Source organism: Glandiceps talaboti, chromosome 9, assembly GCF_964340395.1.
Source record: "Glandiceps talaboti chromosome 9, keGlaTala1.1, whole genome shotgun sequence".
In the NCBI taxonomy this organism is placed as follows: domain Eukaryota; kingdom Metazoa; phylum Hemichordata; class Enteropneusta; family Spengelidae; genus Glandiceps; species Glandiceps talaboti.
The window spans coordinates 13,935,161-14,040,160 of record NC_135557.1 but is presented as its reverse complement, the minus strand read 5'-3'; the positions used below and the strand labels follow the sequence as shown (position 1 = coordinate 14,040,160).

Sequence of the window (105,000 nt, the reverse complement as noted above, 5' to 3'; positions counted from 1 at the left end):
CCAGAATTCAAGAGTAAACGTTCCTTTCCAAGCCATTGTGTAACACCACGCACGCTGTACCAGGATCTTATTTAGGTCGCAATCTAAGGAGAAAAGACCCAAACAGAGACACGGGAATTACTTTATTCGATTTTCCAGCAAAAAAGGAGTGATTCAATCGAACTCTCCAATTCTCTTGTAGCCGAGAACCAATGTTCAGAAGGATAAATTCTTCTCTGTGAAGCGTGTCCAAACTAGTGTCTCTTAAAACCCATTCCAATCTGAAATGTTTTGCTGATAAAAACCCATTGGCTCCAACCGTTTACGTCATCCACATTTTATTTAAATTAGTGTCAGTACCGTAGTCTGGGTCCTCCCCCTGAGAATTTTAGGGGGGGGAGAAAAAAAGCAACTTTTTGAACACATAGCGATGTTATTAAAATCGTTATTTACGTGACGATTCCTAGCATGCGCGATTTAAATTGATGGTTCACTAAAGTCAAAAGTGACTGTACACTGACTCCTCACTTATATCAGTATCTCTATTGTACGCTGGCTTAACTTTGAATAAAAATGCGTCCAGTTAAAACTTGCAACTTTTAAGTAGCAAATTAAAAATTCTTTGTGCAGGAAAGTACAAAAGAAGTGCACACATGCACTGTGCATTTTCCGCGAGTAACAGTATTCTTGAAATTCTCTTCATTTGAAGACAGCAAGACAGCAATAATGTCAGAGAATGAAACTCCAAAAAAGAAAGACGGAAAAAGTCGTTCAACGTGATGTCGCCTGCTGCATGCCGTGACTCCGAAGATGCGGTCGATCTCATTTTCATCTTGTTCCTTACACTAAAACATTTACTGATAAAACGGCAGATCTCTTGTTGGAATATTTGGTGGCCCTGAAAAACTATTAAACTAAGTACGCCACTTAAGACCCACTCTTTGAAGATTCACTTTCAATTGTGTTCGATACTGTCTTTGGTTAAAATGTTGACAATGTTTTAATTTTAAATTGTTTCAATTCTGGTATTTTATTACCATATTCAAACACTGTAAGACTTTAAGTTATGGCTATGATTTGACATTTTATGCCTCTAAATGGCCTCCTACACTGGCTTATTTTCATTTTTTTCACCTTAGGAGTTGTCTCCTTCCAATCAGTGGCAACCAAGGTGATAATTGTCTTTCTCTCAAAACAAGATGGAAGGTGTCTGGTTAAGTACCTCCCTGTATAGGTTAGACATAATTACATACATCTCCTTATGCATGTGAAATCCACATCCTGTGTAAAGTAATCTCGTTCGTATTATTGTAGTTGGCTATTACTATTATTTTAATGTATCATAGCATCATATAATTTTATATCTCCACTTAACATTTTTTGAGAAGAGAGGGTGAGAGGAGCTACAGAATTTGTTTAACCGTAAATTGTGTACATTTCCTATTAAAACTGTAGCTATGCAGATAAATTGCAAGAGATAGTATCAAGATGACTGAATAATTTCTATCTAAACTCGACCTGAAATATTTTGCTATCATTATATATGGTTTGTTTTATCCTTGTCAAGCATTGTGAAAAAATGAAATCGACCTACCTACCCAATGTGATGTGTTAGGTTGCCCGTTGACCAGCTTTTTCCCTTTTTCTGGTCTTACATATGATATTTAATTGCGTATGCTAAAATAGATATTATGTAAATTGCATGCAAATTGATGTAAATTAGCCACCCTTCTAAATTTAAAATGTATGAATATGTTTCTGTCCAGAAACGTCATATTTGGAATTATGGCATATTTTACCTAAATTAACGTAAAAATTCACATTAATACTACTAGTACTACTTACTTACAAACAGGAGCTAACAACAACGTAATCTACAAATATGTTGATTTATCCTAATCCTGTACTAATTACATTTATCTCTAGTAGCTAACGAAAGTTAAGTATTTTGATCAAACAACATAGATTACTTGTAAACAAGATAACTTGTTGGTTATCCAATTCAAATTAATACCTAATTTTCCAATGGCGTGATCAACACTTTTCTTACACGTGAACATTTACATATGGCATGATCTTGAATCTCAATCTTAAATATCTGGTGGAAAGTTCATCATTTCTTCTAGAACAATGAATCTAGGTGAGAGATCATTTATTTATAGCAAACTATGCTTACAATAATTAAATAATCACAATTTCAAGGTGACAACTTATATTTGAGGGACATGGAGAAATAAAATTTACTCTTAGATTTTGATTGTAACTCAACTGTTGGTGTGCGGTGTCTCTCTGCCTGAGTGTAAGAGCGGACGTGTATGTGACGATACCTGTGTAGCTAATTCCTAACTTAGACAAGCTCGTAGATCCTGGTACCCTAGAAAGACAGTTAGAGTGGAGAATCGTTTACGTTCTGTCGAACTACCCACAACTACCATACTTAGACACTGAAACGTTATACTAAGCAACCCCAGAACGTAACAATTGCACAAAGACAGACACTGAAACGTTATACTAAGCAACCCCAGAACGAAACAATTGCACAAAGACAGACACTGAAACGTTATACTAAGCAACCCCAGAACGTAACAATTGCACAAAGACAAAGTTCTGCCCCCCTTGGCAATTTTGTCAGGCTACGGCCCTGAATGTTCATTCCGTAATGCAAATATGGTTAATAAACAACCCCTTCACGATAACCTATCATTTCTTTACCTTATTTAGAAATGTTTATCACTACAGTTAATTAGATTCAGAAACAAACAGTTGTATTCTCATTCTAGAATACTCTCTACTTTAAACAACAGCTGAAGCCATCAGAGTCGTAAATCCATCACTTATTGTGACACCTGTGACCTCTACTTATTAAGATAAAATAACATGACCTGACTCTTTGCTCTGTCTCATTATTAATCAATTTGACATTACAAGTGTCTTCTTGTATGATTTGATTTATGTTTTGTTTATTTGAAACAAGACACTCCCAACCTTGACCCCTAACAATAGTGTTGTACTGACAACAACTGCACCAGCCAACTTTCCTTTTTAGAAGTCAGCAGGAAGTCACATTGAATCTACTGTTTGTCGAGGATATTTCTGCTGTTGAAGGAATCATAATAAAAATGATCAAGATTACAGCGAATTAGATTACAGCGAATTACTTAATCACAGCAAGTTTCAGATCATGTTCCACACGAACTTGTATTTATCTCAATTGGGGTTAATGACCCTCCTTTGAGAAACTGATGCATCGATTATTATCTATTGTACATGTAATTTAGCATTTGACTTTGACATCGCATGCAGCGAGATTGATGTAAGGGACAAGGTCAATGATTCAATGTAGGATGAAAATCTAAATTCTTTTGTTAGGCCTCAGACCCCCATCCCCTACCCCTTCTAACTAAAGTGGTCAAAATTGAAACAACACTATAAATTACAAATCAATATGTAGGAGTATGCAGTACAGTGACTATGATTACAAAGCCAGTACGATGTCGTGAGGGAAAAAAAACAGTTTTTTTGCTGAAACATTATGTTAGAGCCATGCATTTATACAATAGCGAAAGTTCTTCCATTTCTCAATTTGACGAATTTCTTTATAGCACCATTTGTATTTATTGGTACAAAACAGATCCACTACATTGTAAAATCGAAATAGATTTTGCAGGATAGTATTTGTTACTTATATTGTACTATAATGCAGAAATTCAATTGTTTCTAATCAGACTTCAGACTGTAATGCCTTGACTGCATTAATTTCGAATGTATGTCATATGATAGGGAGAATGAGAATGAGATAATAAAGGTATAATTAAGATAACATAATAAAGGTTCTCCTGGTAGCATTTGTTTGATACCACTTGATAATTTACTACATTACATTACACTCACAATATTGGTGTCGAGCAATACTGCATAATTGAAACACAAATTCAATAAGAATGACTCTATCAAAGCAAATAGAGTCTTGACATTTTATTTCTGGTTTTTTTTTCAGCTTCAAGATGCAGCAGTGAAACTGGAATAACATATCCAGATAACGACATCCGTAGTCCTACATGATTGAATCATTTTAAGGCTTCTACACTATCTCAGTGTTGTGAACTATGCTATGATCATCCCCTCTGTGTATCCTGGTCATTTCATCTTTCTACCACCCTTTATCAACATTGCTTCTTGAGGCATCGCATTGGGAACATGCGCACATGGCCGATTGGTTACAAAGTTTGGACTGGGTTAAAACTGCAAAACCAGAAGAAGGTATGAAAGTAAGCAGAGTTAACTTTAATAGGATATTATGCTAATGTTAATTATGTAAACTTATGCTAAGACGTACAGAGGGATTATACATCATTAATAATGTTAATTGGTCGCCAATACTATCTGTAGGTAGTGTAGTCACAAGTTTAAACCTTGAGGAATAGTCTGTTTATGAATTTATCATCATCATCATCATCATCATCATTAAATCGTTTTTCGATCAGAAAACCATAATATATTCACAGAAAATAGTTAAAATACCAATAATTAGACATTGAACATGTTAATTTGTAGTCGATAGTAATTATATATAGTACAGAAATAGGTTGAAATTGTGATCGCCGTTGAGGGCGCTGATTTTTGGGTGTGGACCAAAAAGTCAGATTGGTTTGAATTATTGTGATTACAGCCACACAAAATACTTTTACTCACAGGTTCACTACTGTCAATGGTGCATGGTACGTAATTTCACGAGTTACTTGATGCCCCTATAAACAAAACAATTTTAGATAGTGCTCCGGTTGCAGCTGGCGTAGCTTTAAGGTTAGATGCTGCGCTCGGTAATACGCTACAACCACTACAGATCCATATGTGTAAGCTCCCATCTAAAATATGTTCAGGATCCTGAACACATTTTAAGTCGTTTTTGTCAGACAATATCCCACACCTCTTTGAAAGTCGAGCATATCCTATGTCACTGACTATATAACTGCGTCGTTCTCTATCGGAAATTAATGCTTCCCCAGTGTTATTTTCAAGTGGAAATCGTACTATGTTCTCGACGTTTCAGCTAATTTTTTTAAATCCTGCGAACATGTACAAGCAAGACATCGTAATAGACTGCCGCGTACGACTCCCGTTCAGTGGTTCGGAGTATTTATTTCGTTTTGAACATAAAAATGAACTGATTCGAGTATCAACTACGTAGTTAATTTTGGCATTGAAGCTAGGAAATTGAGTATTTTTATGAGAAAACCATGGAAGTACTTGGCAAGGGATTTTAGATTGGCCGTGCTCGTTCACAGAATTGTAACTTTGTAAAGCATTGTAAATAAAAACAAAGCTACAATTATTGCAGCAACTTCCTTGTTTTCCAAATGGTCTGTGTGTTGTTTATTTCTTCCTATCAGATGTACAGCCATTACATATTGGAAGAATAGTATTATATTGTCTTTTTAAGTTGATGTCAGTTTCCGCACCCACTATTTCTTGCGAAAATTCATGATTTTCGCGATTCTATTATTATTTTTCTCGAATACATAAAAAAAGTTTAGGGTCCACGTGAAAAACTAGGTGGGGTCGGGTAATTTACCGGAAACAAAGAACTTTTTAGCTCCGCTGTCAGCGAAAGCTGAAAGCGTAGCTTTAGGTATAGGTGGGTATTGAGGTATAGAGAGTAGAGTGAATCATAGGTGTCCGTCAAACTTTTATATTTTCATTATTTTCTCCGGAAGTGACAGTCAGTATTCTTAGGTATTTGGTGTGCATGTTCCCTGGGGGGAGGCTATTCAGATTTGTTCATGCCAAGTTGATCTGTGCCATTTTCAATTTTTTATGATTTTTTTTCATAAAATGTCATTTTCATCAACTCCTTGAAAACCTCTTATTAGATTGCTTTGATATCTGGCGTGTTGATGCGCAGGGGGTAGCTTACTCAGATTTGTTAATTTCAAGTCAGCACATCCTCATTTTTATTTTTTATGATTTTTTTTTTGTAATTTGAAAAAAAAATGAATATGTTAATGAGCATAATGACCGACGCCATATTGGAAATCAGTCGACGAGACTTTAAGTAAACTGCCACTTTTCAAAAGACACTATTGACGTCAAACAAGCAATGTAATATGTGCTAAAGCCATAATTCTACGCATTGGGCGCCCAAATGACAAGCGTTTGTTCGAAACAGGGTTGTAAACTTCAAATCCAATTCTGCACCCTTCTACATAATCAGCCAGTCCGCAACATCCTCATTTGCATACTCTATCCTGATTCGACCAGAAGCTGAAGGTGACCTCATTCGACCGAGCGATTTTCCACAGCAAGTATCTTGAGTATCAACACAGGACGTTCTTGGTACTCACTAAAATCACACTTCAGACCCACTATAAAAGTGTGATGTTTTCAGATAACATGTAACTTGTGGTTAATTCTATATTGTCGTGCAATTTGGAATGACAGTGAACCAGAATTCAGACAACTTGCGTAAGGAAGGGCATGCCAGGCATGCGGTTGAAGTTATGGCCGACAGTTCACATGTAAAGTTAAACGACATGAACGTGTCTTGCCTTTCCAAAATGCAAATATTTGGCAAGTAAAAATAATTAAAATAATCACAACTTTAATTTAGCTTCAGACTTTGCAGTATGTTTTGCGTATCTTTCCCCGTTTTACATGTAAATCCGAAATGGTTCTCTCTCATCATGTCATCAGTGTCAGTGATCATACCGCGCGGGGTAGTCCTCGGGTGCACGAGTCTGTATTACTGACTTGACTCTAAACACCGGAGGGGAGGGACAATTGTCAGAATCGAGTCCCGAATTCCTCCGTATGCAAGCAGGACTACGCGCGGGGCTGCTTTGAGTACGAGCGAAGTGAGGCATGTTGAGGTATTTTGTTGAGAATTATAAATATTGCGAAATGTCAAGTACAAGGTTTAAATACAATGGAATGATGAAAAAAATGGCAGAGTCTGCTGACAGGCGCCGGTCACAAGAAACACTGTGAATTAAAATATCAGACGATGTGTGTATTAATCGCCGACAATCCACCCGTATGCACGAGGGACTAACCCGGAAGCAAGTCGTTGTCAGCCATACGTTACAGTGGTAACATCGTCCGAGAAATCGCTGCGTTCAGAGTGTCATTATTCACAGAATTGTTGTTTTCTAGTGAAATCCCGTCTTGAATTGTACAACTCTAACAAATGAAGACATGTCAAGTTATATTTTGAAAGTTGTATCGCTAGTTTGAGACGATTTTCTCACGTACTATAGTACTATCGAGGCTTACTTGGAAGTAGTAGGACCTTACTCCAGTTCATCGGGAAGTTTAGCCAGTCCGATAATTCTTTCTGGTTTAGTTTACAACACTTTTGATCACGCAGATTTTGTTGTTGTGATGAAAAGAAATAAAAAAAAGATCATTTCAACCATTTCGTTGTGTTTTCTTTGTGAACGGTAACCGAACATGAACGAGTGTTACCACTGTAACGTATGGCTGAGAATGACTCTCTTCCGGGTACTTGAGATTGTCGCCGTACGGAAACTAAGATGGCGATTAATACATTTCTTCCCTATATATATCTACCACAACTAGTACAAGTTGAATGTTGTTGACTTTGTAAATTTGTTAGAAAATTGAAATTCAAATTGCCTCAAAATTATTTTAGATCCCTAGTTTATTTCATTCATCATTAAAATTTTCCAGGAATTATTTATAGCCAACCTCAAAATCCTCTTTTTTTCTTTTTCTTGTGTGCATTTCCCAGTCATTTTTTTCTGAGATTTTGTGCAATTTTTCATAACAGTAGATTTTTGTTATAAAATGGTGACTATGGTATAAAAGTACAATACATTACCAACTTCTGTGTAAAATGTGTTTTATAGTGAGACATCATATGAAACCACTAACCACTTTATTGCATCGCTAAAACAAAACTGCATAGTGAAGAGCTGAAGACCTGAACCACTTCTACATGTCACCAAAATAAAAAATTAAATTAAAAAAAAAAACAGCGGAGCTATTCTGACCGATAGGTCGCTTGTTTTATTTAAAACATTAAAAAAAATGTTTTTATTTGGCATGACCTCCAAACACAATCTGCAACAAAAAAGTAAACTAGATTATGCAATGTATTTTGCAGGCTGTTGAATAAGGCGAAATATTTTGTTGTCATTTTGTCAAACTATGTAATTATAAAAAAAATTATGGATGTTAATAAGTGTTAATCTAATCATGTATTTTTTCCTATGTTTTTAGAAATCTTGTATTTGTACAAATGTATAATATATGCTAATGTAATGCTTGTTTTGACAGGCAAAACCTAATCTTTGCTAAAAATTGATAACAGCATATCTATAAATAGTTCAATTTTGCTGTATTATATATCGGGGAATGAAGGGTAAAACAAAAACACCAAAAATACGTAATTTCGAAGCAGTGTTGGGGACAAGTATTTTTTTTTTTTTTTAGAAATGGCTATTATTCAGTATAGAGATGAACACCCCAGCATGCAAAACATAAATACTCTCTGTACGGTGGTGAATTTTCAGGCAAACATAACAAATACAAGCAGATAGAATGTCCATCTGTTGTGAAATTAATAGCATCGCATTTACATCAACTTAAGGAGCCCCTATTCGTTCAAACAGTACGCAGCGATTGCGCGAATACATATTGGGCACAAAGTGTAACATACGTTGGACAGCAATGACGAATTTCGAAAACTTACAAAACGTTGATCATTCAAAAGTTCACTGTACGATTGCTATAACAATTTGACCTCCCAGCCTGCCGAATGAATGCAAACTTGTTGATACCTTCAGTGCTATGTCAGATGAGATAAAACCGATAAGAAGAGATTGTCCCGACACAACCATGTACAAGTAATATATATATATATAGAACAAAACCGTGGGCGTGTTCGTTACATAATATCATTTATCGTTGCCACAATCAAGGTCTATCGGGTTCAAAAATTTAATTTAAAAATGAAACTCGTCGTGGTTAGTATGATTGATGAGTAATAAAACTGCTTTCACCATGCACGACAGTGTTTTGCCAGCCATTTACGACATGTTTGTGCAACACGTCATGTTACCTGGGTTTCCCCGTTGGATAAACATGACAGAGCACTTGATCGTGTATTTATTTTTGATAAAACAAATGTATCGGTACAGCCAAGTTTCATCTAGGCCATCTTACATAAATTTCAACGTTTCTCCAAAGTTGCAGCGTTAATTTACACTGCAATCCGGGATGACTTGCAATGTCGGCACCTGAACTCTATGTGAACTTGAAGCCCACTTAGATCAAAAATCGTTTACATGTAAACAGGTACCGTCCCATGTTGTCGACAAACGCTATTTAGGCGACACTCAATAAAATGTCATTTAAATGAACAAAATGCTACATTTTAATTCCTAATATTGAATTCTAATCGAAGCGAAAATGATCTAATATTTTTGTACTCATCGAACTTACACTGATCGGGTAAGTATGGAGTAGGGCTTCCTAAGAAAACAACACAATGCAATATGATACAAACAACAACGTGGGAAAGTCCACTGTTCGTGGATGGGTGAGGGTCATGACGAAGTATTTGAAATGTCCATTTTTATACTAGTATGTTCAAGTACGCCAAGATCTGTGATTTTCAAACTCGCTATGGCTATGATTTGCTTCTTTTAGAAAAAAATTACTGAAGTCAGATTCCCAATGGCTACATGAGTATCGAACGCCATGTACCCCTTTAGAACGTTCCCTTTGATTATAGCTTATATTTGTGTGTCATCACAGAACATGCTTTTCCAAATCTTTGCGAAAGTAGACCACAAATTCGCAGTAGCAGAATGTTTTGTCGGATAAATACCCCTTTTGAAAACTTTGTACTTGCTTTATTTTATTTTATTTTGATTGTGTTCGTTACCATCTGCAGTGACAAGTAGCGCACGGTTTCGACGTCTTCTTTCAGAGCACGATCGCGACCTGTGTTCACATTTATAGTGTTGTGTTGTTTTACGTTGATATAGATTACATGTATCAAAATGAAAACAATCTACTCTCAGTACCACGGAAAGCAAAGCATGCAATCGGATTACGTATTGTTTTCAAAAAAATTACAATCATACTGAAGATATTTTATGACGCTAACTTGCCGCCTTTATAAATTTAAAACACCAATTTCAAAGCATTTTATATGTTTTCTGTCATTTCACTTTGATCACGGCCACACCCTTATGGAACTCAGGTAAATTGATCAGGAACCGATAACATTTACTGGTTTTACACATGGAATACTTTTCCCTCAGTGATAGGATGAGGTGACGTCACAATTTCTCAAAGTGAACACTGGCGGGCGCTGTATTTAAGGGCAAAATGGCGACATACATTGACCTTGTTATTTCAGGAGCTAAAACCGATTTTTAAGCTATACCAAAGATAAAAAATGGTATAAATCACTTGTCACACTTATTTTATCAATATAAATTGCACTGTCATTTGATTGGACCTTCTATTGAGTCATACGATAATTCCAAAACCAATATAGGGGAAACTTTACCTGCAAGTTGTTTCATTGACATTTAAGAAACGTAATGTATTGTATTGTATTCAAAAGGTTTTGCAAAAAGAATTGATGACAACATGACATATCTTAAAAACCAAAATTACCAGATTTTGAAAAATAAGTGATATTGATTTGAATATGAACGTAAAACAAGATGTACATAATATGTATGTACGTCTTTGTAAGATTTGACCTTGTCTTTGACCTTCAAAGCTTTCACAACCCTAGCGAATGGGAATTTCTTCTTTTCTTTCTCTTACAGTTTAATGTCAAAAGCACTGGGATGGTTAAATGGACAAGATATAGGAAGCATACCAAAGGCTTTAATGAACAGACGTGGAATTGTAATATGGTACTAGCAAATGGATCTACGAAAAGCGATTGTAAAATACACAAAGTCCAGATAACTCTGAATACCAGCTTTAAATTCATGAGAAATCATTTTAATGTTTATTATATATCTGTTTGTATTTTTGTGTAAAGGATTTTTAAATAATCATATATGTTCAATTTATTGTCTGTCAGCAGAAAATCCACACATAGTATACATACATACATACATACATACATACATACATACATACATACATACATACATACATACATACATACATACATACATACATACATACAAGTATTCTACAATATATGATGTCATGGAATTTCAATTTATCAATCATTTAAATGGAGGTAATATTAATTAATTAATTCAAACAGTAAATATTACAAACTTATTACCTGGCTACGAGGGCAAAAGCAGACGTCTATCACCACGAACACTGTTATGTAGCAGGTTCTACTGTGTTTGAAATATGAGTCAAAACGTTAAAAATTACCTATGCTTTCTCCGAGTTTTCTTGGATATTAATGGCGCTGGTATAATTATTAAATTCCGCATTATTTTCCTTTATTCAACCGGAAAGTACGTGTGACCTAAGGGTTGTCACTACTCGTCCAGCGACTCGCAAGGACAAAGACTCCTTAGGTTACTCGTATTTTCCTTGGCTGACAAGAAAAATATTGGGGAATAACACCTAACTATATCATTAAAGACAATGATAATAAAGCCATATCCATAATATTTATAAGTTACATATATAAAACCATACATAATACATTCAATAAGTAAGACAATATCAATAGAATTTCCCAAACAATTGCACAAATCTGTATTTACAGACACGTCCATCTGGCGGCAGACTACGCCATCTGGCGGCAGTGAATAGGGAAGCCTAGAACCCAAAAGCTTTGTAAAAGTTTTCTTGTTTGCAGTTGTGTAAAATTGGTTAAAACAAATGTCCGAATTATACACACATGATGAGAATACTGTCAATTCATGAATGCGACATACATAAAAATTCATCAAAAAACGATATAGATTTTGACAAACCTTTAATGTTACATAAAATAACAAATGATTGACAGCCACAGTGAAAGAAAAACGATCAGAGTTGTGTGTTTTTACCATTCCTTTGCAATTGCACTACTTGATTTTGCTTTTCATATGTTTGTATACAAAATTGTTGAGCTTTTTAAAATACAATTGCTTTTGTCTCATTACTTGATCGTTGTTGTGTCCTACTCTTTCTGAGTAACATCTTCTTGTCAGCAGCATTTTCAATGATGTTTAGCTGTTGATTGAATAGGAACAGATATTGTTAAGAAGTTGTTATGGTGACAATAATATCAATGCTGACAGGAATGTGTAGCATCTGCTTATGCCATCCTTATATCACTTGTGTACATTAGTGTGTGTGTGAGTGTGAGTGTGTGTGTGAGTGTGTGTGTGAGTGTGTGTGTGTATGTGTGTGTGTGTGAGTGTGTGTAATTTATGTATGTATGTTTATATCTATTTATTCACCATCTATACACAGCTATCTTCTTTTTTCAATTTACTGCTCTGTTTTCCCGATGAACCCAGTAGTAAGACATCCAAACCAACATGCATCCACCATAGAAATACAACTAATAAGTCACCAAACTAGACAACCCAGGTAAGCATAAACCATTGACTTTGCAGATACTCGTTTACATGGTTAGGGAAGACAAGGCTATTATATACAAGTAAAATAAAGTAATACAATTTCTTTGTTATCTGTAAGAATCATAATGAGAATGAAAATAGGTAAAAATATAATTTTAGTCTACTTGGTATAAATTTCACAGACTCCATCATCTACCATGTCCTATTGCTAGCATTCATTTTGGTAAGGTAGAATTAGGTTACATATATCAAGTATCAAAGCTGATTCAAGTTCCAGTACAAAATACAAAACGTACGATTTCTACTTCCACAGTCTGCACAGTCAGTTCCATAGGTACACATGGAACCTGTAGATCCATCACCACCGTCTTCACAAACACCATTATTGCTGTTTTCACACGTATCATAGCATTTTGTGCTAATAATGAAAAAAAATAATCGTTAGGAGTGCGTCAAATCAACGTTGTTTACATCCATCACATTACTTATATACCACTTTTGGTTTTTCACTATATACTAGTAATTATGGAAAAGGTGATCATCGAAGATCAGGGTCACGAATGTAACTTATAGCCAATGATTGAAAACATATTTTCTTTTTTTTTTAAAAACTTTTATTTTGTTCAATACCTTGGCTAGGAGCAGAGAGATAAAGGTTTATCTCAAAATTTATGCTTCTTAAAATTTAACAACGGTTACCATAGTAACGTATTTAAACCGACTTCACTGCATTTCTTAGATGATCATCCGTAATTTCCATAAAGTTTATATTCTGAGCTTTCAGAATAGGTATGGTGGAACTTGCCCCCACTTCCCCAATGGAGCCGGGTACAGTTAGTCTATTTGTGCTCATGGAGCCAAAGGAATTGCACATTTTGACATCAGTGTATGTAGTGTATGTAAAAGAAATCATACGAAATTTTAAGCTTACATTAAGGTATCCTGAGTAAGAAATTATTAATTATACAAATGATTCATTACAAAGAAAGGCTACAAGCTAAATCAGATACGGGTTTACCAAATTTGTGCAATCAAAATCCCTTTATGACTCGTGGGTGTCAAGCTTGTCTTCCGAAAATTATTAAAAACGTGAAGTTTGTACACTAGTATCTACTCCACTAGTAGTCTCATGTACCCAAACTCTCACTCTCTACTAAGAGACAACCCTGGCAAGAGTTAAGCCCCAGCGGTGTGAGTGGCTAACCAAGATTGCTCGACCTGTTGACAGTGACGCCATATTCGTCTGCTGTGAAAATACGTACGCATGCGCACATAAAATCATCATTCATGATATTAATCACCAAGAAAATTGTTGGCCGGTACAACGCCATTTGGTTGAACAACGCAAAAAATACATACCACGTGAACAGGTATTGACAAATCAAAACACTGGAAATTGAGTGTGTGACAAAAATAATTCCAAAATTACACTGCAATGAAAGTACCACTAGTATACACACTCCTGTGCAACTTATTACCAGTACATATATAGTGATTATACGTTACCCTGATGTCATTGTCTTAAAATAGTTCTTTTTGACAATCTTAATTGTCGACAAACTCGTAATATGTTTGATGGATCTTGTATTATTTGCCTCTAATGGACATGTATTAGACAAGTAGTGTTTGTAAAAAAAGGACGGTAATTTAAAACCTGTATCGACCTCATCTATTTAAAAATGTTACATCTTTACATAGCGGCTTGAATTCGTTTTAAATAGCTTGATTGACCACACTTGCCAGTTAAATCAGCTTTGGGCAAACAGATTACAGTACATTATTCAAATATCGCATCATGACATTTGGTGTAGCATACGTACATGTACACAATCACCTATACAGACACTTACTCAAATATAGTACACTTACAAACCAAACCAAACAGTAAGTAATGAAATCGTAATCAGGAAATTATTTTCAATGTTTACTGAAAGTGTATTCTTACCTTTGTCCTAGCGCTTGCTCCTGTAAGGGAAGAAATTCAATACATTTTATATTGTTGTATAAATATATCATGCATTATTCTGATTGAAAAACAGCTCAGCATTGACATACTAGAAGAAAACAATTGCGAACGAAACGAGCATATAGCCTTTATAAACTCCCCATACCCAATATGTTTGTCGCCAGCCGCTGTTCAGAACATCTAGAGACGAACAACATTTTGCAATGATGTATAGATTCAACGGCAAAACTAGAACTACGTTTCTAACTTATGGGTGGAAACTTTAACATGCATACAGACAGGTCTACCGTATTTTAACATATAACCTATAATAGTACGTGTTACTTATGATTGTGTGAAACCATGATCAAAACGAAGTACGGCACTGATTTTCTGACGATTGTGGAACTTACGAAGTGGAAAGGTTTCATTGGAGTATTGGATTAAGAATGCTATTCCCTTGCTAACTGTCCCAGGTGCAGTTCGAGGGGAACGACTGTCATTGTTAGAATAGAATAGAATAGAATGGAACGGAACAATACAGAACGGAATGGAATGGAATGGAATGGAATGGAATGGAACGGAATAGAACAGAATACAATAGAATACAATAGAATGGAATGAAAAATCATCACAAAAACAAATGACATATACAATAATAAAAACATAAACACAATAATAAAAGGAACTAAAGAAAATAAAACAATCACACAGGCTAACATTTTGACAGATTTTTGGGGGGTTTTTTTGTGATCAACAAGGATCAGATAACAGCTGTAAAATGACATGAAAGTTAAAATTAAACTTTCCTGGAACTTTAAACTTGAAATTGTTGATGAAATGAAAGAACGTTTACAGAAATTTCAGCGTTCCTTTAGTAAGCGGAATATGTGACAAGGGGAAAGTTTTTTTTCAAAGTAAGGATTAATTGTAAGGGTATGTGTACTGTCAGAAAGAATCCAGTGTGTTGTCCTCTTGAAATGGAAATATGGTATGATTATGACAACTGAATGTGTGGTCTTCCTATGAGTTTAGGTCTTACGCGCTTAAGCTTGTTTCTACTTTTAATGGTCACATTTCCATACCATGTGGCAACGTTAAAGCTCAGAACACTTTCTGTAAAATCTTTCAAGTACACATTAAATAGCATCGACATTTTTCAACTTCCTGAGCATAAAAAACCGCTGGTGTGTCTTTTTTGTAAATCAGATCTGTATTTTTCTTGAAACACAGTGCTCTTGTCCACGCCAGTGCCCAGCTTTTTAAAGAATTATCTCAACTTCTTCGTTGTCAATGCATGGTGATTGCATCGACAATTTCTCTCCCCTGTCTATTACCATACACTAATTCGTTAGTTTTTCTGACATTGAGCTTTAGGAAATATTGTTTAAACAATGTACCAACACATGGAATAGTATATTTCAAGGAAAACGTCCCTTAGTTAAAGTTTGAACAGGAGAAGCCTATAATCCACAGTATTACAATGAAGTTCAAAAAACAGTTGATGCTAATAAAATCACAAGTCTTGCCCAGATTTTCATTTTGGGAAATGTTAAAACCACCGTCTACAATTTCGATATTTGATTTTAGAATCAATTATGGTTATCCCTTAGATTTGCAAGCACCCATTACAATTGTAGACAGACATAATAATAATCTATCAAATTGACAGCCGAAATATCAGTATAATATAGTTTCGCTGATTTTCTTACCTCCGGCAGTAACTTGGATAATATTTGAAGCAGAAGCTTCCTCTCCAGTAGCTTAGCTTCATTGTTGGTTTCAGCCTGGACTACGACCAAAAAAGCTGCCAACACGACAACGATCAAAACCTGGAACTTCATCTTGTCTGTTTGTCCTCTTCACAACGAGTGCAGGCGACGATTAACTTTCCCCACCACTGCACGGGCTATAAATAAGATTGAAATATGTCAATCATATTACATAATGTGTACAATTTATTTTCAAATTAGAATAGCAAATTCTTTTATAATAAAACAACAATCACAAGACATATCACAGAGAAATTACCATTTCTGTTGTGTTCATAGTTGATTTTGAATTTGGGAGACACAATAATAGAACAGGAGCTTACTATACTACACAATCGTTACGATTTAGGTTATAATATAACGTATTGATAATCATCGTCAACCTTATAAGGTATTTTACAATTTCTGAGAATGATTCCTATCTGCCTTTCCGATTCGCTTTTTGAAAATGTCAACTTCATTAAGTTTTGAGGGAAAATCTATTTGGTTCTTAAATGATACAAAATGATAAGAGATATTTTCCGTTAAATCTAATTCTATCTATAGGAATTTGTAAAAAAATAAAAATAAAAAAAATAAAAAAAATAAAAACTATGAGGCTTAAAAAAATAATTGCTTGGTTACGGTTACCCGACCCCACCTAGTTTTTCACTGCAGAACCTAAACTTTCTTTTACGTATTCGTGAAAAAAAATAAAATCGCAAACATTGTGAAGTCTCACGAGAAATAGTGGGTGCGGAAACTGACATAAACTTAAAAAGACAAAATAAAACTGTTCTTCCATTCTGTAATGGCTGTACATCTGATAGCAAGAAATTAACATTGTCACCATTTGGAAAACAATAGAAAACCTGAACTAGACATTCACACATGAAAACAAAAATATAATATAATACAATAAAACATCTACCTACCCCACCTATTATATAATTGAGCGTAATCGGAATCACACAATGGAAGAGATATTACCAAGCTCCGTGCCATTTTACCCCCCCCCCCTTTAGTTTGACTCGATCAAATTACAAACACAACAAAACTGTGTACGGTATTGAAGAATGGCCATTTATATATTTAATACAATTAGACCATGGGCCGACCACTGAAGAAACCTTCTAGAAATAGGAGTTTATCATGGGGGTTTGGACAGGTGATAGAGAAGAAATCAAGGAACACACCCAAGGGTATTAAATTACTGCACAAGGATAGCAATATGCAGAATGCCCACCAAGTATTGAAATATATTGTTTTTGTCCAGTATTGGATAATATATATTTCTTATTATTCAACCTTAAGCATTCTCGCAAACCAGAGCTGTTATTTCTTCCGCGACGATGACCGTAAGAAGAATTTCAGAAGCAATGCAAGCTGACACTGAAAATAAATTTAATATTTGTTAGTAATGTATTTAGGAAACGTCTGATGATGGGTATTAAGGGTTAAACACTGTGACAGGTCGAGAATGTCATACTAAGTATATTTACTTGAACGTAAAAAAAAAATTGTGTGGTTCCGATTACATTCATTTTTAAAATAGGTGGGGTAGGTAGATTTTTTATTTTATTTTATTTTTTTTCATGTGTGAGTGTCTAGTTCAGGTTTTCCATTGTTTTCCAAATAGTCTCTGTGTTGTTTATTTCTTCTTATCAGATGTGCAGCCATTACAGATTGGAAGAATAGTTTTATATTGTCTTTTTAAGTGGATGTCAGTTTAAGCATCCACTATTTCTTGCGAGACTTCACGATTTTCGCGATTTTATTATTATTTTTCTCGAATACGTAAAAAAAGAGTTTAGGGTCAGCGGGAAAAACTAGGTGGGGTCGGGTAACCGGAACCAAACAATTGAGTGTTGTATATTCAAGTATTTGAATGTATTTTCTAATAGTATGGATACCAGAAGAAAACTAAAGTTCACTGTATGTAGTATCTGTATTGATAGTCAAGGACAAGGTTGTATGCACGGATTAACACGTCAGTTATAAATCTATTTCTGCTTGATTTGAGAATCCCACGTTTACAATTCATGTATGAATTTGTTATCAAGTATACATATTTATGATAGAGTTCAATCAATATTCATTTCACCACGCGCGAGTGATAACATGTATATTGTATTATGAAAAGCAATTGTTATGTAATAGTATATATCCTATTGAACACATGGATGATAGCAGAGAACCTGACCCAAACATTCTAGTTATTTCCTGAGTTATATAATCTATTTATCAGTCAAAAAATACATTTCTGTTTGTTTTCAGATAAACATGTACACAATTCAATGTGGGAATTTTTAATCAAGTAATTACAGAATGATAGAATACAATTGATATTCATTTCACCACGAGTGATAACATGTATATTGTTTTATGAAAAACAATTGTTATGTTAATAGTATGTATCGTACTGACCACATGGATAATAATAGCAGAGAATTTTACTGACAAACATACAACAAGACACTCATTGACAAAGATATCTTCTCAACAAGTAAAAGTTATAGTTCTTAGTTCTCAATACGCTGTCGAGGCTTAATACTCCTTTCCCCCTAGCTACGATCTTGTTCTACTAACTGTATCTCTTAGCCTGTCTCAAGCTGTGTTAAAACTACCTACTAGCAGCAAGATACTCTATTGATCACAGTGTAATCTTTCACGCCTTGATGTAATTAGTGTACATTTCACCAGTGAAGTTTAAATCGAGTCTTCAGGATATCAACACTGTGGGATATCTAATCTGGTATAATAAACAAAGTTGCAATGTTGTACTGTGTTCTAATTGTAATAATGACACTGTGGTCAATACAAAAATTTGCTGAAAGTAGTTAGTTTTACCATAGCTTGAGACAGGCTAAGGTTGATAGAAGTTGATACAAGATAGTTGTTGCTGTTAGTTTGTCCAAGTTTATCCTAAACCTCAGGCCATCAATGAACGTTAGGTGAACTGAGCCAAAAAAACAAGCGTGTCTGAAAGCTGAAGCCACAAGTCGTAGACCACTACATAATTCAAGGTTTGGGGTTAAATTATCAAAACAATGGGATACACTCATATCTGTGTACTGTTATCCTTAGGCGTAACAGCTTTAGTAAAGCACTTCACATTTTTAATCAAATGAAAATCTTACTCGTCATTGCTCTGAAACTTACTTTACTTGAATAGAAACTCTCGATGAAATTATAAATCTAGATATATCATAAATAAAAGATATTAATGTACATATTAGTTTCCTGGACACGTCAGCGGATGTCACATTAATGCAATATGTATGCACTATTGTCTCAACATAGCTGCTACCTTGTTTATTCCACTCCATTGTCTATGCTTTATCATATTCAGTTCGAACAATGATATATCAATTAATAAACACGACCTTGGCATTGTTATAAGTAATTCCATTACCGGGATGCAAACGTAACCACACCGAAGTTCTCTTTTGCTTCAACTGAACGAATTGTCATATTGAAAGCGTCTCTCTTCATTTACTACTCTTCTGTTGTCATTGATAACGTCGTTAAGTGTACCTGGCTTAATGACAATCGTGACAACTACGTGAATTGAACATGCATTTTGTGTGTATGTTTAGGTAAGCAATCAGTTTAAATGAAAACGAAGTGACCGGCTTTTTTCCGTGTATCACCATAAAGTTAAGAAATCGCACACCTTCCCAAAGAAAATTGCAGGTATCATCTTCCAAAAAGCATATCTGAATAGACTCGAACCTTATACCAAACTGACAAATCAATACTAAATTCAAAAGCAAACTTAAAGAAGAAAACCAAAAATCAAAATTATTATTTGTGATGACCCCCTCCCCCCCCCCCTCTCTATAAATATATCACAAAAATAGAACATAACATTAACTTCCGTATAAAAAATATATACTCAACCCGAGAGCCTACATATAAAATATCAAAACAAACGTTCCGGAGAGGAAATCAAAAATACTATATTTGAGAGTCGAGACCGAATTTACAAAAAGAATCACTAAATCGAAAACGACTGATATCATCTCCCATTAATGATTTATCTATATTATACTATTCAAGAACACATCTGAACGTGAAACTTGTAACATTTACATAAATCAAATATTATTATGCTTTTATGACAATGCCATGTATGCCTAGTATCGATACAAAGATCCATAGATCCGCCACCATCGTTGGTGGAGGGGTTACGAAAGAACAAAGACACGAAGAAGAATGTGTGACTGTATGCCTACATACATGGCATTAGATTTAAATTTGTGACCTAGCACAGGTCTGTTAACTCAACATTTGTGACCCAGCCCAGATTGCGCACATACAGGTCTGTTAACTCAACATTTGTGACCCAGCCCAGATTGCGCACATACAGGTCTGTTAACTCAACATTTGTGATCCAGCCCAGATTGCGCACATACAGGTCTGTTAACTCAACATTTGTGACCCAGCCCAGATTGCGCACATACAGGTCTGTTAACTCAACATTTGTGACCCATCCCAGATTGCACACATACAAGTCTGTTTCAATATTTGTAACCCAGCCCAGATTGCGCATATACAGGTCTGTTAACTCGGTATTGCCTTGATTAATCGATTGCTTGGTTGGTTGGTTGGTTGGTGAATTGGTTGTACAATTATTGACTTCTTTTTAATTCTATGCAATAATTGGTAAAGGGAATCAGTGTGAGGAATATCGAAAACAAACACTCTCTATATATTGAAGTTCTCTATTGTATAGTAGATCAGCTCTGAACAAATATCTTCACGAAAAACTAGGAAAAATGCAACTTTTTGTCACCTTCAACACATCTAAAGTACATTGTATATGAGATGTTTTAACATGTGGATCCATATCATTAGTTATCATACTGTACGTCCCTGTTAGTATCATTGTCACCAATATTATTCTGCAAGTAATGAGCGTGAAAGATCGATCATCAATATTATGAGGAAGGCAAAATATTTCTGCGATACAACCTAGTTTTTTATCCCCTATGTTGTAAATGGAACATTTTTAAACCGAAGACTTTATATTTATATATATCCTCATCTCATAAATTGATTTCATGTTAAGATATCTTTTAACCGCTTGGCAAAATTCATACCCTTTAAAAAGTTGCATTTAAGGATTTCGGTACTATATTGTATACGCCTAAATATTTGTACATATTTTTTCATTTTTTTTCTTTTCCGTACCATCTCAATAATAACAACAACAACAACAACAACGTCAACCAGGTGATTCGTTAGCAGCAATATTTTGCTCACAGCAGAAAATGATTGGTCTGTTCCTCAGGGGCTGTCAATGTCTGTTCATTAACATTGACATTGCGATAAAAATTCCCATACGCAAGTAGAGGTAGTAGAGTATTTTTTATGTAACATTAGTCACGTTCAACACATCTTTCCTTTTTGCACTACATTCTGTGTCACGATCCTTCGTGTCTAATAGTGAACTTGCAAACCCACCATATTGAATGTTGCATCATGGGGAAAGTGATAATAAATACTAATCAAATAGTATTGTAAACGATAATGTTACATTGTTAGTAACCACAAATGATCAATTCACAGTCACCCTGACAATTATGGGGGGTTTATTTTATCGGCAACTCAAGATTAGGTATTACGATAACCACAGATAACCCCATAGTCCTTTGCGTCTGAGCATGCTCAGTCTGGATTGCAAGTTCCCTATTGAAGAAAATGAGTTTATTGTAGGTCTGCTTATGTGGATATTCATCGGAAATCAAGGTGTCTAATGTGCTTTTCTAGTAGACAGTACTGTCTCTACACAGATAGTCTACTCAATGACGGGGCGCCCTCACACATCTGTCAACCCCAGGCCGGTGAGGGCGGACGACACGTCGACGTATCTGACAGTCTGCTGCACAGAGGGATATATAATTAGATACTTATTCCCAATAGTTTTCTTCGTTCAGACAAGGAAAATACTCGTGACCTTAAGGGGTCTTGTCACTACAAATCGCTAGAAAAGTAGTGACTAACACTTAGGTCGCGAGTATTCTCCGTCAGCATGAAGAATAATATTTCAGAATAATATAATAAAAGTTATGAAAAAGCGTGAAACATAATGACGTTTTTGAACGTTTTGACTCATATTTGGGGCACCAATGATGTAGACACAGGTTGTCGTGACATGGATTGACCTGTGTGTATATATAATCCACATTTTCTGTTCAAAGGTAATAACTTGGCTTTACATGGTACGTTGATATAATATTCGGATTGAACGCTATGGCTGTACTGAATAGTGTTAGTTCTATTCCATGAATTGAAAATATGAAATGAATAAAGCAGATATTATGTAATTGGGTTGAAATTTAAAGTATGGTGTAATTTTTTGTTTTGGGTAGATGCATCTGGAACTTGTGTAGAAAATAGCTTTCTGTCTTCAGCAAACAGAGAAAGCTACTCAACATAAGCAGTAAGCTTATGCCCACAGTACAATGCCGTTTACATATCTGCAAAACAATAATCGAGGCGATACCACTAAGTATACGTTGCCAGTTGGACGATTATTATTGCATCTACAAATGTGTCCATTTATTAAAGTCTGCTATTAAAAGCAACCATGACGTATCCTAATTTGGCAGTAACCATGCATCTCTGACGTTTGTCTGTGTTTTGGGCACTTCATGTCACTAAATATCATTCCCCTAATATCGGTCACCCACGCCAGATTCTCGCCGCTGGGGGCTCTGCCTACGAGACCTCCCATTCGCGATTCAGTTGCCCAAACATGCAAACATGGTTGCATGGTTGTGATTATCTGACGTCATTTCTCGAAACGAGGTTGTAACCAAAATGCTCAATGATCATGAGTACTTACATGTAAACATTTAAAAAAAAAGTTTCGCACATTTCCGATAAATTAAATGATTTCACATCGTCAAAATGATTTACAATGATAATAAATTACCAATGTGACCGAACACAATTTATTTACATAATGTTTTCCGTCATTTACTCAGACATGCTTGCCGTCAGCCACGGGCGCGCGATCCCCCTATGATTACATTGTCCGCCATCTTGTAATCACGTGAATCATGCATGGTTTGGGGCATGATTACTATGATTACCAATCATGATTGTGATTGGTATTTATCAAACGTAAAATCATGATTTTGATTGATAAAAATCGAACGCGCCCCAGGGCGGGTCTCGTAGGCAGCGCCCCTTGCGGCGAGAGTCTGGGTCACCGAGACTATATCATCGATATCATGGGACCATGACTGTTTTAGTTACTATATACGAGAAGATTAGTAATGTTATACGAATAAAGTCTGTTAAAATTTACATATATTATTTACACCTAGGTCTTCCCGTGAGAACAAACTTCTCCGCCTATCTTTGTGCCATGTGTTGTCAAATGTTGGGTGTTTATTATGGCTTCTTACTTGAAAAATCGGATGTAAAACAACATATGCCAAGTCCTAGTTTGTAACTCAATCAATTGCAAAAGCTAAATAAATGTTATATAAAATTCTTTGTTATTAAACGTACAATAACAAACTTTTTACACATTACACATTGTTAAGCTTTTTTGCAATGTATTGAGTTACAAGCACAGACTTGGTCTATGTTGTTTCACATTGATTTGTCAAGTAGGAAGCTATGATAAAATTGTTTTATAAATTAAAAATCAAAAAAAAAAAAAACCTCCATCCTCATCCATATCGCTTATACTTGATTGATTGGTCTCAACTTGAGTCAATACAAATGAGTATTTCATATTACCTGATCAAAGTGGAAGAAAATTTTGATAAAGTTCACAACAATACATTACACTGGAAAGATTGTTGAGTTCATTTTAATTTATTTGACCTGTGTGTGGATGCGATGCAAATAGCGCCCTCTGCGACGACTCTTGCACACATCATATCGGTTGCTGTGTAATTTCAAATGTATAAATTGTTTATGTTTACTCTCTAACCAATTTTATGAGTTCACCCCTTTTTTGGTTTGACCTTTGTTTTATCCTAAACGTTTAACGAAATACCAATTGTGAGCGATATATTTTTGAAAGTGAATATTTCTTCAAGCTCCCCCCCCCCCCCCCCCCCCCCACAGCTAAGTATGTTCGTTCTCAGTTTTTGGATATGTTTACCTACAGGGAGTCCAGGAATCGTGTACAAACACGCAAAAAAAGACGAATAAATAATTAAAAAAATAAACATATATCTTCTTTATTACCTACTTATTAAATTTACATTTGTAGATAAAATAAATAATACATTTTTGAGGTAGGTAAAAGGAGACCATAAAATAGCTACTTGCTAATCAAGTCTGTCTCCTTAGACACTGTAAATAACATTTATAATAAATACATGACAAAATATAAAGAGGGCAGTGAAAACAAAACTAAATATCTATGAAAATATGTACATTATACATCAACAAGGGTTGCAGTATATTCATATCAGGTGAAGAAAATCTTTTAGTGAGTTACGAAAAACATTCCTTGATGATTTGGACCTAACATTAAAAGGTAAGTTGTTCCAGTGTATAGCTCCTGTGTATGACATTGCAAATTTACCTATTTCAGTGTTTATCCTTGGAATTGAAATATTGCCCTTAATTTTGTAGCGTGTATTATAATAGTGAGTGGGAAATGAACAATATTGTGTGAAATGATGTGGCAAGTTACCGTTGAGCAGGTCGTACATAAAAGTGCAAATTTGAAGTTTCATTCATTCATTCACACACACACAAACAAACAAACAAACAAACACACACACACACAAACAAACAAACAAACAAACAAACAAACAAAATATGCACTGGTAAATGAAAACACCATTATTATGATTATAATCTCCTGGATGATGTGTCTATATACATGTACCTGTATGTACACAGACTGTACACTATTGAAATGAGATAGCATGTATAAGGTTATAAATACACGGTTCCTGGGCTCACACTGTGTCCGCTACCGGTGTAAACTGCTTTGATTAAATACGTTGTAAAATAATTAACATATATATACAATTTTAGATAAATTGTTATTTGTCGCGTTTAAACATCTAGTAAAATAATCCCACTTGGTGAATTGAATGAATAGCTATTAACTCCGGCTTGGGGTTGGGGTGGTGGTGGTGGTGGTGGTGCACTGGTACCATGGTAACGATAAAAGAGGAAACACTGATCATCACTGATTGATTAGATTGGTTTTGTGAGACTGGAGATGTCGACATCGAAAAGACCAACTAATTAACGTGCTACTAGTACTGTTATAAGGCTATAAGCTTAGATTCCATCCATAGAGCTAGTAGTCATATAGCCCTGTGATAATGCCACCAACGAAAGGAGAGCCTAGATCCGTGGTTGTTGGTTTGAAGCTAGATACTGTTCACTAGCCTAGGGGGTACGACCACAAACCGGAACAGGAAGTCAAACCCAAATCATTATGGCGACGTTCAACCCATTTATCCTACAAGTTCTCCTATTTCTCCTATTTTTATCTATATTTGGTAAGTAAGATATTGTTTTCTGTTCGTTAATATTCTAAGTAAGATTTTTGTGACCTGGTTAATTGTGAGTCTTTGTCTACTGGTCTTTGTACGAGTTCATATTTTTGTGAAAGAAACCCGAGGCTTGGCTGTAACATTCGAAGTCCTGCCTTTTGTCATCGTAATGTACGGTCGCCTGAAAACAGTGAAGGGTGTATAACCGTGTCGAGACGAAATAACTGATAAATATAATGATTAAAATAAAGTCTGTGAATTGTAACAGTTTTAAAATGACTTTCCAAAAGTGATGTTTTCATTCTGATATCACCTTTTCGATCTGTGAAAATCCAGACACATTTTCCGTATTTCCGGTTACCGTGCAAGTCCAAGTACAACGGTGATAGCGGTCGTTTAGCTGTATTTGATGTACGTATCCATGTCCCGGGCACAGGGGCGTGTAATATTTCATAGATAGTCGTTTTCCAGGTCTACAGACTAAATATAACAACCTTTTGATTAATATATATTCCTACATGTAAGGGGAATATAATATTTCTTAGTAGTATAGAGATTGATACATTTGTAGCAGCAAGATTCGTACGATATTTTCCTAAGAAAACGGCATTCTAAGCAATAAGAAAACAACAATCTATGAAATATTACACGCCCCTGTGGTCCCGGGTACATGTGCCAGCTATTAGGCAAAATATCATGCTCGCTAATGAATCTACAGTCATAGACCTTCACTCTTTTTATCTCTGGTCGGTAAATATCGTCGTGTTAGCCATGTTTTTCGACAAGGTGTCTTCGGTGTTATTTTACCGTGAAAATTGCTGTCGCCCTCACTAGCGACCTTCGGTCTCCTTGACAGTGAGCAGGAAAGCCATAGGGGTCTAGCAAGCTCAAAGTCAAGGCTGCTAAGGAGATTAAATCTACCAGGTTCCCAATAATTGTACCTGGGTTCCCAAGCCAAATTATGGTATCTAACCTTCAATATATAGCTTGTGTGGCAAGCTACAGGTACACATTAAAGCCATTTTTACCCCCCCCCCCCCCCTTCAGTTACAGGGGTTCCCAAATCTTATCAAACATGACTCCTGGCTGGCTCCCCAAATACATCCATGTTAAAAGTCATCATACCACCCTCTTTATACGTTTAGTTATACAGTGAGTTGGTTTTGATACTCATTGTCCATGTAGTCATTTGTAAGCAGTGTTTTTTTATGCGAGGTAAGTAGGTAACATTTACCATTGTTCCACAGTCATTTTATCCCCCCCCCCCCCCACACCCATACTCCCTCAGGTATAAGGTAAGGGTAACTATGCCAATTTTACCAGATCTCCCCCTTTCTGTTAGGGACGATCGCACAATGTCACATAAGCTCAATAAATAGACCACGTTCATTTTATGACAAAACCCCCTTCCCTAAACAAATGTTCACAAATGCGAGATGAACACATGTATGATGTAAAAAATGATAAAAATTTTAGCAGTCACATCTCTACCATTGATTGAGTTTGTGTGACATTGAGCAATTGTCCCTTACTTGGTTTCCTAGACCTTAAAGTGGTCATATGGATGAGGATTGGCTACTTACTTTGCATTTTTAATTTACAAAACAAATTTATCATGGCTTCCTACTTAAAAAAAATCACTGTGAAACAACATTTACCAAGTCTGTGGTTGTAACTCAATACATTGCAAAAAAATATATAAAAACCCCTGACACATTTATTACGTTTTTGCAATTTTGAGAGTTACAAACTGGGACGTGGCATGTGTTGTTTCACGTTGACTTTTCAAGTAGGAAGCCATGGTAAAAAGAAAATTATAAAATAAGAATCCAAAATAATACCCAATCTTTAAAGAATCAACACTTACTAAACTCTCCTTTTACCAACACTACTTCTTTTTTACAGCGTATGGAAGGAAAACCCATGATATGATTTACATAGATGTGAAAGGCTTTGCACCTTGTGTACGAAGACTGAATGCTACACATCAAATAGGCTGTACCAGTAAGTAGGCAAAGGAAGTTTGTAATTAAAGTCTTACAACTAGACATATACATCACACATGTAGGTATAGTAACAGTATTGTAGCCTACCTGTAGACTTGAAGAACTAATGGCTACAAGACTATTTCAGCTATCCTAACTGTAGCCTACCTGCAGACTTAAAGAATTAATGCTACATGACTATTTCAGCTATCCTAACTGTAGCCTACCTGTAGACCTAAAGAACTAACGCTACTACATTATTTCAGCTATCCTAACTGTAGCCTACCTGTAGACCTAAAGAACTAACGCTACTACATTATTTCAGCTCTCCTAACTGTAGCCTACCTGTAGACTTGAAGAACTACTCCTACATGCCTATTTCAGCTATCCTAACTGTAGCCTACCTGTCGACCTAAAGAACTAATGCTACTACATTAATTCAGCTATCCTAACTGTAGCCTACCTGTCGACCTAAAGAACTAACGCTACTACATTAATTCAGCTATCCTAACTGTAGCCTACCTGTCGACCTAAAGAACTAACGCTACTACATTATTTCAGCTATCCTAACTGTAGCCTACCTGTAGACCTAAAGAACTAACGCTACTACATTAATTCAGCTATCCTAACTGTAGCCTACCTGTAGACTTAAAGAATTAATGCTACAAGACTATTTCAGCTATCCTAACTGACATTTCGATTTTTTTTGTTGGAAGGATTAACAAAAATTCAAAAATGTTGTGTATCTTTTGCATAACAATCCCTCCCTATTGCTTTCAGTATTTCACTTTCTCACCTACTTAATTGGTCAGTGGCCTAAATTACTAAATCAATAAACTTATAAATAAGTGCACAGCACTTTCAGCCCTCTTCAATTTAGAATGTTGAAAAAATATGCAATGTTTTTTACCCACCAGGTGCCATAAAAGGTAATAGTGGTGTTGTACATTATATAAACAGTACTAGAGATCTAGACTGGTTGAAAGATAAAGGACCACACAAACCTTATATACCCATTGTTACAGCCGACATGTTTACAAAGTAAGTATACAGTGCATGGTTCCAAATAAGGGCATTTTACTTGTCCCGGACTAGTGATTTGAAGCGCTGGGCGGGTGATTTTAGAAAGTACTTGTCCCAATGGACAAAAAGAAGTTCTCATAGTTTTCGATTTTTAAACCTCTACTCACTTATTGTAACATAAGTAAAACTTTCCCGTACCTGCAGAAACTTTCAAGAAGATATTTTAAGATATGAATGAAAACATACAAATGATTAATCTGCTTAGATTTCCTGAGTTTACTCAAACTGGAAATATCGCTATGGCAACTCACTTGGTAACAAAATCTGATCAAAAGGGACATCCCAATAAAACATCGAAGTACAGTTTACCAATAAAATATTTACTTGACTTTGTGGACAAGTACTTTCTGATTTGGACAAGTGCTTATTAATTTCTCTACTTGTCCAGTGGGCAAGAAGATATTTTCTGTTATTTCAAGCCCTGCTGTGGTTAATTTGTTTGGAGATTTCTTGTGGATTGTCAATCACAGGTGTAGACAAAGTTACAAAAATAGTTTGTGTTTCTCTGAAAGAACAATAGAGGTGCAGAAGAGTTTCAAGTTTCAAAGCAATGAATGGTACTCACATGTCTGTGTCTAGTTGTAGTATGTTTATCAGTTTCTTTCATTTATGCAAAATGTAGCAAGAAATTGCTATCATGCTCTTAAATTGTGGGTAGAATGAGCAGTTTCTTATTGGTTTCTTTGTGATTGTATCAAACAGAGCCAGTGAACAGTAATATGAAACATGCTGTAAATCCACTCAGCGTGTGTTCCTTTAATTAATTTGCAAATGAAATTGTAGTCAACTAATTATGATAATTACTAAGAAAATTAATAATAAAATCAGGAAAATCATGAAGTTTCGCAAGAAATATTGGATGCGGAAACTGACATCAACTTAAAAAGACAATATAAAACTATTTTCCAATCTGTAATGGCTGTACATCTGATAGGAAGAAATAAACAACACAGAGACCATTTGGAAAACAATGGAAAACCTGAACTAGATACTCACACATGAAAAAAAATATATGATAAAATAAAATAAAAAATTCAACCTACCCCACCAATTTTAAAATTAAATGTAATCGGAACCACACATTTTTTTAAATTTTTTTTAACACCAAATTAAGGTATTATGAATTACCATTATAATCACCTATAATACCATTACCATTGTAATTATTGTCTTGTTGCAGGGAAACTTTAGATTCATTGATGATATCAGGTAAAATTAATGGATTAATGGTGATACACCTAGCGGACACTGTGCCACCAAGTCCTGGCTTCTCACCAGACTATTCATGTCCTAATGCAAACTATGGTAAGTAAATGAAGGTGAACCGATACATGTGTTGTAGATATTGCACTACTCTCAGTCACTCACAGCTGTGGTAAACAGTGCCCTCTAGTGACCATTGTTACTGTATAAGCCGGAACAAAGAAATTACAACCAGTGACAGGCAAGCATATACAACAAGCGGAACTTCTTACAAACAGGAAAGTAAACAAGTGATTTGGTTAATAACATTTGGCACTAGTCAAATGAACATAATGTTTTGAAAATGTAGATAAATCTGCTGGGAAAAAGTGAACAGCGCATGTCAGTAGTAATCCATCACACACTGACAGACGGTTATAATTAGGTACTTCATTCAGTTTACTACAAACTCACCCTCCTGTCTGAATGTAAGTCACATGAGGACATGACATCATCACATCTATGACAACACTCCGATACCATTCAACTACTGCTGTCATTGGTAAGAACAGAATATTGTATTACATTAAAGGTATTCGACTAAACGGTGGAAAGAGATATCGTAGTAGAAAATCAAGCCCACTAACAATAGTTCATTGTCTTTTAAGTCAATCAATGTGCTTGTGTGGGCAGAAAACTTAGGTGACAATGATGGATCAACACAAGGCAAGGGTCAAAAATGCATTTCAAGTAGTTACTGTCAGCAACCTCCGAGTCAAGGTCCGCAATTGTGAGGGACGGTTGGGTAAGACAGCTGACGTGAGCCGAACCCTGCCCCTTGTAGCCTCTAGTCCATGCTGTTTCTGAAGAACACACAAATTAATTAGCTGAGTTGCCTTGATAACAAAATATATCACATACATTTGATTAAAATATTCCATGCTGTACTAAAATTCCACATTTTGATCCATAAACTTTGATATTTGTTTCCTGACAGGTCTTTACACGGAAGATCTCAATCCTGACTATTCCGACTGTAAGACGCGTACATGGAATCCATGGGGATCCGGGATATCTTTTGCGGATTATGATTTTCCAATATTTGCCTTGACAAACATAACAGAAGTGCAATCACTTATTCAGGTAAGCTCGTTGTTCTTCCAATGATAGAGAAACCACGATCCTAACACTATCATGACATGCATATTACAAGTGGACCATTATGCAAATGATTATGCAAATTGCAATGTTGTTGGCATGGAAATTATTATGCAAATTAGCCACAGTCATTGCAATCTACCCAGGGGAGAACACTGCAAGTTATGATACCTCACTGGAGAGTGTTTTTGTTTTGGGCTGTAGGTATATGTTGATTAAGTCTACTGTTTCACAGATTTTTATAGTTTATTGATGTTCCCGCCAAAATTACACTAAAATTATGTGAGGAAAGATGCACCATACCTCCAAAAGATTATGTATTTTTATGAACAATTAATCTCCAAAGTGCTGCTTGATTTTACTTTTTATTTCTGGGTTTATAAAATTGTATAAAAAATGTTGGATATGGCATGAAAAATGGTGTATCATTGCCAATTGATTAAAAATGTTTGTATGACAGTGTCACCATGTGCATTACATTAGGTTTATTTTGCCAACACAAAGTTTAATTACTTGATAATTGTGTTTGGAGGAAAAAGCTTAATGTAATACATAAGATTACAAACTCCTATGACCATGCATTTGAAAACAGTGTTATCTTTAATAGTTGTAATGATCCAAATCTGAGAATAGAAATTGTAAATGTTTATTTTACAGTGTTATCGTGATCGTAATGATCCAAATCTGAGAATAGAAATTGTAAATGATTATTTTACAGTGTTATCATGATCGTAATGATCCAAATCTGAGAATAGAAATTGTAAATGTTAATTTTACAGTGTTATCGTGATCGTAATGATCCAAATCTGAGAATAGAAATTGTAAATGTTTATTTTACAGTGTTATCGTATTTGTAATGATCCAAATCTGAGAATAGAAATTGTAAATGTTAATTTTACAGTGTTATCAGTGATCGTAATGATCCAAATCCGAGAATAGAAATTGTAAATGTTTATTTTCCAGTGTTATCGTGATCGTAATGATCCAAATCCGAGAATAGAAATTGTAAATGTTTATTTTCCAGTGTTATCGGTGATCGTAATGATCCAAATCTGAGAATAGAAATTGTAAATGATTATTTTACAGTGTTATCGTGATCGTAATGATCCAAATCTGAGAATAGAAATTGTAAATGTTTATTTTACAGTGTTATCGTGATCGTAATGATCCGATAAATTATGGCAAGGCTAGAAACTATCCATTATGTGCTGTAGAACTGAGTGATAGAATGCATGGAGCTAAAGACACAGTCACTTGTATGAGAAGAAGTACAAGGCTAACCAACATGGAAGCATGTAAGTACAATGTACTTGTCTCTTGCCTTTAGAGAATGTTTAGAAATGTTGGTTATTAGATACGTTTATTTCAGGCAAAATATACAGAATTAGTCTTATGGAACAGTATACCACCATGTATTCCATGTTTTCCATGTGGTCACTGTGTTATTGTTTTTTCACATCCATCAGATCTACAGCCATTACAGATTGGAAGAATAGTTTTACATTGTCTTTTTAAGTTGATGTCAGTTTCCGCATCCACTATTTCTTGCAAGACTTCGAATATGTTTAAAAAAAGTTTAAGATCGGCATAAAAAAACTAGGCTGGGTCAGGTAACTGGAACCAAACACTAGTAAGACAAATTAGAAAAGTGTAATTTATGTGTGCTCCTTAAAATTTTATTTGACTGGCTACTAAAACAAATGTATATGTTTCTTTCATCATCAGTTGGCTACTGTGATCCAATGGGTGATCATAATGTTATTAGTTTCCTGAAACCTACCAATAAATCCACACCACTTGTCAATGATTCACTTATTGTGGTCGCAGCGAAGGTAAGACAATTGGTTTCCACATTTATAGCCCTGCATATTTATCTATTTTTTTATTTTTTTTTATTTTTTTTTATATTTTTTTTTTATATTTTTTATTTTTATTCATCAATTTGTCCCCAAAGCTTTGCGTTGTGAATTGCCCCAAGTGATTTTTTTTGTAGCAACTATTTCCCCAAGGTTGAAAGCAGAGTGGAAATAAATAGTTGAGCACTACATAACATTGAACTAGTGCCCAAATAAGGCCAGGCAATAAGATTTGCAATTGTGACGCCTATTCTTACAAAGTCGATGCAAATCACTGTTGGGACTCCTGTACTCCATGATGAACAGTGCAGTGCCCTAAGGAAAAGTTAATGTGAATAGTGCCCCACTGTATGCAAATTGAGGTCATCATGGGTCACTAGTCCATACCATGTGACACAATCTAAGCCAATAACTGATGGCTGGAAGGATTTGATTAGCTAGAAATTATTATCACCCATAACAAAATCTTTTCATTTTAACCATACAGTTAGACAGCGATTCCCTCTTCTACGATCTGACACCTGCACCTGGAGCTGAGAATGACATCACAGGATTTGTTACTCTGTTATCAGTGGTTGAAACACTAAGTAGGTTGCCATTGGAAACCAAACAAGTGATGAAGAATATCATGTTTACTTTTTTCCAAGGGGTAAGTTCATTATGAGGGCAGGAATAAAGTACAATGTATTCATATCAATCATAACTTAATAATTCAATTCCCATGTAAAAAAAATTACTAAAATATTTACAGGTACTATATATACAACCACTCAAAAACATGTGATTGCAGAGTTTCCTTTCCATGGAATTTGTTTCAGATAATATATATAGCAATAACAGAACCCCATGCCACACGAGTGATAGTGTGGGTACTCACTACTATTACTCATACTACTATTATTAAATTATGCTCTGCAAACACAGAAAAAAAAAGTAGAATAATAATAATAATAATGTTGGTTTCTTATATAGCGCTTTCCCACTCCGTGCTCAAAGCGCTTTACAATTATTACCCCTGGCTCGGATCAGAACAGCACAATGGCCCTTTAGTCTTCCTCAACTCCCCGGGGAGCATACAATCCATTGCAGCCATTTAAGCGCATAGGATTAAAGCCTTCACATTGCAACCTACATCCTACCAGGTCCCCAGTTATACAGCTGGGTTGACTGAGGCATAGTCGTGGTTCAAATCTTGCCCAAGGACTTTAGCCACTCAGAAACAAACAGCAGGCAGCGACGGGGCTCGAACCTGCAACCTGTAGATTCCAAGCCGGTCACGCTAACCATTCACCCATCATGACTCCATGATGTGTGCCAGTGTGGCATATATGAATGAGTGTTTGTCACTTTTCTGTTCTCTACAACTGCGATTTCATGAGCGCAGTGATTGAAAGTGCAACATGAATGGAAATATCCCTGAGTACCCACACTATCACTCGTGTGGCATGGGGTTCTGTTATTGCTATATATATTATCTGAAACAAATTCCATGGAAAGGAAACTCTGCAATCACATGTTTTTGAGTGGTTGTATATATTTGCATATCATTTGCATACAGGTATGTAATAATAGTTTCTGTGTTATACACTGCAGTGTAAATACCAATAGTATGCACACATAATGGAGCAAGTTGTTACTGGTACATAAGTGTTTTCATGACAGTAGCGAGTGAAAATGTAGCAAAAGACGCTGCAATAATGGATGCAAATACCCCTGACTACCCACATAATATGACAGAACCGCATGATGCACAAGGGCAAGTGTGGCGTACTCGGGGTACTTTTTACAAGTGCTTTTACTGTTCTCTGCACCAATACTTTCTCGAGCGTAGCACATGTGAAACTGCAGCAGAAAACACTACAAGTACATGTGCAAATACCCCCCCCCCCACCCCCACTTGGTATGGGGTTCTGTTATTATTACATATGTTTATCTGAAATGGCAAATTTCCACAAAAATCGCACAGCGTGATCATGCGATTCTGTGTGTAGCAAACCATCGCATCCTCATTTGCATATCATTTGCATGCAGGTATGCAGTAATATTTTCGGTATTGCACTGCAGTGAAAATACCAGTATCCATGCCCACCAGTCACACAGTGCAAGCAATCACTGGTACATATGTAGTAATCAATATTTCCTGGAATTTTCATTTGTAGGAATCCTGGGACTACATAGGCTCATCCAGAGCAGTGTTTGACATGGAGCAAGGAAAATTCCCGCTTACATTAGAGGACTCAAAGATCCAACCTGCTACCATTAATCTTGATCATATCAGCATGTTTCTTGAACTACGTCAACTTGGTTTGATGAACGCTAGCCAAATGTGGTTACATAGTGATCCAGTTACCCAGGGTAGGGATCCCAGTGTTAAAAATCAGGTAGGTTTGAATTACCTGCTATATCTCCCCTGAATAAAGACTCCCTGAATAAAGTCACAAAAAATGATAATGGATAAATCAATCTCCCAACAGAAAATTATTGTTTGTGTTTCAGTTTTTTTTAAAGAGTTTGGGAAATATAATGACAGAGTGGGTATAATCAGATAAAATTTACATAAATTTGCATGAATTGCATGATGAGTTTTGTTATAAACTATGATAAAACACACGGTGGGGGGGGGGGGGGATTTATGTAGATTTTATCTCCCTACTAGCATTTACAAACACACTGTTATTTAGTTACTATATCTTTTGGTTTCTAAACTGCAAATAAGACAGATGCCTGTCTCAGATGAAAATACTTCAAACAAGAAAGACAAGTATGCTGGCAAAATATATCAATTATTACTGAATGGCAGCCATATTTGTAGTCAAAACTCACTACATTACTTCATAACTCAAAAATTTTAGTACATAGCAATTTCATTCAAGTGTCTAACTCCATATAATCACATGCAAGTTTTCTTGTATTCAGTCACATACATGTAGAATAATGTATTTGAGGGGGGGGGGGGGCTGTGTCTGCTACAAAGACTTGTCTACAAATTAAGAGACTTTCTGTGAAAATATTTTCCCTTTTATTATTCTAGGGTAAACTGATGTTAATAAAATTCTTGAAATTAGAAAAAGTAGTACAAGAATTCAGTGTAAATGATATGGTAATGTTCTCTGGCACAGTGCCAGTAATTTCTGGCAAATTGCCAATAATTAATTTGCAAATCATGTGACCTTGTTATTTACTGTAGACTGAGAGTATCATCAAGGCATTGAATTCAGCAGCAAAGGATCATGGGATAGATGCAAGTACAGCCCCGGCTGATCAACCCCTACCACCGGCATCATTCCAGAGGTTTCTCAGGAAAGAGAATATTGGTGGTGTCGTTATCACCGATCATGAAAAGGAATTCAAAAACAGGTACATGTACAACTGTCAAATATTTCTGAAAAGAGGTCGTGTTTTGAAAATGCAGTCTAGTATTCTTCCAGCTAAGAGTACGAGTATGAGAAAGCATAGTGTTAGCCCCTTATTTGCCACTGAGACTTCCATGCTTTGTAGATTTGCTTCTATGTCTTTTACCACCCCTGAAGGGTGTGCTTTAAAGAGAACACCACTCCAAGAAATGAAGTCATTTTCATAAACTATGTGTTCTGGAGAGTCATTTCATAATTTTACATCACATACAATTACTTGCGATTTTAGAAAAAAAGATCTGGTTGAATTTTTTGCCTTTATAAGGTATCTTTTTACTCACAAGAACAATGCACATACAAGATGAATATTTTTGACATGTTAAAGAGAAGCACCACTCCAGGAAATAAGGACATTGTCATAAACTAGGGTTTCTGGAGAGTCATTTTATGATTTTACATCACTTACAATTACTTGTGATTTCAGAGAAACATCAAGTTGATCTTGTGCCTTTATAGGGTATCTTTGCATGCAGTGCTCAAAATTAACAGTAGTTCCATGTCCATAGACTACCAATTCTTGTCATAGGACTTCCATAATGTGCAGCTGGTAGCCCACTCAGGCTACCACTGATTATGCAAGGATAGAAGTTTATGGACACAAAAGTATTTTAAAACAACACACATATTCCAATAGAGGAACTCTGTTTTCAGTTCAGGAATATAGGACTATTGGTCACCATCCTTGGGCTACCACTTTCTGAAACTGGTAGCCCGCTAGGACTACTAAAGAAAACAGTTAATTTTTAGCCCAGTTTGCTATGGGCTATTACATCATGAGCGCCAGTAGAAATAATATATTCATGGTTGCAGAATGAGCATTCATGTCTCCTTTGTGCTTATTCCCTTCGGTGTAAAACATCTTGTCTCTTTTTCTTTTGATCGTCTATTAGCAGATATTACTTATCAAAGTTGGTCTGATAAAGTTAACCAATTGTCTTGTCTATTATCAGATATTATCAAAGTTGGTTTGATAAAATTAACAAATCTTGTGTAACTTTTCATCGTCTATTATCAGATATTATCAAAGTCCGTTTCATAAAATTAACAAATCTTGTGTAACTTTTCATTGTCTATTATCAGATATTATCAAAGTCCGTTTGATAAAATTAACAAATCTTGTGTAACTTTTCATCGTCTATTATCAGATATTATCAAAGTCCGTTTCATAAAATTAACAAATCTTGTGTAACTTTTCATCGTCTATTATCAGATATTATCAAAGTCCGTTTGATAAAATTAACAAATCTTGTGTAACTTTTCATCGTCTATTATCAGATATTATCAAAGTCCGTTTGATAAAATTAACAAATCTTGTGTAACTTTTCATTGTCTATTATCAGATATTATCAAAGTCGGTTTGATAAAATTAACAAATCCTGTTTAACTTTTCATTGTCTATTATCAGATATTATCAAAGTTGGTTTGATAAAATTAACAAATCCTGTTTAACTTTTCATTGTCTATTATCAGATATTATCAAAGTCGGTTTGATTTGCCAGAGTTATTAGATGCTGACTATGATAATAAGACTGAGGAGTATATATCACCACTGGCTAAGGTATGTGAAGTATGAACTCAATAAGTTATATAAAATTAATGTACAGAAGAAGTTACTTGTGTTCAGTTTGTCTTCTGGTGACGGATGCTGAATAATCACTGTGGGTAATGTAATGATGAATACCTGAAACTTGCCAATGCATTCACCAGGGTAGGAAATTCTTGATACAACAAAATGTTCTAAAACGCTCCACTTCTCTTCCTAAAAGTGAATTTAAATTTATATTGGAACTCACGCCTTTTCTGAAAACTACATCAGAATTCACTGGAACTCACCAGTACTTTTATTTCACAAATAGAGCACTGAAGTTTTTTGTCTGTACCAATGCTATAATTTAATGTTTTTAAAATACATGTAAAATGTTGTGTGTGAGTCAATGCCAGGATTATGAAATAATCTAAATATGGGAGAGGTACAAGTTTTTTGTCATCATCATCGTCATCATCATCATCATCATCATCATCATCATCATCATCATCATCATCATCATCATCTTCGTCATCATCATCACCATACTGGTTATATTTCTACAGGTCTTGAACAATGTTACCTCTGTGTTGGCCCAGTCTCTTGTTAAGCTGACTACACCAGATGGTACAATTACTGATATACCACTAGCAGACCTCCATGTTGTAAGTACTGACTCTGTTTTGATAGAATTTAACTTTGTTTTATCTGTTGATCAACCACTTTATAATCGGTACAGATATGTTGTATTATGCAGTTGTACATTCTATGCCATCGTGGTCAAAATTGTAACAAGAAGCCATACCTCCAGATACATGTACAGCTCGTTTCAAGTTAGTGTTCACTGGCTCTGTTTGATACAACCATGCAGAAGCAATAAGAAACTGTACATACTACATGTATACTTAAGACAGCAAGATTGAATAAATAAAGTTTCTTGCAACATTTTGTGTACATGGAATGAACTAATGCGAGCCACCATGGAGGCATTAAATGCAACATCAAAACATTGGCACCCACATGTCTAATTAATTGCAGTGTGTTCAATTGGTTTATTTCATAATAGACAAACTGTAGCAAGAAATTGCCATTTTGCTATCGCAGTGTAGAATATGCAGTTTCTTATTGGTTTCTGTGAGGTTGTGTAGAACAAAGCCAGTAAACGGTAACATGAAACGAGCTGTAGAACCCTGTTCATTTTAACCCACACCTTTACAATATGTTAGTATTTTATAGCAGATTAGCTATCAAAATGTACACCGTTGACATACATAGCTAAAAACAATGCAACTCTTTTTATAAAAAAAAAAAATTTTAAAGTCCAAATACGATAGAATATGACCCAGGATAACACAACTTTGGATTGTACATATTTTGTTTAATTATTGTTTTGTCAGTTTAGTTGGTAAATAAATGAAATAATATTAATAACTAAAAAAATATGTTTAATTTTTTTTTTTTCTCCCAGACTAACCAGTTATTGTATTGTTTCTTGTACCGACCAAACTGTACACTGCTGAGAACTGTTATGTCTGTTGAGAATTCCAAACAATTATGTGAGTACCCTTAAAAAAATGTATTATTTTAAGCAGATTTTGAGAAAACTTTGAGGTGTTATGAGCTCAAACTTTAACTATAATACCAATGTTGTTAAAAAGCTAGGGGCAAATTTATCATATATTGATTGTACCATCCCCTCATTGTCTAATTCTCTTTCATTGTTTAAAATTTACAAGAGTTTACTGTGATATGTTTGCCTACAAAGTTTGGCAACCACAAACACATGAAACAGGTACAGTATATGTGGCTGAGTGAACAGCGCCCTCATTAACCCATTATTGTTATTCTTTTGTTTTTACCACCGCTATATCTATGGTACCATTTAAGCATGTAGTCAACAGTAAACTGCATACTCACAAAGATGCATTCCTTGCAGTTCTTATATTAGCAATTTATTCTCATTGTACAGTGCCCTCATTTAACAAGTTCTTCTAATTCCTTTGTTTTTATAACAGCTAATATACCATACCAGCGATATGTTGGTGTGTACAGAGACACAACCGTAAACCGTATCACCCTCATCATTGAAAAGCTAGTGGCATATTTCGTGGGAGAAGAAATCACAGTATCAGACAAAAAGGATTGCAAAAATCCTAACTCAAATGATCAGGTAAATTATTAATTACAGCCCATGTCATGTTACCATTCACTGGCGCTTTGATACAACCATGCAGAAACCACTATGCAACTGCATACACACATTTTATATTCTCAGAAAACGAGATCGCAATTTCTTGCTACATTTTGTATATTATGAAATGTACTGCAGACGCTGTCATGTAGGTGCTAATGTTTTTGCATCTGCATGGTGGCGCTGTGTTCATTCAGTCTTGCTATCTTGAAGTGTAACATGTACAGTTTCTGATTGGTTTCTGCATGGTATGTATCAAACAGAGCCAGTGAATGGTAATTTGAAATGGGTTGTAGTAAGATTTTGATAGTTACAGTAATGTGTGTAAAGCTAACTTTGTAGATACTTGACAGATAAGTTGCACTTACTGTATGAATAATACACTACAGCTGAAGCTTCTCTTTCCAAGCATGCTAACAACAGGCTAGCTCAGTTCTAACACAGGGGATAGCACTAACACCTCACAGTACATGTATGTGTTAACAACTGGAAGAGTTAATGCGTACACCAGTCCTATGTTAACACAAGTTTAGCTCAGTGTTAACGCAAGGAATACCACTAACCCCTCACAGTACATGTTTGTGTTAACAACTGCTGGGGTTATTGTCTGCACCAGTCCTATGTTAACACAGGCCAGCTCTGTACTAACACAGGGGAGGGCACTAGCTCCAGTATGTGTTAACATCTGGAAAAGGTTAATGCCTACACCAGTCCTATGCTAACAACAGGTTAGCTCAGTGCTAACACAGGGGATCTCCTCACAAGTATGTATTAACACCTGAAAGGCTTAATGTGTACACCAATCAAATGTTAACACAAGGCTAGTCCAGTGTTAACACTGCAGTATTTCTGGTTTTGCAGTAATGATTCATTCTCAGGGAAAATATTAGCTAACATCAGATCATGCACTGTAAAACCAATAATTCGTTTATTTATTAATATATAGATCTATAAGTACAATTGGATAGCTGGTCAGCATGGCAACGGGACATGCTGGAAGAGTTTTACATACAGGACACCTGCACAGTCACCTGCCTTTGTTATTGATGACTGGGCATCTACTGAATACTCTACATGGACAGAAAGTAGTTGGGCATCTTACTCTGCCAGGATGTTTTACGTTACAAGCAGAGCTCAAGAGGTAAATGTATGGAGAAAGAGAAAGAGAGAGAGAGAGAGAGAGAGAGAGAGAGAGAGAGAGAGAGAGAGAGAGAGAGAGTGAGAGAGTGAGAGACAGACAGACAGACAGACTGACAGTTGAGACAGGGGAGGGAGACAGGTAGAAAAAGCAACATAGTCTGAGGTAGTGAATATGTATTTATGTGTGTGTATTTGTATGTTTGTGTGTATCTGTGTGTATAAGTGTGTATGGATGGATGGATGGATGGATGTATGTATGTATGTATGTATGTATGTATGTATGTATGTATGTATGTTCGCTGATTGCTTATTAGTCCTCGCTGGACGAAGTCCGGGACGGGGATTTATGGATTGGGTTCCGTCTGTCCGTCCATCCAGAGCCATTTCTTGGAGATGCCAGGACCGATTTTTTTCAAACTTGGTACAGGGGCAACATACAATGGCATACATATGCACATAAATTTGTTCATGATACGTCTAGCAGCCATTTTGTTTGCGAATTTTCCATGTTCAAAGCCATAACTCAGACATGCTTGAACAGATCTCATTCAAAGTTGGTATTAGGACAGTGTTCTATGACATACATATGGATATCCATTTTCATTGTGATACGATCCAATATGGCTGCCTAGCAGCCATTTTGTTTGCAAATATTCTATGTCTAAAGTCATAACTCAGACACGTTTGAACAGATCTCATTCTAAATTGGTATTAGGACAGTGTTCTATGACATACATGTGCATATTTATTGCTGTTGTGATACGATCCAATATGGCCGCATGGCAGCCATTTTGTTTGCTAATTTTCCCTGTCCAAAGCCATAACTCAGACATGCTTGAACAGCTCTCATTCAAAGTTGATATTAGGACAGTGTTCTATGACATACATGTGCAAATTCATTGTTGTCGTGATACGATCCAATATGGCTGCCTGGCAACCATTTTGTTTGCGAATTTTCCCTGTCCAAAGCCATAACTCAGACATGCTTGAACAGATCTCATTCAAAGTTAGTATTAGGACAGTGTTCTATGACATACATGTGCATATCCATTTTCATCATGATACAATCCGATATGGCTGCCTGGCAGCGATTTTGTTGGCACAGTTTTCATGTCCAAAGCCATAACTCAGACATGCTTGAACAGAGTAGTGATATCAAAAACAACCATATGAGGCCAAACACATTAACCAGGTTTGAAAATGACAACATAAACTGCCAGTTCCTTAAAACCCAATCATAGCTGGGGCTATGTCATTATCAACGACTTGTTTACTGAGACTTATGATATCCATGGTTACAGGCATTCTAGTTATACTTTATCTCTCTTCTTTTGTCTTCCAGACTGTCTTGTTGTCAATTGGTGCCATTGTTTTGCTGGTTTCCTTGGTAGTTGTTTACTTTGTCAACAGGAAGTCAGATGTACTATTTTCCCAAGAAGGGGACCCATACTAAAGAAACAAGCCATGCATTTACAACTCATGTAACTTTTCATTACATCAATACCTCTTGAACCTTGTGTTGTCATTAGCCATTGTCACAGCATAGAGGGCGCTGTTTCTGGGAGGCATTACTCCTGCTTTGGGTAACTTCCCTTGTACCTTTGTAGTATAATTCACAGCTATCAGTTATGTGAATGCAAGTCTATATATTTGCATAATGTATAATTAAGCTATTTTTTTGCATTCTTCAATACTCATGAAATATCATTTATAACACACATTTTTACAAACTGAGCTACGTCAGAATTACACGTATATATACCAAAGGAAATGAGGGTAAGCCCGATAACAAGTTATTAAATTGTTTTCAACTTTGTATGTATATATCATTCAGGCTGAAAGTATATGCAGGAGTGTAACTGATTTTCAAAGTATAAGGTAACATTGTCAAAGTAGGTGTATACAACTGTCGACATCAGACCATGGACAAACAGAACCTGTTACAAACAAGGAAAGTAGACAACTGAATTGGATTAACTTCACTTGGCACAGTATGTTGGAAGTACAGAGACTTGTATTACATTTCATTATTTGATAAGAACAGCTGTATGACCTCTTTACATAATAGTTCATGTTTGCAAACAAAGTAGAAGTTCCCTGGCATTTTATGCACGCATAAAGAAGCCATGAAATTGTCATTATCAAAACAATGAAATGTAATACAAGCCTCTACTGTTCCAACCTGCTGTGTCAAGCGTTATTAATCCAATTCATTTGTTTACTTTCCCTGTTTGTAACGTGTTCTATTTATCCACAGCCTGATGTCAGTAGTTGTGATAGCTACTAAGCGAGTCCATATATGCCCAATAATGGATATATAGAAATTGATACAAGTATTTCAATACACATATTCATGAAAAAGTAGCCGGCTAGAAATTATGTAGTAGGTGGCTGATTTCACCGGCTGCCGGCCGTTATCTACATCCCTGTGTATGTGTAAGTACCTATATGTTAAAACTGATTTTTACAACAACCTATTGCAAGAGTGTAGCATTTCTATAACGTTTAGTATCCACTTGGCTACAGTCATTTTTGAGAGGAAAAAGACCAGTTTGACTTATATATGTCATCATTGGTACAGCAGGAAGTGTTCACAGTTTGGTGTATCATCTTCAAAATATCAACTAAAATGAATTGGTTGAGATTGGAGACAAACATATTCACTAAAATTCACAAAATTCAAAAGAGATGTAGTGTAAAACTATAGAATCAATATATTTGAAAAGTGGCAAGTTTTCAGAAAAATTTTGCTTTGTTATAAACTTGACTCTAGACTTTCTACTTAAACTCAGATATCACATGGTTGGTCTATTGTTTTTGAAAAAATAAATGTTTCCTTCATTAAACGTCATAATTGGAATGTGTTGAATTTCACAACTGTAAATGTGTGAAAATCTGATAAAATTCTTAATCTGTTCATTTGTTCCCTGTATATAACTTTGATGCACATTAACTCAAGTCTTTGTTTTTAGTCACAGTTCTGTCTAGCATGCTAGTTGCATTTATTTATATCTGTCCAGTATAAACACAAGGTTATTTACAAAAGACACATTTTGATTGGATGACCAAGGTTTGCTGTCATTGGCCAGCATTAATTATGTAAAGTATGATTATACAAACATAAAAATACACATTTTGGTGAGTCCCCAAAATACAGCATTTGCTGTGTGATTGGCCAGCATAATTATGTAAATTAGGGGTCATTTGCATAAATGCATGTACACTTAGTAATTGTGGACCAAAGACAACATGGGATTTGCTGTCATTGGCCAGCAGCAATTGTGTAAATGATGATCATTTGCATAAATGCATTGTACACTTCGTAAGTGGTGAACCAAAACAACATGGGATCTGCTGTCATTGGCCAGCAGCAATTATGTAAATGATCATTTGCATACATCCAAATATGCAAATACCTTGTTTATTCATTTGAATGGGCTACCATCTTCTCTTTCCCTTTACAAAGATAAAAATAATTTCTAAAGGAATAATTTTTAAGATGGATATATATTTATGTCACGTTTTTCGTAAAATTTGTAGTTGTCAAATTAGATCAAAATGTCATGTATATGTAAAACTGAAGAAAAAAAAAAATTAACAAAAAAATGTCTGAATTTGTTAAATGTGAATATTCAGAATTTGTCTTGAAAGCTGTAGATAACTAGAATTTATTATTTTGTCTGTTAGAGGGCTACAATAAAATGTTAGCTTTTTTCTGGTTGTTAAAGTGGTCATATGGATGAGGATTGGGTGTTTATTTTGGATTTTTAATTTATAAATCTATTTTATCATAGTTTCCTACTTGAAAATTCAACGTGAAACAACATATGCCAAGTCCATGTTTATAACTCAATGTGTTGCAAAAAAGCAGAAATTCTGCAAAAAGTTTATTATTGTACGTACAATAACAAACATTTTACACATTTATTGTTTGCAATGTATTGAGTTACAAATAAGGACTTGAGATATGTTGTTTAACACTGAGTTTTCAAGTAGGAAGCCACGATAAAATTGTTTTATAAAACAAAAATCCATTATAAATACCCAATCCTCATCCATATGGCCACTTCAAAAATCCAAAATAACTACCCAATTCTCATCCATATGGCCACTGTAATTTCATTGGCAACCTTTTTACTGAGTGCTACAACCCATTTTCACAAGTCAGTCCACATTTGATCCTCAAAGGTGAGGCAATGTGTTGTGTACAGTGCTTTTAAGATGTTATTTGATATTTAGACAGTTCCGTCTCCCATAATCATGTACTCGGATTCTGCTTGTAGCCAATTGATAATGGGAAATTGTATCATATGGGGAAGAGCTGAAAGTTTAGTATAGTCAAAAAAGGTTTGTCAAGTAGCTACCAAAAAGTGGATTCTGTTCAAATTATAATAAAATTATGTAATTGGCTATAAGAACTGTAAAATCATATACTAGGGAGAAGCAGCATTTCTGGAAACTCCCTTGACTAAATTCTTGACTATGTACCACAATATTCTTGGATATATGGCAGAATAACATTCTTGGACATGTGCCAGAATGATATTCTTGGATGTGTGCCAGAATGATATTCTTGGGACATGTGACAAAATAATATTCATGGCTATATGGCACAATAATATTCTTGGACAGGTGCCAGAATAATATTCTTGGATGTGTGCCAGAATAATATTCTTGGGACATGTGACAAAATATTATTCATGGATATATGGCACAATAACATTCTTGGACAGGCGCCAGAATAATATTATTCTTGGACATGTGCCAGAATATTTTGGACAGGTGTCAGTATAAATTAGTCTTTGAAGTGTGCCAGAATAACATTCTTGGATACCTGCCATTACAAAAAATATTTGTATTGAGAGTAGATAAAACTGATATCCAATTGATTGCTTTGTAAATAATTCAGGTCATATTTGTAGTTATCATAACTTTTCATATTCGTAGCATTCATTTGACAAAGTTTTTCCTAAGCAGTCAAAATAAAGCGATATTTTGAGAAGAAAACTTGTCTTTTTTTTTTTAATGATTTCTGCAAGGGTTTTGTTGTGATCTATTGTTTTCTGGTCTTACTAATTATTCAAGTATTCTCACAAAAGCAATATCATATAGATACCGCTTTGCATTGGTTATGTATATCCTGGTCGTTGAGGGCGCAAATCCAATATGGCGGCTTTATTATCCAATATGGCGGCTCTCTAACTAAGTTTCCATAGGGAAAACACATGCAAGTCTTCTCTTACTGACCTGATGATTCTCTGTCAACAGAGTGAAAGCTAGCTTTTGGAAACCAATTGAGTTAAGTTTTGTTGAGACCATCCTGTTCTCAGTTGTGTTTTTACCTTTCTCCACAGGTTAGCTTGACCCTATTTTATTGTCGGTTTCTCATGACCCAACCAACCCAAATTTTCAGATCTGACATCAAAATACAAACATATTTTTATTTTCGCCCATTCTTAATATTTTTCGTGGGGACAGTGCCCTCTCTGGCCAGAATAAGCAAGTGTTGGACTGTTGACATCATCTACAGTTATGGCGGCAATGATAGCTGTTCATGAACAGAGTATTTCTTTCATCATGGAAGTTATTCAAATGGGGGGGGGGGGGGGCTGAGAACATGGCAATTGCGTAGAGAAGCTGGGAAAGGGTTTACCAGGAATACAATAAAAGGAAGATAGAGAGGAGAAAAAGGAGATGCAGAGAAAAATAAAGATGATTTTTTAATTTTTCCTTTTTTTTTAATCGGCTGTCTGACCCATATTTGCTATGAAAAAGTAAGGAGAAACAAAAAAAACAGAAAATATGTTCACCCTCAAATGTGAAAACCATGTGAAGTATAATATAAGCTACTTGCATACACTTCAAACATCAACAATGACAAGAATTCGTAAACAGAAATTTTATTGCATTTTCCTAAAAGACATGCTTATAAATTGTATACATTTTGTAAATCAGCGTACTAGCTTAGCAGAAAAGTGACAAAGCTACATTTGTCTCTATATCCATGTAGGTGTAAATGTATTGATATATACTACTCTGGCAAGCTAGGTCTACGTTATTGACACATACTACTCTGGCAACCTAGGTCTACATTATTGACACATACTACTCTGGCAAGCTAGGTCTACATTATTGACACATACTACTCTGGCAAGCTAGGTCTACATTATTGACATATACTACTCTGGCAATCTAGTTCTCCGTTTACTTAGACACAACCTGAAAGTCTTGTTACAACATGTTGACAAAAGCAATTGAATGACGTCTGTTTAAACTCACAGCAAGGTAGTTTTTCTGATACTTCCATGATCTTGTAGTGTATATTTTGGGGACTTCCAATGTCCACATGATCTTGATCACAAGCGTAATTAGATTCGCAAAACAGAGTCACCGGTATCATCCGTTAACGTAAATCTTTCACATTGAACAACAATAGTTTTAGTTTGTGTGCACCTTAACTAAAACTAAAAAATCGAGGGATCGCCGCACGACTGTGCGCATCATACGCATTTTATGTAAACCAACCCAAACTGATACACAGACACACACACACACACACACATTGTCCTTGGAACAAACAAGCTATTGAAAGTCATCACATTGCAGGCTTAGATTTTGACACATACAAGTGTATTGATTCAAAGTTACAAGTGATATGTGTGTGCGCACACAGTGCCTGTTTGTCAGCAGGAGTGTGGTGTTGTTTATGCTTGTATTGAGTGGTCTGTAGGAAGCCTTTTTCTTATCTAACTAAATTGTTCTTAGGGAACATAAAATGTGTATGATATGCACAGTTGTTTGGTGATCCCTCAATGTTTTAGTTGTAAACCGAAACCTAGATTGCCAGGGTAGTATGTCTTTCATCAAACACTAGTACAATAATCATTATAATATGTTTTCTGAATTTTCTTTATCACTTTCCAAAACAGTTTTTTCAAACTTTGATTTATACAGTTACTTCCCCTGGCCCTATTCTGGCACAATAGTCCTATATATTTCAACTCCCTGGACAGTAAACAATCCATTGCAGTCTTGTAACATACATCGACTTTAATACATCCTTCACACCACAGCCTACATCCTACAAGGTCCCCATTACAACAGCCGTGTTGACTTGGTCACGATCATTGTAAAACTCGTCCCTAAGGACTTCAAGAAGGAAATAGCAAGGCTTGAGACATGAAGATTTCAAGTCAGTGACTCGACTCATTCCGCTTCATGTATCATAATGCAATACACCTTCATCTCATTAATATATACGACATCACCAGACCGTTCTGATGAACAGTGCCCTCTAGAGGTACCAATGTACAGATAATCAGCACACCTTCAGTTCGTTTTACAGTCAACAGACCTTTCTAGTGTACATTCTCCTCTGTGTGATAGCCATGTACTCAATTCACATATTACAAATTTTAAAGTGGCCATATGGACGAGGATTAGGTATTTACTTTGAACTTTCAATTTGTAAAACATTTTTATCATGGCTTTCTACTTGAAAAAATCAATGTGAATCAATACTGACAAAGTCTTATTTTAATTCAATACATTGCAAAAAGTTAAAGCAAAACATGTGAAAAGTTTTTTATTGTACGTACAATAACAAACATTATTAATCTTTTTTCAATTTATTGAGTTACAAACAAGGACTTGGCACATGTTGTGTGACATTGATTTTTCAAGAAGGAAACTATAAAATTGTTTTAGAAATTAAAAATCCACAATAAATTCTCAATCCATATGGCCACTTTAAAATCTTGTCAGTTCTAAATATTTGATAGGCCAAAAGAGAAGAAAATTATCAATATGATATATGATCTATAGAATTGAGTAAAATGTTGTGAGTTTGTTTATAATATTGTAAATATATTGAGTTCTCATCATTTGTGGTGGAATATTTTATTTCTCAGGTAGTTTTCATAATCTTCTGTAGATGATAGAACCATTGAGTTCCACTCAAAGTGAGGAATCTGGAAAATAGATATTTATAATAAGTGTATGTGTATGTATGTGAGTGTAGCTAGTCGGTGGACATTAAGGTATGTGCCTGAGTAGGTATGTATGAGTGTGTGTGTGTGTGTGTGTGTGTGTGTGTGTGTGTATGTGTGTATGTATGTATGTATGTATATGTGTACAAGTGTGTATGTACATGTGTATGTATGTATGTATGTATGTATGAATGTATGTATGTATGTATGTATGAATGTATGTATATATGTATGTATGTATGTATGTATGTACATGTGTATGTATGTATGTATGTATGAATGTATGTATATATGTATGTATGTATGTATGTATATATGTATATATGTATGTATGTATGTATGTATGTATGTATGTATGAATGTATGTATATATGTATGTATGTATGTATGTATGTATGTACATGTGTGTGTTTAACTACATTAAATGCTATGAATTATATAAAGTGCATATTCTAATAACTTCAATATCTCCATAAAGTGTTAAATCATTTAAACCCTGACAAAGATGGTGTAACAAAACTAACCGTCACATATCGATATCCTAGAATTTCCAGATGACGTCGTTTCATCTCCTGCGAACCCAATGGATAATGCGCATTGCTACAATAACTTTTTGCTCCTCTGTAGTCAATGGCAACCCTGTCAACAAACGAAATATAAATTATCAATTCATGTGATTCAAATGGGTGTCACTCGGATTTAGAATTGTAAGGGGACTCAGGAAGCTTATCAGTATGTTTCTTTTCAATTTAATTTATGGCTGCATTCTCCTGACAAAAAGGTAACTATGGAAACAATTGAAATTTGCGTTTGCTGAACGACATTTAAATGAAATGAAAATCACACCCCTAACACTTTTATTTTATGCAGAAATGGTACAAACACAGCAACATGGCAACAAAATCGCCCTTCCTAGTCTCCAAATGGCAAACAAACCTCTCTTCGGGAAAAAATATAGGAAACATGGATTAACGTTCACCCCATGAAAGAAAAATACCGCCAATTTCCCAACTAGACACCCAAGGTAATGGACCCACCAAATATCATGGCAATCGGTTCAGCAGTTTTTGAGTTTAAGTTGTTTACACACATACACACACACACACACACACACACACACAGACAGACAGACAGACAGACAGACAGCCAGACGCCGGGCGATCCCTATAGCACTACTGAACCTCAGTTCAGTTGTGCTAAAAATGTTTTTCCTTACTAAATGAAGTAGTTCAGTACAAACTATCAGTTTTCGTTCATCAATTTTTTAACACTCGGACTAGTTTTGTTCAGCAAACATAGATGTAATGTATATGTTCTCTCCTGCCTTATTTTTCCTTTATGTATTTTTTTGTTGATTATTAGAAGAATGATATTCACTTCATTTTTCTCTTTCTTCTCTACTGTAATGTAAAATTTTTGGTGCGATGGGCCGGGGCCTTAGCTTTTGAAATAAAGCATAGTAGTAAGAATATAGGGAGAATGGATGGCTATACGAATGTATGTAAGTAATATATATACACATACATACCTACATATACTCTAAAAAGATAAATGTATTATTCCCAATATTTTCCCAAACATTATTCCCAATCTATTCCCAATATTTTCCCAATATGTTCAGCCAAGGATAATATGAGAGCCCTAACAGGGCTTGAAATTAACAGTAGTCCCATGTCCACAGACTACCAATTCTTGTCATGGGACTATCATAATTTGCAGCTGGTAGCCCACTCAATCTACCACTGATAAGTGGTGATTTAAAGGATGGAAGATTTATGGACATAAAAGTATTTTAATGATGCATACATTTCCAATACAGGAACTCTGTTTTCAGTTCAGGAATATGAAACCATAGGTCTCCATTTTCTGAAATTGGAAACCCACTAGGACTACCAAATAAAAAAGCTAATTTCAAGCCCTGCCTAAGGGGACCTTGTTGCAAGTTGCATGATGAGTATGGACAAACCCTTAGGTAATATATACCTACACAAGCATAATGTGTGCTAAGTAGGGAAAAATATTGATTTTGAACATTCTCATTCATATTTGCACCACCACAAAATTAATAGATGTGCGTTATTGTGACAGAAACACAGTTTTTTAGACTGCTTACCTTTGTGCTCCAGAAGGTAGTTCTTTTGTCTGTACTCCCCACTGTGAGTTGCCAGGGTTGTGGTGTTTCATATTTAAGACACTGCCATACTCTGAACACACCAGAGGGGTGTTATCTGATGACAGAATGGCTTCAAAACCTGTTAATTAAATGAAATTACATCATGTAAATGACATACAGCCCTGGACAGGCTAGTGTGCGTGAGAGAGCCTTTATATAACTAGTCAGACTAATTTGATTTTATAAGATGGATTTCAGCCATAAAACTAGACATGATTTTTTCCAAATTACAGGACACCACCATTATGACTCTGATGGGTATCAACTGAATGGTCTAAGTGTGTTTATCATAGGGTTGCAATGGGTCCCTAGTCTAATAAACATGATAACCATAAGTTAGCATCATGTTTAATAAGCAGCCTGATTTGTGCACTTCAAAGTCAGAGGCTGTATGATAATTATATCCTTCTTAAGCTCACTGATGTACTAAATTTCTCACAGATTAAAGCTATTTCTGCACCATTTATTACAGAAAAAGAAAATTACGACAATTACAGTTTTAAATACAAAAGTACTTAAATGCAATTTTAATACTCACTTAGGGAGTACAGGTAAGGTGTCAGGACACTTTTCCTGAGGTACTGAGGACCCCCTAAGACACTGGATAAGTATCCTCCAATACCTTTCACTACAGCTGATTTTGTGTATTTACCTGTGTACAAATAAAAAGAATGAATTTGGGACTTTGTTTTATTTCCTTCAATTTTCAATTTAACAAAGTTTAAAAGCAAGCTCTACTCCAGGAATTAAAATCATGTTTGTAAACTTTTGGGTTTTGGAGACTCGTTTCATGATTTTACATTACTTATATCATGCACGATTGTCAAAAAAATAAAATTATTATAATGATAAGTGTTCCTTTGTCATTGTTTATTCAGTGCAGGTCATTCAGTGCAGCTCCTTGCCATGTACAAGAATTGGCTCATGGGAATCTACAGACAACAATCACGGATGTTTTTTTGTATTGTTCAGACATCAAGGAAAGCAGCAGTGTGTGCGCTATGATTAACCGAGTAACCTATACCATGTATACCCCCTAGGTACACACAGACAGGAAGTAGCGCGCCATCATTGGCGATTTTTAGAAAGGCCTTATAGCAGAACATGAATATTCATGACTATATTGTTTAAAGGTAAACACTTAACGAAACATGAATATTTATCGTGCACTACAAAGGTGATGTAAAATCATTAATGACTCTCCACACCCTGAAATTTACATAAAAATTTCCTGGGGTGGTGTAAATCTTAAAAAATGAATAATATTACAATTGTAAGATACACTAAGTGTGAAACAGCCCAAAGCAACTTTATTTCTCCTGTCAGAAAACTAACAGATTTAGGGATGATCAGACAATGTCACACAAGCTCAACAATCAAATTTGCTCATTTAGGGGGGGGGGGGGGGGGGGAGAGGGGGTCTGGCGTCAATGCGATAGCTGTATTGAAAGCTCTACATTCTCGCACTTCTAACCAGTGCTAGGTTTACGGTACTATTTTGATGTGTTTACCATCATCTCAGTAAACAGGTTCATAAGTATGGAACCTCGTGTTTACCATGTTTTTACACTGCATTGATCATAGTGGTGTGACTGCTACAATTTTCATCATGGTTTACATCATATATAAATGTGTGATGTTGCACTTGTGATAGTTTGTTTAGGGGGATGGCGAGGTTTTTTTGTCCTAAATGAAAGATGTTCGCTTATTGAGCTTGTGCGACATTGTGCGATCGTCCCTACTTTTTTATAAAATTACTATATATATAAGTAATCTCTGATACATATGTAATAATACATTGTATCAACTCAAAACATCAATGGTTTTACTTCTTTTTAGGAAGTGTATCATTGAATACTATTAAACAAAATTGTTTGTGCCTTACCTCTCTGTACAATGTCAATGTAGCTGTCATGAAGCCATGGCACGTTGATGTCCGGTCGTTCTAACTTGACACATCGGTTCAACTCCAGTAATTTATGCTGTACGCTATTACCAAAGCCTTCAGGTAAATCTATGACCCAAAATTAACAATGATTTAATAATGAAATTCTGCCAAATGCATTCACTAAAAAAATCATAACTCTTTAACAAAAAGGTATGGTAGAACTATTACATACCTCTTTTTTGTAAGGATAAGTGTACAGAAATAGGATACCTTGTGAACTCACTACATTTAAAAAAAAAACTTGGATCTTAAATGTTGGTTTCATTTACTTTTACTTATCAGTACAGAGTTGACATCACTTTGAACTTACACAGACATGATGCATGAGCCTTGCTAGGGGGGAACTTTCATTAAATGTATTGTTGACAGTTTGTATTGATATACAATTCTCAGTACCTGTAATAGCATTTTACCTCATGCTAGAGGGTCAAAATAGAACAAGAAGGTTGACTTATTCTCAGTACCTGTAAATGTGTAATAGCAGTTTACCTCATGCTAGAGGGTCAAAATAGAACAAGAAGGTTGACTTATTCTCAGTACCTGTAAATGTGTAATAGCAGTTTACCTCATGCTAGAGGGTCAAAATAGAACAAGAAGGTTGACTTATTCTCAGTACATGCAATACCATTTTACCTCATGCTAGAGGGTCAAAATAGAACAAGAAGGTTGACTTATTCTCAGTACCTGTAATAGCATTTTACCTCATGCTAGAGGGTCAAAATAGAACAAGAAGGTTGACTTATTCTCAGCATCTGCAATAGCATTTTACCTCATGCTAGAGGGTCAAAATAGAACAAGGTTGACTTATTCTCAGTTCATGCAATACCATTTTACCTCATGCTAGAGGATCAAAAAAGAACAAGAAGGTTGACTTATTCTCAGTACCTGTAAATGTGTAATAGCATTTTACCTCGTGCTAGAGGGTCAAAATAGAACAAGAAGGTTGACTTATTCTCAGCACCTGCAATAGCATTTTACCTCATGCTAGAGGGTCAAAATAGAACAAGAAGGTTGACTTATTCTCAGTACCTTCAATAGAAATTTACCTCATGCTAGAGGGTCAAAATAGAACAAGAAGGTTGACTTATTCTCAGTACCTTCAATAGCATTTACCTCATGCTAGAGGGTCAAAATAGAACAAGAAGGTTGACTTATTCTCAGTACCTTCAATAGAAATTTACCTCATGCTAGAGGGTCAAAATAGAACAAGAAGGTTGACTTATTCTCAGTACCTGTAATAGCATTTTACCTCATGCTAGAGGGTCAAAATAGAACAAGAAGGTTGACTTATTCTCAGCATCTGCAATAGCATTTTACCTCATGCTAGAGGGTCAAAATAGAACAAGAAGGTTGACTTATTCTCAGTACCTGTAAATGTGTAATAGCATTTTACCCCGTGCTAGAGGGTCAAAATAGAACAAGAAGGTTGACTTATTCTCAGCACCTGCAATAGCATTTTACCTCATGCTAGAGGGTCAAAATAGAACAAGATTGACTTATTCTCAGTACATGCAATACCATTTTACCTCATGCTAGAGGGTCAAAATAGAACAAGGAGGTTGACTTATTCTCAGTACCTGCTATAGCATTTTACCTGATGCTAGAGGGTCAAAATAGAACAAGAAGGTTGACTTATTCTCACATGCACCTAATTAATACATGTGAAGTGCATGGAGCAGTAACTATGATGTCAACTAACAATTCAAATGTTATGATACACCTAGGCAGTACAACAGTCAATAACATGTTTACAGAAGTTGCTAGCAAGGCTTGTACATCACCTCCACTTAAGATGTGATCGATGCCAGTTACTGATATATGAACTGATAAGCAAAAGTAAGTAAAACCAACATATTTCAACTTATCTAACATCCAAATTTTTATTTAACATAGCGAATTCACAAAGTATTCTTCCGTTTTAACAATGTCCATTATATAACTACTTCCTTAAGCTAAGAACAAATAGTAGTCACATCTTATAGTTCACGATTTTCTAATAAGTTGAATGATAAGGCTTTTGCCCTCTTTGGGCCAAGATTGTAGAATTCCATTCCAAAAGTGTTGAAATGTTTAGACGACGTGGAGCAATTTAAAAGAGGATTGAAGACGTACCTTTTTAAAAACTTTCTTACAACTTTTAACAGTTCATTTTCCCTTTGTATTTGTTTTTTAAAACCTCTTTTTGGAAATTGTTTTATTTTACTAATTTTACCTTATGTATATTATTGTTTTTTGTATTGTATTTTTTAACTTATTGTGCAGTGTTTTTGAATATTTTTTAAATAACTGAAGTGCTTTTGAAATGAAATAAATGTTAAATGTTCTTTAGCTTGTATTTGCATATTGTCATGGTTGTCGGGGGCAACGTGGTATTATTTGTACTACTTACTTTCAATCATCTGATCCAGACTCCTAAGAAACTCCAAACTGAAGATTGTTCTCAGAATAGATTCTGGGAAGTACTGTGCTAATGCTAGGTGGTGCGCCACACTGACGATAAGACAAGGGTCTGGAGACTGGTGCAAATTGACGACACACTGCTGTATGCATGCCTGATATAATACATCAGCATTTGAAGGGTGGTAGTTTAGTCCAGAATATGCTGAGATTACACTGTCAAGCTGGCACAATGACATCCTCTTTGAATAGTTTGGCAACATTTCCGCTATGTTATCAAGTACGATTGAGAAGCGGTAACGGTTGTAGAACAGGAAATTACAAACTTGCGGTAACTCTGTCCATTCGAGAAACTCGTTATCAAAGCATCCATCCACAGAACTCAAGGATGTCCTCTTTGGACCAACATTTGTTGTCTTAAGTAAATCAAGTGACCGAAGACTCAGCTCTTGTATAATTTCTTGAAACTTGGCCTTGTTTATGATGTGTGGGTCCATGTAACGATTATTTAGGATCCTTTGAAGTGCTTTAGTGGCTTTATGTAGTTCCTTAAAGTCGTACTGGTGAAGAGAACTCTTCACTTTCTTCAAAATTAAATCACTACAATCAAATAGTGAAACTGGTAGCAGAGACAGGGAAGTAAGTAGATTTGGAACATCATGTGGATTAATAGTGTCCCTCAATTCCTCTAAAAGTTTATTTTGAATAAAACTGACCGAGGCAGGAGTGAGATTTCGTAGTAACAAACCATGCTTACTGATCTTGGTGACTTGGCTTTTTGTAGCTTCAGGTAGCTTCCTATGAAGAGCCTTAGCAAGGTTTTCGATCAGAGGTTTGGACCAATAGTTATTTGCTGACTGCTTCAGAGCACGACATAATCGTATTAAAGATGCAAGCGCCATGTCTGGTAATATATGAATCACGCGATTTTCTATGTTACTAGTAAGATCACCCGGACCATAGTTAATTGCAATCTCAAAAAGTTTTGATAAATCATCAAGGTCATCACACTGACTAAACAGTTCTTCCACTCTGACTAGAAATTTCTCCTTCAAGTCGTTGTTGTGATACACCAAGACACGACAAGAACGATATAGTTTATACAACCACTTAATGTCAAATTCTGTAATTTTTTCCTGCAGGAGATCCATACATCGTTTTACAAGGTCCATATTAGGATTTTGGCATCCCGTCACTGCCGAAAGGATTCTTCTTATATTACCATCTTCCAGACATTGGAACTCAAGAAGCTGCAGAGCTTTGATCATTAATTCTTCCTGAAAAGTTCTAGAGCTTACATCCATGACTGCATTCATGAGAGTTGAAAATGATTGAAGATCTTCATCCGTTATTTCATTCAGCCTTTCCTTCAGAATATCTGCTATTTCTCCAACAGTACTGCTATTGTACAGTCCTAAATAACGCAAACAGCTTGCGAACTTTCCGAGATCTGATAACTCAAAGTTATGCATCCTTCTATGTGTTTCTTGTACCAGTCTTTGTATGAGCACACTGCTGCCATCAACATCAAGATGTAGCAGTGAATAGAGAGCACTTGTTAGTGAATTATTATCACATTTACTGAAATCTGTCTCAAGATTACTCAGAAGTTCCTTGTATGTGCAATGATTGTTGAGTTCATCTATGTTTCGTCCATGTACAGGTTTTTCTCTCTGTATATGCCAAAGCTGAGTAACAGCAGTTGATGCAAGAAAACAGGTCATAGGGTTAGTACGTCTCTCTAAAAGACCAAACACATCAGTCTCAGTTTCAGCTTGGTGTAATTGTTTGACGCAACTGAGCGGTATATCAATGAAGGAATCAGTCAAATTTTCATGGATATCTGACTTAGTACTGTAGCATTGTTCCTGCTGTCTTTCGCTACATAGCGATGCAGTAAGGTGTCCTCTCTGTCTTTCACTATATAATGATGTAGTATGGTGTCGTCCCTGTCTGGCGGTACAAAACAACGCAGCACATACGCTAACACATCTCTGTCCTTGTTTATAAGTATTAGTTGGTTTTCTGCGAATGCAAAGTGACCTGGTGATATTCAAAAGAGATCCCACCCTACCAGTAAATGTCAGAATTCTCATTTTGCCCAAGACAATATTACATACTTCCTGGCATGCCACCATCCATGTATCTTCTTTGAGATATCTTGTGTCTTGGCTACTTGTCAAACATGTTGTCACTTATGAATTTCTGCAGGGGAAAAGTAACATCAAGAAATTGTCAATTAATGGAGAATATATTGTTCATGGTTCCATGAATCAATAGGACAATTAGAGATATCATTCCCCCTTATTTTTCTTTGTTCAGCCAAGGTAAGTATGTGACCTAAGTTAAGGGGCCTTGTCACTATGAGTCGCCAGATGATCGTGATAACCTTTAGGTCACGAGTATTTTCTGGCTGAATGAAGTAAAATATTGGGGAATAATATAATTATATACATCCTCAAGCATAATTGATAAAAGGTCGTGGCAAATGATAATTTGGAATGTTCATATTTCAAGCACTGGAAAACCATTGTGCCGTGGTCTGTTTGACGCTAGTTGTAAACAAAACAGACGCGAGTGATTTTAGTATATGACCTTTGTACTTTGTAGCATAGATCTTGGAGATCTATTAAGATTATGGTTGTACTGTAGTCTGGCATTGTTCTCATGTGGTATTTATATTCTGTTATATGTGGCTACAAATCGTCCAAAACCAAGTTCGCAATAGCAATGCCCTTGGGAAGGTTAAATTATTGACCTTACATAGGTGTGATATACTTCCATGACCACATGCTCCGATCACACGTTTTCAGTAGTGGTGCTGCGCACGTCGTCCGACGGGTGCATACTGGTAGTCAAACACGTGCACGCCGCCGTTGATGTGATTACATATTTTACAGCCATCTAACGAAAGGGGTTCATGGTCCGAACATAGACCAAATATATTCATCTGACCTACCGCAGTTCAAGAAGTAGTACGTCTCTTCCCAGTTCCTTCCTTTCAATCCGCCATTATCTACAACAGAACTCTGACCTTAAATGACCTGTGGAAAAAGGTATCGTTGAGGGCGCTAGGGTGTGATGTTGACCATGCCATGACACAGCACAGGACATTTTTAACTGACTGGGGCCGGTGCTTTGGAGTTGAATATCAAACTGCCCCTCTACTCCCCCAGCTCCAATGACTAAAGCTAGAGCGACCATCTCAGTAAGGGAGCCGTCATTATTTATGACCGGGGGGGGGGGGGGGTCAGAGGAATAGAGGGGTCACTCAAATACTTGGGAGTGAAAGGGGTGGCTACTCAAATTTCAAGTAGTATTATGCACGAGTCAATGTAATGCCCGAGGGACCCCACCTCGGGCGATACGGGACAAATGTGGCGGATAAGACCGTGTTTGCCATGAAACAATGCCCGAGGGGGTGGGGCAATTGCCTCACATTGACCTCCCTAGTCATTTTCACGGACGTAAAAGAGTGGTTGTGTGTCAGTCAGAATTTTTGAATGCCCAACCCATTGGGGTGGGGGAAATGTTGGGAGTTTTACTTGTCTTAGGTGGGGATTTTACAGAATGTCTTGCCCCAGGGGTGGGGCATTTGCCCCAGGGGGTGGGGGTTGACATTCACTCGTGCATTATTACTACACTGGCATGTTAAAATAGCACCAAAAAGCATTATTTTAGTCCAGGGGCGGGAGGGGATTTCCCCTCCCGTACCCACCTCACCTGGCTCCCTCAAACTTCAAATTATACATATATCGCCTAATTTTTCAACTTTACTAACTACTATGTATGTATGTATGTATGTATGTATGTATGTATGTATGTATGTATGTATGTATGTATGTATGTATGTATGTATGTATGTATGTATGTATGTATGTATGTATGTATGTATGTATGTGTGTGTGCATGTATGTGTGTATGTATGTATGTATGTATGTATGTATGTATGTATGTATGTATGTATGTATGTATGTATGTATGTGTATGTATGTATGTATGTATGTATGTATGTATGTATGTATGTATGTGTGTGTGTTGGGTATGTATGTATGTATGTGTATGTATTCATGTATGTATGTATGTATGTATGTATGTATGTATGTATGTATGTATGTATGTATGTATGTATGTATGTATGTATGTATGTATGTATGTACGTCGAGTACGACCGGGTGGAAATGAACATATAGCATATAGCTTTCAATCCATGTTGTTGTTCAGTATAAACCACCATATTTCAAAGATTGGTGTCATGATGCCAAGCTGTTAAAGGTGCTTTCGAACAGTAAATAATAAATTGGGTACCCTAATACTCTTAATTGGTATATTGTGTAAAATACCAGATGACATGCTTACAAGAGGGAAGTAATACTGGTGTGGTACGGCATTCGAAGTTGATAAGTGAACGTCGACGTGAACGTACAGCACTAATTTGTTGGGGGGGGGGGCAGACCATTGTGGCTAATTAATGTATTGTATAAAGCGTGGGTGTCATGCTTACAAGAGGGAATGGAGACATATTTGATGGAAAATGAAAGGTGATAAGTATTTGTGATAACACCTTTGCTGTCATACGTCACATTGTTTATCGAACAATAACTTGAATGTTTGAAGTCAGCATCGCGTCAAGTTTACAGGAAATAACACCCCAGATATGTGGGTGTTTTAATATGATCTTTACGACAATACGTAATTAGTAGAGTAAGAAATCTTGCTATCAATCTTGCTAAGGGTCATCTCTAACTTTCCTCGAATATGAAATCCTAGTCTGCATTCAGACGCTGATTACATTTTGTCGTATTCCTAAAAGAAATTCTGAAATGTTTTATTTAAATACTAATTGTGTGCACATACAATGCAGGTCAGAGTTTAAGCGGGAATTTAAAAAATGTCTACAGTCTGGTTGTTTCGGGATCTAGAGCTCATGTTTAATTTATTTTGTAATTTCAGTGTATTTCCATGTATCATCTACCACGTTAAATAGTCTTGATTGAAACAGGGCAAAATTAAATGATAAGTGTCATATGTTTTGTGAGGGGAGGACTTGATTAGTTGTGTAACAACTACTTCCACACCCTTTTCCCGAATAACACGTTTATGTATATACATAAGGATATTTAGTTCTGTTCTGTATCACATTTTTTTTTTGTACGTGGGAATAAATTATTATTATTATTATTATTATTATTATTATTATTAGTATTATTATTATTATTATTATTATTATTATTATTATTATTATACGAATCCTTTAACATACAATCTAATTAGCCAACATGTACAACGCACATACAGAACGCGCGTTACACACTGACGAGTCTTGACTTCATAGAACGTCCAACTCACACTATCTTTAAGCGACAATACTAGTTAAAAGTCAAGATTACTGTTGACAGTCAAATCAAAGCCCTGTGTTAGCGTAGTAGTTCACACCTTCAGTCACTGAAGTAGTATCGATACGTTATTAACATGAAGATTAGCGAAAACAATCAGCAAATCGTGCCATCTGTGTACATGTACGGGAAGTGGTGGGGGGGGGGGAAAGAGGGGTTTGTTGTTCTAGTCTAGGAATGTATTGCACTTGGTAAAAACTAATATTTTTCAAATTGAATTGCCTATATATCAACAAACACATTGTACTTGTAAAAAATGCATGCATTAAACATTATATATTTTTTATTAAACCCTGTGTTCAAACCGTATTCTTGCTGTAAGAACAGAACAAAGCCAATTTGCGCATTAACAATTGCTACTACTTTTGAATTGGTCGACAGAAGGAAATTAGGAGGAGGGAAATCCGGAGTGATTAAATGTATAGGTCTTGTAACTTTAATACTTTCATAAAGATCAAGTGTTTGCACGGTACTCATAGATCAAGAAATATGTGAGTGAGTGAGTGAGTGAGTGAGTGAGAGAGAGATAGAGACAGACAGACAGACAGACAAACAGACAGACAGACAGACAGACAGACAGACCATATTAATCCAAACACGTATCCATTCACGCAGGTTTGACTGATTGTACTTGTTTGACCAAATAAAAGGCAACAGATCCACCACAACGAAGAGATCTGCACTTTGTTAATCAAAACTACAAACCCATAAAACGTTGACATATATGTAGAGACGTGATTCAAAAGACGAAAAGAAATTCTCACAGTAGTTACCGTACCTGGTATAAAAATCTCACGAAATATCATTACTCATCTAAGCAAAACATTTTCACACGTAGATTGTACACAAATATGACCTATCAGTCTTACATAGGAACTTGAAAGCAGAGCAATAGTTGTAACTGGAATTTGATATTCATAGCAAATTATTAAAATTCCAATAATTAGACGTTGCAAATGTCAATTAGAGGCCTATTTTATCGATACGTAGCGTAGTATAGTAATAAGATGAAATCAGGGGGACTCACAATCGTTTGGATAAAGTGCACCATACTGTGCTAGACAAATATGTTTATGAAAACGTTATTGAAAACTGTTCAGGGTGCAATCAAGTCATGGATGTACATGATGTTAAGAAACCAACAACACAGAGACCGTACACTATACGAAAAGTCATATTTCACCATGTCTTTCCACCTGGGTGAAACTTGAGCAGAGGCCTCGAGGATGTGTAAATGTGGTGAGTATGAGACGAAGTTCCACCTTTGACTTAATTTACCCCCCGGGTGATCGCTCCCCGCTCCCTCTGCCCAAGATTTACCCCGGTGGAAGGACATGGTCAAATATGACTTTTCGTATAGTGTACGGTCTCTGTGTTGTTGGTTTCTTAACATCATGTACATCCATTACAGATTGGAAGTTTTATGTTATCCTTTTAAGTTGATGTCAGTTTCCGCATCCTCTATTTCTAGTGAGACTTCTCAATTTCTGCGATTTTATTATTTTTTTCGCGAAAACGTACACAAAAGTTTATGGTCGGAAGCAAAAGAAAACTAGGTGGGGTCGGGTAACCGGAACGAAACAATTATATTTTTTAGGCCTAAGAAGGGGCTTTAATGACATACTTCCTCGTTTGCATAGGTGTGAAGAGTTCACAACTTGAAGGGTATACATTAGTAAAGATTCTTTCTCGAACAATCAAAGCACGCCATCTGTACATGTTGCAGTGCACGTGGCTAAACTTGTGACGGTAGAATGAGAAAGACGTATTCAGAACATTCATAAGTTTTAAGCCTTGAAAGTCGTCCTACCATACAAATAAATTGAAATTAAATTAAATTGAATTAAATTTTTAAATATTACGCAATATCATATTCCGCTTACCATTTTTTTGAAAAACTGATACATAGAGTCATATATATATATATATATATATATATATATATATATATATATATATATATATATATATATATATATATATATATATATATATATATATATTATATATATATACAGGTTTTGAAAATTTGAACCAAATTATATGCTATAGACCCTACAGAACTGTTTCGTGAGGTGCGTATTCCTCACTCATCAGGGGTAGAATGGAATATAGTATCTGCCGTGTCAATTATATATATATTCATTTATCGTTATTATTATTTTTGTTGTTTACCTTACTGTATTCTCTAATGATGCAGTTATGTAATAAAATTACTATTATTACTATTATATAAAATGTGCAATCACAAACATAACATCACTCCTTTAAATCACTCCGTGTTACCGATCAACCAGTCTTCAAGGACAATAAGTAAGTTAAATAATATTGCTTTATTGATAACAACAACTGTACTGCAACACATAAACTGACAAAAAATAAACACTTGAAATAAGATCTTAAAGAATATTAGTCAAAGTTGGATCAATGATTTTAAGCATGTCAATTATATTTCAGTATAAATAATTCTTTGTATTTAAATTATACAATAGCTTAGATCAATTGAGTTGTATTCTTACGATACAGTTTTAATATTCCTGTTTTAAGTCATTTCTGTCAAATGATTAAAACAGAACAAAAATTGAAAACATTTAATATATAGTACGATAAATATATGATTAAATATTTAAAAAATCAAATTACAGAATTTAAAAAAGATACAGCTTCCAAACTGCATTTTAACATCACCAATACTATTTTAATTTCAAATCCCAGAGCGAATGTCGCGTTGATTTACATAGGTTATACCCGAACAAGCTGTTCAACGTTTTTAGCACGGAGCTTTCGATCTAGATCTATCTTGTGATTATAAACTATGCTCATTTGATCTGCCAAGCTGGTGAACATTGTTTGTCTAATATCTTGTTGTAAAGGGAACCTTAACTTGTGGATTTGAACATCATTGAAATACAGAGAATACAATTTATATTAGTGTATTTTACGACGGTTTTCCAAATACAATGAACACTTTGCTGAGGACGTACACGTAGCAAGGCAACATTAGAAGTAATGGATATGATATCATTGTCACAGCTGACTAGTCATCCCCACTGAGTAACACAATAGCAGCATACACAGTCAGGTACTATGGTAAACACAGAGAAACCGAAGTTTTGATGAAGACGCATAACTTTACTCAACATCTACATCGTTACGATATGTGAACTTCTTCACAAGAGAAAGAAAAATGCATCTTGTCAATGACCACCACCACCACCACCACCACCACCACCATCATCATCATCATCATCATCGTCATCATCATCGTCGTCGTCGTCGTCGTCATCATCATCATGAAAATGTTGTACATATGTTCTCAAGATACGGAATCATATAAAAACGTATGGAATGACAAATCAAAGCATCATTCATCCCTAACTGAAATGTACAATGTACAAGCATTATACCATTTGAACAGACTTGTTTTGTTTAGTATTAAGTGGATGTGGATTTGCATGGTAGTATGGCAATTATTTACATAATCTACATCATTTAAAGCAATTTAACCAGTCTGCTGACATGTTGCTATGTTCGGTTTGCCTACCCCACTACAGTAGCGAGCTCAACATAAACGCTGCAAATATCAGAGCTCCCTGAAGACAGTTGAACAAGACGACAAAGAAACTCAGTGCTACACTGTCAATGAAGGTTTCAATCAAGGCAAGGCACCACGACAGACCCATTATAATGAATAGCTTCAAACATAGGATAACCTGACCTCGCCATCCCCCTACACTGCCCTGTCTAACACTAGTCGAGTTACTTCTCGTGGCCTTGATGACAAGGATACCACATATGCTGTTAAAGATCAGTATAATGCCGATGGGAACAATGAAGAATGCTATCAGGGCTGTTGTATTACGAATCCAACAGACGTTGTCAGCACCATACCCGACCCTAAAGCCTATACATTCACATGTATCTATAGCAACTAAAAACGCAACTATCATGGCAGGTAGACCCCAACCTATCACTAAGTAAAATATCAAAAACTTTCTTCCTTGACTCACGTATAATGACTTCTTAACGGAACGAAAGGTGCGACACATATCAAAGCTAATAACTGCCATCCAACAGAAAGATGTTAGCCAGGTGTAGTGAAGGGAAACAGCCAATGGGAAACACAGCTTTGGATATTCATTTACTCCCATACCTGCTAGAAAGAGACCCTGTGCGACTAACAATGAGACGACAAGATTCAAAATCAGTTTCCTTGGAAAGTTATGTATGTCGTTCCTTGTACAGTAAATAATTACATGTGCAAGAAGACAAACAATAGATAATGAGGAACAGGCTATAGTAAGCCAAATTAACCATTTTTTTGCTTCAGCGACGCTGAGCTCTGGAATGCAAACGTAAGCAAATAGTTGAACGGAGACAACAAAGTCAGTAGTTATATATGTAATACCTTTGAAATGATACACCAGCATATCATCCTCAATCTTATACTCGGAAACATTGAGACGTAAAACTTCCGAATTATTGCAAGCAGAAATTATGCTTTTCGATGAATTGATTGATGGCGTCAATAACTCACGGTAGTTGTCAGTCGAGTTGACCGAATTTGCCAGGGATTTGTTCAATTCTGTTGAATTTGCATCGAAAGTTATGATCGGTCTATTCTCGTGGAATCTGTTATTATGACTACGAAGCTCTATACAGTTCATCAAGAATGGATCAAAAAAACTTTCAGTAGGGCACAATTCTGTTTGTGAACTCCTTGTTTCCATTGGAAATGGCAATTTTATTCGTGCCTCGTGTAAATTTGGCATATCAAACATTATGCTCAGACTATACGCTAGTTTCGGATTTGCAAAATTTCCACTTGATCCACATTTATCTATATATACGCCATTACAAAGAGCACAATGTACGTTTTTGAAAATTTGTTTTGTTTGTCCAAGGTAATCAACTTTTTCAACCAAGGAATAATACGAAGCACACTTTGCTGCAACTAGTTCTTGTTCGCCTGGTTGCGGTTCTTCAGTAGAATTTGAAGATGGACATTTATCAATGATATTTAGTGTACACAATCTTACATTTGCTATCGAGTTCTCTTTGAGGACAGGTCTGACATAACAATGTCTGTAATCATATTTCGAATTAGCTCTCTTAACAGTCTGATTAAAGTCCAAATTTCTTACACTAATGAACAAGTTGTACGGAAGATTATCAGAAATTTGACAAACCCATAAAGCTTGCCATATTTCCATATCTTGTTCAGTCACACCATTGCAGGTTGCACAGAATATATTTCGAAATACTGTACCATCTGGACCAGTAACGGGTACAACTCGTAGGGAGTATTCTATAAAGCACAATATAGAGGAACAATGTTTTAACACACTGTTAGTGAAATTATTTAATGAATGATTTTTTTCTTATCGTTCGTGTTTGTATCAATTTTTGCCTTTTATCGAAATGATTATTTTCTACAACAGGAAATGAGTTACATATCCATTCTAATTCACTTATGTTCGCAAGTAAAATTATGTAAGTTACTGTACGTATGTATTCATACACATATGCATACATACATACATACATACATACATACATACATACATACATACATACATACAAACATACATACATTCATACACGCACGAACGTACGCTCGCACGCACACACACACATATACATACATACGTACGTACGTACACATCAACAGTTATTTATTACATACATACATACATACATACATACATACATACATACATACATACATACACACACACACACACACACACATACATACATACATACATACATACATACATACACACACACACACACACACACACACACATACATACATACATACATACATACATACATACATACATACATACATACCTTCAAGAGTAATAGGAGATGTACACTGGAACCGGGTGTGATGATCAACCCAATGTTCAGGACAGTTTTGTTTCATTGTAACACCTCCAAATACGGTGTGTACACAAACATCCATAGGTTGGTACATGACTTTGTCACTAACAGCAGAATACCCTACGTTCTGAGGACTATGGGTTGAAGTATTTTTTGATGGAGCCAAACATAACTCTATGTAGTCATAGCAACAGTCTCCCATCGCTAAACAATCAGCATCACAATGGCAGCTCATTATTCCAAATTCACCTACATCCTGAAGTATGGTGGCGTTACAGACAGGCTGACCAGATTGAGCACTACAGGAGTCAAGTCTTCGCTCAGTATATATATCATAGCACGCTTCCATCATGTCAGACTCTTCATAGCTGGAGTCGTAGGAGTCGGAATCATCGCCTGACTGACATGAGACCATGGTTACCATAACGACGACAGTGAATATACACCAGTATGTCAATCTACCCATGCCTGCATCTATTGATATACTGAAATTAAAATAATGTATATATTCGTTAATAGTTGTAGTTTTTTTTAAGGGAAACCATTTTCAGATTCCGTACATGTCATAGATCCAAGTAAAGACCTATATCCATTGTATCTACGTTTTAAGAATTTATTGTCAGATTCCACACATCTCATAGATCCAAAGAAACACCTACAACTGTTTATCTATGTTTTGAGAATTCATTGTCCGATTCCACATATCTTACAGAACCAACTAAAGACCTATACCTACGTTTTAAGAATTTGTTGTCAGATTCCATACGCCTCATAGATCCAACTAAAGACCTATATCTGTTTTATCTACGTTTTAAGAATTTATTATCAGATTCCATATTTATTTATTTATTTATTTATTTATTTATTTATTTATTTGTTTGTTTGTTTATTTGTTTGTTTGTTTGTTTGTTTGTTTGTTTGTTTGTTTGTTTGTTTGTTTGTTTGTTTGTTTGTGTGTTTGTTTGTTTGTTTGTTTGTTTGTTTGTTTGTTTGTTTATTTATTTATTTATTTACTCATTTATTACGCTTCATCACAGGCAAGTCAAAATTAGACAATAATAAAAATGAAAATAACATGTACAATAAACTACAAGAGGGCAGAAAGACCATACATATACCCAAAACATAGCGACAAACAAACAATATACAAAAGACAGCCTGTAAAGGGAATGGACAAATAGGTGACAAGCATCTCCACTAGTGTCAAACCAACATCAAAATTACATCAGTTCTAAAATAAATCATTAAAGTGAATGTACAACAACGGAAATTAATAACAAATTTATTGACATCAAACACTTTTGCACTGATGACATTTACAAACAGAAGACAATGTATAAAAGACAGTAGATTCAAAAGGATTCACAAACTTCTGGTAATAAAATAATGAAAGCAATTATGTAAATGATAACACGTTCTCCGCATATATAATGTCATGACTGAGTTGATTCCAAAGCCAATACAAGACCTCACCTCGTGTATCTAAGTAAAAGGGATTTATTGTAAAAAAAAAAGATATCATGTGTCATATAGTACTTTGGAGTCATGGTGGGTGAATGGTTAGCGTGACCGGCTTTGAATCTACAGGTTGCAGGTTCAAGCCCTGTTTGTTTCCGAGTGACTAAAGTCCTTGGGCAAGATTTAAACCACAATTGTGCCTTAGTCAACCCAGCTGTATAATTGGGGACCTGGTGGGATGCATGTTGCAATGTGAAGACTTTAATCCTATGCGCTTAAATGGCTGCAATGGATTGTATGCTCCCCGGGGAGTTCAGGAAGACTAAAGGGCCGTTGTGCCGTTCTGATCCGAGCCAGGGGTAATAATTGTAAAGCGCTTTGAGCACAGCGTGGGAAAGCGCTATATAAGAACCCAACATTATAGTTCTAGCCTAAGATCTGTACATGTTGGGGCAGTTTTTATAGCTATTTCATTTTTTACTTGAATCATAGAAATAATCATAGCTATATACTATTATTATATACACTTTACAAAAACAAACAAAACAATCAATGTCGTTTGGATGTTTATAGGTGCTGTTGATAATAAGTATTCAGCCTGCAGTTAACTTGCCAATAAGGCTTAAAAAAATGTTTGGTTCCAGTTACCCAACCCCACCTAGTTTTTCACTGCCGACCCTAAACCCTAAACGTATACCTATTCGAGAAAAAATGAAAATAATCGCTAAAATGTGGAGGAGGCGGAAACTGACATCAATTAAAAAAGACAATATAAAACTGTTCTTCCAATCTGTAATGGCTGTACATCTGATGGGAAGAACCCAACAGGACAGAGACCATATGGAAAACAACGGAACAGATAACTACCTGAACTAGACACTCGCTCACACATGAAAACATTATTTAAAAATCTACCTATCCCTCGTATTGTAAAATTGAGGTTAATCGGAACCACACAATTTTCTTAGGCCTAAAGAGAATTCTGTTTTTATGTATGTATCCCTTTCAACATAGACTATTTCCTCACCAATACCTCAAGTCATTGAACTGTTTTCGCAAACGTCGATTCTAGTTTTAAAAGAAATTAGACAAATATTTTGCTTTCAAAAGCGTCAACACGTTTAAAGGCAGACAAGAATTGCTCAAACTCTACGTTGTAACAGACACACTCATAAACTAAAAAGAAGTGTACTTTACCTTTTTCCTGTATCAGTAAAATACGCACAGAGTCTGACAGAGTTTTGAAACTTGCTTCCGATGCTGTCCCTCGAGAGATAAAAATCAATCTGGTTGAAACTCAGATTGTTTAGTCTATTTGAATAATAGCTATATATTACTATACTTGTTTTCCGGCCTGATGTTGAATGACGTATTTGGTCACGTGCATACCAACTCGTGTTTAACATACTTATATTAAGTAACATTAACAGTTATGCTAATTACACTCGATTCACAAGTTAGTAACGTTCTGGTTTGTATTACGTAAACGTAACTAAATCTAAATAAAAACAACCCGACCAACCTTCGTTAAAGCTTCCGACCCTAAATATGTTTTTAAACATTTAAAACAAAACAAAAAGATAAGGAACTGCTTCGCCCCAAAAACAAACAAGATGACGGTCAGCAGAATTCCCCTTCTGTGAGAGATATGATAAAATATGTATAGACATCACTGGGGGAAGAAAATTTCACGCTAGCCTGTTTTCTTTCTTCAGAGATGTTTGTTTTTAGGTCGAAACAATATATTTAAAAAAATCAAAAATATATGACCCACCTACCCTATTTTCAGAGGCCATTTTAGGCCAAAAAAAATAGTTTTTTTGTCTGGACATTTTGTTCAAAGTGGTGCGACGACGTGATTTTTTTCAACAAACCTGTCTTTCAATCTACCATTTATGGCAGTTACTGTTCTCTTTATTTAGTACATTAGAGCAAGTGTGTATGTGGGGCAGATGTCATTTGTTTGTTCATAATTGGCTATTCAGTTGTTGTCACTGAAGTAGGGTTGTTTTTATGCCCCCCCCCCACCGGATCTGCAGACAGCATGGGCTGGACAAACGTACTAAAAATGACGCGTGGGTATTTAAGTGATGCAGGCGCTGACCAAAAACAGCACATTTTTTGCCTTATCAGAAACACATTTTAATTTGTTTAGTCTACATGCCAACTTCTTTATAATGAGTATCTTTCATTAAATACACAATATATGAACTATAATTATGGCAATATAGAGACGCGAGAAAATAACGAGATGGTTAGATTTATGAAACCATTTTTTGATATTTCCCAAGTATCGACTGAACGAGCACTCAAACACTTAAATATCACGAAATACGTCATTAAAAATATTCTATAAAAATATAACTACTTTTTGTCAACTCATTCATGTCGATTTCTTTCTATTCATGTTTGACAAACCGTATACTCTTGCAGGTCAGAGTCCACAACATGACATTCACAAGCCATTAACGGTCCAAGTGCAACAAACCCGCGGGCTTGCCTGACGAAAACGGGTGTCATAAAAGTTGTTTGCATCTCTAAAGCTGTTTGTAGTGTTACTTATAATAGCCTAATAAATTGATAACAACTGATATAAGACGGAGATAAGGTTTGCCTCAATTGACCCACTCCTTAGAAATGATCTTACGCTGTGAACTACACTGTTTACTTGTGTTATGTAAGAGCCCATCATCACATGTGTAAATATTGGTACTCTTTGATAACAAGTGGACTTGCTTCTTTAATGGCTTGTTCCAGTAATGAAATGTGAAGGCATCGGTGAGTCCAAGATTAACAAGGTATTCACGCAGTGGTTGGTAACACTAGACAAAGTGTGTACACAATGGTTGTTAACACTGGACAAAGTGTTCATACAATGGTTGGTAACACTAGACAAAGTGTTCATACAATGGTTGGCAACACTGGACAAAGTGTTCATACAATGGTTGGCAACACTCGACAAATTGTTCACACAATGGTTGGTAACACTAGTCAAAGTGTTCACACAATGGTTGGCAACATTAAACAAAGTGTTCACACAATGGTTGGTAACATTAAACAGAGTGTTCACACAATGGTTGGCAACATTAATCAAAGTGTGCATACAATGGTGGGTAACAGTAGACAAAGTGCTCATACAGTGGTGAGTAACAGTAGACAAAGTGCTCATACAGTGGTGAGTAACAATGTGGTCTGAATGTTCATGCAGTGTTGGGTAGTCTGGTCAAATCTTCATACAGTGTGGGTTTAATAGGTAACACTGATAGCGATAGGTCATATTCAAGATATGTGAGGTAAATCGAATATCATACTCACAATGGACTCTTTCAAAACATTACAGTGTGAATATCGCTGTACTAACCTGGCATTGAAAAACATGTTGTATTCATGTAATAACATATAATAGCAAGTAATGAGGAAGCCCAGTTAGCTATCAAATGAAAACAAAGTACTTGACATTTATAGTGTAATCTTCTTCAGCACTTGCCAGTCTTTGTGACTCAAAATGAATACTTCATATTTAACACCCATCAACAATCAAAATACTCCATAATTAACACCTTTAGATGGAATGGAAATACTTCTTATGTATGGCAGGTAAAACACATTCATTCTGTGTTTTGTTAAGTTTATCGTCTTCAATCTAGCATGATACCTGATGTTGTGTGGGTTAGAAAAAGAAGAGCGTAGGTGATGTGACCATCCAAACGTATATATCTGTATGTTCGAATTCAATGTGATAGATCAAGTTCAGCCAAATAAAGCAAATTGGGTTTAGAAATGACATAAACAGATTTGATGATTTTTCATGGCGTATCTATATCATAAATCTACATTTCAAAATATCTTTATGTCGCAGGGAGGGGGTGGAGGGAGAGAGAGAGAGAGAGAGAGAGAGAGAGAGAGAGAGAGAGAGAGAGAGAGAGAGAGAGAGAGAGAGAGAGAGAGAGAGAGAGGGAGGGAGGGAGGGAGGGAGAGAGAGACAGGCAGGCAGACAGACAGACAGACAGACAGACAGACAGCTACATAGAGACTGATAGTGATACAGACAGATACAGACAGACAGGCAGAAGACAGGCAGACGATGCATGTAGAGGCAGCAGAGGCAGAGATGACATAATAATTTTGAACAAATATTAGTTGATATTTAAATGCATAAATGATAAACCAATCAAAAGACATGGTGTTGCTCCAATACGGCTGACATGACTATATGCCATTTATTTGTCTATGCTAAGTTTACATCCCGTAGATAATATGTATTACACATCTCAAAAATGGTAATCACGCCAAGGTTCTTTTTTTTTTTTTTTTTTTTTTTTTTTTTTTTTTTTTTTTGTTCTTACCGTATACATAGAATGATTTAGCATACATTGGTTTATTTACAAGCCTAGCATGTGGCCTTTCTAATGTGTTCAATTAGCAAATGAAACAGTATACTTTACACTTGATATGGATGCCATAAATGGTTGTGGTACATATAGAAAACGTTTTATTTTGGTTGTTATGGGTTATGTAATGAAATTCGTAAACTGACTTTTTAGGGGATAAGGGTAAACTGATTAGTTCTTCTTTTTTTTTACACTTTGTTCTCACCGCGTTAACTGTACTATATATGTCCCCACCCTCATGCCCACGTCACACACATTATTTGATGAAAGTGGATGTAGTTGAAGTAAGCAAACGATACAATATCAGGTAAAACATCTGTATTTGAAAAAATGATCGAGCAATGTGATACCATCTGTCAGTTTTATAGGCGATACATAGACAAGGTGATGTCATCCCTATTATCCAATATAACGCCAAAATGTCACGTGTTCATTCTGATCGGGGCGGAATCCCCAGTCGTTTTTTAAAACGCTGTACCTCGCGGCATGCACAGTGACTCCACTTTCAATAACGATTCCAAGACGGCCTGTACCCGCTACGACGTCACCTGGACGTGCCTGTAACGGATCGGCAGATACGTACTCCCATCTTTCTTTTGTTTGACCGGCGTCTTCCCACGTTTTAGCACTGATGGGGTAGTCACCTGGTAAAAACCTGTTTTAAAGTCAATTAATGTTATAGATTATGAAAGTAATTTTTGTACATTAGTTAGAAATATGTATTTTGTGACTGACTGACTGACTGACTGACGGACTGACGGACTGTATGTCTGTCTGTCTGTCTGTCTGTCTGTCTGTCTGTCTGTCTGGCTTATTTTCTCTCTCTGTGCCTTATTTTAAGAAATCCCACTTTTCGATTGCATTAAATATATCTGTCTGTCTGTCTGTCTACATGTCTCTCTGTATGTGTATGTATATATGTACAATGTATGTACGTACGTACGTACGTACGTACGTACGTATGTATGTATGTATGTATGTATGTATGTATGTACATTGTATGTATGTATGTATGTATGTATGTATGTATGTATGTATGTGTGTCTGTCTGTGTGTCTGTCTGTCTGTCTGTCTGTCTGTCTGTATGTCTGTCTCGGGGTCGGTCTACCTACCTCTCTTCATTTCTCCTCTCTGTGAATTACTTTTAAAATTCTCACTTGTTGATGTTGGAAATTTATATGTAGTTATCTGCCTAGCTATTTTTCTATGTTTACTTTTTCACGCATAACACATTTTAAATTTATTAAACCGACCTACTTATCAAAACATTGTTATACCTACTTGCCAATCGACTGACATAAACATGTATAAAATCTATATAGTGTTATTAAATTGAACATACCATGGGTATACCTCCGGTGCATTCACACCAGCTTTTGTAAGAACATCAAACAAGAAGTAGTTACTTTTCCAATGATCAGCCCCTGGTTCGGTGTCTGCAGAGTATGCATAGTCAGTGGAACCTATCAACGTACGTGCCTTGTTCACAATTCTAGTGGCTGCATCCTGAATACGAAGACAAACTCACATCAATGGTGAGCAATAGCTCAGACATTGTGAATACCCCAGCATACATGCATGCACGCTTACATACATACATACATACATACGTGCATACATACATACAATTTCAGTGTAATTAGTGACATGAAAAGATAACAGTATACAGGAGCTTAATATTAAGTAGAAATATTACCAACCCGTTTGTATCGAGAATAGCCTTGTGTACAGGAACATAGGCACAATATGAGACACGTCAATTTACAACAAGAATATAACGTTAATGTCACCATCTCTACCCGTTTTTTAAGTGTCGTTGGTTAACTGAAAAACAAAGATAAAGGACGAGTGATTTTATTCGTGGAAACGGAAAAATTTGGTACATCTCTGGTTGCTTACCACAAAATGAACTTACAAAGTGAGCGAAAAATTGATAAAAAGTAACATGACTTATTTCATGTAGAGTATATCAAAGTGATCAATTGATGAAGAGTAGAAATTGTTAACAATATATAACGTGATCAAGATATTTTTTCATCACATTTTAGTCAGCTGCAAGTCTTGATCACAATATTACATTCTGACTAAATTAATCATAAAAAAAGAAAAATAATTTATTGTTGAAAGACCATTACACAATACATGTCTCAACCGTCTGTGCATAACAAATTGCAAACGTTCAAAATATGATTCAGAGAGAGAAAAAAATACACAAATTATTATACGGTTTGATTGAAAACAACACATTACATCCTCGTAAAAGTAGTAATTTATCAGGGTATAACTTAAGTGGCACATTTAAAATTATTTCACAAACTTAATGAAGTAATAGGATTTGCTCATTAAATAAATTTAATTTTATAAATATCCTAATTTTCTCTATTTTAGATGAATAAGCTTATTCAATAAAATTTTACCTTAGGCATAATAAAAAATGTGTTTGGTTCCAGTTACCCGATCCCACCTAGTTTTTCACACTAGCCATAAACCTTTATTTACGTATTCGATAACAAAATCGCGAAAATCGTGAAGTCTCGCAAGAAAAAGTGGACTTAAAAAGCCAATATAAAACAGTTCTTCCAACCTGTAATGGCTGTACATCTGATGAGAAGAAACCAATGGCACAGAAACCATATGGAAAACAACGGAAAACATAACTACAATACTAGACACTCACATATGGAAAAAAAAATATTTAAAAAAAATAAACATAAAAAATCTACCTACCCCACCTATTCTAAAAGTGAGCGCAATCGGAACCACACATTTTTTGTTAAAACATAACGATTACCCTACTACTTACCTTGTACACCTCTGTAGCGTTTCCAAGTGAAATGTCTCTGAACGTTATATAGATTTAACTCTGGGTATATTAATTTGGAACATTTGCTAGAGTAACAATTACCTATGTGTATATGTACAACGTCAGGAAAAATATGGCTTTATTTGAAATTTGATGTCTGTGTTATTTCCCTTAGTAATCTTTCTGAACAAAACATATGCTCAGTAAACCACACGTTTGGTAAATATTTCGACAGTGCAGTCTGATACACATTGTTAACAATTTACTAAAGAATAACTGTGACATAGGACAATAGCTGTCGTTCTACCAGCTAAAATGTATGCAATTATTTACTATGGAAGCCCATCAAATGATCTGCAATCAGAGAACAATAACCACGTTGTGATGAACATAGTATAATGTTACGCCCTGAAAATGCAAATTGTAAACAATGAAACGTTCTTGATAGGCAATGGTGATAGCTCGTCACATAAATAAACAGCGAGTGGCGGCCATATTGATTTCATGGTAGTGACCTCTGTGACCTTATAACAATAAAAAAAACAATCTATATGGGACGTTAAATGTCATGATATTCATGTTAACCGTTATTAAGAAACGGCATTCTAATTGGACCAGACACGATGATTTCGAACATAAACAAATATGGTGGCCGATCTCCGACGTTGATGTTATCGCACATGGCTACACATGACAAAACTGAGACATCTTTCAAAACAGGAAAAGCGACTCTCGGCTAACGACTCGTGTCACGATGCCAAAATTAGACTCATGGTGATACGACGAATTGAACGAAGAGGTGATATTGGGTAGTAACATCATAGTATAGCATAGCGTAGTAGTAGTAGTAGTAGTAGTAGTAGTAGTAGTAGTAGTAGTAGGGCCGTAGCCTGACCAAATTGCCAAGGGGGGCAGAACTTTGTCTTCGTGCAATCTTGCATTTAAAATTTAGAAAAGTGCTAATTTACATAAATATGCATGCAATTTACTTAATATATATTTTAGCATACGCAATTAAATATCATATGTGAGGTCAGAAAAAAAAATGCTGGTCAACGGGTAACCTAACCCATAACATTGGGTAAGTAGGTCGATTTCATTTTTTCACAATGCTTGACAAGGATAAAACAAACCATATATAATGATAGCAAAATATTTCAGGTCGAGTTTAGATAGAACTTATTCAGTCATCTTGATACTATCTCATGCAATTTGTCTGCATAGCTACAGTTAGGAAATGTACACAATTTACGGTTAAACAAATGGTGTAGTTCCTCTAACCCTCTCTTCTCAAAAAATGTTAAGCCCCGCCAATTGAAACTCAAGCATTATTTTAGCCACCCCCTTCAGTCACCTACACTACAGTGGAGATATAAAATCATATGGTACAATGATGCATTGGAAGGAGACAAGGTGAAAAAAAATTGAAAATAAGACAGTGTAGGAGGCCATTTAGAAGCATAAAATATCAAACCATAGACATAATAAAATACCAGAATTGAAACAATTATGCTATGCATTAAATATTATTTGAAAATGTACTTTGTTGTTTAATTTGGTTCCAGTGTGAAATGAGATAATTATATCAAACAACATTTTAACCAAAGACAACGTCGAACACAATTATTGAAAGAAATATCTTCAAATAGTGGATCTTAAACTGCGTACCTAGTTTAATATTTTTTCAGGGGCACCAAATATTCCAAAAAGAGATCTGCCGTTTTATCAGTATGAAATGTTTTAATATAAGGAACAAGATGTAAATGAGATCGAGCGCATCTTCGGAGTCACTGCATGCAGCATAGCAGGCGACCTCACGTTGAACGACTTTTTCCGTCTTTTTTTTTGAGTTTCACTCGCTGACATTATAATTGCGACTTGCTATCTTCAAATGAAGGAGACTTTCAAGACTACTGTTACTCGCGGAAAATGCACAGTGTATGTGCGCACTTCTTTTGTACTTTCCCGCACAAAGAATTTTTAATTTGCTGCAATAAGTTACAATTTTTAACTGGACACATTTTTATTCAAAGTTAAGCCAGGGTACAATAGCGATATAAGATACATATTAGCCAGGAGTCAGCAGTGTACAGTCACTTTAGTGAACTATCCATTTAAATCGTGCATGCTAGGAATCGTCACGTAAATAACGATTTTAATAGCATCGCTATGTATTCAAAAAGTAGTTTTTTCTTTCTTTTTTCCAAAATCTCAGGGGGGGGGGGCAGCTGCCCCCCTTGCCCCCTCCCCCCCCCACAGGCTACGGTACTAGTAGTAGTTGATTTATCATTGACTTGCAACTCAAGGAGTTGCCCAGCCCAATAGACTTCAAGTCATCAATAAATAAACATGATATACTAATATACTATGGATCTATAGAAACACATTTTACCCCTAGAAATAAGAGTACATATATTTCTGTTTTAACATTGTCATTGCCTAGCAAAACGGTTGTTCCAATATATTGAATTCTAAGATAACAGAATGTGTGCACTTTGTAGAAGAGAGGAAGGATAAATTCAGAAGCCACTTTTCATTCTTAGTGGAGTCATAATTGGCGAATGGTTATAGTGGCCAGCTTTGAATCTGCAGGTTGCAGGTTCGAACTCCATTGCAGCCGTTTGTTCCTGTATGACCAAGATTGTGCCTCAGTCAACCCAGCTATATAATTGGGGACCTGGTAGGATAGCGGTTGGAATGTGGATGCTTTAATTCTATGCACTTATAAAGACTGCAATGGATTGTATGCTCCCCAGGGAGTTGACGAAGTATAAAGAACCGTTGTGCTGCCATAGATCCATGCCAGGAGTAATAATCATAAAACGCTTTGAGCACAGAGTGGGAACACATAATATAAAAACCGACATTATTATTATTTGTTTTATTATTATTCTTTACAGAACGTTTTTATTTCAAAATAACAATGTGAATGTGAATATTTCAAATTGGGATGTACATGAATCCAAACAATTTGAAATGTTACAATTCAAAACAACTACCAAAATATCAGAAATGCAGGAATTCGTCTCATTTTGAAAGTTTTTTTTTCATTCTCTGAAACAAACAGATTGCTTTTCAACTAATTTGTGTATCAAGTTACCATCCTACGACATTCACAAACAATTTGTGCACGATACATGACCTGTGTATTTCTCAGAGCACAGAAAAAATGCTGAAAACAAGACCCAGAAGCTAGTGCTCTGTACAGCAGTTTGAATTTCCTCTATTTGCATAGATTAGCCATAATCCTCTTTATAGAGGGCAGTTCTTTGTTTAAAGCCTAAAATAATATTACTACAATTACCTTGTCTTCAACAATCTCATAGAATTGTCATATATCATATAAAAAGGTATCTCAATGTGTATTCTTTAAAGTAAAACCACTACTGTTTCACTTTTTAACTGATCCTCTGATATTTGGTTAGAAGCAAATCACTCATTAATAGTAATTTTTTACCACATGAATGGTCAGTCTCTGATGGTCACTCTCTGATGAGTCGCGAGTCAAAGCAATTATTCATCAATAACTACCATTGTTTTGCCACTTGAATGGTCACTCTCTGTAGAGTCATGAGTCAAAGCAATTATTCGTCGATAACTACCACTGTTTTACCACGTGAATGGCCCTCAGCCACATGGTTGAAGGCAAGATCTGCATCTTGCATTTGAAAGGTCTTCTCAACAACTGGTTTGATCTGTCGAGATATAGATAAAGATGTTTAATTTATGACATGTTATTAAACCTCAATGTTCTTACACAAGCTGTCATTGGTCAGAATTGAATCACATGACCTTCTTTAAATAGACTATAGCACGTGCAGTGATCCTGCCTGCGTGTGCAGAGACTGTTGCCAAGAACTATTGCCTGCTGTAGTTAAATTGACTAATGTGCATGTATTCTGTGCATCACAATAATGTTTTCTAGTATTGTGCTCGGGATAACAGGGGCACTGTATTGAGACACAATTGCGTATTTCTAGCAGAAGTCAAATAAATATAATTACAAATGAGTATATAAGACCCCGTGTAAACCATAAGTAAGACTGAGTGTGAGACTCTCATTTTGAAGGAAGTCCAAAGTGAGACTGTATCTGAGACTGGATTTGAGACTCGTATGATGTAAACAATAAACAACGGACAGCAACAGAAGTCATTGCAGAAGTCATCGCATGTGGAGATTGAACTATAAAGGACAAGATATAGATAATGCAAATTTCTCTGAATGTAGGAAAATGATATTTATATCATTTGAGTCATTATTATTTTTTTTTTAAATTGTTTTGTATCTCTGATAAAATGAATGTTATTGATGACCATTGGATAAATCACATTGTATTTGAACAACATAATGATACAATATTAACAGAAATGCGAATCCGTTTCTCTGTTGTTTTTCAAATATCAACGCCTCAAGCAATGATGGAATGACACAAATAGAATACATTTGCACAGCAAAACGTTTCAATATGACGCCCTCACGGTGAAACCAATCTGAAATAAAGAAAAACTGATGCTTAACTCCTGCACTGATATGAAATTGCTGAGATGTACAGCTGTGTTAACAATTTGATAAAATAGTTAAGCAAAGTAAATAGATATAGTTTTCCAAATACATCTAAGCTTGTTAAGAAAATAATATATGTACATCTCTTAAAGATAACGTTTTGAAATATATTACCAGTATATCTGAATAATGCAATTTCTGGAATGAATTAATTACATCTGTCATAACAAGATAATAGTTATAAAAGCTTGCAAAACATATCACCAAATAAGATCAGTTATATGACTTTTTCTCTCGAAAAAAAAGTATGGACGCTCACCTATCAACGCTATAAAACAAGTTAAACTATGCTTTGTGTGCGTTTGTATAGAAGACCACATTTTATTAGGAATCATTCACTCACAGCTTTAAGTAGTCGATATGTTATCAAACATTTGTCATTTGCAATGACGTCTTAAAAGAAATAAAATACTATCTCCGACCTGAAGTATGTATAAGTTATATAGAGCTGCTATTGATACCTGTAGTATCGTACACTGTACATTTGTCCGCTAATTGCTACATATATGTAACTTACGTCGCCATATTTCGTAAATATCTTTGAGGATATTACTCTTCTATTTTCATCTATTTTGTTCATTTTGCAAACCATTGTGAAATTAAACGAGAAAAGAAAACACATAGATTTTACACAGTAATGATTTATTATTTGGTTACGCTTGATTACGTTACCAGTGAAAACAGACACAACTCACCACTCGTTGTCATGGAAACCGTCTGAAAATTGATCATATGTAGCATTTGTTTATGTAATTCAATGACCAATGGATGCAGCTAGCTAAACACAGCACATGACTATCAGACACAAATCATCGTCACTCAGCCCAATCGTATGCAAATTGAAACAAACAAACAAACCACATGCATTGCATCCAACAACAATTCAACAGTGACGTCTTTAGTATATGAAACGAGACACATATGTGTAGTTGAACAGATTGAGGTTTGAATTAAAGGGTAAGTTGTCTGGGCTACACTAGCTGAAATACTAGGCTGTGAGGCTACCATTTACCCATCTCAAAGACGATCTCAGGTTTGCTTGCAATTACAGTCTATTTGATATAAGTCTCAAAAGCAGTCTCAAACACGGTCTCACTTAGCAGGTTCTTTGTTTTGAGAGTCTCAGTTCTGATCTCACTTCTCCTGTATTTGGGGTCTTACATACTTGGTGACTAGAGCTCTTACAAATAATATTACATGTCTGTACTGAATGGTTATTTTTATGGCCTACTTGAACCCATATTTATTAACACATGAAATACCTTAATTTAATATCAACATATAATCTCCTCCTCTAGATTTGGTAATTGTTTTTTTACGCTAGATGCTACTGTTACTTCGTCTGAATATTAAGACAAAATCTGTGGATATTCATCATATGATGGTGTCACCTGACTGTGAAGGTCATTCATCATGTGACAAATCACATGACTGATGGTAGACCTTTGCGTGGGCATTGAAATGATTACTTATTCTGAATATTTTTAGGCTACTTTACCATTACTCATATATGTTTTGATAAAGAAAGCCTAGTAACACAGTTGCCATGGGTTTGGTCATGGTTGCCATGTTCTTTTTTGTTCCAGTTTTTGACTGTTTGAATTCAGTTGTGGTAACTATTACTACGAGTATTACTTACTTTTCCCTGTTCCACTAACTGGGTGATTGTCTCTAAGGCACTACCATTGGGTGCACAAAATGCCCAACAGAATGTACGACCATGGAAAAGACTCTGTGGGAAGAAGATAGTGAATTAACCACAAATAAAATACTGCTGTCCTTTTCTAAAAATTATATTGGAAGCTGACATCGCTGTAAGACAGCCACTTTTAATTAAAGTAATCATATGGATAAGGATTAGATATATTTTTAGGATTTTGAATTTTGATATAAAACAATTTTAACATGGCTTCCTACGTGAAAAGTCAATTTGAAACAACATTGACAAAGTCTGTGTTTGTAACTCAATATCATGTAGAAAATTAATCAATTTGTAAACCCTTTGTTATTGTATCTACAATAACAAACGTTATAGACATTTTTTTTTTAGCTTTAGCAATGTATTTTACAATGTGTTCCTTACCTGAGGTATAGCAATTGTTGCCAAAGCACTCAAGGCTCTAATGCCTCCAACCACAAAACCAGACTGGTCTGTGTACATCATTACTGGTGATATCAGGGTAGCCAGCGTTCCACCTCTAGCAAGAAGATTCAAACTTCCAGGCTGTACTTTTGGTCCTAATGTGTCATAAACCACATCAAATCTGTAATGAAATAAATCAGTATTTAAGTACAATTACCTGTATCACTACATGTATTTGGTATCTAGTATTTATGCAAAATTTCATCTACAATTGCTTTTCTAAATGAATAAACTGAATCAGAATTTTGACGTTTCAAGTCTCTTACACTGGTAGACTTTCTACGGCAAATTACTACCTCAAATATTAGTATTAATAGTAAGTCACTAATGTTATTCAAATGCTAATAAATAGATGATAATAATAACACACACACAAACACACATACACACACACACACACACACACACAAACTCACACTCACACACATACACATACACATACACACACACACACATACAAACTCACTCACACACATACACACACAAACTCTCACACACACACACACACACTCACACACACACATACATACATACATACATACATACACATACATACATACATACATACATACGTACGTACATACATACATACATACATACACATACACACACACATACATACATACATACATACATACATTCATACATTCATACATACATACATACATACATACATACATACATACACACACACACACACTCATACATACATACATACATACATACATACATACATACATACATACACACACACACATTCATACATACATACATACATACATTCATACATACATACATGCATGCATGCATGCATGCATGCATGCATACGCACACACACACACACATACATACATACATACATACATACATACATACATACACACAAACAAGCTGACTTAATATGTGTATGGGATGTAATTTCTTTCTGTATATTACAAGGCACTCAGAGTATTCACAGATTTAGTTAATGTTGTTTCACATCGATTTTTCAAGTAAGAAGCCATGATAAAATTGTTTTATAGCTTAAAAAATACAAAATAGTATCTAACCTTCATCCATATCGTCACATTAATAAATAGACGATAATAATAACATATAGTATTAATACACAAAACAAAAATACAATTCTTGTATTTCTACCGTGTCACCAAGTACTTACATCCTAGCCAATGACACACAGAAAGAAAACTAGCCTAAATTTAAAAGATAAGTAACAAATAATAACTTACTTTGGTTTGTCTGACAACTTTGTTTCAAAATTTTCCTTCTTATAGTCAACAATTTCATCAGCTCCTAGATCCGTTACCATGGGAATACCAGCTGTACCACATGTGGTTGTCACATGACCACCCCATGCTTTAATGAGTTGAATGGCAAAGGAACCTATTCCTCCTGTACCAGCATGGATCAACACTCTGAAAAGTAAGAAATTTACCTTTTAACATTTTAAATGATTCATAATTTTACTTTATCAAACAACTGTATGAATCAAATAACAGACAAACCATATTGTCCGAATAGGGAACTTGCAAACCCGCCATGTTGAATGTTGCATCATGGGAAAAGTGATAATAAATGCTAATCAATTAATATTATGAACAATAATGTTATATTGTTTGTAACTATAAATGATCAATTCATAGTCACCCTCACCATTGTGGGAGGTTTACTTTATTGGTAGCTCCAGATTAGGTAATACGATAACCTCAGATAATCCCATAGTTCTTTGCGTCTGAGCATGCTCAGTCTGGATTGCAAGTTCCCTATTGTTATCTTTACTTTATGCGGACAGTCCCTTCCAGGTTCCTGGGGCCACATCTGCATATATGCAGACAAGTTTAGTAGTCATTTGCATAAGCACATTTTTCACCTTTTCAGCTCATAACTGGGTAAATTAATATTCATTTGACAAAATATATGTAATGCTAATGGGTGGATAAAGACAAAATAGGATTGATTGTATGTTTTATTATTCCTTTCAAGTTAAAGTTGATAATTGTAGAGTAGGGAAGATCCTACTCTGTAGTGGAAAAAGTCCTTGGACTAGGGAGTCTTTTGCATGACAAGTCTATGGCATAGGGAGTCTTTTGCATGACAAGTCATTGGCCTAGGGAGTCTTTTGCATGCAAAGTCTCTGCCATCTTAAGGGTAAGGTAAACATATAATTGTGCACAGGAATGAAAAATAAATTGTGTTGTTGACATTTTCATGTCTAACTTTAGTAAAATCAACAGTAAATAAAATAACTTCAATAACCAAAACCTTATCAAGCAGGTGTATTGATTTTAATATCGTGCAAAGAAATCTGATTTTCCTCAAACTGTTTATGTCAATCTTTTCACAAGACTGTCTTGGTTCTAAATAAAGTAAATTATTCTCTGCATTGGCTCTCAAAATTAATTATGTGACAGAGACCAAAATGAGTCATGATGGTCAGATGGATAAAGTGGCCGGCCTGGAATTTGCAGGTTTTAGGTTCTAGTCCCCGCCGGTTGTTTCTGAATGGCAAAGGTCTTTGGGCAAGATTTGAAACATTATTGTGCCTGAGTCAACCCATCTGTATAAGTGGGGACCTGGTAGGATAGAGGTTGCTATGTGAATGCTTTAATCCTATGAGCTTATAGAGGCTACAATGGATTGTATGCTCCCCAGGGAGTTGAGGAAGTATAAAGGACCGTTGTGCCGATATAGATCTGAGCCAGAGGTGATAATTGTAAAGTGCTTTGAGCACACAGGGAAAGTGCTGTATAAAAGCTAACATTATTACATAATGGGCAAATAAAATTACCTTTTCCCTTGAGTACTGTCTGGTCCCAACTTTGCAATGTCTACCAAAGCTTTCCAGGTTGTCATGGCAACGTATGGAATAGATGCTGCTTCACTGTGACTGATGTTTGCTGGTTTCCTAGCAACATGGGTTTCTTTAGAAAGTACAAACTCTGCCATAGAGCCATGAATTGCAATAACTGGGAATGTGGTCCATACCTGATACAAAGTAATTCAGAGAAAAATAAATATTTAGTGATTTGATAATTTAGTAGTCTTTAGAGGACTTTGTAATGTTACAGGTAACTGTGGTACTTTTTTCATTCTCAATGTATATTTTCAGCTTTTGCTAATGGAGTCTGAGAAGGGGTTCTCCCACAAATTGGTAATAATATTATTTTCTGTTGTGATAAAAAAAATTCTGGTCTCCTCTACTTTGGATTGATAACTTAATTCTGAGTTTTAGTAACTTTAGTAAATTTATATAAAAAATTCATCAGTTCCAATTCTTTGATTCTGAAATGACATCATTGTTTAAGCACTACTGAAATGACACGATTTATATCTGATGAAGTGACCTTATCAATTTACATACTGACCTCATCACCAACTTTAAACTTGGTGACCCCTGACCCAACAGCTGTCACGACTCCAGAACAGTCTTTACCAGGAATGATGGGAAACTCATCACTTTCTTTTGAAATGACCTGCAGTGTAATAAAAGAATAAAATAATAATAAGTGCTAGACATCATGTATATTTAAATCCTTATGATCAAAAACCTTTTTAGCAAAACCATAGATGTTCAGTCGGCCAATTTGAGCATGCTAACATGCTGAATAGATAAAAGTAAAACCATGTCTTCTGTTCCTGTGATGATGTTCTCCCATGTTTACCCTTCTCGTTCCCATTATAATATAGAATTTACCAGCAATTAGCATTCTAGCAGCTGTCATTTTATCGATCTGGCCCGTAACTAATATTTCTTACCCACCATTGAAAATTTGTGATCTTCTGCAACTGAAGTCCTTAAGCATCTGTACATGTATTACCACTAACATCACACCAGTATTGGTATAGCCATTTACGCTTCATCAATTCTTTAGTATTTGTCAGTGGTAATACGCTTTCTCCCTAGGGGTGGGGGTGGGGGGAGAGGGGCGGGGGGTATTTGTTTGTAGACAACTTAGTACACGTTGGGACGGTAGGGATTAACAGAAGCATCAAAACAATGATGGGTCTACTACATTTTAATTAATATAAAAAAAACATTATCCTTACCTTTGCCTTCTTGCGTAAATATTTCAAAAATACTCTCCCATAACCTCCTCTGACTCTCAGATCAATGGGATTAACTGATGCAGCCTTGACTTTGATAAGTATATCATCAGGGGCAACCACTCTGGGTTGTGGCTGTTTTAGGTTTATCTTCATCACCTCTTTACCTCCATAGTCAGTAATAATGACAGCTTTCATAGACTTGATAGCTGAATTGTAGATATACCTTGCCATGGAGTGAGCATTATGGTACGATGTCCTGAATGTCATAAGTAACGCCATGGCTAGTAGTGTAAGAAGAATTGGTCGGCTGACTGTAATTTGAAAAAAAATTTATGTAAAAATAAAACGTCAGCAATAAAATGTGGTGTTCAGGAAATTTAATTTGGTCAGACTGTAACCAAGTTCTGCAATAATTTCTCTCTCTAAATGCACAGTCCAGCCTCTATCACAGTCTCTGTATGTTACAGAAACTGTGGCAAAAGGTACAAATGTGTTATGGTGTTTGGATCATCTGTCTGATATCTTTTCACATTTTTTTTGGTAAGAGTGGAAGATAAATAAAATGTAACTGACTTTCCCACTAATTCATCTCTGATGAAAACATAATTTTGGTATACGTGTGGAAATTATATTATAGTATAAAAAATGGCACCAACGGCATTGTAGCACAACTGTATAGTTACATGTATGTGGGTTTTTAAAATAAAATATGTCATATACTGTTCTTTGTACTTGGAAATTGCTGTGATGTTTTATGATAATTATCATGTGGAGTTGCTGTAATATGTTCAGAAAGTATGAAAGTATCATTTTAAACATCATACTTCATTACTTTAGCCCATCGTCATACATCACTGCCCTCTACGGAAAGTCTTAGCAGCCAACGCTGAATCGTTCCATCAGCAAGGAAAAAATGCTCTTGTTTGCGAGAATGTTTAACCATAGTTTTATATAAGTATTTTTATTAACCCAACCAAGTAAAAAACCTTACAAACTCAGCCTGTGCCCCTTTAATGAGATACAATAAACATTATAAACATTTTATTTTGTTGGGTGGGAGGGGGGGGTGGGGGGTGGGAAGTAAAATAGCAAAATCAATTAAAAGCAAAACTACACCACATAATTGATAAAGTGAAAACAACACTATAATACTGATACTATTTACTATAGTATTGATTGCACCCAAGTACAGTAGTGGTATGCTGTGGGGTGAGGGTGGGGGTTACATAGCAACATCAACTAAAAGCAAATCTATATCACATAAAGTGAAAACAAGAACTATTACTATTACTGATACTAGAGTATTGATTCTACTCTAATGCAGAGGTGATACCCTTACCAATGTGTTTTGATTTTCAATGTAGACAACTCAATACTTCTAAGTTTAAGAATTACCCACTAAAACTAGTCTAGTTCCTCATATATACAGTATCATTATGATCTTGGAGTAATTATACTGACAGTATGATTACTCTAAGTTGTGATTAACACCTCCATTCACAGTGGGTTAGTTTGATAGAGACCACACTGGCACCCAGACTACACTAAAATATACACAACACAATGTACTAGTATACGTACATGTGACCCAGGCTATTGTGTCTGCTATGTCATGAAATAGTTAGAATACATTTATACAATGATCAGTGACTCTCAATAGATCTGCATTTAGACAAAACATCGTACAATTGCCTCACCATTCAGACAATAGCTCTATAACCATAGCAGTGTTATACCCAAACTGAAGTAGGCTATGTTACAGCTCTCATCAAGGTCAAAGGTCAGATTGAGGTCAAAAGAATTGACTGATTATAATCTGATGATGTCATCTCTTTACCAGTCAATAGTCCATCCTAGTGTGAATGACCTCAAAAGCTCTGACAAACAGACAAGACTCCTGACCTTTGAACTTTGTTGTTTCATGAGAATGTACCATTTTGTGCCATAGGGGTGGACAGACGAGACATACTAGAATGAGGGGAACAATGTAAATGCTTCAGAAGGGATGGTTCTAATTTGTTAAAAATCAGCAAAAAACAATGACATGTGTTAGCTGTATTGTTCATGATTAGAATATTAATCCACTTGCTTATTAATAAGTTTTCCAATTCAACTACCATAAAGTGGAGCTCTTTGAGGATTAATTCACATTGGCCAAAATCGTGGGGATTTCTTACTTCAGTATGAAATCCACTTCACTGTGACAGATTACCTACCTGATTATGTAGCCAATATATGGTTTCCAATTTTAAAATTTACAAAAATAATCATTCTGGGGAGTTTGGGAAAGCAGTTAATTTCTAGGCAAACTGCTTCCCCTGTTTGTCAACAGAACAATAAGTAATAAGTCACACTACTGAGAATTATGCTGGTCCTTTGATACGCTCTTTAGTTTATTATATAGTGTATGACTCAGCTATTTTGAAAAGAAACAATCAATGCCATTTACAGGGGTTGCCACCCTATAATTCAATGCCATTTACAGGGGTTGCCACCCTATAATTTGGATGTGGTAACAAATTATGCACTTTAAAAATTCAGTTATATAGTTTCACAAACTTGTTGCATTTCATTATCAGGCTTTCCTTCCCTGGCTTCTCTTTTATATTTCTCATTAAATTCTCTGACATTGCATGATGGATTTCCCTTAATTCTTTCAATAGCCACATGCTACACATATACCGTAATACATTCCAAATTATTATTCCAATTTGAGTCACCTTTACTATTTTACAAATTGTATAGGTCATTCCAGACTGCAAACAGGAAATAGCTAATACAGCGCCTTCGCTCAAATTGGGGTATCATCACCTCATAGTACTGGTTCGTAAGAGCTTTGTCCCTTGGTATTCTGTAGAAGTGTAAATTGGGGATGTTTTTTGTATTGTTCAGACATCAAGGAAAGCAGCAGTGTGTGCGCTATGATTAACTGAGTAACATATACCATGTATACCCCCAAGGTACACACAGACAGGAAGTAGAGCGCCACCATGGCAAATTTTGGAAAGGCCTATTGTACAGAACTTTAGTAAATAAATGTTCATTATTCAATATATTATTTGATTGTTTTTCTCACCTGATATCAAAAACAAGTTGATGCCATTTGTCACGAAGATGTACGACATCAACAAGAGTACCAACATTAATAACGGCTTTGTCCATGATGGTTGTACACTCCATTCTATTGCCTGTACTCCATGACCAAGGAAATTATCGATCGCTGTATAGGAAACAACAGATCAATCAATCAATCAGTCAGTCAGTCAGTCAGTCAGTCAATCAGTCAGTCAGTCAGCCAGGCACTAACTCAATCAATCAGTCAGTCAGTCAGTCAGTCAGTTAGTTTTTCAATCAATCAATCAATCAATCAATCAATCAACCAATCAATCAATCAATCAATCTATTATTACATATGTAGCACCAACGATACCAAAGATGCTATAATATGATATCTGTAAATGTATACGTACATTTCGTTAATATTGCATAACAGAAATTATCAACTTTTCTTTGAAAAATAAATTGAATTTTTTTTCTTCAGGTTTTGTGCTTTTGATTGCAACATAAACCTAATAATGTGTATTTAATATTTCCAAAGAGTGAATACACATGTACGTTTTGTCTTTTCATTTCCACATCATTCATAAATTAATAAATAAAATACATACTTGTTTTCATCTGGAAATAAATGTTCTCTCCCATACTTTCAAAATCAAGCATTCCATGTTGAAAACTTCTCTTGGCCCTCACTCTCTCGTACCAGTCTTCAACATTCTGATACTTAGTGAGTGGAAATTTCATCTTTTTAAACCTGTGGACATGGACTATCCATGATATATCTGCTATGCTGAAACTATCACCAACCAACCAATCATTCTGACTGAGGCAATTCTCAAGTTCCTCAAAGGCACTATGAAAGAAAACAATATATTAGCATATCTCAAGTTTAACGTGGAAATGTTAAAAAAGTACACTGCCAATGCCAAATCAATTTTCTGTCAAATGTAACATTTATGTAACATATAACATACATGTAACATGACACATATCATACCATATCCATAACAAACCATAACATAATATAACACATCACATAACATATTGCTATGTGACATAACATAATATAACATACATGTAACATGACACATATCATACCATATCCATAACAAACCATAACATAACATAACACATCAAATAACATATTGCTATGTGACATAACATAATATAACATACATGTAACATGACACATACCATATCATACCCATAACAAACCATAACATAACACATCAAATAACATATAAATAACATACATGTAACATGACACATACCATACCAGACCCATAACAAACTACAACATAATATAACACAACATCAATAACATAACATAACGTACTGTAATGGTACATGCTGCACAGTAATGTAACATAACAAAACATACATGTATTATAACATGATGGCAGGGTACTAACTTACCAATGAATAACTTCTATCTTCTCTTGTAGTAATTCCATGGGGTGCCCTTCTTTGAATGACAAATGAAACTCGTACAAATCTCTGCTCTCAATATTCTGTGACAATCTGTGTAACGATTCTCGACTTGCTACAGCCATTCTCCCAAACATGAAGTTAAAAGTGAGATATTTGAGTGGTCGTTGGATGTCAGATGATAGTGTCAACCATTTTGCCATGGCTTCTTCTTCACCCCTAATAATAAAATAATATCAAAAGTTGTTGTTTTTGAAGTTTGACTTAACGTCATAAGGGCCTAGTGCCAAAAATACATCTTTTTGTCCTTTTTCTCAAAATGACATTTTGTAGTAGATCCTTATGACATAAACGAGTAACTAACCCTTTCACTTTACTTTTACTTGCATAATATGTCCTACGTTATTGTGTATAGTATAGGTAACCTGGAGAGACCTTGGAGTTATCTATAACTCCAAGAATACCCCCAATTACACCTAGCTCTACCCCCCAACCATCACAACCCCTCCTCCATACTTACATTGCTACATACCTATATGCATATTGAATTATTGAAGGTTTGTATAATATAATTTCAATACAAATCCTTGAAGACACTGGCATGATTTTTGTGTAAGTAGCGTCAATTATTGTGGCTCAAATGAATTAAATAGTATTATCTTCACTTAAACTTAAGCATAAGCATCTCAAGATGTATGATACCTTACCTTGGTTGAAGGCATGGATCTGGGAAAGTCGTATCAAGATATTCCAGTATATCATTAGATTCAATGATTGTTACTCCATCATGAATTAACACGGGTACTAGATTTTTAGGGTTGATTTGAGTAAATTCTTTGGTTGTATGTTCTCCTTTACCAAGGTTTATAACATGACTTCTCCATGGTAACCCTTTCTCCTCCATACAAATCCGCACCTACGAAATTACACAATCATATATATTTATATATATATGTGGGATAAGTTGATTGTTTAGAAACAGGTTCTGGAAAGGAATGATGTCCACACACAACCAAGTACTGTAAGAACAGCTACTCATACTTTATTGACATCTAACAAAACTCCTACAGATCACACAGAAATAAGGGTTTATATAGGTTTTCCTACATTCCATACATATTTGGCGCGAATTTGGTATTGACCTTCATATGATTGGTCAATTATGAAGAGATAGAATTGGTAGTATAAAAGATTGTTTGAACTTGAGATTATCTAATTTGACATAACTTGATTGGTTATGAAGATTGCAGTTAGGATCCTAAATTTGAATCAAGCTCAGTGTATATTTCATTCCCGATAATATGATATCTATTCTCCAGAGCTCTAACTGTACAGCGCCTCAGGGCGAGATCTACATCGTAGTAGAAACTGGCCCTTTATAAATTCATTGATTGATTGATTGATTAATTAATTAATTGATAATATCATTAGCAATGTTAATAAGAAAGGGTACTGTAAACCTGGAAAAAATGAAATATAAAATAAATCTAAAGTATATATTAAGAAAAAAAAAAAAAAAAAAAATAATAAAATAAAATTAATACAATAGTAATAATAATTTTAAAAATTAACAATAGAAATAATCTGTTATGACATTATTAATGCGTAAGGAGTTATAAGAATAGGTGTTACTGTCTCATGTCTGAATATAATATGTTTATATATTGTGCGACATTATATATCTTAATAATATTATAGTAGTCCTGCTTGCAAACGGAGTAACGTGTAATTCGGGACTCGATTCTGACATAGTCCTTCTCCTTACTCGGTCGTTCTGAGCTCAGACTACTTCTTTTAAGTTTTAGCGGTCTGAGTTCTGAGGGACATATCGCGATTACAGTGTACACCGTCTGCAAATTAATTGCATGTGTGTGTATTTGCTGTATAGCTAGGGTGGATCCCCAGGTCGGTCTTACCTTCTGAGAGCAATTCGACGTAGGAAAGTGGAACAGGTGCAACCCGTTCGTCCCTTTCATGTGTTCTGCTGTGTCGATGATCACCATTTTGCGTCTGGGTATTATGATCGCAGCCTAGCAGACTGTACGTGCCCGGTACGGTGTACGTGACTCTGTGTGACAAAAATCGTAATGTCAATATAAGTACCCAGTAGTAGCACTAGCAGTACGGCTACAGTTTGTTACTACGCGGAACCAGGGTCAGGACGTCAAAAGTACACCGTTACACAATCCCTGTTTACTCTAAGTATTAACTTTTGTATGTAACTACTGATTTGTGTTGCTCAGAAGGCCAACCTGGCATCCACACACTGTTGTTGTTGATTACGCGATACGTCGTCTGTTCACGTTGACATGTGTGACCCAACAGGGTCATGACCTCTCTACATGTGACATGTGATCCAACCTATTACGGCAAGTTTTCCTTACCCATTCGTTCATTTGTAATAAGACGTAGAAGTTTATATACCTTGAAAAAAAAACTATATACAATTAGCTCTGGCTTTACTTCAAATGTGAGATATGGTGCTGGGTTTCTGCAGAGGTTTCTGGTTGTATTTTAAATACAGCGCCCCCAGTGTTCACTTTCTATAAAGTTTTTATTTTATTTTTATTTTTACGTATGAACAATGTTTCCGCAATTCTAAATTTAGACTTTGTAAGGTATACATTCTATATTTCACTAAGTTTCCTCAAGTATACTATGACAGCATATGTACAGATTGGTTCGTGTATATGTTATATGTTATAACAACTAGGCATAAAAAGTATATAATTAAGCCTGGATCCACCCCTGGGTGTGGTACCAGTGGTTAACTCTGGTGTAAGGGTGTGTGGCCAGTGCTGGAAACCCCAGGCCCCATTTTAGACCCACTTTGACCAAAAACCAATACCCCATTCTTGGTTTTTAAAAGATGAAATTTTAGATCAAAATACATTTCCCTTAATAGGCGACATTTTGGGGCAATTAATGGCGCAGTTATGATTTGGTAAAGGACAACGGACCACCTTTTAGACCAAGCAAAATTGAAAATAATGCATGCAAAGTGGACGGCGACCCCGTTTTAGGAAAAAAACAGACCCCATTTTAGACTAAAGGGCTAGAAAACGCATCCCATGGGGCGGCACATATACGTATACTCAAATACAATGTAATAATAAAAGGGGAATAGCCCCCCCCCCCCCCGGGGGGATTCACCCTGAGAAGAAAGCCACAAGATATTGCTGCCGTCGTTTCCTTTTTCTACTATTCTAACTCAATCAGCCGATACCATGTTTAATATAGTAACTGTTACAGTTGTGTATATGTGCGTGATACAAAACGTTTATTAACATCCGGGCCTTTTCGTTTTAGATCCCCTTTGGCAATTTCGAATACGAAGATGCCGCATACATAAACAGAGTGAGTTCCCAGGGAAAACAATATTATGGAGAGACACGACATATTTTAAAGTGGCACGAGCTGAGTTTATAAGCTTTTTAATCAAATGGAAATACTTACATAATAACCTCGATTCAAATATTTTAAAATGATTTTAACGGCGATGAATGTTTTCTATAACACTATGATTGTCTTCTGGCATTGTTAAAAACAAATGATTACGTAGTAGAGATTTCTTACGTAATCGGGTCGTTTACAGTTAATCCAATCTGATTAAAATCTGATGTTAGATAGGCTGGTTTTCCTGTATTTACCTTTATTCCATCGTTATTGCGTCTTTTACGTTAGTTTTTTTTTTTTCTGGGCGAACGCCTTTCCAACATCTGACACAATATACTTGGATTTCACGCGTAAGTCTCGCCTTGCGAGCGCAGAGCTCACCCAATCAGAAATGTTCTCTCTTAGGCTATTGGAAAGGCGTTCGCCCAGAAAAAAAAAAACTAACGTAAAAGACGCAATAACGATGGAATAAAGGTAAATACAGGAAAACCAGCCTATCTAACATCAGATTTTAATCAGATTGCAGTTAATCTTGATACTAGAGTGGTGGCTACACTAACTGCCATGCAGTACTTCACATAGACTACTCCAAAGCACGCGTAAACTGAGTTTGTTCAAGCAACAGAACTATTTAAACGACTAATTAATTAACTAATTAATTAACTAATTAAAACTTAGGGGCACAAACTGAGTTGATGACACAATATACGACGTGTTTCCCCGCCTCAGTGCTCTATCAGTGAAAGGGTTTTGATCGATGTGTGAGGGCGCCCTATTATGGCCTATTAATCAATAGGCTTACTGTTATGAGCTATGGTTTCAGTATGTATGTATGTATGTATGTATGTATGTATGTATGTATGTATGTATGTATGTATGTATGTATGTATGTATGTATGTATGTATGTATGTATGTATGTATGTATGTATGTATGTATGTATGTATGTATGTATGTATGTATGTATGTATGTATGTATGTGTGTATGTATGTATGTATGTATGTATATATCATAGATTGAAATTGTCGCGAATTAGGAACTTTACCAGTTGTAGATTCACAGCATTCTTCCATCACTGAATGACGTCTTTCAAAATCAATTATTTTGGTGAAATATACCACTCTCCATATACTGTTTTATACAGAGCCATTTCTTATCCCTCCATGGCCGCAAGGCTGGGCGCTGCATATAAAGAGTGGAAATAAACACAATCCACCAATACGAATGTGCAAAAGGAAGACGGTATACATTATGTCGCTATGACGTAATTAAGCGATGATGACAGCACAGTGATTAACCCTTTCATGACTAGAGACGAGTTTCATATAATAAGGGGACCCAATTTATATGAATATTTTCATAATTACAATAATATTACTTTATTAGGAAGAAACATTTCTTTAATTCCAGTCTAAAATAAAGTTGATAATATGCCAAAAAATTACATAAAACAAGAATTTTGTCCAAACAATTTTGGCACACAAGGGGTTACTTCTGGCCAGATCTGGTAGGGGTGTGTGCGGCCAATGCTGTCAACCCCATACCCATTGTACAAAGTAATGACGTTATTATTATTATTATAGGTATTTACGATATTCAAAAATACCGTTACGGGTCACTGTTACGCCGGGAATAGACAGAGTCACCGGTAACGACATTTTTGAATATCGATCGTATTAAAATACCTATAATAACGTCCGTCATTATTTTGTATTATGATCATCCTAGACTAGAATATCACCATCCTGGAATGAAATATTAGCTCACAACTGATTGTGAATCAAACACTGGGAAAAAAAATGACCATTATCGCAATTAAAAAAAATAAAAAAATAAAAATAAAATTACAGCTTTGGTTGGGGCAAGGAATGGTATTATTTTACCATATGATTGTTGCCATGGGTACGACATTGTGATAGATATAGTTATATCCAGGAAGGCATTAAGGGATGTCCATTGTAGTTTTGTTAATGTTTGTTTATGTTTAATACAGGAACGTGACGTGACGTCAACGGATATGGTTTGGGTTCAGGCAAGCAGGTAAACTTTCATTGTACGTTGAGGGCGCTGCTGTATTTACGACTGGTCGCCATATTACGTATGTCCAAAAATAAGAAGTGTTTGAGCGAAGCTCGATGAATCGTGGACAAATATTGGATATTTCGACCTGAAGATGAGTAAAGACAGTGTTAAAGCGATCACATACGTCTAAATGACGATCCAAGGGTTATTTGTGTCGGTCTGGAGTTTCCTAGGACGTGAAAACGAGTAAGGATTAGCGACATCTTGAAGGGTGAAGACTTTGTTTGCTAAAGCCAAGGAAATGACTGAAGTAGCGACATTTCAAAAGTGGTGCTGACAAACATTGTTTGTGAATTGTCTCTCGGAGGTAGCCAATTGTAGGTTGGAAATATGTTAAGCAGAACAAAATGTCGATGGAAAAACACACAAATATGGCGTCAGAGGACGTTTATTTACAGTATTGTGTACGTTCATGTGTTGCTTGAGTTGATTATTGGAGTTGGAGCAACGTGTAATGGAAGGACAGTGTTTGTTGATACGTGGAGTGGTGAAATCTCAGACGGCAATGCAAATTATCCTGAAGACTCGTACTGCGAATGGAGAATCATAGGTAAGTTGTGCAGATGACCCGAGAGGTCAACTAAAGTAGTTTTGTTTATCGTAAGGTTCAGTGCCATACGGCTATTTAAAATGGCTACCATATCATGTACACTAATATGTAAATCAATGTGTGTAGTAGTGGTGATAAAAATAACACATCGCCAGTCCTGCTTGTGGACGGAGTATTGGGCTCGATTATAACATTTTCATGTCCGTAAACACAAAAAAGGAGGGTGACATTGCCAGAATCGAATCCCGAAGCAGGACTAACCCATCGTTACCGTTGTCATTTGACTTAATGGTGTCTGTCACTCTGTGAATGATTTTCAAATGAACCCCACTGAAATACATGTATAATATTGTGTACATTATTATCGACCCATTTTGAGTGGGATTAGACTTGATGTTGCACCCTGTTCAACTTCAACATGTACATTAATTAATTTATAACTCAGGTTGCGTTAGTGGTGTCATATATTATATACTGGAATAACACTAAAAAGAAATTACATGTAATGTGTACTTGCAAGGAATAGTAACATGGAGTCAAAATGGCAAATAAGCCGTCAAGTGATTAGTAGAGTGGCCTGGTGTGGCATCTGCAAGTTGCAGGTCCGAGCCCCATCGCTGCTGTTTGTTCCTGTAAAGCTGAAGTCCTTGGGCAAGATTTAAACCACAATTGTGCCACAGTCCACCCAGCTGTATAATTAGGGACCTGGTAGGATAGAGGTTGTAATGTGAATGCTTTAATCATATCTGCTTATAAATGCTGCAGTGGAGTGTATGCTCCCCAGGGAGTTCAAGAAGTATAAAGGGTCATTGTGCTGCTATAGATCCATGCCAGGGGTAATAATTGTAAAGCGCTTTGAGCATGAGTGGGAAAGCGCTATATAAAAATCAACATTATTATTATTATAACATGTAGGATAGACAAGTCTCCTTACTGAACATTTTTTTGTACATGCACACATTGATTACCAGATTTGATTTGTCAGACTGTATACCTTTTATGATTCACTTTCTACAAATGCAGGTTGTATGAATACAGCCAGTGACAATGATTGTCACTGGTTGTACATCATGTAAGAAGTAACACGTCTAACACACTCAAATACAGACATGGACTACAATAGTGAACAAATACAAATGTACCATGTACATTAGACTCTCTCACAATCCTCAGGAACATCGCTAAAAGGGCCGTCTTGTATGTACTGATATCTACCCCATACCATAGTTGTACTCGAATATCCTTGTACTGTGGGCCCTCATTGACTACATAGGGTTACTTATTTGTTGATGTGTTACTGCTCTGCTCTGTGTTATTGTGATGCCCCGAGTAACGCATCAACATATGATTAGCCCAATGTACATTTGTAGTCGATAGGGCCCACGGTACAAAGATATTTGAATACAATAACTGTGTGGTACATTGTAGATATCGGTACTTGTATACAAAACTTCCCTTTTACTGATACTCCCGAGGTCTGGTGAGAGGGTCTGCTATGTGGGAGTCATGATGTCCAAATCGTTAAGAGTGGCTGGCTTTGAATCTACAGGTTGCAGGTTTGACCCCAGTTGCTGCTGTTTGTTTCGAGTGGCTAAAGTCTTTGGGCAAGATTTGAACCATGATTGTGTCTCAGTCAACCCAGCTGTATAATTGGGGACCTGGTATGATAGAGGTTGCAATGTGAATGCTTTAATCCTATGTGCTTATAGAGGCTGCAATGGATTGTATGCTCCCCAGGGAGTTGAGGAAGTATAAAGGACTGTTGTGCCGCTATAGATCTGTGCCAGGGGTAATAATTGTAAAGCACTTTGAACTCAGAGTGGGGAAGTGCTGAATAAAAATTAATGTGACATTATTATTATTATGTACATGTATCATAAATTGTTGTAAGTTTTTTTGTCGACATTGTATGTCAGTATATGCAACAGTTCTGGGATTTAAAGTGAATGATGGGAGTCGAGTTAAATTTTAATCCTAGGAATCGAGTTAAATTTTAATCCTAGGAATCGAGTTAAATTTTAATCCCAGGAATAATGAGATTGTTTAATAGTTAGCGTTCACACTCTACCAAACATTGTCCCCATAGCATGCCAACATTCACTGACTGCACTGAGACCACTATAGAGTTCTCTATATAGTGAGCTGAGCTATGATAGACACTATCTTGACCTACTAACTATCTACTTGACCTAGACAGTATCTCTGTTGTTTGTTTACTAAGTTCAACTTCATGAATGTTATTTTCATTCACATGTGTTGAACCATAGTGATTGAACTTGCAGAAATATTCTCATTAATATTCCCTGTTTCACACCTCTAAAGTTCTCTCCTGAGTCTATTACATACATGCAGTGACAATTGTCCATGTTTCATGACTGTTACCGACTGCACTGTACATGTATTCCTAGTTAAGTAGGTCAAACTTGTTATATCAGTCCAGACATGCTGCTATAAACCTCTCACACCTCCTATTTCCTTTGTCTACACTAATCTAATCAAACATCACTACCAGGATATATATATCTCAAAGTTCCATTTTATCATACCCCCAAATTTTTCTGTTGACTTACAGGATTATATTGTTACTGGTTACTGATAGGTCAGTGACAGTGTCAACCAACTTGGGTGGAAGCTACATGTAAAAGTTGGTTCATATTGAACACATATTGCCTGGCCTATATTCTGGCTATAGCACCCATTCATTACCCCCTCGTGACTGTGAGTTACCAGAATCACATGCTATTTCCCACGGCCTTTGACTTCGGGAAATAGCATGTGATTCTGGTAACTCACAGTCACGAGGGGGTAATGAATGGGTGCTATAGCCCGAATATAGGCCAGGCAATATGTGTTTTATAATATACCTCATGCTGTGAACTCGCGGTGGCAGACGACATCGTCAGAAGCTGCCATTTTGACCTGCTGTGAACGCGCGGTGGTCACGTGACCATGTAAAAGTTGATGGAACTATTTCCCTAGGGAAATAGTCACTCTATTTTCCTATCACGTGACTGATTCTAGCGAATCATGGCACAGCATTATCACTAGGTACAATGTATATTATAAACATATATATGTACACCATTGTATGCATACAGCATTACCTTTTTTTGTATACATACATCATGTAGAATACTAATGTAAACCTGGACATTTTCACTAAAGACTTATATTTGCTTATTTTGCTGGAAAACAAAAACATGAAAATAAGTACTGACTAATAATATACCTTCTTGTACATGAACACAATGTACCAGTCTGGTAATTAGTAAAAATCAGTGTTTGAAACTGGCTGAAGACTGTAAAATTGCCAAATTTTCTAGTAGTGAAAATACGAGTTTACAGTACATGTACATGTATATTTGTACGATTAATGGTGCGACTTGATGTGTATGCTTTGTCCCTTCACTACCTGTCCTGTGAAAATACACACAAAAAACACTTATGCACAATACAGGTACGTACCTACATGTACAATGTACAATGTTCATGTCTGTAGAGGGTATGTTTGTAGTGCACTGTGTCAGTCTTAGACATTATACTTGTCAGGTACATGTATGTGTTGTTTGGTAAAACATCACTTTTCATAAATACATACAATGTACACATACTTGTACAATGCATGTTGTGTCCATATGGATGAGGATTGGGTATTTATTTTGTAAAACTATTTTATCATGGCGTCCTTGAAAAATCAATATTATGAAAAAACATATGCTAAGTCTGTGTTTGTAACTCAATAAATTCCAAAAGACTGACAAACATGTAAAATGTACGTATCTACAATAAAAAAATTTTTTTATAGTTTTTTTTGTAATGTATTGAGTTACAATTAAACTCAGACTTGGTCTATGTTGCTTCACATTTATTTGTCAAGTAGGAAGCCATGATAAAATTGTTTTATAAATTAAAAATCCAAAATAAATATCCTATCCTCATCCATATGGCCACATTACATTTAAATTTATAAAATCCTCTTCATGCCTGTGGCAGCAGGGTTCGCCACGATTTTGAAAAAGAAATAATAATTTACATATTAATTTGCATATCATTTGCATGTTTTTTTTCAGATCTTATCATTAGACTCTAGAGAGTAAAAAAGTGTTTTTAACAACAAAAAGGCCTGCAATCGATTAAATTCCGAGAATACGCAGAAATTTGTTCAGATCAACAATTTCAAAACCTTTAGTTTGAACATAATTCATAATGTAAACATTTCAGGAAGGAGATTGACAGTTACATAGCCGCAGGGTACTCGACTGGCATTGGCCAAGTTCAAATGCTGACTTCAACTGCAGTGATAGGCATACAAGCTCACACTCAACCACCAACCAACCCCCCTGTTGAGTGTACATTTTTTTTGTTACATGAAGACACTAGACACTCTAAACCCTCCCATCACCCATCCTCACCCTAAATCTCCCCCCCCCTCCTCATCTAAACAGTGCCCTACCCACCTGTATTGGACTATTTAAATCGTTCTTTCCTCCATGCAGATCCCGTGCACAGAGATAAACAGAGAGAGCAAAATCAAATCATGGTTTGAAATATCACCTTATCACGTCAAATATTCTATGAATGTTAATAACCAGAAATATACACTAATAAAATATACAGTGTTATGTAGTGTATAAGTATGGATATAATCATATTTAGATAGAAATACTGACCTTTTGACCTGTGATAGCAGGATTTACTTATTTGTGTATGACCTGATATGTAGGTCATCTGGGAATAGTTATTCACAGACTACATGTAGTCAGATTAGTTCATTTTTATACCATCAGACATGTTAGTGTAGGAGCCAGTCACATGGGGATTTTGTTCTCACTTTTTTCCTACCAATGTCTGGCAATTCTCTGTACCTTAAATTTGATATGTTACTTCCGAGATCCATCATAAAAATAATGAACATTCAATTTTTTGGTCAACACCATAATTTCTCTGCTCCACATACTTCATATGCATTACTATAGGCACGGGTGAGAATAAGTCAACCTTCTTGTTCTATTTTGACTCTCTAGTATGAGGTAAAATGCTATTACAGGTACTGAGAATAAGACAACCTTCTTGTTCTATTTTGACCCTCTAGTATGAGGTAAAATGCTATTACAGGTACTGAGAATAAGTCAACCTTCTTGTTCTATTTTGACCCGCTAGTATGAGATAAAATGCTACAACAGGTACTGAGAATAAGTCAACCTTCTTGTTCTATTTTGACCCGCTAGTATGAGGTAAAATGCTACAACAGGTACTGAGAATAAGTCAACCTTCTTGTTCTATTTTGACCCGCTAGTATGAGATAAAATGCTACAACAGGTACTGAGAATAAGTCAACCTTCTTGTTCTATTTTGACTCTCTAGTATGAGGTAAAATGCTACAACAGGTACTGAGAATAAGTCAACCTTCTTGTTCTATTTTGACCCGCTAGTATGAGATAAAATGCTACAACAGGTACTGAGAATAAGTCAACCTTCTTGTTCTATTTTGACTCTCTAGTATGAGATAAAATGCTATTACAGGTACTGAGAATAAGTCAACCTTCTTGTTCTATTTTGACCCTCTAGTATGAGGTAAAATGCTATTACAGGTACTGAGAATAAGTCAACTTTCTTGTTCTATTTTGACCCTCTAGTATGAGATAAAATGCTTTTACAGGTACTGAGAATGAGTCAACCTTCTTGTTCTATTTTGACTCTCTAGCATGAGATAAAATGCTATTACAGGTACTGAGAATAAGTCAACCTTCTTGTTCTATTTTGACTCTCTAGCATGAGATAAAATGCTATTACAGGTACTGAGAATAAGTCAACCTTCTTGTTCGATTTTGACCCTCTAGCATGAGGTACTAAAATGCTATTGCAGGTACTGAGAATAAGTCAACCTTCTTGTTCTATTTTGACCCTCTAGCATGAGGTAAAATGCTATTGCAGGTACTGAGAATAAGTCAACCTTCGTGTTCTATTTTAACCCTCTAGCGTGAGGTACTAAAATGCTATTACAGGTACCGAGAATAAGTCAACCTTCGTGTTCTATTTTGACCCTCTAGCTTGAGGTACTAAAATGCTATTACAAGTACTGAGAGTAAGTCAACCTTCTTGTTCTATTTTGACCCTCTAGCATGAGGTACTGAAATGCTATTGCAGGTACTGAGAATTCACTATGGCCATTTACTTATCCTCTTCAGGTTTAAGTCGGTGTAAAAGATACTGGCCATGGCAGGATTATGGCTTAATTAAATTTAAGCTCCAGTCAGAAAGAAAGCCCAAATTCTGATTATTAGGTTTTGATTTCTTCTTACTGTGAGGTGATGTCTGTAGTGTGACCACATATTTAGAACAAACTCAGTAGATTGAGCTATACAATGTGAACTGAAGGTAATTGCCATGTGAAATCGTAATCTGATTTACAGTTTGTCTTTGAATAAATAACTGCTTGTAAATTTCCCAGTGTGATAGGGGAAAAGCGATGGCAAAATTCCCAGATTCTTGGCTACATCATCTTGAAGGGGGCCAGGAGAGAGGTACTTGTATTAAAATTTGACACGTTTATTTACGCCATGGATGGGAGGGAACCGAAGGACGGGGTATTGTTAATATGCATTTGTGTATCCACGGGGAGGGAGGTGTTCTATAAACTTGAGTGTCAAGTTCATTTTATGCCATGTGGGGGAATTAGTGTACTGTTGAACTTGATTAGTTTCATATTCCATCATGTGCTGGTGAGGAGGGAGCACAGAGGATACTGTAACCAGTGGCAACGGAATGTTTGAAATACAGGTTGACTTGGTATTATATACATGTAGATGGGTAATTTGCAAAAAAAAAATTGGTCTACAAAAAATCTCAATGTTACCCAATGTAAAGGCTTTGGGTAGATTACACCTTAAACATGTTTACTGCTCTCAATGAACCCTCTACTAGTCGAAGGTGAATATACTCTATGCTGTTTTTACATGTATCAACTATTTTTCAGTTGTATGGCCATCAGTGTGCCTTCTCTAAGCCAACTTGACATGCCATTGACGCACACAGTTTCTAGTGACTCACCAAAATTTGGTGTTGCCCTATGCTATCTCTTACTATGGTGACTCACCAGAAATGCCAGTTTTTATGATTTTGACTCACAACAAAATTTGGCTATCAATTAGAGTGCACACTAATGGCTATATTTGACTAAATTATTACTAGTGCAAAATATAATATAGACCTACTGCATAGTCATACTATATGTATATGTTAAGTGTGATGTAAGTTATTTCCATGGAAACCAATATTTTCATCGTCGTAAACCACAGCCACTTTTACAGCACCGTCCAGGACGCACTGCCAAGAGGTTACTTCCGTAGAAATACATGTATGTCTTCTGGCTTGCGAGAATTAATATTTTGAGCTCATTATGATAGTCTGTAGTGAAAACAATATACAATGTAGTTACAAAATACTGATCTACATCATGTAAACTAACTCAGGTGATTTCAAACATAAAGGGCTATTGACCTTTGACCTGGGTGATGACATCATTACATCCTTTCTTAGCATTGTCTTGGTTTTCCTTCCTATTGTTCTCTAGTTGTGAATAGATTTGAATACTTGTTGTCACTAGTTGCTTTGTGTATGACTCAGATTAAGACCTAAGGAATGTGAACTGTGACTAGTGACATTAATGAAGGCTTTTTGTTTGCATGGTTTAGTGCAGGCATGGATGTATTAGGGAGACATACATGTACAATATGATTAAAATCTGATGTGGTGAAAGTGGCACGATGCCTTTATTTACCTCTATTCCATCATTTTGTGTCGTATGTGCTATAACCCTAGATATTTGCGCTACTAGAAAATTTTGCTATTTTAGTCTTTGAAGTTAGTTGTCAAAGACTAATTTTCATTGATTACCAGACTTGTAAATTGTGTTCATGTACAAGAAGGCAGTAACTGTTTAGTCACTACTTATTTTTTTCCATCTTTGTTTTCCAGTGAAATAAGCAAAAATAAGTCTCTAGCGAAAATCTCCAGGTTTATAGTATCTCCCTAATAGTAATACCGTATATTCATGGTTCA

The 105,000-nt window shown here is 35.6% G+C and overlaps 4 protein-coding genes across 4 annotated transcripts in view; 2 read left to right on the top strand and 2 right to left on the bottom strand.

Moving 5' to 3' along the window:
• The first annotated feature begins 25,633 nt into the window (after positions 1 to 25,633).
• LOC144440218 (nicastrin-like) lies at positions 25,634 to 46,197 on the top strand. The gene is made up of 16 exons (XM_078129525.1): positions 25,634 to 25,702; positions 27,602 to 27,700; positions 28,599 to 28,722; positions 29,945 to 30,069; positions 30,944 to 31,089; positions 32,252 to 32,399; positions 32,830 to 32,936; positions 33,448 to 33,609; positions 35,120 to 35,341; positions 36,148 to 36,317; positions 37,844 to 37,931; positions 38,465 to 38,563; positions 39,367 to 39,454; positions 39,914 to 40,068; positions 41,036 to 41,230; positions 42,572 to 46,197. The coding sequence occupies exons 1-16, from the start codon at positions 25,639 to 25,641 to the stop codon at positions 42,680 to 42,682; spliced, it is 2,103 nt and encodes a 700-aa protein (XP_077985651.1). The 5' UTR covers positions 25,634 to 25,638; the 3' UTR covers positions 42,683 to 46,197.
• Positions 46,198 to 49,109: 2,912 nt separating this feature from the next.
• Positions 49,110 to 57,831, bottom strand: LOC144439843 (FAST kinase domain-containing protein 1, mitochondrial-like). The gene is made up of 6 exons (XM_078129077.1): positions 55,728 to 57,831; positions 53,276 to 53,404; positions 51,929 to 52,042; positions 51,331 to 51,469; positions 49,742 to 49,856; positions 49,110 to 49,199 (listed from the first exon to the last, which is right to left on the bottom strand). Exons 1-6 carry the CDS (start codon positions 57,829 to 57,831, stop codon positions 49,110 to 49,112), a joined length of 2,691 nt encoding a protein of 896 aa, XP_077985203.1.
• Positions 57,832 to 78,749: 20,918 nt separating this feature from the next.
• On the bottom strand, positions 78,750 to 93,179 carry LOC144440300 (NAD(P)H oxidoreductase RTN4IP1, mitochondrial-like). Its single transcript, XM_078129661.1, has 12 exons — positions 92,828 to 93,179; positions 91,619 to 91,827; positions 90,900 to 91,130; positions 90,095 to 90,336; positions 89,503 to 89,646; positions 86,427 to 86,737; positions 85,745 to 85,852; positions 85,168 to 85,364; positions 83,609 to 83,794; positions 82,320 to 82,500; positions 81,876 to 81,968; positions 78,750 to 79,367 (listed from the first exon to the last, which is right to left on the bottom strand). The coding sequence occupies exons 1-12, from the start codon at positions 92,912 to 92,914 to the stop codon at positions 79,257 to 79,259; spliced, it is 2,100 nt and encodes a 699-aa protein (XP_077985787.1). The 5' UTR covers positions 92,915 to 93,179; the 3' UTR covers positions 78,750 to 79,256.
• A 3,231-nt stretch (positions 93,180 to 96,410) lies between these two features.
• The window catches only part of LOC144439662 (multiple epidermal growth factor-like domains protein 8), a 57,546-nt gene continuing 48,956 nt past the window's right edge, over positions 96,411 to 105,000 (top strand). The window contains exon 1 of the mRNA XM_078128900.1: positions 96,411 to 96,939. Coding sequence (XP_077985026.1) covers positions 96,720 to 96,939 — 220 coding nt within the window. The 5' untranslated portion in view covers positions 96,411 to 96,719. The remainder of the gene's footprint in view (positions 96,940 to 105,000) is intronic.

Bases quoted from the DNA above. Each gene is read 5' to 3' on its own strand.
- LOC144440218 (XM_078129525.1), top strand. From the start codon at position 25,639: ATGGCGACGTTCAACCCATTTATCCTACAAGTTCTCCTATTTCTCCTA. The intron at 32,937-33,447 runs GTAAGACAATTG...TTAACCATACAG, and splicing joins TTATTGTGGTCGCAGCGAAG to TTAGACAGCGATTCCCTCTT. The intron at 35,342-36,147 runs GTAGGTTTGAAT...TATTTACTGTAG, and splicing joins ATCCCAGTGTTAAAAATCAG to ACTGAGAGTATCATCAAGGC.
- LOC144439843 (XM_078129077.1), bottom strand. From the start codon at position 57,831: ATGAGAATTCTGACATTTACTGGTAGGGTGGGATCTCTTTTGAATATC. The intron at 53,405-55,727 runs GTAAGTAGTACA...TTTGGGTCATAG, and splicing joins TCTGGATCAGATGATTGAAA to ATTTACCTGAAGGCTTTGGT. The intron at 49,200-49,741 runs GTTAGTTTTGTT...TCTATTTTCCAG, and splicing joins TAGGATATCGATATGTGACG to ATTCCTCACTTTGAGTGGAA.
- LOC144440300 (XM_078129661.1), bottom strand. From the start codon at position 92,914: ATGGTGATCATCGACACAGCAGAACACATGAAAGGGACGAACGGGTTG. The intron at 90,337-90,899 runs GTAAGTTAGTAC...TTTCTTTCATAG, and splicing joins AAGATAGAAGTTATTCATTG to TGCCTTTGAGGAACTTGAGA. The intron at 85,365-85,744 runs GTCAGTATGTAA...ACTTTGTATCAG, and splicing joins AGTTTAAAGTTGGTGATGAG to GTATGGACCACATTCCCAGT.